Source organism: Staurois parvus, unplaced genomic scaffold, assembly GCF_062004578.1.
Source record: "Staurois parvus isolate SC_StPar_1 unplaced genomic scaffold, SC_StPar_1.0 ptg000177l, whole genome shotgun sequence".
Taxonomy (NCBI): domain Eukaryota; kingdom Metazoa; phylum Chordata; class Amphibia; order Anura; family Ranidae; genus Staurois; species Staurois parvus.
Window position 1 is genome coordinate 5,821,978 of NW_028317973.1, and position 144,179 is coordinate 5,966,156.

The following is a 144,179-nucleotide window of genomic DNA, read 5'->3' on the forward strand; positions in this document are numbered from 1 at the left end:
GACTGCAAGCTGCTTTAACCACAGAAAAAGAGGCTGCCTCTCTCATGCAAAGATTGACATGTTTCTTAAGCTATTAGCTCTAAACAGTGCTAGACAATAAAAGCATTCCTCTTGTACATTTGAGAAGCAACCCAGCTAATGTTCTTTAAAGAGTGTAGAAAGTGCTTAAAATAGTAGTTTCGCTTGTGTGAGAGGAGGGTGAAGGACAGGACACAGGTTAAAGAGGTACATCCATATTAGTGGAAGTTTAATATTACATAAAGGTTCAATATATGAAGCAGTATTGGAGAGTCTTGGTTACCAGAAGTTGAGTTTTAGAATACTGTAGATGGTAATATATATGACAAAAATCCAAAATGTAATTTAGTACTACAAAAAGTGTTCAGATACTCACACAAAAGCCTCTGCACTATAATATTTTTTCCTCAGATATCAACGGCATTTCCAGTGCTCAGTTTAGACATTTTTAATTTGTCCCATGCACTTTAAACCTAGAAATTTGTATGCAAATTTCCAAGGAACAAAAAAAGCAAAATTAACACTATAGCCAGAAAGGACTACCATTCATAGCCATAAAGAACTTGTCACTTTCACACATGCAAATCATGTAGTGTGTTCCAGTTTTTTGTCTAATCCCTCTATATTCCAATGGGCAATAAGTTTACAAGGCTAAGGCTTTGCTGCTCACATTTAACTTTAAAAAGACCACAAAAGTTACAAAGAATACAACAAAAGATGTACAAAAGAAAATCAAGATCACAAAAATACAAAACAAATGGCAGGTTGCAAAAATGTGCAAGCCAACCTCTCAAACACTTAAGTTATATTAATAGTAATAAGGTCTAGTCAGAGTAGGTGATTGGGGACAAAAAGGATGCACATCTATTGAATTAACTTCATGAGCTTTGTGTGTACAAAGGAAAATGGTGGAGGTCATGTCTATAATGGGAATAGTATTGCCACAGCCTCAAGTAAACCGCACTGGTTCAAAAAATGGCATGGTCTAGAACAGGGGTGTCAAACTACGGCCCTCCAGCTGTTGTGGAGCTGCAAATCCTATTAAGCATTGTGAGGTTGACCATTACAACTTGTAATTTACAAGTATGACTCCAAAAGGCAGAGGCATGATAGGACTTGTAGTTTGACACCTGTGGTCTAAAAACAGAAAAAAATGGTGAGTAAAGCACCTGGACCAGATAAATTACACCCAGTTCCGAGCTTTCTTGTTTCCTAGTCATGGTTTCTAGTTTTAAGGAACTCTTTAATGACTGGCTTGGTACCAAAGAACTTGTGCAAGGCTAATATGTTAGAAAAAAAAACATAAGCAATAGTCAGCATTGATTCATAAAAGAACTAGTTTTAATGTTGATAAATGTAAAGTTATGCACAGAGGTGCTAAAAACATGCATGCAGCATGCATATACAGAAACAACAGCTCTGATGAAGGGTCCCCCTTCAAAGCGTTCACTTTGAGAGTCTATCCTCGTGACGTGACTCACACTGGCTCTACACTCCCTAGTTCCTTTGAGGATCTGTAATGCTTGTTTTACTTTGTTTGTGAATATATATATATTGTATTTAATAAAATCACAGATTTACTGAGGTAATAAGCAAGGTTGGTGCTCTCTTTCTTTTTGCTTCACTTTGCAGCATGCATATGTTCTGATAGATCATAGACTTTATAATAGAAACTGAAGCTTCAGCTTGCATGCTAACAAGAAAAATGCATTCTTGAATTAAAAGAGATATACAGTAGACTCCAGAGAGAGAAAAGAGAAAATCTTGTACCTGTACAAATCATTAGTAATACCTCATCTGGAATATGCAGTTCAGTTTTGGGCAACTGTTCTTAAAAATAATGTAGAAATAAATAAATGATCTAGATGGTGAACTTTGTGCAAGTTTTCACTTTAAGGTCATTTCAAAGGAAAGGCTTCTTATTAAGGGATGTGAAAATGTGCAATATAATCCCAATAGTTCTAGCCTGCTCAGTTGATTGTAAAGGAAATATCTGGATACAGTCCTAAATGCACAAAGCATAACTGGCTAACATTTACAAGTAATAATACCAGAGTGTGTTGATTTAGGGGATATTCGACTGCTTTAGGGGCTCAGGAACAATTTTTTTCCCTGTTGGAGTGGATTGAACAATGCTGATCAACTGTGGGAACAGGGTTCTATACGTGGAGGTTTTCTATTTATTTAGTCATTATTTCTATTGGTTGAACTTTATTGACTTTTTTTCCACCCTAACTATATAACACTGTAACTAGAAACCTAACATACATCAGTAACCATGACTAAGGGTGCACCAACACTGGGTATGATTGAATTGAACAATGCCCAAGTTCAATTGTCCCTCCTCCCCAATTCCCTGCTGGTCTGCACTTTCACTGGACTGTAAACAAGTGAACCGGGCACTCTTAAATCATCACCTCTGCAAACCAAACCACATTGATCCCTTGCTTCTGTGCTCAGTGCTCTATGGAGATTTCTGTGCTCAGCCAAAATTTGTGCTTATACTGAAGCGCACCACAAGTGAAAGTGTTATTAAACCCACAACAGTAAAATCAGCCTGTATATTCAGTAAAGCATGCTTGTCATACTCACTTTGTAACCTGAGGGGTTAATCCTCTGCATTGTTTAAAAAGGCAGTTTGATCCTTTCTTCTCTGTTCCTCCCCTTTTTCCAAGCGACCACCTCTTAACTCCTGATAAGGCAGACTGAACTGTAGGCATTTGCACGTGCTCAGTTTGGTGTGCATTGCTAGGAAGGTTTTATTTTCTTGGGAGAGTGCATGTGATAAGCACAGGGCCAATCAGCACTGGTCAGAGAGAGGTCAGGGGTTTTGCATCCTCCTAGAGCATAAAGAAAACTCACCTTACAAGCTTTAGTTAGTACTGGGCTGGACACTGATAGAAGCCACAAGAGTAGTCTAACTTCTGATGAGAAAAGGTATTTAGCAATTTATATTTACTAAAATAATTGCATTTCCATGTTCTGTGTAATGTGGGAGACCAGATATAGTGAATGCAGGGTCCTGGGTTTAGTAACACTTTAACAGTGGTGCAAGTGGTCCCGGGCACAGTACACTTAACAGTTCAAAGCACTCATACTACACAAATGAATTGGACTAAAAGGGTGAATTGCATTGAATGTTGGTGGATGTAATTTGGGCTAGCAGAGATGCAATATCATAGCAAGCAAGAGAAACTACAGGATCCAGTGTGCTTGGTGGTAGGAGGAGCCAGATAAATAGAAAAGACTGGGAAAGCTCAGGGCAGTTGGCAATTAACTGGCTGTGTGTAAGAAATGAAAGGTCATGTAAGAGAGAGCTGCAGAGTCTTACTTAGTGTTGCATTTGTACTGGACCGTTGTGCCTCCCCTCCAACAAGCGTGTTAAAATCTTCATGGGTCCCATTATAGCCAGCAGCAGACAAACCTTAAAGACTGAACTTAGTATGATCATACTTCTCTGTCTCTGTTTCAAGGAGGCCTAGGCTTAGCTCTTTCACCCAAAGTGCCCATAGACAACAAAGTCCTGATCTGTATTAGTACCAGTCTGTTGCCCTATGCTGCTCATTTAGTGGAAAGAGCTACAGTTTATGCTGGTTTTGATTGAACGTAAGGTAGCACTTTATCCGGTCTATCAAGTGAAGCCTTATTATAGTGTATTCTGCAAAGAAATTCTCACTGTTGCACTCTGATTGTTTAACCACTTGCTAACTGCGCTATAGCCAAATGATGGCTACAGCCTGGTTATCCAGTTCTGGGAGGGTGTCATAAGACATCCTCCCAGAATGTGCCCTCCTGCGTGCTCCCAGCGGCGTGCACCCAGCGATCTCCGTGTCCTACGGACACAGTTGATCACATGGTAAGGTAAAAGGCCAATCACAGCGGCCTTTTACCACGTGATCAGCTGTGTCCAATGACACAGCAGATTACGGAGTAAATACAGTTGCCAGTTATCGCCAGCACTTTCTTCAAGCTGCCACAGCGTGAGGAAAGTACTGCTGATAGCCGGCAGCTGTCACAAAGCAGATCTACACTGATCATCAGTGCCCTGATGATCAGTGCCCTGCAGTGCCACCCAGCAGTGTCACCCAGCATTGCCCAGCAGTGCCTCCCATCAGTGCCACCCATCAGTACTGCCCAACAGTTGACCCAACAGTGCCGCCTGTGCAACAGCGATCTCCGTGATCCCTGTGTCCTACGGACACAGTTGATCATATGGTAAGGTAAAAGGCCAATCACAGAGGCCTTTTACCACGTGAACAGCAGTGTCCAATGACACAGCAGATTACAGAGTAAAGTACTGCCGATAGCCGGCAGCTGTCACAAAGAAGATCGGCACTCATCATCAGTGCCCTGATGATCAGTGCCCTGCAGTGCCACCCAGCAGTGTCACCCAGCATTGCCCAGCAGTGCCACCCATCGGTGCTGCCCAACAGTTGCGCCCATCAGTGCCGCCTATCAGTGACTATCAGTGCTGCATATCAGTGCGGCATCATCAGTGCCTCCTCATCAATGCTCACCAGTGCCGCCTCATCAGTGCCACCTCATCAGTGCTGCCTATCCGTGCCACCTCATCAGTGCCCATCAGTGCTGCCTATCAGTGCCAACGCATGTCAGTGAAAGAGAAAAGTTACCTGTTTGCAAAATGTTATAATAGAAACAAAGGAAAAACTTTGTTTTTCAAATGTTTTGCTTTTTTTTTGTTTATAGTGCAAAAAATAAAAAACCCAGTGGCGATTAAATACCACCAAAAGAAAGCTCTATGTATGTGAAAAAAGTGATAACTATTTCATATAAGTACAGTGTTGCATGATTGCGCAATTGTCATTCAAAGTGCGACAGCACTGAAAGCTGAAAATTGGGCTGGGCACGAAGAGGGTATAAGTGCCTGGTAGGCAAGAGGTTAAATAATATACCATGTATGCCTGAGGTGTCAGTAATGCAGAGGTCTTTGCCAAGGTCAAGATAAGAACCAAGGACACAATATAACCAGCGGCTCCTGCAGGGGTAGCATTACAAAATCTTACTTAAATTATACGTGGTCCAATTCCTACCTTGAATGTAGCTCACTGACCTGGTCATCCCTGCTGCTGCTGGATACCTGCACTCGTACCCCATAAGCTGGCCATAGAATGTTGAATCGTGGCCATTTTAGCAGGCACCGGTTGAGATTTGAACCATGTATGGGCAGGCTGATTGCACCCAAGTCGATTATTGTACAACTTGGGTACAACCAGCATGTCAAATTTTAAATGTGATTACTGCTAGCGACTATTATAGCCACTAGCAGTAATCAGTGTGTTCTCCCTGCCCCCCTCCCCATCTGGAGAATACAATAGCTCCATGGGGGGATTCCCCCATCAACACTGACTGTGTTGATGGGGAAATCTAGTATCATGTAAAACTGTATCATATATGACCTGCCTTATAGCAAGCTAGCAAACTCCATATTAATGCCTCACAGCCCTGTACTATACTAAATAAATAGTAAAAAATGTGTGCAGACCCCCATCTTGGCACACCTTGGAAATCCCATACACATGCAGTACACCCATGCATCAGTGAGGAAGGGGGACTGCACAAATGTGAGTGGAATTGATTTTTATTAAATAAAGGAGATTTTGGTTTACAAAATACTACACTATGGAGGATCTCTTTTGTTGCTCACTGTGTTGGTGAGATACATATTTCACAGAATATCCTTCCTGAGAGGAACTATTGGTGAACTATTACCAGCCAGGATTGAGAGTGATCCAGGGATGATCCTGAAGGCCTTTTGGCCCCTTGGGGGTTGCCTGAAGGAGGTGAGGAGGCATTGTAGCCACAGTGGAAGAAGTGTGCTGACACTTTCACAGATGTTTACACCATTTGCACATTGCATAATTTTCTGATTATATGAAGCACCCATCATTTTACTTATGGACTATTAGAGTTATTCTGTGTATTTTAATGTGAGTTGTAGTGTGATCACATTTGACACTTATCACTTTTTTTGTTTATATCCCCTTATACATAGGGGTCTTTGTTATTGATCTGTTGTGGTTATCACATTTATAGGTCACCCAGGTGACCGTAGCACATTATCTTGGGCACTATATTGTGTGTTTATTTATGTACATATATTCTTTTATATATATTTTTTTATATGTTTAATTTATTTGGGAAAGCGCTGCACTATTTTTTACTATTTGTATACACTGTTTGGGTATCAGTTTAGAGTGTTGGCAGCTTTACATTAGGGTACACTTTCTTTCAGCGCAGGAGGATTTTGTTTTATACTATACTAAATCCCTTATACTTAATAGCCGATCATGCCCACTTATGTATTGCTCTAAGGCATATATAGTAACTTACACACAGTACTTTTAGCCAAGGCTCTCTTTCCCTCATGCTGTTCAGTTTGAAGCTGAGGATCTATATCTATGCAGCTCAGAAAACTATGTTTTTCTACATTCTGAACCCATTTATAAATATATATTTTCTAAATCTCCAAGTCTGACATTTTGCCTAACTTTTGGAGTCTGGATGTAACTTACATTTAGATTTCATATACCTAAGCTCCCCAAAATGCTGTACATGTAATTTCATGTAGACATTTCTGCAGCATAATTTGTTTAGTTGCAGCTCTCTATAAATAACTGAGCAAAGAAGCACTGAGCTAAAATGATATAATCTTCTTTAACATCCAACATTCTGCTCCAGATATTATCCACTATTATTGTACATTTTCATTATTGTCAGGATACATTTATGTTCTGGGCTTAATAGCTGTCAGATGCATTTATAAAAATGTTCAGTGAAATCAGTAGGGACAGTCCCATAGATTGTTGTTTTCTTCCAAAGGGGACCAGTCTGCTTCCATATCAGTCAAAATACCAATACAAACTACAAACAATCGAGATCTCTACCAAGGAACACCCTGCAAGTAACATGAGGAACAAAACCTTTTTCTTTTTCATTGTCTTTAAGGTAGAAAATGACAATGTCACAGATTACCCAAGATGCATTCAGGGAAGACAGATGGTGAACTGTGGGCAACCTCACAAACAGTCAGACATATTAAATGCTGCCAGAACAGAGGTAATCTGAGGTACTGCTGGGCTTATTTAGAACAGAATGTACTGTTTACTGTAGTCAGGTCAGCATAATATGGAATCAGATGCTTGATATGGTTTACTGCATTTTGCACAGTCATTGTGCTTTTAAAGCTGAAGCCTGGGTGAATTAAAGTAAACAATTCTGGATTTTTTCCCTCCACTTTTGGTCATTCTGGCATTTTACATTTGTAAAACTAACTCTATAAACCCCATCTAATCTACAGTAGGAGTCTCATGACCATCAGTGGTGCATGTCTCTTCTCGACAACAGGAGGGTGTAGCTAGTGGTGCCCACATCATATCCTGGTGACCTAAGCAGCAGTCACTACACTACATTTTCCACGTTTCCTCACAACAGATTTTGATGGCACAAATGTTGATGACATTTTGGCTGGACTCACACTGGTGCTGTCATCCACCTCATCTAACAGTCCAAGTGTCCAAGAGTTGAAGGAACAATGGAATGGACAGGTGAAGATGGGTAGGAATCTTTTGCCATAAGGCTAACATCAAGTTCTGACTAGTCCTAGGGCCATTTAAATGAATAGAAAACTGGTACAGGGGAGCAGGCCATTGAGGAAAGTAGAATGTACTATTCAGCTCCAGTGCACGACCCTCCACCAACCTCTGCAGCTGGTCATTCTTTTTTCCTAGTATTAAATATTTAGTCACACATTAGTTCCCTATTTTTTTTTTTACATTTACCACTTCAAGTCCGGACACTTTCACCCCCTTCAAGTCCAGGCCAATTTTCAGCTTTCAGTGCTATCACACTTTGAATGACAATTGCGCGATCATGCAACACTGTACCCATATGAATTTGTTAGCATTTTTTTGAGACAGATAAAAATTTATTTTGGTGGTATTTATTCACCACTGGGATTTTTATTTTTTTGCTATATAAATGTAAAAGCCCCAATTTTTTTTTAAAAAAGTGTTTTTCTTATGAAATTTTGCAAATAAATAATCTTTCTTCATAAATCTTGTCCAAAATGTATTCATCTATCTTTTAAAAAAAAAATAACCCAAATTAGTTTATAACCAAAAATTATAATTTTTCAACATTTTTTTTACATTTTTATTTTTTTTTGTTATATTATTATTTATGTTTTTTTTTTTTAAACATACTGTCACCCTAGCGATACAGTGTCACCATAGTGACACTGTACTACTTGTGGGGGGCTGATGAAGATTTTTGTTTTGTTTTTTTACACTGATTGCTTTTACACCCATAAAGGCTGTAAAAGCAATCATTTCTCCTTCTCTCTGGCTGCATTCTTACTGTGTGAGCTGTGATTGGTCACAGCTTGTCACATGGTACAAGGCTGTTGTGAATAGCCTTGTACCATGTGACCTCTGTGATCATTCACAGATTTCACATGTAGTAAGCAATGATGTCAGGAAATAACATCTTGTTTACTACTATTCATGTGATCACTGATTGGCCAATCAGTGATCACATGAATCGGGACCTCACACAGAGGTCCCATACAGTGATTGGTGTTGAGTCGGGACCTCACACAGAGGTCCCATACAGTGATCTGTGTTCCGCTGTGTCCAATAGCAGTGCTGTACGCTTCCAGGGAGCGCGCACAGCCAATGGATGCAGGGAGACATTTAAAATTGTCCAACCGTTCCGGCAGCACTCGCGTCTGGCCGTTTATGTACATGGGCAGGATGGGAAGTGCTTAAAGTAGAACTATAAGCAAAACTTTTTTTTTTCATTTTGGATAGAGTAATGGAGGGTTATAACCCCACCCCTGTTATATTTTTTATGCCACCTGTGTCCCATTGTGGAGATTTCCCTTCACTTCCTATCCCATAGCCAAATAAAGTGAGAGAAAATCCCTACCAATTAAGGGAATTCATTGGGGACCCCCAGGTCACCAGAACTAGTGTCCCATTGGAAGATTTCACCTCTATTACTTTTCTGGGGACAACCCAAAATTTTGAATTTTCTTTTACGTTTACCTTCAATGCTTAATGGGGGTACAGATAGCAATAAAATTTGACAGGTGTTCTAATCCCTCTCCACTATCCAAAACTGAAAACAAAAAGTCTTGCCTTTTGTTATACTTTATTGTACTATCATTTATTACTAGCAGCCAGCACTGGGCTAGGGGCAGGAGTACACAACATTTTTATAAGGTCAATCACACTGCTAAATCTGCTAGCGATAAATTTCTAAAGAGTGATTGATCACTACACAGATGGACTAAATGCCTTGCTCCCTGTGGTGCTAGCCATAAAAGTTCCAAAAAATGAATTGCTACTACATGGGAATTGTGTAACTTCTACCATAGAAAAATACTTATTCTATCAGTGTGGTAAATAATGCTAGCATTTTAACTACTGAAAATCACCTGAAACATGGTTGGATAGATAAGATACCTTGAGCAAAGTCCACATTTGGAGAAAAAGAGAAAAAAAAAATCACATAATAAATATAATATAAATAATAACTGTCACACAGAACAATGGCTATAGTAGCAGGAAAAAAAAAATCGCACCAAGTATTCTTTCCGTCAAACAAAAAAATAAAAAAATTTCCATGATCAATGTATTAGGCAGGAGGTAAGCATAATGTTGCACAAAAAAACCCCAAAAAACTTCTTTAGACATTTACATCACAAATCTTATTTTTATGATGCAAATGGGATTTCTGCTCCTTTTTTCACACTTGCACTTAACAAAGCGGAACAGATGGCACAAACCTATTTTAAAGTGACGGGCCTACAAATGGCAAAGCAACATAGTTAAGGGTTGAGTAAGTATTATCAGCTTGTCTTGCCAGTAGAGAGCTTGTTAAATGCTATCTTTTTGAGATCAAAATAATGACAGTGTGTCTAAATGATGGGCTTTAATTGAATAGAGTCTATCAACAGTAAGTTCTCTAAAAATCATTTTCACCTTCGTCTTAAAGGAAATCTATATCCACATTGAAGCATAGTCATATATTAAAAGCCTTTGGAGCACAAAAAAAACTGTAAATATATGAAAGTGTAGCAAGCTGGAGATGCTGAATCATGTAAAGGAATATAGTAAGTCATGAGAGGGTAGTTACAGTGAAACATGCAGCTTTATATCACAAGCACCCCCTAGTGGTTTTATCATCACATTGCTTTCAAACGAAATGCTTTTCTATAATCATCAGTACCAGAGTGAAGCAATCATGGGCATAAAACTGTGACATCACCTATTTTTATAGCTGCCTAGTGGATAACCACAAGATAGCTTATTAAACTACTTGTATATAATATCATCTGTAACAAGCTAGAAGCAATGAAAATAGTGTCTGTTCAATATAGAGTACAACAAGAGCTGTCTTTAAAACCTAAAATTGTTATTTTATAAAATTATAAAATTATCATTATATTTCTGAGCTGCCATTCTTGCTTTTAGTGATTACTTGAGCATAAATACTAATTTTTAACTTTTATTTTGAAGTTGTCTGTTGGCACAGGTGTAATCCATACCTTCAAACCTTTTCATGACACAAATGCTTTTTGTACTGTATATACATAAGGCTGTCTTTAACAGCTTAGCTGGAATAATGAAAATCTACAGCTGGAGAGAAAAAGATACATACAGGTGAAACAGGTATGAATAAATGAACTTGCAGTAACTACACTTTAGCAGGTAGTTAAAGTGAGTTGAACACAGAAGGTTTTTTTACCTTAATGCAGAAAATGCATTAAAATAACACAAACATTTTACCTTCACAACCACTTTAACTTCTTAATGAACACATACATAAGGCCCATTCAGAGGCATACCTACGGGGGGTTGCAGTGGTCACAATTTTGACCCTGCACCCATGCTGCAGGGGCCCATGCAGCCCCCTGTATACCATAGTTGCCAACATTTCCAAACAATTTCTAGGGACACTTTTTTTTCTATATGTTCAGAAAGACGATGTGGGCAGAGTATCATTTTAATTGGGGATGGGGCATTCAATTGTGGGTGTGGCTCAATATCAACTGTAAAAAATGTGGCACAAAGCGGGGCCTTAGTAATGGCATCAGCAAGCACAGATTGTGAGAACTTGGGTTGAAAACTGCACTGTCCAATTCTCACAGTCAGAATAATGCTACATGAAAACAGAGATACCATCTTTGTCAGCAAACAGCACTTTTTTTCTAAAATTTTAGATAGAATTAAAAAAATGTCCATTTTCATGTAGCACTGTCCTGACTGTGAGAAATTGAATAGTACAGTTTTAAACCCAATTTCTCACAGTAACTGCTAATGGAGGGATATGCCCATTGCAGAATTTTTTCACTTCTATAATAGTACAGCAGTTTACAAATCCCTAGCACCAGCACAGAGCTTACCTCCATTGCTGACACTTCACTAGTAGAATGAATGGGGGCAGAGGCTGGTTACACCCCCTCCCAGCAACTCACACTGCAAAGCCTCTGTACCTTGGGGATGCCGAGGTCCTCAATGGAGCTGCTTCCTGTCATGCCATCCATTGTATACAATTATGCTGTTAGCTGTGACTGGTCAAAGCAGTCACATGATACAGACAGGGCCAATCACAGCCCATCTGTATCATGTGATCAGCTTTGCCCAATCACAGCTAATCACAACAAAAGACTGAATGAATCAGTTTCATTCAGTAACAATGATTGCAAATATTAATGAAATATCAATGAAATACATTGGGATTAGTAATCATAATGTGTTAAATAGAAAAAAAATTCTGATCACTTGCCCAGAGTAGTTCAATGTTACTATGGTAACATTGCATTGCTTCGGTCACAGTGTAATAAAAAAATAGTAAAAAAAAGAAAAAAATGTAATAAAAAATAAAAAAAAATAATAGAAACATTTGAAAAAAATTACTAATTTCAATTATTATTATTTTCACCAAAGAAATGTAGCAGAATACATTTTGACCTAAATTTATGAAGAAATGTTATTTATTTGCAAATATTTATAACAGAAACAAAGAAAAAGCGCTGTGACGGAAGTTTAGGCAGGACAGAACACGCAAAGAAGATGGGGAACACACAAAGCTTTATTGAACCATGAAAGATACACAATCAGGACAGTTCAAGGCACTCCGCGACATGCGGCTTGTAGGGACACCCACGGTAAGCAGGCTCACGGGGACTCAACGGGACTCGGTCTGTGGAGTCTGGCCTCAACATAGCTTGCTAGGGAAGACATCAGACTCATAGGGACTCAATGGAACTTTAGCTGTGGAGTCTGGCTTCAGCACAGCTTCCACCCAGCTTTCTAGGGACATCAGGCTCACGGGGACTCAGCAGGTAGCGATGGCTCAAGCATTTAGGGGCATCACGCCATGGGGCGGTTCAAGTAAGGGTAGTCTGTGCGCACAATAGGGACAGTTCAGGGCACGGGTGGTCTGTGCACACGACAGGGACAGTTCATACCACGGGTGGTCTGTGCGCACAACAGGGACAGCTCAGGGCACGGGTGGTCTGTGCGCACAATAGGGACAGTTCAGGGCACGGGTGGTCTGTGCGCACGACAGGGACAGTTCATACCACGGGTGGTCTGTGCGCACAATAGGGACAGCTCAGGGCATGGGTGGCCTGTGCGCACAACAGGGACAGTTCAGGACACGGTTGGTCTGTGCGCACAACAGGGACAGTTCATACCACGGGTGGTCTGTGCGCACAATAGGGACAGTTCTGGGCACGGGTGGTCTGTGCACACAATAGGACCAGTTCATGGCTTCTAGTGACACTCAAGATAGGTGTCTTGAAGATGCTCAGCAGCAGGCAGCTTCCAGGGACAAAGCGGTCAGCAGGCAGAACGGCCTCCCAGGGGCCCAGCAATCAGCAGACAGGGCGGCTTCCCAGGGCCCCCCAGCAATTGGCAGACAGGACGGCTTCCCAGGGGCCCAATGATCAGCAGACAGGACAGATTCCCAGAGCCCCCAGCGATCGGCAGACAAGATGGCTTCCCAGGGCCCCCAGCGATTGGCAGACAGGATGGCTTCCCAGGGCCCCCAGTGATTGGCAGACAGGACGGCTTCCCAGGGGCCCAGCGATCAGCCAATAGGGACACAGCGGGCTTCTGTTGGTAGGGACATGGCAGGCTTGCATGGGCTCAGCAGGGTCTTGGCAGTGCAGGGTCTGCGCCTGGGATGGTTCTGACCTTTGGAGAAGGCTCATGCAGCACGCTCAGCGGGGATGGCTGCGGAGGCCCGGTCCCCACCTGGATCTCCCATGACAGCGGTGGCCTCAGGGACAGCAGCGGGAGGAAAGGCTGTCAGGTCTGACCTTTGAGGAGGGGGGCTCATGCAGAGTGCTCAGTGGGGATGGCTGCGGAGGCCCAGTCCCCACCCGGACCTCCCACGACAGCAAGAGTGGTTGGACAGTGCAGGAGGTAGACCGACCGGCTCTCGTGCCGGCCTCTTAAAGCTCCCCGGCTGCTTCCAGGGTGCCCTGGCAATGGCTGGCCCATCGCTGCATTGCCGGGGGAAACGATGCACGCCCCCTTGACTCGGGCCGTGCTGAGGGAGCGCGGCCTTTGTCTCCAGTGGGCGCAGAGTGCGGGAATGCCTCGTGCCTGCGCCGTGCCCGACGGGGGTGCGCGGAGACACCTTGGTGGCCTGCTGCTGGGGTCTCCTGGCGGGGGGTCCCCCCATCCTGCACAGCCTGGCTTCCGAGGCTGTGTAGGATGAGGACGCGGCAAGGGGGGAGGAGGGGGGAGGGTGAAGGCACACCGTGACAAGTGCGTTTTTTTCCAAAAGTTTCAGGTGTTTTTTGTTTTATTTAAGAAAAGAATAAAATATTCAGTGGTGATTAAATACCACCAAAAGAAAGCTCTATTTGTGTGAAAAAAATGATAAAAATTTCATATGAGTACAGTGTTGCATGACAGCACAATTGTCATTCACAGTGTGACAGCGCTGAAAGCTGAAAATTGGCCTGGGCAGGAAGGGGGTATAAGTGCGCAGTATTGAAGTGGTTAATAAGAGACAACGGCATTGCAGATTACTCCGCTCCCGAAAATGGAAAAATAGCCCCCAGTGTGCTGCAGCCCCCCTTTCCCTCTGAGCAAATGGAACCAGGAAAGTTTTTAATTCTTTAAACTGCTGTACTAGGCTCTTGCAGAATTAGGAACCCCAATCTGCTGCTGCCCCCACCCTGATCTCAGTTTTCCGGGACATTGGCCGGGACACAGCAATGATAGGACTTCATGCAAATATTCGTGACTGTACCAGGCAGTCCGTGACAGTTGGCAACTATGGTATACCTGAATAGGAGGAGTGACAGGGGTGGCTGCATAGAGAGGAATCAATCTCTTCAAAACAGAAGAGAAAAGCAAGAGAGACACCATCTGAGTGCAGTATGTGGGTAAAATTTATTGAGCCACAGTTAACAAAAAAAAAAAAAATTACAAGAAGAAAATAAAATCACACATCAGTAGTAGGGAGAAGGACATCCAGGGCCATATCTTAGTCTTCCGCAACCTGAGGGGTTGGCCTGACATTGGGTCAAATCGCCATTGGTGGTGGGGGAGATCCTGGAACGCTGCAGAATGGACCGGAAGTCTCTGTAGCCAGCATGAAACACAAGAGGCAGAGGCCTCTGGAAGAAGCAGCTAGCTGCGAATGCGTAGCCTCACCTCTCCTCGATACACCGCTCTTCTCCTCCCTGTGACATCATGCCCGCCCAGGCTTGTACAGTAGTTCATGCTGGTTACAGAGACTTCCAGTCCAGACTGCAGAATTCCAAGATCTCCCCCACCACCAATGGCAATTTGACCCGATACCAGGTGGACCCCATCAGGATGCGGAGGACCCTGGATGTCCTTCCTGCCACTACTGATGTGCAATTTTATTTTTTTCTGCTTGTAAGTTTTTAACATTTTAAATTTTACCCACATACTGCACTCAGAAGGCGCCTCCCTCCCTCTTTTCTGTTTTGTATTTACCTTGTGTTTAGCATACTATGGGATGGCTGCCATCTGGGTTTGTTGATTTACCATGGACATTGGACTTTTATGGACTGGTTACATACCATATATTATGGTTTACTAAGGTCACCCATTTCTTGTGCGCTGAATTTGCATGTATAAGGAATCGGCCTCTTCTTTCCTCCTGCAGTCGCTGAATGTCAGCTTCTCCTCTTCTCCCTCCCACAGGCATTCAATGGCTGAAAGAGGAAAATGGAGAGATTGATTCCTCAATATGTAGCCACCCCTGCTGCTCCTCCTATCCTGCTTCTTTCTGCTGCCCCCTGTGCTCTCCACCCCCTGTGCTCTTAATCCCCCCATGCTCTGCACCCACAGTGCTTCTTGCCCCCTGTGCTCCTCCCCAGCCCCCTTGCCTCTCCCGCCAGCAGTTGCGGGGGATATGTCAGGGTGGAGAGCTGGAAAGGAGCTGGTAAATGTGACATTTACGGGCCCCTTTCTTTTCTGAATGGACAGAGTCAGTGATCCGCACTGATCACGGAGTCTGTCCATGCATAACTGAACCATAGTAAACTGTGTTTTTTATGCTTAATTTTATGATTGGACAGTAAGCTCTATACAGAGCTATGCATGTCCATTTATTCTGTGCAGCCGAGGATGCAGAGAAGGAGACTGACGGCTGTAAATTTTGCAAAGCACAGCCTGTGCACTACATTATGCTGAACATCCTTTGTGTGCACTGGGGTGCAGTTAACAAGGAATGGTAACACACTGCAAAACACATATACAGTGTGTTGCCATGTGATACTGTAACCCATGTTACTGTATAACTCAGGTTGTGTTGTGAATGAGCCCTTAAACAGATCAGTTAGTAATGTGAAACAGAGTTCCTTTTCAGAGAACCACTCTTTTCTGACAGATCATTTGTATTTAATGCACAATGATCAGTATGCACTGAGTAGTTGATAATTTGTACGCATAAATTGATGATGGATGCTTGTAATAAAGATGTTTTTTTACAGACAATGGGAAGAGGTGAAAGTCACACGGAGGTGACAGCAGCCTAATTCATCATTTCTGGTCTCAGACTGGCTTCTTTCCCACTATGTCTTCTAAATGTGTGCAACGCAACACATTGTATTTCCCCTGTGTCTTATTCTTCTGATGGGTCAAAATCAATTCTGTACTCCTCCACTATTCTGCGGTCATCTTACTGTAGAAATTCTGTTACAAGATTTTCTGACATTGTCCTATTCAGCTAGAGATTAAAAAAAAGACTGCTTTAAAATCTGGTCGGCTTATTAAAAGAAAATTAAAGTCTGTCATAACCTTTTCAAGCCTTACACTTTCATTTGTTAGAAAATATCCCGACCTTTAAATCATAAACTAATTTTTTTATTAAGCAGTAAAAAAATCTTAATATGATTGTGGTCACTTTGTTTGCATTTTTTTATATATTATAAGGAGGGGTTGTTACTACAGCCACCCAGATATTCGCTTTCCTTTTATACCCTGCAATACAAAAATTGTGCCTATGGACTTACTGGAGAATTGGATCCTACTAATAACTACGGTGACCCTCAGAATTCACTCTGCTAAATTCAAGCCAGTACACAGCGAATGCCGATTGTTATATATAGACTACTGCACTTAAAGGGTATGTAAAAGCAAACCGCACTTGTTTCGCTATTTTTGAAGATTTTGATAGAATGGGAATGGGTTAGGCCCTCCATAATGTTTCTCAATGGTTCTCTGTGTCCCCTCTACGGGTATCCATTCTTCTATTTGTACTAGTCAATGTCATCCAGATAGATAGTGAGTGGAAATTCAAATTCTAGGATTGTCACCAGAACAAGATGTGAAGGGAAATCTGTCCCAGTGACAACTGCCTAAAAGCCTTGCTTTGGGAACTTTCTTTGAACTTTTTGTCACATACCCAGGACAGAAATCAAAGTGAAATCTTATCAATAGTATACAGATGACAAAAATAGCCTGACAAGTGTTTTAACCCTTTCCTATTCTAGCCAAAAATAAAAACAAATTAGTGACTATACATACAGTTTAATAAAAACTCTTTAACTACTTGTTAATGTAAAGTAAATGTATAGTGGGCAGGTGGCAACAACAGCATAAATATAAAACAAATCAGCGCAATCAAGGTACAATTTCTTAACTTAACAAATTGCAAGCTGAACACTAAAAGGCAAATTTCACATTACCGAGGAGTTTAACAGACTGCAAAAAAAGTGCAGAGCAATGTAATATAAGTCGATAATACATGGAAAAGTATATATAGACTGCTGAGTCCATAAAGTCCTTACATAGAAATGGAACAGCGGGGATCCCCACTGATGAAGTCCCACCCAGGATGTAACGCATACAGGAGGAGGAGTCACATTTGCTGACCTCACCCACGGACATCTTGCTTCTTCTATGCTTGCCGTCTGTCTTTTAAGCACTGTTTCTTTGCACTTTGATATAAGTGCCAGACTTGTAAGTGTGATTTTATATTTAAGTAAGGGAACATATTTTCAGCAGAGAGCACTATTTGTCCCTCTTTTAATTTTATTTGGTACACTTTGATGCATCTGATGAATCATTTGTCCAGACCAGTGGTATTGCCTTTGGAAGTTTATACCCTTAAGTGTTGGGAAAGTGTTATATGACCCCTGTTAGCTCAGGGGTCATGTTTATAAGGTGGGCAGCAAGATTGTTTTTGGTGACGTGATTAAGCACCTTTTTCACCAGAATGAACATTTTGTCACATGCTTGACACTCTGTTACTGTCCACCTATGCTGGTGGTCCATTTCTATATAAGGACTGTATGGAATCAGCAGTCTATATTTAGTTTTCCATGTATTATTGACTTATATTACATTATATTACATTGCGCTGCACTTTTTTTGCCATCTATGTCAAACTCCTGGGTTGCAACAGCACGCTAAGCGACTTACTTTTATGTCACTCAGCACACACTCACTGACATGCCCCCTGGGGTGCAGTGGCATGATCTGATGGACCAGAGCGCTGATGCAATTCTGGGGCGACCTGTGAGAAAGACAAAGCCTGCAGGTTATCAGCCCTTCCCGGCTTCCCTACGCCTGCCTCACAGGGGTACCATCCAACCCTCCCCAGTCTTCTGGCTATAGAAAAATAACAAAAGCTACAATGAAGAGAGAAACACAATCAATACTGAGGGACAAGAGGAAGGGTGGGAACTTATATTAGCTGTCACCTAATTGTGTTTCTGGCAGGGAAGAGCCACTCATCTCAGGTGTGCTCTCCTGGAAGGTGATAGGAAAAATATTAATACACATTTTAGGAAACATGCTTGCAAATCTTGGGGTTGGTTTGTGGCTATCATTTGGCATTAACCCTTTGACTTCCAGAGCCATTTTTGCATTTTTTTCAACGTTTGAAAAATTATTTCAGGTCTGAAGATTACACAACCCCCCCCCCCCCCCCAAACATGATATACTTTCTGAATGCAAACACCCTAGAAAATAAAATAGTGGTAGTTTAAATATCACCGAATATTATCGCAAAGGTCTAGGAAACGCAAAATTTCAATTAACAAAGAACACTAAAGTGATTTTTAGGGTAAAGAAATGCAATAAATTACCCACATTTTTTGGTAAAATATAAAAGACGAGGTTGTGCCCAGTAAATAGATGCCAAACCTTAAATGTGTGTGCACCTATGAATTGGCGTCAAACTTCAGCACCCTATATTTTCTATAGGCAACACTTCAAAAGCCCCTATAGGTCATCAGTTTAGTGTTACAGAGGAAGTCTTTTGCTAGCATTATTACTCACGTAGACGTACGAGGAGACATGTAACATGTGAATCAATTGACGTTTTCATACATAGGCGCCGCAACGTGTGTATTTACATTTGTACATGCGTATAATTAAAATTAAAAACTATTTTTTTACATAATGTGATGATTTTTAGGTGACCGGTTCTTTTTATTGGGACATGCAGGGTCTAAATGACCCCGAATGTCTCCTCTGGTCTCCACTAGATGTATTGCAATGCATATCACATTGCAATACATGCATCCCCAGTGACAGCCGTGACCCAGAAGTGATGTCATACATGTCACCTTTCAGGTAACAGAAAGAAAGGGAGGAGAGAGAATGTTCGTCTGCTTTCCTCTCTCCTTTCCACTCACCGGTACCCACCATGGCACTCCCTGGGCCCAAAGACATGGCGGGAGAGCAAGCACCAGGGGGAAACCAGTACGGGGGGCTGCGGAAACGATCGGCCTGCAGCGCATCTGCCCGACTGCTTCCACCTGACAGGAGTCTGCAGCCACTTGGATTGTGTATAAAACCCCCTGCTGTCAGGTTCGTATGACGTACGGACATAGTGGTGAAAGGGTTAAAACAGATGTTGTTATGTATAGATAGATGTTTAAACTTTCCAAGTCAACTTTCAACAGATGATGGATCTTTCTAAACACGGTATGTGCAGCCAAACAACTAGATGTACCACAGTAGGTCTCAGTGAATGAGCTGGCTTACTTTATGTTTCTGTAAATCCAAGATTAGCTAATAGTGGCACATCTTAAGATGTCAAAAAGATTTTTTTATGGTCTCCGATTAGGAAAATCTAACAATTCTATAAAAGGTCTTTACTGCAATATTACTAATATGAAGTCTGTTCCTAATGTGTTCACCATGTACAAACTGAAGCATTATTTATCAATTAACTCTTTGATTAATTATTTTCATTCAAACGTATTTAACACTTACAGTAGGGAATATACTTTCAATATATTATGCAAATGTTTGGGAACTACCGCAATTGATTGATGTCTAGCACTCACCATTGGAATCATTCTTAAATTGTTTCTGTGCAGAGCTGCAACCAATTTTGCATACTCTGCTAGTAAATCTCCCTCACTATTTTACAAGAAAAAAACTTTAAGAAAAGCCATATTTTTGTCTGGGAAGTAAGCCCATATTTTAAAGCTATAAATGGTATAATTATCGGGTAGCAAATGAATTCAGCTTCCAGTGCAGTGGAAAGCCAAAAGCATGTTGCACTTTAAAAGACACAATACATTTAGTATGCCCTGAGTAACACCACACTTAAAATGAAGAAAAAAAATATTTGAAAAAAAATGCTATATTTATTTATAGGGCTTTATATAATAGTATTGCTGGTCACAGAGGTGTGTAAATTATGACTGCTTCCAATATTTTTTTTTTATTCTGATCTGATAGCCAAATGTTTTTAATCCAGTAGCATTTATTGGGCAGTTGGTAGTTTTTGGATGTGGCCTGGAGAGTTTGCACTTGCAACCCCACCTAAATTTCAAGGCATTTATTATGTGTATGAGGGCTGCACCTCAGTGAGTGACAGACACCATGTCCCTGTTTAGCACAAAGATCTGAGATTGTGTATGCCCATGGAACGGAACCAAACTATGGTACCTAAAATCTCCATAGGTGATGCTTTAAAAGCCTACCAGTTTAGAGTTACAGAGGAGGTCTTCTGCTAGAATTATTGCTCTCGCTCTGATGCTCATGGCTATACCTCACATGTGTGGTGCAATCTCCGTTTACATGTGTGTGGGACAGATGCATGTGTTCGCCTTTGTGTGCTAGCACAGTGGGATGGGGTGCCTAAAAAAATTTTTTTTTAATTTTATTATTTTGATTTGATTTCTTTTTTCACTGTAACGTTGATTTTTTTTTTACATCACATTTATTGCTATCAGAAGGAACATAAACATCCCTTGTGATAACAATAATGCATGGCAGATCTTCATTTTGGAGAGGTCTGGGGTCTAAACCCCATAGCTCTTCTCTTGCCTCCAAAGTATCAGATTAAACCAAGATCAGTGTGATCTGCTGTTTGTTCAAGACAGTAATGGCTTATTTACTTAAACCCCATAACCAGAAGTGATAAAATCTTCATTGCTCTTGGTTTCTCACAACACAAAGTAGAAGGAACATCTGTTCCTCCCATTATGTCTCAGGAACAGGATGCCAACGGAAGCATCCTTACGGGGCTCTCCCCCTCTGCCGCCTGTAAAAGTAATCCAATGGCTGTTCAGATTACTTTTACAAGACATAGAATTGCCAACATTAAAAAAATGATGACCTAAATATTGCTCGTCCCATCCAAGGACGTTTGGGTACATCCTATGGTTGGGAAGTGATTAATTGTCATCTGTGTTCCAGCTGGTGAGATTACCCTTCTCTAGGGTTAGACCTGATTTTTTTTTTCTACTGCAGGTCAGTAACACTTTCAGGTCTCCTCCCTACCCTTAGCCTATGACTGGACAGTAAAAGGAGAAGAAAACGGATTAACTCATCTGCCTGTCACTCTGTTCTCTCATTCTATTAGCATAATTTATGCACTGCAACAAAACTGCTTAGTTCTTTGTGCTGCTTCTCTCTCCCCCAAACATTGTTCTGCTGTAGGGGTTAATGCTAGAGGCTGAAATCAAGTAAAATTTGTACTTACATTTAAAAATGTATGCCTTTCAATGTGAGTTGATGGGGATTGGAGTGGGAATTTGCAGAGACGCTGTCACTTTGCCTTGCATGGACAAGGAGAGTGTCTCTATAAGGTTGGAAAAGTAAAGTAAGGATTTTATGTTTCACCATTTCTTAATTGGAAATATATAAAGAAATGAGGATAGCATAAGGAAGAAAGGCTGGCATAAAACTGTTCCTCGTCATTGTTAAGAGAAGCACTATTAACTATTAAGATAATTGTAGTTCTAAGTATTGTACAATAGGCATATATAGTAAAGGACATGTGTAAAAGATTTATTTTTGTAACACTTTGAAGCTGGTCTCCTTTCTGCATTCTTTGAATTAAGTGCTTTCTCTAATATAATAAGAGGGATGCCATTTTTAGGTAAAAGTACGACTTGGTAAGCTTCTTATCTCTTCAAAAACTGTCTGCAGAAATGGCATCCTGAACCAGCTATCGTTTTTAAATGTACTCTCGGCTTTATTGGTTAATGCAGTTTTCTACCTCAGCCTGTGGCTCAAATAAGTAGTTTGAGTTTGCTAGTGGAATTTCATAGCTTTGGAACATTGCAGATCAGCTTTTGTGAAGGAATGTTGCTCCAAGGTCAGGAGAACATTATTAGCTTCTAGGTACATCTTTATTGGGTCATTTTATTCTGAGGCCAGGAGAACATTTCATCATTACTTGTGCTCTTTCTAGACCATTTTAGGGTATGGTACACCAGTCAGTCATCTGGGGTGATGTAAGATGGGTATCATGTAAAAGGTTTTGTCTCTCTAAACTATAATGGCTTTGGATCACTTTTATCTAATTTTTATTTCATCTTTATTAAATTCAAATGAGCTATAATACAGGATGCACCCATGACAAAGTAATCATAGAGCATTATGGGTTTTGCAAATGGGAGAACTCAGTACTTGTTCTTTATTTTAGATACATGAAATTTTAAAATGGAATATCTTAATAGGAATTTAGAGGGAGGAGGATGGGTAATTGCTGTTCCCTATTTAATATATATGTTTTTAAAATGTTATTTTTAGTCCTTGCCTTAATGAACAAAAACACTATGGGGTTGATTTACTAAACTTGGAGTGTGCAAAATCTGCTGCAGCTTTGCACAGAAATCAATCAGCTTCCAGGTTTTTCTTTTTATCAAAGCTTAACTGAACAAGCTGAACCAAAAGCTGATTGGCTACCATGCAAAGCTGCACTGGATTTTGCATTTTCCAGTTTTAGTAAATCAACCCCCATACATTTCCAGTAATGGGTGGGAGAGGATAACAGCACAGTAACACAAATGGGATAAAGGCACCCTGTTGATATTATATAACAACATTCCTGAACAAGCACCTTCATGGCAGGATCACCAGGAATTAATAAATTAAATCTGCAAATGTAAAGGTATTGATAAGGTATTAAATTAAATGTGTTAAATTACATTAACATGTTAAAGCATATATGAAGTTTTAGTGATTGGGTAAGCATCTACTACAAATTAATAGGCTCATAGCTGAAATGTAAAAAGTACTCTGCAGCTTAACAGCTTAAAGCAACAGCTCAAAGTACAAATGGTCATCTGAAAATGTGATACTACATCCTATTTAGTTACTATTTGTATATAATGTCAAGTTAAGTTTCCAAACTTATTCACAAATTTCAATATAGCTGTGTAATTGATATTCATTTTGTTTCTATGTAGTATTGGTATTTTGTAGTTCAGCTTTTAAACAGAATCTGTAGTTGTACAGTATGCACTTTTGTCAAAGTGTGTTTGATTGAGGAAGCCCATTGGGTGACAGACAATAAAGGTAGGGATGTGAAGGGTACCCCCATTGTTCATCCATGATATTTCATTTTAAAGAATGATTACCTCTCTCTGCCTCTCACCTCTATCGCCTTTCCCATCTGACTCAACTGTATTCTAGGCACCACATCAATAACTGTTTTAATTTATTGAGCAATGAAAGTTCATTAATGCAGTAGTTACAAAGTCATTACAATCTAATTATTGTTTAATTAGATTATAACTTAAGGGATTACCTACAAAGTAAGTAATGCTTACATAATATACAGAATTGTGATATTTATAAAAATGATTGACTGTCATATCACTAAGCCATTTCCATTTTTCTTTTTAGATAAATTAAAAGGAGTCAAGGCCTTAAAGGATAACTTCAGAACACACACAATTCAGTAAGAAACACGCTGAAAGCTTAGCTGTTTACCGGTGTCTGAAATTTGAATGTGGATACACCTTTGGAAGGAAAGCCAAAGATCTATATCAGATTTTAGCCTACAAAAGTTAAAGGGCCGCTTGTGACTTCAAGGTCTTAGCAAATTTGGAGCCTGAAATTCCCTGAACACAGTGTGCCTGAAAATGCAGCAACCAAAAAAGTTTTAAACTTCATTTTGTGTAGCTCACATTTAAAACATTGAAATATAAAGTGCACATGGCTTGGTAGGTCTGTTTACTAATGATTTTTATCTTTGTTTCATTCATTTTAATTGAAGCTCAAGGCAGCAGTATATATTTTACATCAAAACATATACTGCTATATTCAGTAATAATTTAAATAGTGTAACAAGTGTCCCTTGCATTTTTATTTTATCTTTTTAATGTAAAGTATAAACGTTTTGGAAAGTGTCTCAATACACTGCTGAAATAAATCTATTTATGACTTTAAAACAATTTATTCTTAGCCCATTTAGGCAGCCCACTAGATACTGTACAAGCACTATATAAAGCTTATGATCATTTAAAAGGCATAGCTAGAGATGAGCGAATTATTCAAAAATTCGATTCGGCTGATTCGCCGAATTTGCGTAATAAATTCGATTCGATGCGAATTTATTCGCTGCGAATTTAACTTATTAAAAGGGTTTCTAGGCTTCAGAGAGCCTTTATATTAGTGCAGAACACTGTACCTTTAATTTAAATGCCCTTGGAGTCTGCTGGGGAAGAGAAATAATACTGTCAGTCAGTATGACATGCAGATGAGTGCTGTCGATCTTAGAATCACCGCACACTTCACTCATTTGGGCAGTCACGGGGCCAAAACCAGAGTGTGGAGCCACAGTGTGGCGGTGGAGGCAGCAGCAATGGGAGGCCATACAGCACCCTATGACAAAATGGAACCCACCAGCAGTGTGAGGAGACCTGAAAATGGCACATGGCAGAGTGTGGCGATGGAGACAGCAGCAATGGGAGGCCGTACAGGGACCCATGACACACTCTGGACCTGGCAGCAGCATGAGGAGGCGGTACAGGGGCCCATGGCAGAGTCGCGAAGCGTAAGCAGCTTAAATTGAAGGCCATACAGAGGCCTATGTTAAAAAGTCCCCCCAGCAGCAGTGTGGGGAGACGACTATCAAGAGTCCAATGGCAGAGTGGCGGAGCAGAAGCAGCTTCAATTGAAGAAGAAGAGGATGAGGATGAAGAAGAAGAAGAGGATGAGGATGAAGAAGAAGAAGATGAGAATGAAGAAGAAGAAGAGGATGAGGATGAAGAAGAAGAAGAAGATGAGGATGAAGAAGAAGAAGAAGATGAGGATGAAGAAGAAGAAGAAGACGAAGAAGAGGATGAGGATGAAGAAGAAGAGGATGAAGAAGAAGAAGAAGAAGAAGAGGATGAGGATGAGGATGAAGAAGAAGAAGAAGATGAGGATGAGGATGAAGAAGAAGAAGAAGAAGATGATGAGGATGAGGAAGAAGAAGAAGAAGAAGAGGATGAGGATGATGAAGAAGAAGAGGATGAGGATGAAGAAGATGAGGATGAAGAAGAAGAAGAGGATGAGGATGAAGAAGAAGAAGAAGAAGAAGAAGAGGATGAGGATGATGAAGAAGAAGAGGATGAGGATGAGGAAGAAGAAGAAGAAGAGGATGAGGATGAAGAAGAAGAAGGAGAAGAAGAAGAGGATGAGGATGAAGAAGAAGAAGAAGATGAGGATGAAGAAGAAGAAGAAGAAGAGGATGAAGAAGAAGAAGAAGAAGAAGAAGAAGAGGATGAGGAAGAAGAAGAAGAAGAGGATGAGGATGAAGAAGAAGAAGAAGAAGAAGAAGAGGATGAGGATGAAGAAGAAGATGAGGATGAAAAAGAAGAAGAAGAAGAATAAGAGGATGAGGATGAGGATGAAGAAGAAGAAGAAGAAGCAGAAGAAGAGGATGAGGATGAGGAAGAAGAAGAAGAAGAGGATGAGGATGAAGAAGAAGAGGAAGAAGAGGATGAGGATGAAGAAGAGGATGAGGATGAAGAAGAAGAAGAGGATGATGGTGAGGAAGAAGAAGAGGATGAGGATGAAGAAGAAGAGGAAGAAGAGGATGAGGATGAAGAAGAGGATGAGGATGAAGAAGAAGAAGAAGATGAGGATGAGGATGAAGAAGAAGAAGAAGAAGAAGATGATGAGGATGAGGAAGAAGAAGAAGAAGAAGAGGATGAGGATGATGAAGAAGAAGAGGATGAGGATGAAGAAGATGAGGATGAAGAAGAAGAAGAGGATGAGGATGAAGAAGAAGAAGAAGAGGATGAGGATGATGAAGAAGAAGAAGAGGACGAGGAAGAAGAAGAAGAAGAAGAAGAGGATGAGGATGAAGAAGAAGAAGGAGAAGAAGAAGAGGATGAGGATGAAGAAGCAGAAGAAGAAGATGAGGATGAAGAAGAAGAAGAAGAAGAAGAAGAGGATGATGAAGAAGAAGAGGATGAGGAAGAAGAAGAAGAAGAAGAGGATGAGGAAGAAGAAGAAGAAGAAGAAGAAGAAGAAGAAGAAGAAGAGGATGAGGATGAAGAAGAAGATGAGGATGAAAAAGAAGAAGAAGAAGAAGAGGATGAGGATGATGATGAAGAAGAAGAAGAAGCAGAAGAAGAGGATGAGGATGAGGAAGAAGAAGAAGAAGAAGAAGAAGAGGATGAGGATGAAGAAGAAAAGGAAGAAGAGGATGAGGATGAAGAAGAGGATGAGGATGAAGAAGAAGAAGAGGATGATGGTGAGGAAGAAGAAGAAGAAGAAGAAGAAGAAGAAGAAGAGGATGAGGATGATGAAGAAGAAGAAGAAGAAGAAGAAGAGGATGATGAAGAAGAAGAGGATGAGGATGAAGAAGAGGATGAGGATGAAGAAGAAGAGGATGAGGATGAAGAAGAAGAGAATGAGGATGAAGAAGAAGAAGAAGAAGAAGAGGATGAGGATGAAGAAGAAGAAGAAGAAGAGGATGAGGATGAAGAAGAAGAAGAGGATGAGGATGAAGAAGAAGAAGAAGTAGGATGAAAATAAGAAGAATTCCAGTACAGCAAAAAGTGTATCTGCAGAGAGCTCCGCTATTTCTGACAGTTCTCTGACAGTTCCTTCACATTTACAGCGGTTGAAACATTGTATCTATTTGTTTCCGAATAAAAACATCTGTATCCTAAATGGAAACAAATAGATACAATGTTTCAACCGCTGTAAATGTGAAGGAACTGTCAGAGAACTGTCAGAAATAGCAGAGCTCTCTGCAGGGACACTTTTTGCCGGCTGTAGAAGGGATGAAAATCGGCCGATCGGGGAAAATTCGATTCGTGCATCCGAAGTTTGCTAATTTTCGGATTCGGCGCGAATCGAATTTTTCCTAATATTCGAAACGAATTCCACTTCGCCAAGTTCAATTCGCTCATCTCTAGGCATAGCAATAAAATTTTATTAAGGTAGTAGGTGTATTTTGAAAACAAAATTAAATAATGGCACTAAGGAGACAATGTTGCTTATCTGATGATTTTTGTTGACATTACCCCTTGAAAATGTCCTGTATTTAAACTTTTTGTTTTGCAGCTTTTTAGTTTTCCTAATTAGGACTGATGCAAAAGTATGTTCCCCTCTTCTTACATCTGTGTTCCCTGTGTCCCTTCTGCCTAAACAAAAGAACTCCCTTGAATATCTTGCATACTCCTGCTTTCATTATGGCAAATAACAGAAACATCATCTAAAGAAACGAGGTTCAGGCAGTCTTGCCAGCTGTACCCAGCTGCCCTTTTATTTTAAATTGTAGAGCCTTTACATTGTTATCTTGTCCTATTCAGCTGAGACAAATGGACACTTTAAACATGAGAAGAAAGCAGTTGCGAAGGAACGCTACTTCGGGCTATGTATGACTTTGCTTTGAAAATCAAAAGGCATTTGTTGAAGAACATAAATAACAACAAGCATTTGGCTTTCACATGCTGCCCTGGAGTTCGGCAGACACAGGCTACAACTGTAAAATGTGAGGGTGACTGATCAAAACTAATAAACAAATGTGTGATTTTTATGCACACTGCAACTGAGGACATTTGTGGACAACATTTATACAAACATTGTGAACTGAGAACAAATTGATTGTACCCACAAGACAAAAATTGTAGTGCTCCCACTAATGCCTTTTTATATACAGTTGTGTCCAAAATTATTCAACCCCCACTGAAATTGAGTGTTTTGGCCAGTTTGACATTGCTTTTGATCATTCAGTCATCTTGCTTACATTTACATTAAAGAGGCACTTGTAGGTCAGACAAATATAACATAACAGTTATAATGAAATAACCACAAATGTCTTTTCTGTGCTCACAGCATTATCAGTTTTATTCAACCCCCAAGTGACATTCAATCTTAGTACTTAGTACAGCATCCTTTTACAGTTATAACAGCTTTTAAACGTGAAGCATAGCTTGACACAAGTGTCTTGCAGCGATCTACGGGTATCTTCGCCCATTCTTCATGGGCAAAGGCCTCCAGTTCAGTCACATTCTTAGGCTTGCGCACTGCAACTGCTTTCTTTAAGTCCCACCAGAGGTTCTCAATCGGATTTAAGTCTGGTGACTGCGATGGCCACTCCAAAATGTTCCAGCCTTTCCTCTGCAACCATGCTCTAGTGGACTTGGAGGTATGCTTGGGATCATTGTCCTGTTGAAAGGTCCAACGTCTCCCAAGCCTCAGGTGTGTGACGGACTGCATCACGTTTCCATCCAATATCTCCTGGTACTGAAGAGAATTCATGGTACCTTGCACACGCTGAAGCTTCCCTGTACCTGCAGAAGCAAAACAGCCCCAAAGCATGATTGACCCTCCACCATGCTTCACAGTAGGCAAGGTGTTCTTTTCATCATAGGCCTTGTTCTTCCTCCTCCAAACATAGCGTTGATCCATGGGCCCAAACAGTTCTAATTTTGTTTCATCAGTCCACAGAACACTATCCCACAACTTTTGTGGTTTGTCCACATGGCTTTTGGCATACTGCAGTCGACTCTTCTTATTCTTTGGAGACAGCAAGGGGGTACGCCTGGGAGTTCTGGCACGGAGGCCTTCATTACGCAGTGTGCGTCTTATTGTCTGGGCTGAAACTTCTGTACCCACATCTGACAAATCTTTTCTCAGTTCCTCAGCAGTCACACGGGGACTTCTCTCCACTCTACGCTTCAGGTAGCGCACAGCAGTCGAAGTCAGCATCTTCTTTCTGCCACGACCAGGTAGCGTTTCAACAGTGCCCTTTGCCTTGAATTTGCGAATGATGCTTCCTAAGGTGTCTCTTGGTATGTTTAACATCTTTGCAATCTTCTTATAGCCATTGCCCTTCCTGTGAAGAGAAATCACCTCTTCTCTTGTCTTCCTGGACCATTCTCTTGCCTTCACCATGTTTGTAACCACACCAGTAAATGTCTAGAAGGAGCTGAGTATCACAGTCATTTTAAAGCTGCCTAATTGGTGCTTATTATGCTTGATTGCTGCTCGGTGACATCCACAGGTGTTTTCAATACCTGATGGAAAGCACCTGTATGAACCTCTGTTCTTCAGAGTGGTAGTCTTTAAGGGGTTGAATAATTGTGGCAATGAAGAAACCACATAAGAACCATTTACTACTGTATTACATAAACAATTGATGTCATTTTAGTTGCATTTGGGTAGTTACAACGTCCTTGTAGGATTTGATTCTGAATACAATTCCAAATGTACACTATAGTCCCTAAACCCCTTTACAGCATTGGGGGTTGAATAATTTTGGACACAACTGTATTCTGTTACAATTTGATTAGAATTATTAGTGACCATATATGTTAACCACACAATTATTAGTCATGGATTGTACCTACTTCTATTAAATCATTTTTGTTTGCTAGTATTTTGGATTTGCAGGCATTTACAGAGCAGAATTCAGCAACTTGCACAGAGATTCACTTACTTGGTTGCGCGGATCATTTTTTATGAAATTATTTCATACAGTACACAATCAACGAGTGAGTAGTGTTTATAGCTAAATATGTGCTGTACTTGAAAATACCAAGTGACATACCAGATTTCTTGATTCTTTCATGCCACATGCTGGTTGGTTGTAGTCTCTGAAAAAGTGCCTCGGTACTTAGCTTATAAAGCAATGTGAGGTATCTCACTTTTATACAGTACACAGGCTATGGGTAATCTTATTTCTTTGCATTTTTTCTCTTCCAAAGTGATAGAGGATAAATATAATTGACAGTATTTCATTGTGCTATTTACTCATCATTATACCACCAGAGTTAAAGAACTTTACAGAAATCCAGGTATAAATGTATAAGCCTAATTCTAGGCACACTTTTTTGTTTCAAAAATATTGGGTTATTTTCAGAATTATTAATATTATAATTAATATTTTTCTTTATCTCAAATCAACACGCATTTGATAAATATTCTATTAATTCATTAAAAAATAGCTTATCTGACTTGAAAAGCACAATGTATATACAATAATTATAACAATGTTCAAATTACCTTCACTCAAGATTAACCGTATAGCTGAAACACTGGAAATTTATCTCTAGATTTAGTCCACCAACTTTCAAAAGCTTTTCCCAGACCTTGTTTCCTTTAATTGAATTATATAAAATATGTGCAAAGCTTTTAACCAATTGTACACATATGGTGAAACATAACACGCAAAGATTTTAAAGTGCAAAGAATCCCAACTATAGTAGAAACTGTGCAATCCTTGGAATTTTTTTTACTTCAGCTGACAATCTCCATGGTATGAATAAAGTGCAACTGTTTTGTACAATTACCTCTAGTTTAAAGTTATTTGAATTTTCCTAAGTGGGGTCCTTTATCACTGCATGTACATTATGTAATTTTTTTTTTATTCTAAACACATGTTAGCTGCTTTATTGGTTTTATTTGTATAGGATCATATTGGATTCAAGCCCTTGGATTAGTGTCAAGGGTTCTCTGCGGAGATATTTATAATTCCTTTATTATATTTAATATAACCAGCATTAGTAGATTGTCATTCATTTCCCTGTGGCTTGGCAAAAAAAATTATCACTGGAAATGTCAAGCGGATACATTTTTTCAACAAGCCACTTAGCCATCCCTTGATTTTGTTCCACATCTTCTTGACCTTTCTACAATAAAACAACATGTAATCTTTAACTTTTTGGTTAAGGGACATTTTGCATTGTATGTAACTCTAAAGAGAAGCTTTTTTTTTTTTCCAAACCCTTATTATCTGGGAGATTATCTAGAGTAAAACTTAACTTGGCCTGACTATTGAGACACTCTTTTATCATACCTATACAACACATTATCTGGTTAATTAAGAATAATAGAAGTAATTGGTAATTCCCTGATGTTCCCCGTACATATCTAATAGGTAATATCCCCTTTTCTTCAAGAAATCCCTTAGTGAACAAAATCCAATCTTACCCTTTTATCAAATATTTTATACATTTATCGTGGTATGAACATTGGGTTTCTCTAATTTACTTTCTTGACATTTCCACATGGTCCATGTCTTTAGCCCCTATGTCATTGTGTGATGGATTTGGTAAAATGCCTATTCTGTTTTCTGTTTAAAATATACATTTTATACATATTTACTTTTATACTTTTTTATATTTCTAAATATATGTGTTGTGAGTATATATATATATATATTTTGTCTGCTGGGCTTCGCAGTCCTCCTTAACTTGTTTTGCTCAGAGCGATGCTCTCAACCCCTCCCTTCGCACTGAGATGATTTCACTTAGACTTTGGGAATGTGAAGGGGAGTGAACAGAGATAACGGGATGAGAAGCAAGCATCAAGTTTCTACATTTCTCCTATATTTCAACCAAGCAAAATGTGCCTTTCAGAATGTGACTCTATATACGTAATAGTGACGTATACTCTATTGTTCTCTATGTATAAAAGGTTAAGCACCGCCCTGCAATAAACAGAGATGAGATGATGTGAAAGTGGTTGTACTGGACAGTTGTCCGTGTAATTATTTTCCGGCGTGCACGCAATCCATATCTCAAAATTAGGAACAGCAGCAGAAATCCTACCCTGAGCCCGATTGTGGTTCTCCCAACCTTTTTAGCTGGCGCCCACGCGGGGCCCCAGGTTGTGACCGATGGAAGTCCGCACGTGAGACTGAGCGGCTGGCTGGGACAGACCAAAAGGGATTTGCGCACCCCTGAGAGTACGGTAGGTACTTTTTATACTTACCACTGTACGATTTGTTTCTGTCCAGCCTTGGCGCCAGTTTTGTCGGCTTCCAGAGGTCATCAAGAGCGGCAGGTAATTTTTATTTCTCGCCTGGGGCTGTTTAACGAACCTGCCATTGGATCTCTGCTGACTGTGTATTTGTTCAATGTCTGTCGTCCTGTGCGACTGTGAGAACTCAGTAGACTGAAAGATAAGTTGCAATGAGTGTCCTGACCAGGTGAGCTGTTGGCCCCTGGAAGACGGAACCTTGCAATATGTTGCAATGAGATTTCTGACCAGGTGAGCTGTTGGCCCCTGGAAGACGGAACCTTGCAACAAGCGTCTACGGACGGTGACTCGGGGTTGACGGTGTGAGACCCCTGAGGGTTTAGCTCAGCTGCTGAGGCTTCACGGAGCGAGGGGCAGCAGGTGTAATGTCCTGTTCTGAGTGTATTTGTGAATCACTGTTTGTTCTGAGATAAGACAGAAAGCAGCGGAATAGGGATATTAATCTAATAGTTGCCCGCGCTGCCTCTGAAGCAGCGGAATAGGGATATTAATTTAATAGTTGCCCTCACTGCCTCTGAAACCGTTAGCTGAGACTAAGGTGAAAGAACAGAACAGAGTGAGAAGTTGGGTGACCCAGAGAGAGGGGGGAAGATGGGTCAGAAGACAGTCAAGCCACAGAAAGGATTATTAGTATGTGATAGTGTAAAGAGGAGAGAAGGAAGTGAAGCAGTTAAAAAGTTATCTAAAGTAGCGAAAGTTTGTAAGCTGAAGGTCAGAGGACTGGTATAAATCATTGTAGGAACAGAGAGGAATGTTATGTGATGAAGGTTTGCTGAACGTGACAGAAGTTTGGAACAGAACTGGAAAAGTGTTGCATAAAGAAGGATAGTTGGAAGAAATTCAAGAAAATGGCAATTGTATAATGTATTTGTATCACAAAATTGTAAATGGAAGTGTGTGCTAAAACCACCGCCCTATGTTGGAATGTGGGGTGGAAGAGGGGAGGGACAGCCCTGCCCTTCATCTAACGCCCACTTTATGCCCACCACCCCAGCCCTGCCCAGTGCACTTCCTGCTAGCAGCCATCTTGCTATACCTGTGTTGTCACTTCCTGCCCTGCCCAGTACACTTCCTGCTAGCAGCCATCTTGCTACATCTGTATGGTCATTTCCTGTCCAGCCCAGTGCACTTCTGCCTGGCAGCCATCTTGGTACACCCGGAAGGCCTAAATAAGGCATATACCCAGTTCTCCCTGTTCTAAACCAGGATGCTTCCTACCACACTCCCGTTTTCCCCAATATGGAAGCATCACCTTCACAAGCCGGATACATGAATGACAATGTATTCGAGCTGAATGATCAACAACCGCAAGCAATGACTCCCAAACCTATGTCAGATGTCCAATTGAATGACGATGCATCTGAATGGAGTGATCAACAGCTGCAAGCGACAAGGGCGCCAATAGATTTGATTCCCAAACCCACGCACAGTGGAGTACAACCTAAACAGGAACAGTACACAAGACAACACCGACATTCAAGATTACCGGAAGGAGCACCAGTAGTGTATGTCGCTTTTACCCCATCACAAGCAGCGGCCTTAGTGACGAGTCTGCCTGACCCAGAGAAACAGCCAATACCCTTTTATCGCAGGGTAGTGCAGATACAAGAAACTTACTCAGCTGCTTGGAAAGACCTGCTCAGTCTATGCCAAATTAAAGCAGGACATGTTTTCTGGCCAGTTATGCAGACGGCCTTCAATGATGCCTGCCTGACAAGTGTTATTTCCTATTCTTCAGGCGTGGAGTTTTGTGCCCAGCTCCATGACTGGGCAAAGGAGAAATTGGCGGATCAGACTACCACGATTCAAGACATCACCCAAGATAAAGGGGAGTCTGTGGAGAAATATTATGCCAGACTCATACAGGCCTTTGATGATCTGGGCTTCTCTCAATATGAAAAGGCACGCACACACATGCTCTCAACTGCTTTTGTCTCATGGCTCAAAGAGGATATTAGGAAAGGTCTGATGGTGGCCTGCCCTGAATACTGCTCTATGAAGATGTCTGACTTACTGTTGGCGGCCAGAGGCATAGAAAAAAAAAAACAAAAAACAGTGCCCCTCATGGTGGTCAATGATGAAGATCCCACCTACACTCGTCCACCACCATTGCCAAATATCAGGGAAAGGATCACCTGTTATAACTGTGGGAAATGGGGACACTTTAGAAGAGAATGCAGAGCCCCAAGATATCCCAGACAAGACAGGGACCCCCGAGAAGGGCAGCGTGAATATCAACCACCACGCCCCAACTCTCGTTAGGAAATGGGCAAACCCGTGTCACTCCTTATGGCAGTATTTTCAAACAAGACTGGGGGACCGTGTAGCTGTAATCCAGGATATTCCTCAACTTAAAGCAGCTAAACAACTGCATGCCTTTCTTGGACTCATATCCTACTGCAGGACATGAATCCCTGATGCTCTCAAGTCTGTGCCATTTACTTTGTCAAGCGAGGCCCTGGACAATTTTATTCTGCTGAAGCAAGCAATATCCACCGCTCCTGCCTTGGGACTTCCAGATTATGAGAACTCTTTCAAACTGTGTCAGAAAAGCAAGGCCACGCCACGGAGGTCCTAGCTCAAGAACATGGAGGGCAAACCAGACCCATTGGGTACTATTCTTGCCATTTGGACCCCGTAGCTAGGGGTGGTCCTTCATGTCTAAAGAGCCATCTTCGCTGCTCAAGCACTGTTGGACAAAACTTCAGATCTCGTTTTAGCACACCTCCTGCTTCTTCTAGCACCGTATGACATTGCTGCCATCTTGAATCAAGTACAACCCCGACACCAGTCCACGGCCAGACATCTACGGTTGCAAATCTTCCTCCTCATTCCTGACAATGTGACCCTCCAAAGGTGTCTCACCCTCAACCCAGCCACCCTTCTTCCATTTTTCTAGGGGGGAGAAGAAGGAGAAGAAGGAGACCCCTGCACTACTCTACATGACTTCCTTGAAATGATGCGCATGGAAACCACACATCTCCCTACAGTGAGTGAAATTCCTCTGGAAAACCCTGATTACACACTTTTTGTGGATGGCTCCATATATGCAGATGAAAGAGGAAAGTACCACACAGGTTATGCTGTGACCTCGGAATTTGAAATTCTACAAGCAGGAGCATTATCACCAACTTTCTCTGCCCAGGAAGCAGAGCTTCAAGCCCTCACTACAGCGTGTAAGATGGCAGAAGGTAAAAGAGCTAATATTTACACAGACTCAAGGTACGCCTTCGGAGTAGCTTATGACTTCGGTATCATCTGGAAAGCCAGAGACTGGAACACTGGTAAAACACGGCCCAGCCATCAAGGATTTAATGGATGCACTGCTCCTGCCTGACCAAGTGGCTGTCTTGAAGGTTAAAGCACATGGTAAACTGAATTCTCAAGAGGCCAGAGGGAACCACTTGGCGGATATAGCTGCCAAAGAAGCAGCGAAAAACCAACGAAAAACGTCTGAGGTGGCTGAAGAGGAGAGTGAGACCTCAGTACAGATACTTTTGGCAGTGCATGTGCCATCTGACAAGCAATACCTGATTTTTATGTAAATGGCCGCTTATACAGAAGAAAGGCTGGAATGGATTGATAAAGGAGCAGACTACGATGGAGAATTGTATTCGATGAAAGGAAAAAACTTGTTTACCAAAACATATGTATCCAGCAGTTGTCCAATGGGCGCATGGACATGCACATCTCTCTAAGAACTTAATGAACTCACTGATCAGCAAGTATTACTGGGCTCCACGGATAACCATTTTAACCAGAAATTACTGCGCCTCGTGTGTAGTATGTGCAAAATGCAACCCGGGGAGGACAGAAAAGACACCGCAGAAACATCTGGCAAAACGTCTCTATCCATTCCAGAGGATACAGATTGATCATATACAGATGCCATTGGAGTCCCAAGGGGGGTGCCTAATAAATTCAAAGCAAGAGACCAAGTAAAAGCAGGCTTCGAATTTTTGATCCCCATAATAACTGTTAATAAAAATGTAGATTGGATAGATTACATATACTACAACCAACAGAGGTTTGTGAATTACACCAGAGATGCCCTTCAAGGAATCATTGACCAGTTAGCCCCTACATCCTACATGACATTCCAGAATAGGATGGCTCTGGACATGATTTTAGCGGAAAAAGGAGGTGTTTGTAAAATGATAGAAGGAACTGGAACATGTTGTACATATATTCCTGACAATACTGGCCCGAATGGTAAGGTTACTCTGGCTATAAAAAAATTAGAAGATCTGTCAGTGGAGCTGAAGAAGAACTCAGGTATTTCAGACCTGTGGGATCGATATTTTAGCTGGATGAGTGGGTGGCAAAAAGTGCTCGCCCAAATAGGTGTAACGGTACTAATAATTCTAGTTCTTTTAGCTCTGATTGTATGTTGTATTCTATTATTTGTAAAGAAGTTAATAAGCAAGGTTGTAGACAACAGCACACCTACATTTCTCCATCAAGAAGAGGAGGACCCTTTTGTGATGGAAGAGGATAAACCTTTCACTCCTCTACAGTCCCTCCCCACCAACAGCAATCTCACAATTTTGTAGGGATAGCATCTGACTTCCTTATGTACAAAGTCTGTGGCAAGGGGGGTGATGAAATAGTCATCACCCGTCTAACGTACAGCATAAAAGAGTTCCAAGGTACATAAGGACAGATGAGCTAGGCTTTATAGGGACAGAGTAAAATAGTCATTTTAAGGGGGGACTGTGATGAATTTGGTAAAATGCCTATTCTGTTTTCTGTTTAAAATATACATTTTATACATATTTACTTTTATACTTTTTTATATTTCTAAATATATGTGTTGTGAGTATATATATATATATATTTTGTCTGCTGGGCTTCGCAGTCCTCCTTAACTTGTTTTGCTCAGAGCGATGCTCTCAACCCCTCCCTTCGCACTGAGATGATTTCACTTAGACTTTGGGAATGTGAAGGGGAGTGAACAGAGATAACGGGATGAGAAGCAAGCATCAAGTTTCTACATTTCTCCTATATTTCAACCAAGCAAAATGTGCCTTTCAGAATGTGACTCTATATACGTAATAGTGACGTATACTCTATTGTTCTCTATGTATAAAAGGTTAAGCACCGCCCTGCAATAAACAGAGATGAGATGATGTGAAAGTGGTTGTACTGGACAGTTGTCCGTGTAATTATTTTCCGGCGTGCACGCAATCCATATCTCAAAATTAGGAACAGCAGCAGAAATCCTACCCTGAGCCCGATTGTGGTTCTCCCAACCTTTTTAATTGGTAGCAGTGGCAGAGAGGAATTGGTTGCTATAGGAAGTGAGGGATAATCTCTACTAGAGGAGCATACAGTAGAAGGTAATAAAAACTGAATGTAGAAGAAATGACCAGAACTCCAAAAGTAATAGCTCTCAAATTTTTATGGAGATCTCAGTTGTAATCAAAACATAGCTTGTACAAAAAGTGTACAACCACTGATGTTTCAGAGACACAACAATAATCATCATAGATAACCCTGTTGTCCAGATTACATGCCTTCCTACAAAAGAGATTCTATTCACACAAGCCATCAAACAACCTAATTTTTATAAGTGACTGTTTACTTCCCTTTATGGACAATATTTTGAGCAAATGAACTGCAAACTGGAGAAACATGGGAATGCACTTTTTCAGTCCTGAGGAAGTGGATGCAATCATTTTCCTCTCTGACCACACCACAGCATTTGGCTAAGATACCTCAGAAGATCACTTGAGACACTATAGATGTCTATGGAAAAGATGGGTCAATTTGGAATTACACAGGTTTACACTTTCAGAATACTGCAAGGCCAAAAAAATCCACTGTGGCTTTAGAAATAAAAACCAACCTACTACTGGAAGACAAAAAAGAGAATTTTGCAAAAAATGGATTAATGTTTCAAAATTCACTTAACTTTATGTATTTGGCTGAAGAAGAAGTCAACGTCCAGCTTTGTTAGCTCAATCAAAAGATTACTACTCTTGAATTGTCTACTCTTGAATTGGGTACTCGGTGACCTTACAAACAATACTAGAGAAGATAAGGGTTCTCACACATACTAGCATTTCCAGTAGGTGATACTGCCAAATTTAGATGGTACTGATACTGCCAAAGATACTGCCAAATATCTGGACATGAGATTTCCCTTCTTTCCCATTTTATATGGATTGTCTCAGGTTGTTCATAAAGTCCTCAACCCACTAAAATACCACACATTTCAAGCCCCATTTCTGACCAACCAGACTCTGAATTAGCGATGAAAAATATGCTACTTTCCCTGCAGCAAACGCTGCACAGTGATATAACAAACGCAGTATCTCCCATCTCTAACGCTATCACCGACCATGCTAACCGGCTACATCACATTGAAGATCAGATGTCTGCCATGTTAACACCACGCAATATGGTAGTAGATGCTTACGTTGGCCAAGAATCAGAAATTAACATGCTTAACCTCCCTGGCAGTATTCCCGAGTGTAGCTCGGGGTAAAGTTTCAGTACCACAAGCGGTAACCCCGAGCTACACTCGGGCTTACCAAGCGGCGCTGCTCCGCGATTCCTCGATCACTTACCTTGCCCTGCGCTCCCACGATGTCCCTCCTGCAGTGTCCCCAGCAATGTAATCCAGTGAATGTCGGCATTTGTCATCTGGGTTCCGTCCCCTGCGAGCGGAATGGCGGGAATGGTGGGAAATTTGAAAATGACAAAAAGTGACATTCACTAAAATCACATAGTAAAACATTACTGTATCAAAGCATTTCACATACATTTTGTCCCTAGTGCTTTGTACTGTGCCCTGCCTGCATTTTTACTGTTCTTTCTGCCTGGAAACTGAGAAACGTCCATGGCGTCCAAAAAGCATCCCTTTAGGTCATAATCGATTTTAGACCAGCTAGAAAACAGCGATAGTAAATTAGAACTACTTGCAGAATTGAGTGATAATGATTCGTGGGGAAATTCGTCATCAGACACTGAAAACGATTTTGCGACTTTGCTCAGTGATGTGCAAACTTGGCGCTATATTTCAAATTTCAGAGTTTTTGTTTTGATTATATTATTGAATTACATTTATTATTATATTATTTTTTATTATTATTTATTAAATTATCATATATGATTTTGTGTTTCAAGTTTTATCATACCCGGGATGTTTACTAGACTCTTGTTCGGACAGGTTTCAGTGAGTTATTCCTAAAAATTACAGGCCTACAATAAAAAAAATACATATTTCCATGAAAAAAAAATGTACCGCTTTGAGCACAGAAATATGGACATAATCAGACCGCTAGGGAGGTTAAAAGTAAATTAGCGGCTCTAGAGGACCGCTCAAGACGTAATATAAAAATCTGCGGGAATCCAGAAACGGTCACTAATGACTCTATCCAATCATATATACAACAACTCATCAAACTTCCATCTATCACCCCCACAGAAGCTGCCATCGATAGAGCACATAGAATTCCAAAACCAATATTCCTACTAGCTTCAACACCATGGGCACTGTCACTTTAATTTTCTTTTAACCATTAGCCGCCCGGCCTATAGCCGTTTGGCGGCCTCAAAAATGCTCTAGCTTTCCGGGGTGTACGCCATTTGGCGTCCTCCGGCACATGCGCAGTTCGTGCGGTTGCAGAGCCGCGAAGCGGTGCGATCTGTCACCGGCCGTGTACCACGGACACGGCCGATGACAGATCTGAGTACAGGCCCCGTTGCCGGTACTATGTGACCTGCTGTGACCAATCACAGCAGGTCACATGACAGTTGTATACAATGGATAGCTTCATTCATGCCATCCATTGTATACTAGTGCCTAGCTGTGAATGGTCACAGCAGGTCACATGCACATGTCATGTGATTAGCTGTGGCCAAATCACAGCTAAGCACAAAAAAAAAAAAACCTGAATGAATCGATGTCATTCAGGTAAATGCTTGCTTATAGCAAGGTAATTCTTTGCTATAAGCAAATTGTGTAAAAAAAAAAAATACTGATCACTTCCCCAAAGTAGTACAATGTTACTATGGAAACACTGTACTACTTTGGTCATAGTAAAATATGAAAAAAAATCTTAAAAAAACTAAAAAAATGTAATAAAAAATTAAAAATAATAATTAAAAAAAAATATATATTTTTTTTTTCATACGGTCACCAGTCAGTGTCCTTGTTCACCGCCATGCCAGTTATATGATGACGCTGTACTGCACTGGTGACAGTATGTAAAAAAAAAAATAGTGAAAATAATTTTTTTCATTTTCCAAAAAATTATGACAAAAAAAAATACAACTTCAAAAAACTCGCCATTCCTCTTATGAAGTACGTCGGACTGTCTACTCTGCAAAAAGGGGTCATTTGGGGATATCTGTACTATTCTGACATTCTTGGACCTCAAGAAATTAGATTGGCTGTCAGTACTTCAGGATTGATCAATTTTCAGATCTATACCATAGTTTGTGAACTCTATAACTTTCCTACAAACTAAAAAATACATCCTAATTTGGGTTATTTTCACCAAAGACATGTAGCAAAATACATCTTGGCCTAAATTTATGAAGAACAATTATTTATTTGTAAACTTTTATAACAGAAACAAAGAAAAACGTGTTTTTTTTCAAAATTTTTGGTCTTTTTTTTGTTAATTTAGCAAAAAATAAAAACCCCAGCAGTGATTAAATACCAACAAATGAAAGCTCTAGTTGTGTGAAGAAAATAATAAATTTTTAGTTTGGGTACAATGTTGTATGACCGCGCAATTGTCATTCAAAGTGTGAGAGCGCTAAAACGTGAAAAATGGCCTGGGCAGGAAGGTGTAAAATTGCCCGGTATTGAAATGGTTAATCATGTTTATTGCTGTCCCAAGGAATGTAAACATCCCTTGTGGCAGCAATAGGCATGTGACAGATACTCATTATGGAGGGATCGGAGGTCAATGAGACCCCAAATTCCTCTTCTGCCCTTAAAAGCATTCAATCACACAAAGATTGGTGTGATTGAATGCTTTTATTTTTTATAAATGGCGCTGTGTATTTCCGAGTAAACCAGAAGTGATGTCAGATCATCACTTCTGGTTTACTATTCAACAAAACTGAACAAAGCTGGTTAATTGGGACTCTCGATGGGACAGAAGCTCCATTAAAGCCATGGAAAGCAGCGATGGGGGGCGTCCCCTACTAATGCTTGTAATAGAGTGGCTACAATTGCTATTACAAGAAAGGTGACCATTAGCCGATAAAATTGTTTTACAAAAATACCCACATTACAAAAAAAAGACAAGGCTAATCTACTGTTGAACGTTACTACTTATGCATAAGTGTTTTAAAAGAATAGACTTTTAATGGTGCTTAAGGTACAACTCAATTAAAACTTATAACAACATTTATTTTACAAAAAAAAATACATAAAAAGGGATCATAACAAATGGCATTTAAAAAGAATAAATTCTCCACAGGTGTATGTTGTAATTCCTTTACAGCGCTAGATCCATCTGATATTACACCTTACATATGTGCATGCATGTGTTATGGATAGTACGTACAGGATGCCGTGCTCATATGTATATATCCAATTCCTCCCAAACAGAATGTGTTAGATGTGCTTTACGTTTCAAAATATTATATACATAAAATAGGCAGCCACTACTTGTTGCCATAGTATAGTTGGGTGTACAATGCAGCAGTCAATCAAATATGTTCGGCATATCTGTAAAATATCTGCTGGGATGTAGCACAGTAACTGGAAAAGACCCTCTAGCACAGGTTGACAACCTCAAGGTGATATTTTCCTCCTCAACCACTTTCCTCAGGTTTCACTGAACCCCCATTTCTCACTATGAGGTGGATTTACCAAGATTGGTGAGTGCAAAATATGAGGTGGCTCTGCATAGAAACCAATCAGCTTCCAAGCTGATTGGCTACCATGTACTACTGCACCAGACTTTGCACTCTCCAGGGTAGGGGGTGGGAGTGCTGAAGCAAAGAATTTAACATGGCTTGCCACCTTGTTTATCTGAAATAAGGAGGGGGGTAATTACAAACTATGTGGCAGGGTACATTAACTTGGTGTCAGCAATTTACTTTATTTTCCTTGGTATGGTGATATGAAGGGGTGATGCATTATACAAACATTTTGCATAGGGTAGACGTGCAGTAGGGTAGAAGGGCAGTATAGAACATTGCCACACTGCAGATTAGAGAGAGTTAAAACTGACGGCAATACAGCATTTTATTTTTTAGTCAAGTGTTAGCACAGTTTTATGATAGGAAGGATTTTGAAAAGCCGTTCCATCCATTACTAGTCTCTCTATTTGTAAATAGAAAGCATCTCTCTTTGAATGATCTAAAATTGTTCTTCCAAGTAGACTGATAATTTTCTCGGGCTTTGTTCCACATCACTTCTATGCTTCTAATGTCTCCAGCTGAACCATTTTTCAAAAACATATTTTCACCATTCTGTTGTGGCAGCCATCTGCTCACATTCAGCAAAATTGGTCCAACAAAACACTAAATGTTCAATTACAATCTATGTCCAGGTAATTTTATTTTCCATTACTCACTTCATCATTTAAACCTGTCCAGAGCTGGTCTCCAGTTAACATAAATGTTTCAACAACAATGTTTTTTTTTTCTTTCAATATGTATCAGTAAGCAAGCAATATGCAGTGCAAAGAGCAAACATGACATACAAAGTGCAGTAAACCATGACAATAAATCTCAGATTGAGAAGTGTAAGTCTTTTCTCAGATAAGTAAACACAATTGAACTTGCACTAACTACTAATGAAAGGTGGCACTGACCACTAGTGATGAGCTGAATTGCCCTGGGTTCAGTTCGGTTCTTCAAAGAAGTTCATATGCCATACCCATCAACTTTAATCATGGGGGTGCACTATCCTGGGGAATAGGTACCAATGCCAAAAATTGTGGGCAGGACCAGTTATTTTTTTTTTTTTAACACAAACATTTACAAAGAAAAAAGTGTTTTAAATTGCTGGCAAATGACACCTCCTTCCTGCACACAGACCCCAAAGGTTCCCCCAAATAAATTGCAGACCCCTAAAGGTCTGCTGTCTATTGTAGGGGAACTTTGGAGGGTTCCATGTTCTGGAAGGGGTGGGGATAGCAGTAACATCATGGTCATATTTAGGCATTGATGTAACAAACTCTATTACCTGACCATTTGCTTACATGGCCGGGGATTCCTGGCCATGTAAGTAAATGGGCCCTGTGATATCAGTGGTTGGGAAGGAAGCAGTGGCTGCAAGTATCTGATGCTTCCTTATCAAACATTAATGAATGTCTGAACAGCCAGTGCTCAGTCCAAACATTAGTTTAGACCAAACACTAACCTCATACCTACTGACCACTGAACACCAATATAAGGGTGACTGACCACCAACTTTTAAGAGTGCATACACCACTAACCAACACCATTTAACAATCACTTTTAACTATCAGCATTTAAAAGGTTCACTCACAAATGCCCATCAACATTTAAGAGCATAGCAAGGTGTAACCCTTATAGTGAGGATTTCCTTTTTTAGTGATAGGCCCCTTTTATCTTTGGAAGGGAGGTGTCAGGTATTTTAATGGTAGGTGGGGCTAAAAAGAGAAACAGTGTGGCTAAGGAGCAAGCCATGCAACTTATAGTGGTGATGCTGTCAGGGATCTCAGGAAGGAAATGCCAATTCCCGTGCAGCAAGTGCTAATTTTCATGTGAATGTGCAGGGTCGTTAGCATATTATTATTTATTTTATACAGTATTTATAAAGCGCCAATAGTTCACTCAGCGCTGTACATTACAAAGGGGGACAGAACATGTGACAGAACAATACCAATACAATGCAAAACATGAGGGGATTGAGGGCCCTGCTCTTTCGAGCTTACAATCTAGGAGGGAGGGGATAGTGGTACAGGAGGAGATAGCTGTGGGGGATGGAGTGGTAGGAAGAGTGGAGGAGGTCGGCAGGTTAGCAGGGGGTGGGGTAGGCTTCCCTGAAGAGATGGGTTTTCAGGGTGCGCCTAAAGGAGAGGAGAGCAGGTGATAATCTGATGGGTTGGGGCAGGGAGTTCCAGAGGATGGGTGACACCCTGGAGAAGTCCTGGAGGCGGGCATGGGAGGAGGAGACCAGGGAACTAGAGAGAAGGAGGTCTTGTGAGGAGCGGAGTGTGCGTGCTGGGCGGTACTTGGATATTAGGTCAATGATGTAGTTCAGGGCAGTATGGTGGACAGCTTTGTACGTCAGTGTTAGGATTTTGAATTTGATCCGTTGCGCAATCGGAAGCCAATGGAGGGATTGGCAGAGGGGGGTGGCGGAAACGGAGCGGTTGGAAAGTTGAATGAGTCTGGCAGCCGTATTCAGGATCGACTGAAGCGGGGATAGCCAGCGGCGAGGCAGGCCAGTGAGGAGGGAGTTACAGTAGTCGAGTCGTGATATGATGAGGGAGTGGATGAGCTGTTTAGTGGTTTCTGGGGTTAGGAACGTGCGTATTTTGGCGATGTTGCGGAGGTGGAGTCTGCACGAGTTTGTTAAAGATTGGACTTGGGGCTGGAAGGATAGGTTGGAGTCCAGAATGACACCAAGTACTCTGACCTGCGGGGTGGGTTTGATCGTGGCGTTGTTGGACATGATGGAGAAGTCAATGGGTGGTGGTGTCCGGGCTGGGGGGAAGACAAGAAACTCGGTTTTGGAGAGGTTCAGTTTAAGGAAGTGGAGCGACATCCAGTCTGATATGTCGCTCAGTAGGTGTGTGATCCGGGCCGAGACCGAGGGGGTGAGGTGGGGGGTTGAGAGATAGATTTGTGTGTCGTCGGCATAGAGGTGGTAGTTGAAGCCGTGAGAGTGTATGAGTTGGCCAAGGGAGGAGGTGTAGATGGAGAAGAGAAGGGGCCCAAGGACAGAGCCTTGAGGGACCCCAACAGAGAGGGGAAATGAGGGGGAGGTGGTAGCATTATAGGTAATGCTGAAAGAGTGTTGTGACAGGTAGGATGAGAGCCAGGAGAGAGCAGAATCTCTGAGGCCGAGGGAGTGTAGTTTTTTGAGGAGGAGGGAGTGGTCGACTGGGTCGAAGGCCGCAGAGAGGTCAAGGAGTAGGAGCACTGAATAGTGGCCATTAGCTTTGGCGGTTAGCAGGTCGTTGGAGAGTTTGAGTAAGGTGGTTTTGGTGGAGTGTAGGGGACGGAAGCCAGACTGTAGGGGATCGAGGAGGTGGTTGTCGTTGAGGTGAGAGCATAGGCGGGTGTAGACGAGGCACTGGAGGAGTTTATATGTAAATGGGAGCAGGGAGATGGGTCTGAGGTTGTTCGGGTCATTGGGGTCCAGGGAGGGCTTTTTAAGTATGGGGGTGATGTGTGCATGTTTCAGAGGGGAGGGGAAAGTGCCTAAGGAGAGGGAGAGATTGAAGATGTGGGTGAGGGAGCGTAGGATGGAGGGGGAGGAAGGTCGTAGGAGTTGTGAGGGGATAGGGTCGAGGGGGCAGGTGGTGAGTCAGGCATCAGAGAGGATCTTGGAGACTTCCTCGATGGTAGTATGTTCAAAGGTGCGGAGTGTTGGGGGAGCTTCAGTATGAGGAATGTAGGGTGGGGTGGAAGTGGAGGTCAGAGCAGTGGTGGGGCCGTGGGAGAGGGATGATGAGGGGGTAGCTGAGTGAGGGGGAACGGGGTTGGAGGGAGTTTGAGCAGCCACGAAGTCCCTGCGGGTTATGTTGAGGGGGAGGGGGGATGAGGGGGTAGCTGTGTGAGAGGGGACGGGTTGAGAGGGCGTGTGAGTTGCGGCGATGTCCTTGCGAATTGTGTCAATCTTGTTTTTGAAGTGATTGGCAATCTCAAGGGCGGTGAGTGAGGTGCTGGGTGGAGGTGGGGGTGGAGAGAGTAGAGAGTTGAAGGTGGAGAAGAGTCGGCGAGGATTGGAGGAGAGGGTCTTGATGAGGGTCAGGAAGTAGGCTTGTTTGGCTGCGTGGAGGGAGGAGGTGTAGGTGTGGAAGGCAGATTTGTAGCGGGTGAAGGCTTGTTGGGATTTTGTTTTGCGCCATAGTCGCTCCAGGGCACGACTGTGTCATTTGAGGGTTTTGGTGTGATCAGTCTGCCAGGGCTGGATAGAAGTCTAACTACATATGCAAGGAGATGAATATGCACAAGCATGAGCATTGGCACCCCACAAGTCCTGGCACCCAGTGGCCTATTTAAACCGAAGTTTTGCTTAGCCCCAGTGCTGGATTGTCCTCAGCTCTGGTTCCTGTATTCAAAGTTCTTAAAAGTCTGCTTACCTTGTTACTGACCCGGCTACTTCTGACATCTCTCTTGGATCACCAATGCCCGTTATGTCTGTTGCTTGCTTGTGTTATTGAACTTCTGACCACTGCCCCAGCAGTCCCTGCCTCCACTGCCAGGGGTGCTGGGATGGGAATTGCACAAGAGGCCACCCTTGGGCTCCACAGTCAGGTAACTGACAGATGTGTAGAACACAAAGGTGGACTGACCATTTGGAAACTTGGGCACTGCCCGAGGGCCCGGGGTCAGTAGGGGGCCCCATGAGATGCCTCTAGTACCTTTTTCATAGGCTTTTTTGAGTTTGGGCAAGGACACAGGGGCCCCATGATCCCCTATTGCCCCATGAGTTGTCAGTCCGCCCCTGGTAGAACATGAGCTTTTTCCCTTCAGAGAAGAGAGAAGGACAGTTGACCTTTAGTGCAGGAGCAAATGGGAGAGAACAGTAGGCCAGATTCGTGAGCAGTGTAGCAACTTCCTGCATTGTATATTAAATAGTCTTTCAATTGCACTGCATATGCTGTGTTGTAAAATTATACAGCCTTGACTTTTGTCTCCCATACCCTATATTGTATGTTACATAGTCCTGACTGTTTTATAGAAGCTTTTATTTAAGGCCTCAATCACACAGTTGCTGAGGCCTATACACAGTGAATTGGCTATTTGTTTACGCAGGTATTGTGTGCAGGCAGCCCATGTAAATTTATTAATAGTTACACAGCCACTCATCCTAATGTGGCAGGCATGGGGGTGCAAGTGAGCAGCCCCGAATGCTGACATTGTGTATTCAGAGCTGCTCACCCATATACCTGTCACATTAGGATGAGTGGCTATATCCATACAGTCACTGCATCCCCAAAGACTTCATGGGCTGCCTGCACTCAGCACCTGGCAACTTCAGCCATAAAAATAGCCAATTCCTGGTGTACAGACCTCAGCAATCATGTGAATGAGGCCTAAAGGTCACTTGTACCCAGACATTAAACTATTTACATAACAGTAAAGCCACAAAAGAGATTTAAAACAAGCTACCTCTGATCCAGGCCTTGCTTTGAAATACTTTCACTGCTTTTTTAAAATATGTAAATACTTTAGTATTCATAGTCTGTGTGTAGATTTACTTCAAAATAGGCCCAAACAATGAGGCTTATTTACTAAAAAAGAAAAGGAGCTGTTTAAATTGCAGAGTGTACGTTTACATTGTAGAGTTAGCCTTGGTAAGTAAAGTTGAAGTTGTGTTCACTTTCAAAGGCCTTACATTCTGCCCAACCACCAAATTGGATCATTTACAAGTATTGTCAGATATGGAGGATTTCTTCAGGAGACTAAGGCTCAAAGAAAATTTCCACAATAATGAAAGGAATCCTAGGACAATGGAGTGCTACACAAAGAAAAAGAACAGCTGCTTCACACCTCCACAAGGACGCAACCCCAAACTGGACACCTATATTGATAGCTTTAGATTGCGAGCTACATCCCTGATATCCACCCAGCAAAAGAAAATTCTGTACAATCTTTCACCACTAGAGCGAAGGGCTATACACGATTTGCGCAACAATCAGGCCATCACCATCAAACCAGCGGATAAAGGGGGAGCAGTTGTTGTGATGGATACAAACAAATACATACAAGAAGGCCAGAGGCAGCTGGAAAATGCCATTTACTATAAAAAACTGGATTATGATCCAACCCAGGACTTTACAAAGCAATTAAAAGGTCTCATTAAAACACTTCCAGCCCACCTACATTCAGAACTTATAAATGCAATTCCGGATCATCCAGAAATCGGGGACTTCTACATGCTGCCCAAAGTCCACAAGCCAGGAAATCCAGGCAGACCCATCATAACAGGTATGAATACACTCACCGAACAAATCTCAGGCTTTGTAGAAAAAATTTTAAAACCGTTAGTCATGAATACTGCTAGTTTCCTGCAAAACACAACTGACTTTCTGAACAAGATCAACAACATCCAGCAATTACCATCTAATACACTTCTAGTGACTATGGATGTATTATCCCTGTATAGTAATATCCCTCACAAGGATGGATTAGCTGCATGTCACAGATCCTTATCATCCTCACCAAACAACAAATACACTGCTGAGGATGTTACACAGCTCATTGAATTCATACTTACACACAACTACTTTTCTTTCAATAAGGACATCCATCTTCAATGTATGGGCACTGCGATGGGAAGTAAAATGGCACCCCAATATGCAAATTTATTTATGGCTGACATGGAGGAACAATTCCTGAACAGCATGGAACAAAAACCATACAGATACTTTCGCTATATTGATGATATTTTCATCATATGGACAGAAGGTGAAGAAAATCTAAAACAATTTTACTCATTGATGAACACTTTTCATCCATCAATCAAACTAAAAATGGAATACTCAAACACACACGTCAACTTCCTAGACACCACAGTATACATCAGGGATGATACGCTTCACACCTCAATATACAGGAAACCCACTGACAGATGCAACTACCTCCACAGTTCTAGCTTCCACCCCCAACACACGAAACGTGCCATCATACACAGTCAGGCCATCAGATACCACCGAGTATGTTCTGACCCAAGAGACAGAGATAAACATCTCGGGACACTAGCAGACGCCTTCCATAAGAAAGGTTACAAGGACAAAACTATCAACACCGGCATAAACACAGCCTTGAGAACCCAAAGGGAAAATCTACTTCAGTACAAAGAGAAAAAAACAAAGAACCGTGTACCTCTAGTAACTACATACAACCCGGCACTAGAGGGAATAAGAAAAATAATCAAAGATTTACAACCCATCATAACAGAGGATGGAACTCTGAAAGAAATATTCCAGCAACCCCCAATACTGGCTTTCAGACAACCCCCCAACCTCAGAAATAAACTAATCAGTAGGAAACTTCCTTCTGATTATGATGCCACAAATAATGGAAGCAAACCCTGCAATAAGAAACGCTGCAAACTGTGCAACCAAATCAATCCATCAAAAAGTGTCAGACACTCAAAAGGGATCTTCAATATTTCCGGATCATTCAGCTGCACCTCCAGTAATGTTGTATACCTTATCCAGTGCAGAAAATGCAGCAAAGGATCTTATGTTGGTGAAACAGGACAGAAATTGCAAACACGGATGAATTTGCACAGACATACCATCAAGGAACATAAAGAAGATGACCTCTGCACACCTGTAGGACACCATTTCTCACAACCAGGCCACAATATGGAAGACCTCAATATTTTAGTTCTGAAAGGAAAATTTAAATCCATCCAGGAAAGAAAAACATTTGAACTAAGAATGATAATTCTATTTGACACAAAAGATAACGGTCTTAATTTGGACATGGGATTCCTCAACCATTATCCGACAGCTTTATGACTATCTATTAGCTAAAACTTGACCCCCTCTGTGTGAGCATTGTATCCCCCCCTCCCCCCCTCGCTTTTGATGTATCTTATCTGTAGCCCTTTTTTTTTTTTTTCCTCAATCCCTTCTAACATTCTGCTTAAACTTTGTGATTTGTATAGTACTGCTTGGACTTTGAAGAAGGGGACATACCCCGAAAGCTTGTCCTCAAAATTGTATGTTAGTGCAAATAAAAAAAGTATCACGGACAGTACTCAATTGTTTCAATACCCAGAGAAGTATTGTATGCAACATGCTGTGGTTGTATTATTGTATAATCTTGTGACATACCGTATTTTTCGCCGTATAAGACGCACTTTTTCTTCCCCAAAAGGGGGGGGGGAATGTCAGTGCGTCTTATGGGGCGAATATGGAGCGGCCGGTCCGGTATTTCCACCGCGGCCGTGTCAGAATACCGGGCCGGCCGCTCAGCTCTGCAGCGGGACCTTACCTGTTCCTCTATCCAGCGGCATGCTGTCTTCCCGGCTTCTGTAGTGTGGGCACCGGGCATGACAGCCGGGTGCCAAGTGCGCATGCGCAAGAAGCGGTGCTTTTTGTGAATGGTAAGGAGGTACCTGGGACACATGACAGATCCCAGAAGCCGCCGGACCAATCACAAAGCGCAAGTGCTTCTCGCTCATGCGCACTGGGCACCCGGCTGTCATGCCGAGCGCCATTACAGAAGCTGGGAAGACAGCGCGTGGCTGGATCGAGGAACAGGTAAGATCAAACAAAAACCCTGCCGAAGTAAGAGCGGGTACCTGTCAAATTCAGGTACCTGCTCCCCACCTCCCCAAAGGTCAGCAGTCATCTGTACTGTCCGCAGTCTCTGGTCATCCCTGTGCTGTCCGCAGTCTCTGGTCATCCCTGTGCTGTCCGCAGTCTCTGGTCATCCCTGTGCTGTCCGCAGTCTCTGGTCATCCCTGTGCTGTCCGCAGTCTCTGGTCATCTCCTGTACTGTGTCTGCAGTCCATTAGTTCAGAATTTTTTTTTCCTGTTTTCTGCCTCTAAAACCTAGGTGCGTCTTATGGTCAGGTGCGTCTTATACGGCGAAAAATATGGTACTCCTTCTGTTATGTATGTTTCTTGCTTTGGAATTCAAAAAAAATAAAGGATTTGCCTTTAGGAAAATTGCTGTACTCTAGGGTGTGAAAAAATTTTCCTGATACAAGTCAGAGGTTGCTATCTGCATGCTTATTCTGGATAAGGCTTCTTTTACACCATAGCATGCAGCTGTGATCAGCAATGATAGCCTCCCTGTTTATCTATGGAAATGTTTGCTTTAAAAGTTCATTTTAGGGTTTTGATTATAATCGAAGGGTTCATCATGGGTTACATAAAAATGGCAGCAATAATGCTTAAGCAATTGTAATTGCTTTTTTTTTCAAAAATAACAAAGTCATACTTACCTGCTCTGTACAATGCTTTTGCACAGGGTAGACCTAATCCTATTCTTCTCGGGTCCCCCACCAGCGTTACTGAGTTCCCCAATAGCAAAACGCTTCCTATGGGGGCACTTGTGAATGCTTGCTCCTAAGCCAACTCTGTGTGTCCATAAATCCACGCCCTGCTCCCTCCCCACTGCCTGTGATTGACTGAAAGGGAGCTCTCTCATTGAGGAGTGAGAGCCGAGAGAGCCGCTGCTCTCATGCACATAGCTGGATTGAGATTGGACTCTGGTAAGTAGGGGGTGAGCTGGGGGGAAGGGGAGGGGATCTGAACAAGGAAGGTTTTTTACATTAACGCATTATATGAAAAACCTTCTGCCTTCAGAACTACTTTAAGGGAGCTTTACAACAATGGTCAAAAGTGTTGTCAACAGTATTTTCCTGGCAGCCAGTAAAACTTTTAAATGCCAGTGACAGGAAAAGGTTGCCAGGTAAAAACATGGCTGTGGTACTCAGCGCAGAATTGTGCAGCACTGGCAGGGGGTAGGTCTGGTGGAGGTGGTGCCTGAGCGTTTTGTGTGATGTCATGGTGTGATGGAGCCCAGTGGCTGGAGTTTTGTGTGTGGGTCTGCGGAACAGGACCATGACAAGCCCAGAGCAGGACTGTCAGTGCTGTTTGGACTGGAGTGGTCTGAAGGGACCACCTAGTGTGGAGAGAGACTGTCACTGTGACTCAAAAGTGGATATATCATGTTGGTGAGGTGTCAATCATCATCTGTGCTACTGAACACTGCTCACCGTGCCACTGTGAGAGTCACTTTCATGTGTGTGTGCCTGCCCAATCTAAATTCTTCCCTCCTGAGTCCTGTCCCTGAGCTTTTTACTATATTGAGAATAAAAGTAATATTATTTTGCCCTAATAGCTACATTAACTCACATTGCTAATTGCATATCGTACTTGTTTATAGCTTAAATACTGAAATTTGCACTTAAAACTGTAATTTTTTTAACTTTTGTAAATGCCAGTAAAAACTTGGCTGTGCCAGTAAAATTTGGGTGTCATGTCAATGAACTTCAACCTGGTAGGCTGGCAACACTGCAAAGGATATGTATGATTATCAGACTTTCACAACTCCTCAAACTACCAACTATCCAGGATAAGTGTAGAAAAATACATAATGTATTTGTTACAGGCAAAGTATGAAATCATGCATTCTCTGGAATACCTAGGCAATGTATGAAATGGTGAATTTTACACATTGCCTGTAATATATATATATATACACACAGTTGTGTTCAAAATAATAGCAGTCAGACATCACTAACCTGATCAATCACTGTTTTTGGTAGAAATGATATTTCTACATGGCAAATAATTTACCAGGTGTAGTAGAGTGATAGAAATCCAACAGACCCAACAGTCATGACATGCATGCTGCTGATTCTGCGTAATTGAATCACTACTTGAAAGGGGCATGTTCAAAATAATAGCAGTGTGGAGTTCTATTAGTGAGGTCATTCATTCTTTGAAAAACAGGTGGCAATTATTGCCCTTATTTAAGGAAGGAAGGCAGCAAATGTTGTACATGCTGGTTACAGTGCATTTCTCTCTGAAACTCTGAGGAAAATGGGTCGTTCCAGACATTGTTCAGAAGAACAGCGTACCTTGATTAAAAAGTTGATTGGAGAGGGGAAAACATATAAATAAGTGGCGAAAATGATGGGCTGCTCAGCTAAAATGATCGCAAATGCTTTAAAATGGCAACCAAAACCTGAAAGACGTGGAAGAAAGTGAAAAACTACCATTCGAATGGATAGAAGAATAGCCAAAATGGCAAGGACTCAGCCAACAATCAGCTCCAGGAAGATCAAAGAAGGTCTAAAGTTACATGTGAGTACTGTTACAATTAGAATACACCTATGTGAAGCCAAGCTATCTGCAAAAAGCCCCCGCAAAGTCCCACTGTTGAAAAAAAGACGTGCTGAACAGGCTACAATTTGCCAAAGAGCACAATGACTGGCCTAAAGAGAAATGGCGCAACATTTTGTGGACTGATGAAAGTAAGATTGTTCTTTTTGGGTCTAGTGGCCAGAGACAGTTTGTCAGACGACCCCCAAACACTAAATTCAAGCCACAGTACACTGTGAAGACAGTGCAGCATGGTTGCTCAAGCATCATGATATGGGGATGTTTCTGATACTATGGTGTTGGGCCTATTTATTGCATCCCAGGGATCATGGATCAGTTTGAATACATCAGAATACTTGAAGAGGTCATGCTGCCTTATGCTGAAGAGGAAATTCCCTTGAAATGGGTGTTCCAACAAGACAACGACCCCAAACACACCAGTAAACATGCAACATCTTGGTTCTAGACCAATAAGATTGACGTTATGGAGTGGCCAGCCCAATCCCCGGATCTTAATCCAATAGAAAACTTGTGGGGTGACATCAAAAATACAGTTTCTGAGGCAAAGCCAAGAAATACAAGAAATAGAGAAGAACTGTGGAATGTAGTCCACTCATCCTGGGCCGGAATACCTGTGCATATTCACTTTTCTTCAATTTTTTTTAGAGGAGCAACACAAATTTGATATATTTTTCTTCATGTTTTGATTTGGAATAGAATGTGTAGTGTTCCCAATGCATTTGTGTATATGGAAATAAAAGCTAAGCTATTAGAAGGATTTTGAGCTTTATTCACTTTTTTCAACACACTGCTATTATTCTGAACACAACTGTATATATATATATATATATATATATATATATATATATATATATACATACACACATACACACCCACATCTACATACATTATAAGCAACTTCAAAACATTAGTAACATGTCTAGGTATTATCTACAATGTTTAGACTATGCACATGTGTGTGTATGTATACATACACACATATATACTGTATATATATATATATTACAGACAATGTGTGATATATGAATGGCTGATTTCACAGTTTTCCTGTAATGTTATACACACACACACACACACACACACACACACACACACACACACACACACACACACGTATATTTCAGGTTTTTAAACTTTTATATATGCACATCCATGGTTACCTATTATTTATCCTTAATGTACTATTATATTCCCTAACCCTACATAAACCTGAGTAAACAGAGTGAAATGGCTTAATATTTGGTCAGATAGAGATGGAATTGCGAAATGTTGATTTACTGACCAATTTCCTTTAAAAATATTCCGCTTTTGGTTATTTACATTAGGCATGGACACAAAGAGAAACATGCTCAGTATAATCTGTTGGAGGTCAAGTTAACTTTTAACAGTGGCACGACTCTTGACTTTGGAGCTTTAGTTTATTTGTCTTCTTCAGTTAGCCATATGTAAACTGGTATAGCTGGGTTACACATTAGGGACAGTAAAGCCAGAAGCTAATATAAATTAGACAATATATGGAAGCAGATTCTTTTTTGCACTCTACACATTCCACAGATAGTGTTAACAATATGAAATAAATTGGTCTGCATAAGAATAACTCTTTGAAAACAGAATATCTCTCTTGATTAATCATCCATTGCTGGTTAAGGGAGATATTAGATAGGCGACTTAAATTTAAATGCCTACTGTGAAGGTGAAGATTTGCTATATCAGAGGAAACATTTGAAAATCTTGTTTGTGCCTAAGCAGTAATCTGAAAGAATTACCGTACCTTTTGTCTTGAATTCCTTCACAATTTACAAGTGTCATTCTTGGTAAGTGTGTGCTTAGGCTTTCTTGTACCTTGAATGTACTTGTACATTATGAGACTCAAGATGAAGATTCAGGTACATTGGGTTATGCTGATAGTCCAGTATTATCGCTCCCACCCCCAGCATGTCTCACTTTGTTGTAATGTCCTAGCAGACCGAAAAAGAGAAGAAAACCCTTTTTTAGCTTTTATCAAGATTATACTTTATTTAGCAAGTTTCTCAAGTGGTGGCAAAGCCAGAAGGGCTTATTTTGAAGCTTTAAGGGTTAGCTGAATTGTGGCAATGCCACAGACGCCATACCTGGAGAAGAAGTAGATTGGTTGTCCTGTAATGGGTCCTTTGGAGCTGGCCTCTGCACAAGACATTTGACTAGATACCTATGATGCAATGTGTTGGAGTTTGCCACAGAGTGTCAAACAGACCCAAGGCTGTGGTGCACCTGTCTGGTGGAACCCTGTTCATGAAGACCATTTTCAGGGTATACAGTATATGCCGGAAGGACATAGACTGGTAGGAGTGGCATGCTCCATAGATCCTGCTTCTCTATAACCGGATATGCTTGAGGGGTGCTGCATGACCTTGCTGGACCTCACCTAAGGTGGGTGGGGAGTTTGCACATGTTTTACAAGAAGCCGATGTTGGTGTATACAGTCCAGTTCCCCCTTTTTATTGAATCATCTATTCAGCTCCAGCTACATTAAAATTGGTTGCATGATTGGTGGTGGGAATAAAAAATATATGTATCACTTTTTACAGGAATAGTTTGAGTCTAATATGTTATGTCGGAACTATTCTGGGCTCACAGAATTAAACTGGACGGCTTGAACTCTACATAATGTAGCATGGGCATGCTGGAAGCCATTTTGTTCTTTATATTCTATTTTCATGATTTATCAGTTTCTTACAGCATACTTACCCAGGTTGTAAATTTGGGGGGGGGGGGGTATGGTGGTACTAGACAGCCTAAAAGATAAGGACTGACAATGGTACCAATTTGCAAGATTAATTGAGGATTCCAAGTCTCGGATTTAACAGGACAAATAACTATTCAGAAGGATTCTTTTTTCCATGAACATCTGGAAAAGAGTTTATATTACAATATACATTGTATATGGTGTTATTATTTGACAGGATTATTTTAATCGAAAATGTAAATTGTATTATTATTGCACAAAGTGAATATTTGCCTAATTAAGTAATTTGGCTTTTCTATTACTATATTCAATTTCCATATTTATATATATTTTATCTATATTGTTTAGTTTTAACAATTAATACATATTGGTACAGTGGGGCAAAAAAGTATTTAGTCAGCCACCAATTGTGCAAGTTCTCCCACTTAAAAAGATGAGAGATGCCTGTAACTGGCATCATAGGTAGACCTCAACTATGAGAGACAAAATGAGAAAACAAATCCAGACAATCACATTGGCTGACTTGGAAAGAATTTATTTGCAAATTATGGTGGAAAATAAGTATTTGGTCAATATCAAAAGTTCATCTCAATACTTTGTTATATATCCTTTGTTGGCAATGACAGAGGTCAAACGTTTCCTGTAAGTCTTCACAAGGTTGGCACAAACTGTTGCTGGTATGTTGGCCCATTCCTCCATGCAGATCTCCTCTAGAGCAGTGATGTTTTGGGGCTGTCGCTGGGCAACACGGACTTTCAACACCCTCCAAAGGTTTTCAATGGGGTTGAGATCTGAAGACTGGCTAGGCCACTCCAGGACCTTGAAATGCTTCTTACGAAGCCACTCCTTTGTTGCCCGAGTGGTATGTTTGGGATTATTGTCATGTTGGAAGACCCAGCCACATTTCAACTTCAATGCCCTTGCTGATGGAAGGAGGTTTGCACTCAAAATCTCATGATACATGACCTCATTCATTCTGTCCTGTACATGGATCAGTCGTCCTGGTCCCTTTGCAGAGAAACAGCCCCAAAGCATGATGTTGCCACCCCCATGCTTCACAGTAGGTATGGTGTTCTTTGGATGCAACTCAGCATTCTCCCTCCTCCAAACACGACGAGTCGTGTTTCTACCAAACAGTTCTATTTTGGTTTCATCTGACCATATGACATTCTCCCAATCCTCTTCTGGATCATCCAAATGCTCTCTAGCAAACTTCAGATGGGCCCGGACATGTACTGCTTAAGCAGGGCGACACGTCTGGCACTGCAGGATCTGAGTCCCTGGCGGCGTAGTGTGTTACTGATAGTAGCCTTTGTTACGTTGGTCCCAGATCTCTGCAGGTCATTCACTAGGTCCCCCCGTGTGGTCCTGGGATTTTTGCTCACCGTTCTTGTGATCATTTTGACCCCACGGGGTGAGATCTTGAGTGGAGCCCCAGATCGAGGGAGATTATCAGTGGTCTTCTATGTCTTCCATTTTTTAATTATTGCTCCCACAGTTGATTTGTTCACACCAAGCTGCTTGCCTATTGCAGATTCAGTCTTCCCAGCCTGGTGCAGGTCTACAATTTTGTTTCTGGTGTCCTTCGACAGCTCTTTGGTCTTCATCATAGTGAAGTTTGGAGTGTGACTGTTTGAGGTTGTGGACAGGTATCTTTTATACTGATAATAAGTTCAAACAGGTGCCATTGATACAGGTAATGAGTGCGGGACAGAGGAACCGCTTAAAGAAGAAGGTACAGGTCTGTGAGAGACAGAAATCTTGCTTGTTTGTAGGTGACCAAATACTTATTTTCCACCATAATTTGCAAATAAATTCTTTCCAAATCAGTCAATGTGATTGTCTGGATTTTTTTTCTCATTTTGTCTCTCATAGTTGAGGTCTACCTATGATGCCAATTACAGGTCTCTCTCATCTTTTTAAGTGGGAGAACTTGCACAATTGGTGGCTGACTACATACTTTTTTGCCCCACTGTATATATTTTGAATATTATGTTTCAATATAATAAATTATTATTTTTAGTTTATTATATTACAACTTCTGTATGCTACAGTTAGGTAATTAAAAAAATCGCAGTACAAATGATCTCAGCAAATGTCTGTAAGATGTATACTGTAGATAGAATTTTTTTTTTCAGAATCATTTAAGTAATACATTATTTTAAGTGACACTGGTCCCAGTTTGTCTAACCAGTCCTGTCAAAAGACTACCTCTTAAATTTATAGTTTTTTTTTTAAAAGCTGAAGGTTAGAAGTCAGCTTTTGGCATGGCACAGGAGGTTTTAATAAAAATCCCAAATTATTCCTTATCCTATACTGCCCCCTTCAGGTAATTAAGATCATTGAGTGACATCATAGTTAGGTTAGATAAGCTGTGCTTTTTGGGGTGATAAAATTTAGAGGATGGAAGGAGACAAGGAAGACAGACACACACACACACACACACACACACACAGAAGTGAGCTGACATCACTAATACCATAGATTCTATATTGGTAATGTATAACTTTTATTTTTCTGCAGGTGATTTGTGCTCACCATATATCTCCAGCTAAACCGTTTAGTCTGATTTTGGTTATGGTTTGCACCGGAGTTGATTTGAAATAGTTTTAACTGCTGTATAAATTATCTTCATTTCAATTCTCTGGGGGGAGGATTCTCTTTGGAATATCCTGAAGCTAATTTTAGCTTCTAGTCAATGGTTCAGCTGGGTATATCTGACAAAGTAGACAACTTAGTGAACAATTGTTCTTGACCTCAAATAAGTTCTAAGCTTATTGGATTGTCCTGTGTATGGTAAATCAGTTCATGCCAAGGTACACTTTGAGCTTTGAATATCTGGTTGTAGAGGGATCATGTGGTCAATTTGCATAGCCTTTGTCATATGCTGCAGAGTTCTTGAGAGTTTCACACGCTGCATTTCTAAACAGTTGGTCCTCTTTCATTAATATTGGATAATATTTGCTGGTTGAAATTTGTAACTAATATATTTTGCTATTATGGTTTGATTATTATTGATCACCAAATATATATATATATATATATATTCCCCCCCATATTATCATTTTGTATTTAGTCTTCAAATTAGCACAAATAAAGAACTTGATTTATTGATTTATCAGTTGATTTATGAAAATTAGTAGGGAATCTCCTTAATTCCAGATCCCCGCCTGTTTTCATAAATTTCATACTGATTACTTTCTCAGAGATCTAACAGTTCTTACCCCGTGAAAAAAAAAATTAAATATATGGAATTTCCCTAAAAATCCATGCTGGACCCCTAATTCAAGACTGTGTGCCCCCCCCCCTTGAACCATACCAGATCTGCAACATGGCTGATCTCCCTGGCAAAGCACATTGTCCCCATATTAATGAGGCCAACAGCCTCTTGCCCACAACCCTGGCTGGTGCATGTGGGGGTCTGCTGATGAGTTGTGTCTAGGGGCGGACTGATCATTCGAGTACTCAGGCACTGCCCGAGGTCAGTAGGGGGCCCCATGAGATGCCCCTGGTACCTTTCATTGGCTTTTTCATAGGCTTTTTTTGGGTGTGGGCGATGACACAGGGGCCCCATGATCCCCCATTGCCCGGGGGCCCCATGAGTTGTCAGTCCGCCCCTGGTTATGTCATTGACAATATATGATCATATCCATATGTGGTCAATTACATCAGGCAGGAGTCACCCTTTGTAAAAAACAGCTGTCATCCACTGGACCTGTAATTCAGTGGGTGACAAGGAAACTCATGGGTCATGTCTCGGCGGTGGCATTTTTTTTTCTGTCGGTGAGTTAGCAGTCATCAGGCATCATGATTGAGGTGGATCTGCATTGCTGGATGACATGACCAATGAAAGATGTACAACAATGTTTGGGGGTCCGTACTTCTAGCTTACAACTTTTGTTTGTAAATGAGTAGGAGTTAATATATACCCATACTCCTTCACATGGGGGGGGCAGAATCTGGGTCCTCCTCATTGTTAAAGCGGGCTTACAGGTTTTGATAAGCAGACCCCAAAACTACACGCGAGGGCTGTGGGGAAGAAGCCTTTGTCCTCATCAACCTCATCCTCCCTGGCAAGGTAACACAAATGGTGGGGTCATGTGACTTGGTATGGTTCAGGAGAGGGCTTGTACTCATCCCTCACCTTTGCTAGCCTACAAGGCTGCATGCTTCAATTAAGGGTCTGGTATGGATTTTTAGCTAGGGGGACTCATGCTTTTTTTTTCCTTTTCTTTTTTTTGCTTGAGGTTCCCCTTAACAACTTGCCGCCCGGCCTATGGTCAAATGACGGCCGAACGAACACTTCATCCCTACGGGAGGGCGTCATATGACATCCTTCCCAGATCATGCTTTGCACGTGCCCGCAGGGCCCTGCTGTGGTAAGATCTGTCACCAGTCATGTACCTCGGACACGGCCGATGACAGATCTGTGTACCGACCCTGTTGCCAGTACCATGTGACCTGCCGTGACCAATCACAGCAGGTCACATGACAGTTTTATACAATGGATGGCTTCCTTTCATGCCATCCATTATATACAAGTGTATCTAGCTGTGAATGGTCAGAGCGATCACATGCACAGGCTGGGCCAAATCACAGCCCATCTGTGTCATGTGATTAGCCGTGGCCAATCACAGCTAACTACAGCAAAAAATTCTGAATGAATCGATTTAATTCAGTTAAATACTTGCTTATAGCAAATACATAATTTGCTATAAGCAATCAAAATGTGTAAAAAAAAAATACTGATCACTTCCGCAAAGTAGTAATTATTTTTTTTTTCATGCTGTACTGCACTGGTGACAGTATGTAAAAATAGATTGTGAAAATAATTTTTTAAATTTCCTCATTTTCTGAAAAATGACAAAAAAATTAGAACTTCAAAAAACTTGCCATGCCTCTTATGAAATACATCGGACTGTCTACTTTGCACAAAAGGGGTCGTTTGGGGGATATCTGTACTGTTCTGACATTCTTGGACCTCAAGAAATTAGATTGGCTGTCAGTACTTCAGGATTGATCAATTTTCAGATATATCCCACAGTTTGTGAACTCTATAACTTTTCTACAGAATAAATAATAAATACTGATTTGGGTTATTTTCACCAAAGAAATGTACCAGAATACATCTTGGCCTAAATTTATGAAGAACAATTATTTATTTGCAAACTGTTATAAACAGAAACAAAGAAAAATGTGGGTTCAAAATTTTCGTTTTTTTTATGTTAATTTAGCAAAAAATAAAAACCCCAGTGGTGATTAAATACCACCAAAAGAAATCTCTAGTTGTATGAACAAAATGATAAAAGTTTAGCTTGGGCACAGTGTTGCATGACCGCATAATTGTCATTCAAAGTGTGGGAGGGCTGAAACCTGACAATTGGCCTGGGCAGGAAGGGGGTAAAAGTGCCTGGTATTGGAGTGGTTAAAATCTGTAGACTCCTAGGATCTGGTTTGCTCTACGGGTTGGGAGGGTCTATGCATTATTTTTGGCATTTTCACTTACAGCGAATGTGACATTTACAAAGAAGAATAAATTATACCATTGATATTGCCAACAAATGAAATCTCAATGCTGGCTTCCAAAAAAAAAGAAAAAAAAAGGTCCACCACAATACATAGCAGATCTTCGGAGGGTTCTATTCTATGTGCCTTTTTTTAACAAATAAAGACGCTGTCAATGACTAATGTCATATGTCAGCAATTTTAAATATTTTCTTCTTTTGTAAAACTCAGTGCTGCTGCAGCACTTTCTGTATCTCAGAAATTCACCCTTTCATGGGCAGAATTATGGCACCCCCAGACATGCAAAGGTATTGGGCATTTTTAATGTTCCTTTCAAAGAATTTTAAAAATCATTGTTTCTGGCCAAATGGAATTTTGTTTGGTACATGTCCCCCCTATTATCCCAGAAATGGGGATTTTTGATTCGACAGATTCAGCTAACATTTATTTCAAAGGGATTTGGTTTGTTATCTGAACTTCTATGGAGTTCACCGAATCTTGCTTGTACAGCACCCAGAGCAGTTCAGCTCATCACTTAGCATAAGTATAAGGACAGCAGTCCTGGACAATTTACAATCTGCCAGCAGTGCCCTCTGTAAGACCTGACATCAATAGCCTGGATGACTGTGCCCTGCCTGAGTTGTAGCTCTCCTCTGAGTCCTCCCTTATCTCTTCAAGAGTTAACTCTTCTTTTGTATTGCATTGGGAAGGATTCTAAGCTGCTTTTTTTTGGTTTTGGGCAAAATTGCAGCCACAGCAATTTACTAAGATTGCAGAGGTTGTTTGTACACCCTCAGCTCAGAGTATGTCTTTTAATTCCCTCCAATACTTTTGCACAGTCCATTCAGAATGATGAGGATTGTACCTTAACTGCATTTGAGGATTTAGTATACGAGGAGTCACAGACACTACTAAAACAAATGATACCATTTTGGTCCTTCTTGAAGCAGTCCACACATGCCTAGATTTGGAGCTGCCTGCATCAGCTACACCTAGCCGAAGCTACTAGCCTTGGTTCTCTGAGGAGCCTTCAGCCAGCCTTTTTTCCAGTGTATTCCCTATTGCATCTGTGGGACGGAAGTCACTTTGGGTGGGGGGCCCATGGAACACAGCTCACTTTGGAGGGGTGGGGAGACCCCTGTCTCAGCTCCCTATATCCCTATTATGTGAAAGTCATCCTGTGCCTGTTAGGGGTACAGGGTGATCTGTCCTAATATTGGGTGGGGGGTTGTTTATTGTTTAATGCCATGTGGTTGCATCCCATTGTTCTATTGTGTGTCTTGCTTGGGAGCAAACTATTATGGGATGTATGTGTTTGTGTATTGGCTTGGTGGGGGTGTCTGCTGATGTGTCTCTTGTTGCTAGATGTGGTTTGCTCTGCCCTGTGTCATTATGCAGGGAGGGGGAATTGTTCCCTTGAATGTATATATCTTGTATGTGTGTTAAAATAAAGTAGTCTATTTCCTGGTTTCCTTCAAGACCGGTGTTGTCTCGTCTTGTATGGTCAGCGGTGGTGTCTGTGGTCAGTGTTTGTACAGGGAAGTGGTAGTCTAACGGAAATACCCAAGTGCAGATGGGGTCCGGTTCCGTTACAATCTGATCCTGTATAGTGATTGGCCTAACGCAGAAAATAATTTTTTACAGGAGTTTCTAAAGTCATGGAGGAGGAGTCAAGCTCTGCCCCTGTTGTGGACCTAGCCATTTCCTACCTTAAAAGGACTATGACATTTTAGGCATTCACAAAAAAAGAAAACCTTAAATAAAACACATCTTTTAACAAGTAATTTTTAAATAAATAAATTAAAATGTAGATGCTAGTCAATTATGGTAATTGTCACCAGCCAAAAGAAAAACATGAGGGTGGGCACTCGCTGAATGGCAGCTCACTGAGCTATCATCAGCAATATAAGGGAAGGGGATAGGGGTGACATCTTTGCCCAAATAAGGAGGTGTCTATGTATGAAGCCTTCGATTGTGCTATACATTGCATATCACACTGGAGAAAAAGCAATAATTCTAGGGGTTCAGTCCAGGCTTTTCTCCAGGCTGGTCTTAATCAGCTTTGGCCTTGAATGCCATTAAGGATCAAATCTTATCCTTAGCTGTTCCTTTTTTAACAGCTTTAACACAGGGGAATAAGGGCTGCATTGGTTGTATGTATGTGTGTGTGTGTGGGGGGGGGGGGGGGGAGGGGGTAGGGGGCATCAGGTGGGCTGCATTGTACATATGGGTGAAGAGAATTAGGGCTGCATTGAATGTGTGAAGGAGGAGGGGGCTGCAGTGTGTGTATGTATGTAGAGTAATATTCTGCAATTCAGTTAGCTTTTAATCTTGGCTCAGCTAAATCTTTGAACCTAACTGGCTTTGATGATTACTGTGTACTAAAGTGCATTTGATGCTATACAATTATCAAGTAACCTGGGAGGTATGATGGTAAGTATAGACTGTCCTGAAATTTCTAGTTTACTGTCTTCTTCAGTTAGGCAAGAGTACATGGACAATATTTAGTGGTACGTTCTCTGGTGATGAATACCTAATGGTGGGAACACATATGAAACATTACATTGCATATATTTAGGGAATTATAGGACTATTATTGTTTAATTGCTACTACATGCTACTTGTGTACTTCACGCCATAGGGCACCATTTATTTTATATGTGTAGCTGATACTAGTGATTCATCAGTCACTACTACTAGCGATTGTGGTAGTGCAACCACAATAATGAAAATTGCTCCTGCTCTCCTAGTACTCTAGTAAGACAGCATTTTTTGAGGCTTTGCTATTTGTTACAGTCAGGGGTGGACTGACAACTCATGGGGCCCCCGGGCAATAGGAGATCATGGGGCCCCTGTGTCTTTGCCCAAACTCAAAAAAGCCTATGAAAAAGGTACCAGGGGCATCTCATGGGGCCCCTACTGCCCCCGGGCCCTAGGGCAGTGCCCGAGTTTCCAAATGGTCAGTCCGCCCCTGGTTACAGTTCATGGTCCTGTATTTGGAACAGCATATAGTTTTGCTGCTGTTTTTCCAGTTCTCCTTTCCAACATGTTTTTTGCATTTCTGTTCTTTCATATAAGAAGTCACATATCAGTATGAACTTATTGTGTAGATAGGTGTATTACTCTGTGATGTAATTTCCCCTTGGAAAAGGTCAGAGATAGTTCATGTTACTTGTCAAACGTAATCACAGAAACACTTATACTTACAGTGCCTCATATATACATGGGTGAACAGGGCATTACTGCTCACAGCGCCATGATCTTTTTCCAAAATTGTACCATTCTCAACAGTCAGCATACATTTGTAGCATCACAGTGACCCAATGAACAAAAGCAAAATTACTGGAGAACATAATTTAGAAGCAAAGTACAAAGAAACCTATACATGGGTCTAAAGAAAAATAACAGACAATAACCATTCCAGGCAAAATGTGTGTCTTAAAGGCTGCCTGTACCGAGAAAAGTATTAAAGCTACTAGACATGACCTTCTAAAGAGTTCAAGGTACATGGCTCACTGAACATCTTTGGTTTCAGTACTTTTTGGATCTCTGGCCAAAGAAGCTGAAAAAGAAAGTCAGTACTCCTAGTTTACATAATTGTTTCAAATTAGTAACCCAAAAAGAAGTCATTGGATCAACCTGTTGGCAGGGCCCATACTTCCCCACTACAAGTTACCATTAGCATAGCGGCACTGCAGACAAAAATGCTGAAAAAATAATTAAAAGTGACAACAACCCTCCTATTATCCCATTCCAATTTAAATGCAACAAATGTATTTTTGAAAAAGAAAAACAGCAATGCACCACGAAGAACTGATTTGAACTAATTTGATTTTGCTTCATTTAATCAGCATCCTGCAGTTAATTTGCTGTAAGAGGAGGCATATGTCGTACTGAAGGAAACCACAAAAGTGTGAATAGAATCTTGCTGTTTAGTTTATACACAAGGGCTCATGCTCTCCATTATGTTGGATTTACTGGTGGGCATGTGAGTTTAGCTGGTACTGCTTGCAAGCTTAAATTAGCCCTAAAGTGATCCCAGTTCTGCAACATTTGCCCATTAAAAACACAGCTGGGAGCAGACAAGAGACTAGAAAAGCCTAATGCTGGGAAATAGAAGTCTCTCTTGTCCAATAAATATTGATGCAGTTGCTAAGCAAATTTTGCATAGGATTTCTGAAATTTGCAAAGTTTTTTCTCATACTTTTTTTTTTTAAACAAGAATGAATATTATGTGGCTTTACCTGGTAAACTTGTACTTGTCAAAAGAGGAATTGCTAATTTACTACAACGTACATGAAGTTCTTAATTAAACTCTCATGTGTTTAAGTGCCCCATGGTGAACAGCTAAAGTGAACACAGTATTGCCAATTAAGACAAAATATGTAAACACATTTTATGTATCAAATAATAAACCCGATGTAGTATTTTTCCCCATACAGTTTATTATTTGTTAAAATTGTAATCAACAAAGTAAATTAGTGACAAATCTGAGCAAATGAAGTTGAGCATAAAATCAAACGATTCATGGATAAACGTTAACTTCAGAGGTGACTCATGATCCATTGTGGTGCATTACACGTTAGTTTTGTGTTATTGCAGCCTATTTATTAGAATGGGCTGCCTATGTCCCGCAATGTTTAAAAAAGCAAACTACCCTTTTTAGCAATTAAAGCACACAATAATACACAGTATGTGTGTCGTGGTGTGCTGCGTATTGCACTCTACTGTACCATGTGTTGTAGTGCTATTCTCAATAAATGGCACTGAAATGCATGTACAGTACAGAAGGCGCATTGCAGTAACACTTGTTAATTCATGCATTTGGTATGTGTTGCTAAAGTGCAGAAGTGTAAATGGGCCCACAAATCAACATGATTAGAGCTAAAGTGGTATGCAGATTTTGAATGTTCCAATAAAAGCAGAGTCTGCCCTACCCGCAGTCTCCCTATTGGTCTGTTGTATCTGTAGTATCACTGATGAACAGGAAGATGTAGGATGTGGGGCCAAGGAAAAAAGCAAAAGATTTTCCATATAGTTTCAGCTGTCTATATTTCTGGATCCACAAATCATTTTCAGACAAGGTATTTACGAACAGTAACCTTTGCATACCCATTTGTCATTATATGCTCCATTTGAATTGCCTGGGTCCATGTTTTATAATAGCAGTTACTATATATGTAAGAACTTAACCTTCAAGGAGGTATACATTGGTTAATGTAGCAGAATTTTTAAAAAATCAGGGCTTGGGTATAAGAACCACACTGTACAAAAGACTAAACATGGTATGTGAGATATACGACTCTCTATCACCAAAATATTGCCTTGGTTTAGTAGGTATTTCAGATATCTGTAATCATCCTCATAAACACAGGTGACTAAGGACGTAATGACATTGAAGTTTTATGCTTGACAACCTGAATTATAAGTGTGAGCTGCTTGCTGCCTTTAATTTATTCAGCTAACATCATTCTGTTAAAAGTACATTAATGCAGTCCAAGTATGTATTAACCACTTGCCGCCCAGCCACTGTAGAAATACGGCGGCAGGGCGGCACGGTTGGACAAAAGCACGTTTTAAAATGCGCTTTTGCAAAACAGGTAGGGGGTGCGCATGAGGTGCGCTGCCGCCCTACCTGCACCACCGATCCTGGCTGCGGGTGTCAGTCGTCGGGTCATGGCCGGTCATTACCGGCTGTGTCCCGCCGATTAGCGGCAATCACTGACAGAGAGCAGGGCTGCAGTAGCTCTGCTTTCTGTCAGTTCCCTGACAGCTCCTGACACGCTGATCGGGAGAGAAGAGTTTATCTCTCCCAATCAGCGTGTCCCCATGCAGTACAACCCCCCGCCCCCTAGTAAAACACTCCCCTCACACAGTTAACCCTTTCAGTAAATAAAGTTAACCCCTTCCTCCCCAGTGCGATTAGTACAGTGTCAGTGTTTTTGTTTTTTTGCACTGATCACTGTATTGGTGTCACTGGTGATGTCAGTGACCCCAAGTCAGTTCCCCCCAGTGTCAGAATGTCCGCTGCAGTCCCGCAGTCTTGCCATAAGTCGCTGATCGCTGCCATAAGTCACTGATCGCCGCCATAACAAAAAAAAAAAATCCGAGTATCTTTCCTGCCATTTGTAAACGCTATCACTTTCACGTAAACCAATTAATTTACACGTATTGGGTTTTTTTTTTTTAACAAAGACATGTCGCAGAATGCATTTTGGCCAAAATTTATGACGAAATTTGATTTTTACATTTTTTTTACTGGACATGTTTTATAGCAAAAAGTCCAAAATATTGTTTTTTTTTCTCAAAATTGTCAGCCTTTTTTTTTTTATAGCGCAAAAAATAAACAACGCACAGGCGATCAAATACCACCGAAAGAAAGCTCTATTTGTGTGGAAAAAAGGACATAAATTTAATTTATGTACCATATTGCATGACCGCGCAATTGTCTGTTAAACTAGCGCAACTCTGTATAGCAAAAAAATGGCGTAAATTGCAGTATCTTTACCATAGTTTTTTAGACGCTATAACTTTCACACAAAGCAATCAATATACACTTATTGGGATTTTTTTACCAAAAGCATGTAGCAGAATACATTTTGGCCTAAATTTATAACCAACTTTGAGTTTACTATATATTTTTTATAGCTGAAAGTAAAAAATATTGTTTTTCTTCAAAATTTTTGGTCTTTTTTTGTTTATAGCGTGAAAAATAAACAACGCACAGGCGATCAAATACCACCGAAAGAAAGCTCTATTTGTGTGGAAAAAAGGACATAAATTTAATTTATGTACCATATTGCATGACCGCGCAATTGTCTGTTAAACTAGCACAACCCTGTATAGCAAAAAAATGACGTAAATTGCAGTATCTTTACCATAGTTTGTAGACGCTATAACTTTCACACAAAGCAATCAATATACACTTATTGGGATTTTTTTTACCAAAAGCATGTAGCAGAATACATTTTGGCCTAAATTTATAACCAACTTTGAGTTTACTATATATTTTTTATAGCTGAAAGTAAAAAATATTGTTTTTCTTCAAAATTTTTGGTCTATTTTTGTTTATAGCGTGAAAAATAAACAACGCACAGGCGATCAAATACCACCGAAAGAAAGCTCTATTTGTGTGGAAAAAAGGACATAAATTTAATTTATGTACCATATTGCATGACCGCGCAATTGTCTGTTAAACTAGCGCAACCCTGTATAGCAAAAAAATGGCGTAAATTGCAGTATCTTTACCATAGTTTGTAGACGCTATAACTTTCACACAAAGCAATCAATATACACTTATTGGGATTTTTTTTACCAAAAGCATGTAGCAGAATACATTTTGGCCTAAATTTATAACCAACTTTGAGTTTACTATATATTTTTTATAGCTGAAAGTAAAAAATATTGTTTTTCTTCAAAATTTTTGGTCTTTTTTTGTTTATAGCGTGAAAAATAAAAAGCGCACAGGTGATCAAATACCACCAAAAGAAAGCTCTATTTGTGTGAAAAAAAGGACGTAAATTTAGTTTGGGTGCAGCATTGCATGACCACGCAATTATCAGTTGAATTAGTGCAGCGCCGAGTAGCAAAAAGAGGCCTTGTCATTAAGGAGGGTAAATCCTCAGGAGCAGGGGCGGACAGACCATTTGGAAACTCGGGCACTGCCCGAGGGCCCCATGAGATGCCCCTGGTACCTTTTTCATAGGCTTTATTGAATTTGGGCAAGGACACAGGGGCCCCATGATCCCCTATTGCCCAGGGGCCCCATGAGTTGTCAGTCCGCCCCTGCTCAGGAGGGTCAAGTGGTTAAAGGCTGTGTTATTACTATATGATCAAGAAAGAACTAATATTAAATGAAGAGAATAGCATTAAAAATACAGGTTATAGAGGTTACTCGGGGGAGGGGAACGGTACAGTTTGTGCTTAGGCATTCATATCATGGTAAGAGTAGACATGCTCTTAAAACCTATTTAATCATATTATGTATTTGTCAAAAATATTAAATGCTCTTTTTAGTTAAACCAGCATAAGCATTTAAATCCGACTTTACGATAACTTCCTGTAATCTTCTTCCCTGCAGCAGACACACTGGAAAAGGGAGAGGCAGAATTATGAGCCATTACATAATTGCACAGGGGGCTAAAACAGAGTGATAACCTCTTCAGTTTGTGGTTACTTTATCACTATCCAATCAACATGTTGGAGGTGGGTCAGTGACCAAGTTATTCACTAAGAGTTAAAAACAGCATGAGTTTTTAACGTTAAAATAACTCATGCAGTATTTATCTCAGGAACCAAGAGGGAAGCCACTAAAAACACACGATAAAGACAATGTTTTTGGTATTTAACACTTTTTTTTTGGTATTTAACACTTTTTTTTACACTTCAATTTACCACATACGGGAAGTGAACCATATATCAGTAGTATTCCTACCACTGATAAATGTTATAGTTTACAGCTCAAAAGATGCTGGCTGTTAAGGACTCATCCCTGCCCTGATCATTCAGAGGTGAACGTAGGCAAAAAAATAAAAATAAAATTATATATATATATATATATATATATATATTTTGTGAGGGTTCCCAAATGACACCAGGCCCTTAGGGTCTGGTATGAAGTTTAAGAAAGACTAATACCAAAAAAATATATAAAATAAAATAAAATGGTGTGAGATACCCCCTAAATTCCATACTAAATACATAATATCCGAGTATGCAACCTGGCAAGCCAAAAAACGGGAAGGAGGTGAGCGTGTATCTCCCCTCCATCCATGGTGAGACCCGATATTCAAGTGTGTGCTCCCCCCTTCTTGAACCATACCAGACCACATGTCTGCAACATGGGTGATCTTCCTGACAAAGTAATTTGCCCTCATATTGATGAGGATAGGGGCCTCTTCCCCACAACCATGGGCTGGTGGTTGTGCGGGTCTGCAGTCAGGGGGCTTATTGGAATCTGGAAGACCTTTTTAACTATAAGGGGCTCCCAGATACTTGCCCCCTTCATGAATGAGTAAGGGTTACATAGTACTCATACTCATTCACAAAAAAAGAATGTACCCTAGAAATTACAATACCCAAACATATGGCAAGTCCTTTACTAAAATAAAATGTAAAAAAGTTGCACATCCATCATCAATCACATAAACCAGCAATGCAGGTCCACGTCAATCATGATGAAAGACTCCCCCCCCCCCCAAAAAAAAAAAACAAGGCTCACCAAGACATACCCAATCTTGACCCTTCCTTCGCACCGAATGACATCTCATTCAATGCTAAAATAAACAAAGGGGAGAGGTCACTTGGATGATGTCAAACATGGCCATGAGCTATGGCCAACTTTTAATATTTTGATTTCATTCCTAGCCATTAAAGGATTTATTGCTACCTGTCTACTGTTGTAGGACAGATATAGGGCATTTTCCAGGCCTTATAAGATTTTTTTTTTTTGGATTGGCTGTTAACCTGGCCTTACCTGCAATATAGAATTGCCTAGACCTTCTGTAGTTGGGAACCCCAGTCAAGACTAAAAAGGAAAACATCTAGATATGCCAAAGCATATGCTTTATGGGGCTTCCGAATGTGGTCCACCATTTTTAGGAATAAACCTGGGGCTACATGTAAACCAAAAGGGCATTTTCTTTGCCTTGGTTTGTAAGACAATCTCCAGATACCTTGTAGTAAGATCAAGGGTTGTACCTTCCTGGATTCAACCTATCAACTCACCTGCTCGGGGCATTGGGATTTAGTTTCATGGAGTCATTGAAGAACCTCAGACTGCAATCCTGCATAGGGATAAGCTCTATGAGACCTGACCACTCACTGTTAGATTCCTCTAAAACCCTAAGGGCCAACGTTTTTACCTCCTCTTCTAAACTGGCTTTTCTTTGAGCTTCAGATACGGTCTTAACTTAACTTCGATGTGAGGATCAGTTACAATGTCATGTATATTACATTAGTTTGGCCAGATAATTATGAAATCTCCTTTCAATTATTCTGCAAGAACTCTCTCGCCTCCTGAATATGAATAGCCATCAGGGTCCCTGACATGCGAACCTCTAGTATATCTTTTGCTAAAATTATCTTGTTGACATAGCCTCCTGATCCTTCCAGGGTTTGTATAGGTTAACAAAGCATATCTGGAGTGGCTTTTTCTTTCTGGGCTGGTATATGTGGTGGTTGGCATCACTAATTTTATATCTGATCTTCTATGGGCTCTGCCACTCTTTTAGAAATGTACTCTCTAAAGAAGACATTAAAACTAATCTCTATAATTCCACTATTACTACTATTAGGTGAGTGAAATAAACTGATTTTATTTTATAGATAACTATATATTTCAGTTGGTATTACATGTATTTGTATTACATTTCTATTGTCCCACACATTTTATATTGTTTTATATAACTATATTGGTTCTCTATTACTATACTGTTGTAGCCAGAACTATAGTTGCTGCAGACTTTTGCTTTCCCTCCTGTTGTTTCTGCATTACTCTTCTGTGGAATTGAGAGAGTTAAGTTGAACAGTTGACCAATGATTTTCCTGTGATTAAGTTACGGATCACGTGATAGGCGGATTCACTCATCCCTAATCTTGACTGGCCATTGGAAAGGAGATGCAAACATAGGGGTATACGAATGGTATGAATGGTATGTAACCTTAGGAAGCACATCAATAGTCCCAGTAATTGAAAACTGGACAAATTGGTCACATCAACAAAATCTAGACTGATGCCATATCTATCAATCACCATTATTAAAGATTTTAACATATTTTTCCTTTTTCATTTTATTATCAGATGGTAAAAAACAGACCTCTCAAATATAAATGTTCAGTTGTGAAAAAATAAAATAATGCTTCAATAGCTACTGATTCCCTTTTTATATTCTCCAGCAAAAATGAGGAAAATAAAAAAATAAGGCATATACATCTGCCTAATTTCTATTTTTAAATCCAGCTTTTCTGTTTAGCACAGGCTGTACTTCACATTTGGTCCAAACACCCTCGTATACACGTCTAATGCAATCAGATTTGACTTTATACATGTTAATTAGAGTGTTTCCTGCAGGCTGTCAGTACCTCCGTGTCCACCTCCTGCCACCACCCGAGCCCTCCAGGCCTGGTTTAGCTCCCTGCTTCGAGTGATAAAGAATTAAACTGTCAAACAAACATTGCATGTGTTTCATAGGTCAGGCTCAGAAATATCCTGTCCCTGACTGTGAATTGTTTTAGGAATAAAACATTATAAACTGGCTTAAATTTGTCTGTCTCTGAGATCTGTCTTGTTGAGATAAGTCACTTCCACCCAAACAAATGGAAAATCAAAGCATTTTAATCACTGCTATGATTGTTACGGTTAATACTGAATTAGGTCTTCTGAGTCTGTTACAAAGTACTGCAGTCAGCAACTTTTCATTTTTCATCCTTTAATATAATAAACTGTTCTAGGTGTTTGGTAAAAAGGCAGTGATAAGGCAGGAGAAGGTTTTTTTTTTTTTAATTGTAGTAAGAAATACATACCCATTTGATAGCGTGACAATACGAGGCTCTGTCACTGTGGAATTGGTCAAGAATAGGACACAGGGTTTGAACATTTGCTGAGTGCAGGACTAAGAAGCGTTTATTTTGAGTGGAGAAAACAGTTTTTTCAGCTTTTATTCCAGATTTTGTAATTCGTGGATGGGGCTCCATTGTTTGAAGATTCCATAGTTTCTTGGGCGAGACAGAATCTCCAACCCAGTGTCCGGCTTTTGTGAAGGACCAGCAGAGGGTGTGTTCAGGTGCACACGGGCTTTATAATGGAGGTTTGAGATTACCTCAGGGCTCCACCCAAGAGAGACAGAGGGGTCTCTCATTCAAGAGTCAGGACGACTCTAAGCCTTCTCCTGGAGTCCGAAAGGAGCTGTGTGCATTAGAGTGAGAAACAGATAAAGGCCTGAGGACTAAGGCCAGAGGAGCTGTGTGCTTTAGAGTGAAGCAGTCTGCATTTACGAACCTGTGGTCTGGGTGGCCAGTGAAAAAAGCAGAGGTACTGCGATTAAAGCTGAGTGAGAGCATAAGAGCCAGACGTGCTAGCATTTCTCATTTGTATCTTTTGCTGGAGAAGAACCCCTGTGTGGTAATGTACAAAAACCACCTGCGCCAACAAATAATAACCAAGAACAAAACTCAATTTGTAGCTGCCACCTCTTATCCCCAAGGATGTGAATAAATATGTACTAAATGGCAGCGCTTGATTTTAACCCTCTACAATAAAGCAGCACTAAACATCAAATAAATTCAAGAATACATAGTGATTTGTACTAATCATAGTAAAAGTCCACATATTATAAATGAGGCCAAAAAGTCGCAACTAAACATGTTCATCAGACTTTCCACATACAGCAGGTAAATGAAAGTTCATATATAGTGCAAATATAATGCAAAAAGTGCTGGTCTTCTCTGTTTTCACTGTTGAGTGATCTACCACCAATGATAAGACACACTCCTCACTCACCAAATGTTACACAAGAGAAGTCAAATAGCGCTCTAGTCAAATAGAGAAAGGAACTTCTCATAGCGTAAACCCATAAAGCTTAATCATATACAAAGGTTTATATAAAAAGGGTGTTTTTTGCCCGATATTGCACACAGTATTGGGCAATCCTATAAACAAAAATTCATCCCAGCAGCACAGGAGCATGCGTGCGTGCGTTCCACTCTGAATTGGAAGTTCCGCACTGGAAGTTCAGCTGACGCATTTCATCAACCATGGCATCTTCAGAAGCAGGAAATCACTGTGTGCATCTCCAACATATATGCTCTGTAACCCCAGGACTGTTCACATCCCAAACATTCACAACAATGCTCAAAATATAAGAAAAAACAACCAAGGAACAACATTCAATGGTTACTTATAAATTACCATATATACTCTAAATCATTGGAGAATTTTAGATATATAAATATATATACTATATTGCCAAAAGTACTGGGATGCCTGTCTTTACATGCACATGAACTTTAATGTCTCAGTCTGTAGAGTTCAATATTGAGTTGGCCCACCCTTTGCAGCTATAACTGCTTCAATTCTTCTGGGAAGGCTGTCCACAAGGTTTAGGAGAATGTATCTATAGGAATGTTTGACCATTATTCCAGAAGTGCATTTGTGAGGTCAGGCACTAATGTCAGACGAGAAGGCCTGGCTTGCAGTCTCTGCTCTAATTCACCCCAAAGGTGTTCTTTTGGGTTGAGGACAAGACTCTGTGCAGGCAAGTTTCTCCACCCCAAGACTCGCTCATTCATGTCTTTATGGAATTGCTTTGTGCAGTGGTGCCCAGTCATGTTGGAACAGGAAGGGGGCCATCCCCAAACTGTTCCCACAAAGTTGGGAGCATGAAATTGTCCAAAATGTCTTGGTATGCTGACACCTTAAGAGTTCCCTTCATTGGAACTAAGGGGCCAAGCTAAATCCCTGAAAAACAACCCCACACCATAATCCCCCCTCCTCCAAATTTTACACTTGACACAATGCAGTCAAGCAAGTACCGTTCTCCTGGCAACTGCCAATCCCAGACATGTCCATTGGATTGCCAGACAGAAAACAGTGATTCATCACTCCAGAGAACACGTCTCCACTGCTCTAGAGTGCAGTGGCAGCGTGCGTTACACCACTGCCTCCGATGCTTTGCAATGAACTTCGTGATGTAAGGCTTGGATGCAACTCCTCGGCCATGGAAACCCACTCCATGAAGCTCTCTACGCACTGTTGTTGTGCTAATCTGAAGGCACACAAAGTTTGGAGGTCTTTAGCTATTGATTCAGTTGGCGACTTCTGCGCAGAATGTGTTGACCCCGCTCTGTCATGTACGTGACCTACCACTTTATGACCGAGTTGCTGTTGTTACCAGTTGTTTCCTCTTGTTATAATACCACTAACAGTTGACCATGTCATATTTAATAGTAAATAAATTTCATGGATGGACTTATTGCACAGATAGAAACATATTACGGTACCATGCTTAAATTCACTGAACTCCTGAGAGTGACCCATTCTTTTACAAATGTTTATAGACACAGTCTACATGCCTAGGTGCTTGATTTTATACACCCGTGGCCATGGATGTGATTGGAACACCTGAATCCAATGATTTCAAGGGGTGTCCCAATACTTTTGGCAATATAGTTTATCTATAATCACCACCCCATAATGGCCTGTGGTATTGCCTTATGAGTGCCATCTTGTGGTGAAAATAATATTGAAACCCCTTATTGTGTATGCCATAATTAGAGATGAGCGAATTATTCAAAAATTTCGATTCGACTGATTCGGCGAATTCGTGAAAAAATTTCGATTCGAGTCGAATATATTCGCTGCGAATTTAACTTATAAAAGGGTGTTTCTAGGCTTCAGAGAGCCTTTATATTAGTGCAGAACACTGTACCTTTAATTTAAATGCCCTTGGAGTCTGCTGGGGAAGAGAAATAATACTGACAGTCAGTATGACATGCAGATGAGTGCCGTCGATCTTAGAATCACCGCACACTTCACTCATTTGGGCAGTCACGGGGCCAAAACCAGAGTGTGGAGCCACAGTGTGGCGGTGGAGGCAGCAGCAATGGGAGGCCATACAGCACCCTATGACAAAAATGGAAACCACCAGCAGTGTGAGGAGACCTGAAAGTGGCACATGGCAGAGTGTGGCGATGGAGACAGCAGCAATGGGAGGCCGTACAGGGACCCATGACACACTCTGGACCTGGCAGCAGCATGAGAAGGCGGTACAGGGGCGCATGACAGATTACGAGCCTGGCAGCAGCAACTTGGACAGGAGGACGTTCAGCTTCTGCACCGTCGGGTGCGTGCTCGCAAACTGTTGTCTCTTGGAAACGGATTCCAAGAAAGACTGCTGACGGAATCCGTGAAGAGGAGTAGCAGGAGAAGGAGCATCTGAACGAGCGGAATATGCCAACAAGCGACAACAGGGGCCCATGACAGATTACGGGCCTGGCAGCAGCATGAGGAGTCGGTACGGGGGCCCATGGCAGATTACGGGCCTGGCAGCAGCAATGGGAGGCCCGTAATCTGCCAGCACCCTATGACAAAAAATGGAACACACCAGCAGTGTGTGAGGAGACCTGAAAGTGGCACATGGCAGAGTGTGGCGATGGAGACAGCAGCAATGGGAGGCCGTACAGGGACCCATGAGAGACTCTGGACCTGGCAGCAGCATGAGGAGGCGGTACAGGGGCCCATGGCAGATTAGGGGCCTGGCAGCAGCTATGGGAGGCCCGTAATCTGCCAGCACCCTATGACAAAAAATGGAACACACCAGCAGTGTGAGGAGACCTGAAAGTGGCACATGGCAGAGTGTGGCGATGGAGACAGCAGCAATGGGAGGCCGTACTGGGACCCATGAGAGACTGTGGACATGGCAGCAGCATGAGGAGGCGGTACTGGGGCCCATGGCAGATTACGGGCCTGGCAGCAGCAATGGGAGGCCCGTAATCTGCCAGCACCCTATGACAAAAAATGTAACACACCAGCAGTGTGAGGAGACCTGAAAGTGGCACATGGCAGAGTGTGGTGATGGAGACAGCAGCAATGGGAGGCGGTTCAGGGACCCATGAGACACTGTGGACCTGGCAGCAGCATGAGGAGGCGGTACAGGGGCCCATGGCAGATTAAGGCCTGGCAGCAGCAATGGGAGGCCCGTAATCTGCCAGCACCCTATGACAAAAAATGGAACACACCAGCAGTGTGTGAGGAGACCTGAAAGTGGCACATGGCATGAGACACTGTGGACCTGGCAGCAGCATGAGGAGGCGGTACAGGGGCCCATGGCAGATTACGGGCCTGGCAGCAGCTATGGGAGGCCCGTAATCTGCCAGCACCCTATGACAAAAAATGGAACACACCAGCAGTGTGTGAGGAGACCTGAAAGTGGCACATGGCAGAGTGTGGCGATGGAGACAGCAGCAATGGGAGGCCGTACAGGGACCCATGACACACTCTGGACCTGGCAGCAGCATGAGGAGGCGGTACAGGGGCCCATGGCAGATTACGTGCCTGGCAGCAGCAATGGGAGGCCCGTAATCTGCCAGCACCCTATGACAAAAAATGGAACACACCAGCAGTGTGAGGAGGCCTGAAAGTGGCACAATGCAGAGTGTGGCGATGGAGACAGCAGCAATGGGAGGCCGTACAGGGACCCATGAGAGACTGTGGACCTGGCAGCAGCATGAGGAGGCGGTATAGGGGCCCATGGCAGATTAGGGGCCTGGCAGCAGCTATAGGAGGCCCGTAATCTGCCAGCACCCTATGACAAAAAATGTAACACACCAGCAGTGTGAGGAGACCTGAAAGTGGCACATGGCATGAGACACTGTGGACCTGGCAGCAGCATGAGGAGGCGGTACAGGGGCCCATGGCAGATTAGGGGCCTGGCAGCAGCTATGGGAGGCCCGTAATCTGCCAGCACCCTATGACAAAAAATGTAACACACCAGCAGTGTGAGGAGACCTGAAAGTGGCACATGGCAGAGTGTGGCGATGGAGACAGCAGCAATGGGAGGCCGTACAGGGACCCATGAGAGACTCTGGACTTGGCAGCAGCATGAGGAGGCGGTATAGGGGCCCATGGCAGATTAGGGGCCTGGCAGCAGCTATAGGAGGCCCGTAATCTGCCAGCACCCTATGACAAAAAATGTAACACACCAGCAGTGTGAGGAGACCTGAAAGTGGCACATGGCAGAGTGTGGCGATGGAGACAGCAGCAATGGGAGGCCGTACAGGGACCCATGAGACACTGTGGACCTGGCAGCAGCATGAGGAGGCGGTATAGGGGCCCATGGCAGATTAGGGGCCTGGCAGCAGCTATGGGAGGCCAGTAATCTGCCAGCACCCTATGACAAAAAATGGAACACACCAGCAGTGTGAGGAGACCTGAAAGTGGCACATGGCATGAGACACTGTGGACCTGGCAGCAGCATGAGGAGGCGGTACAGGGGCCCATGGCAGATTAGGGGCCTGGCAGCAGCTATGGGAGGCCCGTAATCTGCCAGCACCCTATGACAAAAAATGTAACACACCAGCAGTGTGAGGAGACCTGAAAGTGGCACATGGCAGAGTGTGGCGATGGAGACAGCAGCAATGGGAGGCCGTACAGGGACCCATGAGAGACTCTGGACTTGGCAGCAGCATGAGGAGGCGGTATAGTGGCCCATGGCAGATTAGGGGCCTGGCAGCAGCTATAGGAGGCCCGTAATCTGCCAGCACCCTATGACAAAAAATGTAACACACCAGCAGTATGAGGAGACCTGAAAGTGGCACATGGCAGAGTGTGGCGATGGAGACAGCAGCAATGGGAGGCCGTACAGGGACCCATGAGAGACTCTGGACCTGGCAGCAGCATGAGAAGGCGGTATAGGGGCCCATGGCAGATTAGGGGCCTGGCAGCAGCTATGGGAGGCCCGTAATCTGCCAGCACCCTATGACAAAAAATGGAACACACCAGCAGTGTGAGGAGACCTGAAAGTGGCACATGGCATGAGACACTGTGGACCTGGCAGCAGCATGAGGAGGCGGTACAGGGGCCCATGGCAGATTAGGGGCCTGGCAGCAGCTATGGGAGGCCCGTAATCTGCCAGCACCCTATGACAAAAAATGGAACACACCAGCAGTGTGAGGAGACCTGAAAGTGTCATTTGACAGAGTGTGGCGATGGAGACAGCAGCAATGGGAGGCCGTACAGGGACCCATGAGAGACTCTGGACCTGGCAGCAGCATGAGGAGGCGGTATAGGGGCCCATGGCAGATTAGGGGCCTGGCAGCAGCTATAGGAGGCCCGTAATCTGCCAGCACCCTATGACAAAAAATGGAACACACCAGCAGTGTGAGGAGACCTGAAAGTGGCACATGGCATGAGACACTGTGGACCTGGCAGCAGCATGAGGAGGCGGTACAGGGGCCCATGGCAGATTAGGGGCCTGGCAGCAGCTATGGGAGGCCCGTAATCTGCCAGCACCCTATGACAAAAAATGTAACACACCAGCAGTGTGAGGAGACCTGAAAGTGGCACATGGCAGAGTGTGGCGATGGAGACAGCAGCAATGGGAGGCCGTACAGGGACCCATGAGAGACTCTGGACCTGGCAGCAGCATGAGGAGGCGGTATAGGGGCCCATGGCAGATTAGGGGCCTGGCAGCAGCTATGGGAGGCCCGTAATCTGCCAGCACCCTATGACAAAAAATGGAACACACCAGCACTGTGAGGAGACCTGAAAGTGGCACATGGCATGAGACACTGTGGACCTGGCAGCAGCATGAGGAGGCGGTACAGAGGCCCATGGCAGATTAGGGGCCTGGCAGCAGCTATGGGAGGCCCGTAATCTGCCAGCACCCTATGACAAAAAATGGAACACACCAGCAGTGTGAGGAGACCTGAAAGTGGCACATGGCAGAGTGTGGCGATGGAGACAGCAGCAATGGGAGGCCGTACAGGGACCCATGAGAGACTCTGGATTTGGCAGCAGCATGAGGAGGCGGTACAGGGGCCCATGGCAGATTAGGGGCCTGGCAGCAGCTATGGGAGGCCCGTAATCTGCCAGCACCCTATGACAAAAAATGTAACACACCAGCAGTGTGAGGAGACCTGAAAGTGGCACATGGCAGAGTGTGGCGATGGAGACAGCAGCAATGGGAGGCCGTACAGGGACCCATGAGAGACTCTGGACCTGGCAGCAGCATGAGGAGGCGGTATAGGGGCCCATGGCAGATTAGGGGCCTGGCAGCAGCTATGGGAGGCCCGTAATCTGCCAGCACCCTTTGACAAAAAATGGAACACACCAGCAGTGTGAGGAGACCTGAAAGTGGCACATGGCATGAGACACTGTGGACCTGGCAGCAGCATGAGGAGGCGGTACAGGGGCCCATGGCAGATTAGGGGCCTGGCAGCAGCTAAGGGAGGCCCGTAATCTGCCAGCACCCTATGACAAAAAATGGAACACACCAGCAGTGTGAGGAGACCTGAAAGTGGCACATGTTTGGGGCATGATTCATCGCGGATTTAGTCAGTTGTGTCAGGAACTGGTGGTTTGAAATCCAGACTAATCCACGCCTGATTCATTTTCACAAACGTGAGTCTCTCCACACTTTGGGTGGACAGTCGTGTCCTCCGCGGAGTTACAATACCTCCTGCCGCACTAAACACGCGCTCCGATGCCACGCTACTGGCCGGGCATGACAGCCTTTCAAGGGCAAATTCAGCTAGTTGGGGCCAAAGGTCAAGTTTCGTTGCCCAGTAGTCAAGGGGATTGTCTACCTCGGTTGGCAGGGTGCTGTCCAAGTAGGCCCAAGCCTGTTGTTTGAGGTCCTGCTCCAGGTCCACCTGATGCTGCTGCTGCTGCTGCGGCTGGTTAGTAGTTTCCTCACTGCGCTGGTGAAGAAAGCTACTCATCATCAACTGCAGACTGAGGCAGCCGCTGCTGGTGGAGCTGCCACTGCTCCTACCACCCCACCCCTCCCCTGCTGCCATGGCAGCGGAACGCGAGCGCACAGGGCCCACAGTGTCTGAGGATGGACGTTGGCGCACAAAGGCAGAGACCAACTGACTACATAGGTGGTTTTTATAGTACGTTATTTTGGCCTCCCTCTCAGCAGGTGTGAAAAAGGCCACCATTTTTGAACGGTAGCGAGGGTCCAACAAGGTGGACAGCCAAAAGTCATCCCTCTGTCTGATGGTTACTATTCGGCTGTCGCTACGCAAGCAACCGAGCATGCTATGGGCCATTTGTGCCAAGGAATGCGAGGGACTCCCTGCCTCCATCTCCACAGCATACTGCCATGGTGCGTCTGGGTCCTCTGTCTCCTCCTCCTCCTCCTCTACCAGATGCTCCTGCTCCTCCACTCCTGTCCACTGAGTGGAAAAACCACCCATTTCACTCAATAATTCCTGAGCACCAATGTCCTCCTCTACCTCCTCCTCTTCTTCCTGTCCTGCCCCCACAGGGGTCATGTGGCGTTGAGATCTGTGCGCCACGTCTACCGCACCCTGACCAGCCATTGTTAACAGCATTTGTTCCAGGACGTGCAACAGAGGAATGACGTCGTTCATCCCATAGTCCTGCCGACTCACGAATAGCGTGGCCTCCTCAAAGGGCCTGAGCAAGCGGCAGGTGTCACGCATGAGCTGCCAATGGCTGACACCGAAGTTACACAGGGGAGTACCTTTATCCGCTTGTAACATCAGGAAATCGGTGATGGCCTTTCGCTGTTCGTAAAGGCGGTCTAACATGTGTAGGGTTGAATTCCACCTTGTTGCAACGTCGCAGATCAGGCGATGCTGTGGAATTCTGTTCTGCCGCTGCAGCTCAAGGAGGGTGTGCTTTGCGGTGTAGGAATGGCTGAAATGCATGCAAAGTTTACGTGACATTTTAAGGATGTCTTGCAGTGGGATGGTGGATTTTAGGAACCGCTTGACAACCAGATTGAACATGTGAGCCATGCATGGCGCATGGCACAACCTTCCTTGACGCAGAGCAGACACCATGTTCTTTCTGTTGTCGGTCAACATGGTTCCGATTTTCAGTTTGCGCGGAGACAGCCATCTGTTGATTTCTCTGTTCATTACACTGAGAAGTTCCTCCCCTGTGTGACTACGTTCGCCAAGGCATACCAGGTGCAGCACAGCGTGACACCGTTGCGCCCTGCACATGTGATATGCCGGTCGGGTAATGGGACTTGGCACGGGGGTGGCGGCTGAGGACACGGCGGAAGAAGAGGTGGTAGAGGCGGACATCTTTGCCGGACCAAGGACGTGCAAACGTGGAGGCAAAAGCGGCGTGACCTGTCCAAGTTGCTGGTGCGGCTGTGACGGCACCACGTTCACCCAGTGGGCCGTAAATGACATGTACTGTCCCTGACCGTAGTTACAGCTCCACACATCGGCGCTGCCGTGCACTTTGGCAGAGACCGACATGCTCAAAGACTGGCCCACCATCTCTTCTACATGTGAATGCAGGACTGGCACTGCCTTTTTGGCGAAGAAATGACGGCTTGGCACTCTCCACCGCGGCGTGGCACAAGCCATCATTTCTCGGAAAGGTGCTGAGTCCACCACTTGGAAAGGGAGGGACTGCAGAACCAGCAACTTGGACAGGAGGACGTTCAGCTTTTGCACCGTCGGGTGCGTGCTCGCAAACTGTTGTCTCTTGGAAACGGATTCCAAGAAAGACTGCTGACGGAATCCGTGAAGAGGAGTAGCAGGAGAAGGAGCATCTGAACGAGCGGAAGATGCCAACGAGCGACAACTCCCCTCAGCAGAGGTGTTGGAGCCTTGACTGGCTGATAGAGGGCGATTGACGTCGGGTGACGGAGCAAGTAACGGAGCGGGTGATGGAGCGGGGGCTGGGGCGGGCAGAACCGCCGTATCTTTATCACGGTTTTCACGGGCCACCAAATGGCGACGCTGCATATGCTGCCGCAACGCTGTAGTCCCAACATGGGCCCCCTGGCCACGCTTGACTTTCTGGCCACATAGTCGACATACGGCTACGTTTACTTCCTCGGGCGGCTTGACAAAAAATTGCTACACCGCCGAGTAGGAAACTTTGCCCCCGATACTCCTCACTGGCTGACTGCTGCTTCTTCCGTGCACACCGGCACCACTACTGGCCGTGGTGGTAGGCTGCAGTGGAGCTGGTGCTGTACTCCGTGGCCGTTTGCCTCCACTGACACTGCTGCGACCCTGCTGCCTCCTGGGCAACCCACCGACTGTTTTGCTCGCTGCCAAGCTGCCACCCTCTTCTCCTGATGATGCGGAAGCAATAGCCTGATGACGACGAGGCTGCCAAGTGCGATCAGCCTCATCATCATCAATTAGGGTCTCCGCCTCACTACTAGCCCCCTCGGCTGCGTGTGGGTCAGGAGACAGACCTGTCTCTAGACCGGCTACCGAGCCACTCTCCTCGCCACTACTTCTTTGCCTGGCTGCTGAAGAGGCGGATGTCTCCCCCCGTTCCTGACCGCCCTCTGTTAGCTCTTCCTCACTGTACAGTGGGGCTGAGCCCACAGCATGCGATACTTCGCTTGGTGAGGGAACACCAAAGGACAGGGGCAGGTAGAGGACACGTGATTTCAGTGGGCTTGCTCCCGGGCCATGCCAACTAACGGTTGTGTCTGACGTACCCACCGACCGTTGGCTGTAGGTGTCAGAGGTGACCTGGGAAGAGGAAGACGACCGAGCCAACCAATCGATGACGGCAGGGTTGTCGGTGGAGACACGACCGCTGGATGACACCGGGAGCACTGGCCTCTGGCTGCGACTAGTGCTGCCTCGACCCCTTCCTCTGCTGCCACGTCTGCTCGATCCTAAAACATTGCCTCCTCTGCCACTCCTATGCATGTTGTCTGACATACTCTTTAATTAAACGATTCTGTGTCCCTGAGTAACAATTCTGTGTCTGTCCCTGAGTAACAATTCTGTGTCCCTCAGTAACAATTCTGTGTCCCTCAGTAACAATTCTGTGTCCCTCAGTAACAATTCTGTGTCTGTCCCTGAGTAACAATTCTGTGTCTGTCGCTGAGTAACAATTCTGTGTCCCTCAGTAACAATCCTGTGTCCCTCAGTAACAATTCTGTGTCTGTCCCTGAGTAACAATTCTGTGTCTGTCCCTGAGTAACAATCCTGTGTCTGTCCCTGAGTAACAATTCTGTGTCCCTCAGTAACAATTCTGTGTCCCTGAGTAACAATTCTGTGTCCCTCAGTAACAATTCTGTGTCCCTCAGTAACAATTCTGTGTCTGTCCCTGAGTAACAATTCTGTGTCTGTCGCTGAGTAATAATTCTGTGTCCCTCAGTAACAATTCTGTGTCCCTCAGTAACAATTCTGTGTCTGTCCCTGAGTAACAATTCTGTGTCTGTCCCTGAGTAACAATTCTGTGTCCCTCAGTAACAATTCTGTGTCCCTCAGTAACAATTCTGTGTCCCTGAGTAACAATTCTGTGTCCCTCAGTAACAATTCTGTGTCCCTCAGTAACAATTCTGTGTTCCTCAGTAACAATTCTGTCTGTCCCTGAGTAACAATTCTGTGTCCCTAAGTAACGTTTCTGTGGCCCTAAGTAACAGTTCTGTGGCCCTCAGTAACAAATCTGTGTCCCTCAGTAACAATTCTGTGTCTGTCCCTAAGTAACAATTCTGTGGCACTAAGTAACGTTTCTGTGGCCCTAAGTAAAGTTTCTGTGGCCCTAAGTAACGATACTGTGGCCCTAAGTAACGTTTCTGTGGCCCTAAGTAACGTTTCTGTGGCCCTAAGTAACGTTTCTGTGGCCCTAAGTAACGGTTCTGTGTCCCTCAGTAACAATTCTGTATTCCTCAGTAACAATTCTGTGTCTGTCCCTCAGTAACAATTCTGTGTCCCTCAGTAACAATTCTGTGTCTGTCCCTGAGTAACAATTCTGTGTCCCTAAATAACATTTCTGTGGCCCTAAGTAACGGTTCTGTGGCCCTCAGTAACAAATCTGTGTCCCTCAGTAACAATTCTGTGTCTGTCCCTAAGTAACAATTCTGTGGCCCTAAGTAACGTTTCTGTGGCCCTAAGTAACGTTTCTGTGGCCCTAAGTAACGATTCTGTGTCCCTCAGTAACAATTCTGTGTCTGTCCCTAAGTAACAATTCTGTGTCTGTCTCTGAGTAACAATTCTGTGTCCCTAAGTAACGTTTCTGTGGCCCTAAGTAACAGTTCTGTGGCCCTCAGTAACAATTCTGTGTCCCTCAGTAACAATTCTGTGTCTGTCCCTAAGTAACAATTCTGTGGCCCTAAGTAACGTTTCTGTGGCCCTAAGTAACAGTTCTGTGGCCCTCAGTAACAATTCTGTGTCCCTCAGTAACAATTCTGTGTCTGTCCCTGAGTAACAATTCTGTGTCCCTAAGTAACATTTCTGTGGCCCTAAGTAACGGTTCTGTGGCCCTCAGTAACAAATCTGTGTCCCTCAGTAACAATTCTGTGTCTGTCCCTAAGTAACAATTCTGTGGCCCTAAGTAACGTTTCTGTGGCCCTAAGTAACGTTTCTGTGGCCCTAAGTAACGATTCTGTGTCCCTCAGTAACAATTCTGTGTCTGTCCCTAAGTAACAATTCTGTGTCTGTCTCTGAGTAACAATTCTGTGTCCCTAAGTAACGTTTCTGTGGCCCTAAGTAACAGTTCTGTGGCCCTCAGTAACAATTCTGTGTCCCTCAGTAACAATTCTGTGTCTGTCCCTAAGTAACAATTCTGTGGCCCTAAGTAACGTTTCTGTGGCCCTAAGTAACAGTTCTGTGGCCCTCAGTAACAATTCTGTGTCCCTCAGTAACAATTCTGTGTCTGTCCCTAAGTAACAATTCTGTGGCCCTAAGTAACGTTTCTGTGGCCCTAAGTAACAGTTCTGTGGCCCTCAGTAACAATTCTGTGTCCCTCAGTAACAATTCTGTGTCTGTCCCTAAGTAACAATTCTGTGTCTGTCCCTGAGTAACAATTCTGTGTCCCTAAGTAACGTTTCTGTGGCCCTAAGTAACAGTTCTGTGGCCCTCAGTAACAATTCTGTGTCCCTCAGTAACAATTCTGTGTCTGTCCCTAAGTAACAATTCTGTGGCCCTAAGTAACGTTTCTGTGGCCCTAAGTAACAATTCTGTGTCCCTCAGTTACAATTCTGTGTCTGTCCCTAAGTAACAATTCTGTGTCTGTCCCTGAGTAACAATTCTGTGTCCCTAAGTAACGTTTCTGTGGCCCTAAGTAAGAGTTCTGTGGCCCTCAGTAACAATTCTGTGTCCCTCAGTAACAATTCTGTGTCTGTCCCTAAGTAACGTTTCTGTGGCCCTAAGTAACGTTTCTGTGGCCCTAAGTAACGATTCTGTGTCCCTCAGTAACAATTCTGTGTCTGTCCCTAAGTAACAATTCTGTGTCTGTCCCTGAGTAACAATTCTGTGTCCCTAAGTAACGTTTCTGTAGCCCTAAGTAACAGTTCTGTGGCCCTCAGTAACAATTCTGTGTCCCTCAGTAACAATTCTGTGTCTGTCCCTAAGTAACAATTCTGTGTCTGTCCCTGAGTAACAATTCTGTGTCCCTAAGTAACGTTTCTGTGGCCCTAAGTAACAGTTCTGTGGCCCTCAGTAACAATTCTGTGTCCCTCAGTAACAATTCTGTGTCTGTCCCTAAGTAACAATTCTGTGGCCCTAAGTAACGTTTCTGTGGCCCTAAGTAACAATTCTGTGTCCCTCAGTTACAATTCTGTGTCTGTCCCTAAGTAACAATTCTGTGTCTGTCCCTGAGTAACAATTCTGTGTCCCTAAGTAACGTTTCTGTGGCCCTAAGTAAGAGTTCTGTGGCCCTCAGTAACAATTCTGTGTCCCTCAGTAACAATTCTGTGTCTGTCCCTAAGTAACAATTCTGTGTCCCTAAGTAACGTTTCTGTGGCCCTAAGTAACAGTTCTGTGGCCCTCAGTGACAATTCTGTGTCCCTCAGTAACAATTCTGTGTCTGTCCCTAAGTAACGTTTCTGTGGCCCTAAGTAACGTTTCTGTGGCCCTAAGTAACGATTCTGTGTCCCTCAGTAACAATTCTGTGTCTGTCCCTAAGTAACAATTCTGTGTCTGTCCCTGAGTAACAATTCTGTGTCCCTAAGTAACGTTTCTGTAGCCCTAAGTAACAGTTCTGTGGCCCTCAGTAACAATTCTGTGTCCCTCAGTAACAATTCTGTGTCTGTCCCTAAGTAACAATTCTGTGGCCCTAAGTAACGTTTCTGTGGCCCTAAGTAACAGTTCTGTGGCCCTCAGTAACAATTCTGTGTCCCTCAGTAACAATTCTGTGTCTGTCCCTAAGTAACAATTCTGTGGCCCTAAGTAACGTTTCTGTGTTGAATGACTGGAGGCAAATGGAGAATTCTAAAATGGCCGCCATTTATAGCTCGACCATTACACAGTGCTGGCTGGCTGGCTGCTGATTGGCTAATGCGATCACATGTCATGAATGAATGCATTATGGGTCAGCGCGCCTTGTCTGCGCGCCTTCCCAGACATCCCCGCTCCGTCGCCGCACATGTCGCCGCCATTTTAGGAAAAATTTTGATTCGCGCATCCGAAGTCTGCTTATTTTCGGATTCGGCGCGAATCGAAATTTTTCTAATATTCGAAGCGAATTCCACTTCGCCTACTTCGATTCGCTCATCTCTAGCCATAATCATCCCCTCTTAGAAAAAAATATTTGGCAAATACCCCTTATTTAAAAATAAATTGTTTTTTCTTTTACATTCCTTACTATGAAATTTTATAGAAAGCAGTACATATGTATATCCATATTTATTAGTCATAAATTTGAAATAAAACAATATCCATATCGATGTTCAAGCCTTCTGGAGCCAAAATGCACAGCTCATATATCCAGTGCATCTCATTCTTTGACACCACCTTACACATCTGTGCCTCTCCATTGGCGCTCCACCTTATCAATACCACATAATGTTAAACTTGAATCCCAATTGTGGCATTGCCTAAAGTGGTTAGATAGGCTGTGGTTTGTATACCCTTTCCTAATGTTATTCAAATGTTCCCCCAGTCTTGTACTAAGCTTTTGTGTAGTATGGCCCATATATTGTGTGCTGCACGGACACGACAGTAAATATGTGACATGAGTGCTTTGGCAGGTACTAAGTTTCTTTGGTTGGTAGGCATTTTGGGTGACATTGGATGTAAACAATGTAATTTTCCTACTCCTACTTTGTACTGTTCTACCTGGCTTACATCTACCACAAGAGTCAAGATTATTTTTGTCCAAGAATGTACCCAGCTTCCTTGCAGGGCCTGGGACATTTTGGACCAATCTATCCCTCAAATTGGGAACTTTACGATAAATGGTATTCTTTTAGGCAAAATGCTAGCTAATATTTTATCTCTAAGCAAAATAGACCAGTATGTACTCACCACTCACACAAAATATCTAATAATATAATATACTGTCTATTAAAATCAGTTATGAGCACAGTACCAAAATCATTATTCTCCTTGGATTTATCCTCCAATAATTAGTTTCTATCTAGCATAGATATTTTATGTCTGATATCTGATAATTGGGTCTGTCTGTACCCCTTGGCTCTAAATCTCTCTATCAACAATTCCATATGATCATTTAGCACATGCCACCCAGCCACTGTAGAAATACGTTGGCAGGGCGGCACGGCTGGGCAGAACCACGTTTTGAAACGTGTGTTTTCAAAACAGGTAGGGGGCGCACGCGAGGCGTGCCACAGCCCTACCTGTCCCGCCGATCACGGACGCGGATGTCAGTCACCAGGTCACAGCCGGTCATTACCGGCTGTGTCCCGCTGATTAGCGGCAATCACTGACAGAGAGCAGGGCTGCAGTAGCTCTGCTCTATGTCAGTTCCCTGATAGCTCCTGACAGGCTGATCGGGAGAGAAGAGTTTATCTCTCCCGATCAGCATTTCCCTGTGCAGTACACACCCCACCCTCTAGTAAAACACTCCCCTCACACAGTTAACCCTGTCACTGAATAATAAAGTTAACCCCTTCCTCCCCAGTGCCATTAGTACAGTGTCAGTGTTTTTTTTTTTGCACTGATCACTGTATTGGTATCACTGGGGATGTCAGTGACCCCAAGTCAGTTCCCCCCCAGTGTCAGAATGTCTACCGCAGTCCCGCCATAAGTCGCTGATCGCCGCCATAAGTCGCTGATCGCTGCCATTATTAGTATAAAAAATTTTTTTAAATCCCAGTATCTTTCCTGCCATTTGTAAACGCTATAACTTTCACGTAAACCAATTAATTTACACGTATTTGGGTTTTTGTTTAGCAAAGACATGTCACAGAATGCATTTTGGCAGAAATTTATCACTAAATTTGATTTTTAAATTTTTTTTTACTGGACATGTTTTATAGCAAAAAGTCCAAAATGTTTTTTTCCTCAAAATTGCCAGCATTTTTTTTTATAGCACAAAAAATAAAAACGCACAGGCGATCAAATACCACCAAAAGAAAGCTCAATTTGTGGGAAAAAAAGGATGTAAATTTCATTTATGTACCGTATTGCATGACCGCACAATTGTCCGTTAAACTAGCGCAGCGCTGTATAGCAAAAAAATGGTGTAAATTGCAGTATCTATACCATAGTTTGTAGACGTTATAACTTTCACACAATCAATATACACTTATTGGGATTGTTTTTACCAAAAACATGGAGCAGAATACATTTTGGCCTAAATTTATAACTAAGTTTGAGTTTACTATATATTTTTTTAGAGCTGAAAGTAAAAAATATTGTTTTCTTCAAAATTTTTGGTCTTTTTTTGTTTATAGCGTGAAAAATAAAAAGCGCACAGGTGATCAAATACCACCAAAAGAAAGCTCTATTTGTGTGAAAAAAAGGACGTAAAATTTCGTTTGGGTGCAGCATTGCACGACTGCGCAATTATCAGTTGAATTAGTGCAGCGCCGAGTAGCAAAAAGAGGCCTGGTCATTAGGGGGGTAAATCCCCAGGAGGGCAAGTGGTTAAAAACTTTAAATGTCCTTACAATTGCGATGGATCTGCATTGTCCCTTGAGTTTATGTGAAATCTCCATTAAACACTGTAAACAATACTGTAATTATGAATATATTTCAGTTAGAGCTGTATCAGTCTGGGTGTGCAATATGTCCCGGAAATTCCTGCTCTATAGATACCATAGTTGCCAAAGGGAATATTCTATTAATTACACCTTCTTTACTGTATAACAGAAGTATTTGCTGAGAATCCTCTTTCAGACAGTTCTGTGCCAGAGTTTGTTTATCTAACAATGGAACAGACCTATAATGGTGTGAACCTCCTGTGCTCAACAATGCCCAACTACATAAACTCAAGAGAAGCTGCTAACATTAAATCATATACCAATGATTAACATGAACATATAAATGGAAAAAATGTAGCACTACTCAAATTCACAAGTGTGCATATATCCATATACATATAGACATATACATGAATATATACAAGTGTCAAATAGTGTATCATAAGTGAAAATTAAATAAACTAATAACACAGTGATATCATGCAAAAATCTTTAAGACATTATTGAATGTGAACTCAATCATAAACACTCCAACTGTGATGGTGATAAATATTAATTTACTAATACTTATTAAAATACAACCCTCAAAACAGGATACATAAAAATACAGACCAAACCATGTAAAAATACACACATATATATCTCTCTACAGATACCCCTTTCAGTGAAAAAATATATAAAATCAAATGTGCATATAGTGAACATAATACAGTGCAACCACAAAAATAATCAGTGCTCTTAAAGTCCAATATATGCTGATGATAACCCTTAGATAAAAAGCACTCATGCTGGTATTTGTGTGCACGTGGATATGGTAGTTGACAGAAGACAATCTGACCACCGGCTGGATAAGCCTCTCACCTTATAACTTTGACCCTTGCGGGTCAAACCGCTTTATGGGATCCTCCTCACAGATCCTCCAAGTTTTCTGCCACTCCAAACAACCACTTTCGCGGCACACAAATCCCTCAATGGGTCAGCACTCCACTAATGGCTCCTCTACAGGTGAGATCAAGTATAGCGCCAGTATCTCATTTGGAACATAAAACACATGCTCCCATAGTGTAGTATATTTATTACTGATATAGGGACAGTAACAGCAAAAAAGCGCACTCACATTTGAATAGTAGCAGTCATAGCTCCAACCCCATGCTTTCGGATGAGGTGATAAATATGCACTTCCCAAAATATGCACTTCAAAGGATAACTCATTTAGATATGCAATGAAGGTGGCCAGTCCTTCATGAATAGGTCAGGAACTGGCATTCTTAAATTCCATAACAGGTGTGCCAAGATTTGCCTTAAAAGGGGGTTGGTGTATGCTAAATACAGGAGATTTGAAGTTAGCCAATTATGCAAGAGAATAGATTTGCCAACCAATCAGAGATACTCCATGAAAATTAATGGAGGCTAAGCCTATAACGATGGACACTAGAGAGAGAGAGAGGTTCTCTTTGGAACACCAGGGGAAGGGAATGGAACTTATACGTCCAGTTCCATGGCAATTATGGAATATATCTCTTGCACTTATATCTAAATGTTTGTCTTATGTCTTTTCTGTCTCATTGTTTGTATTTTGTAATATGTTTGAGCTTTCTTAACCACTAGGGGACCGCCCGAGTACACATACTGCTACAAGGCGGCCCCTGTGCACAGGATCACGTATATAAACGTGATCCTGCATTTCGGATCGTGGCCGTGGGTGTCAATCACCGGGTCCCGGACGGTGATTACCCGCCGAAGCCCGGTGATTGCCGGCAAACACTGACAGGGAGGAAGGCTGCATTGTTTATAATGGAGCTCTCCTCCCTGTCAGGTTTTCAGCAAACTGTTCCGGGATCGCTGAGCTCAGCCTTCCGGAACAGTGTGTAACAGAGAAGTACACACCCCCGCCCCCTAGTGAAACACTCCCCTCACACAGTTAACCCTTTCATTGCCTCCAAATGTTAACCCCTTCCTCCCCAGCGCCATTAGTACAGTGTCAGTGGGTTTTTTTTTGCACTCATCACTATTGGTGTCACTGGGGATGGCAGTGACCCCAAGTCAGTTCCCCCCCAGTGTCAGAATGTCTGCCGCAGTCCCGCTATAAGTCACTGATCGCCACCATAAGTCACTGATTGTCGCCATAAGTCGCTGATCGCCACTATTATTAGTAAACAATAAAAGAAATCCAGTATTTATACAACCATTTGTAAATGCTATAACTTTCACGTAAACCAGTTAATTTACATGTATTGGGATTTTTTTTTTTGCAAAGACATGTCACAGAATACATTTTGGCCGAAATTTATGACAAAATTTGATTTTTACATTTTTTTTACTGGACTTGTTTTATAGCAAAAAGTCCAAAAAAGTTTTTTTTCTCAAAATTGTCTGTCTTTTTTTTATAGCTCAAAAAATAAAAAAAAACACAGGCGATCAAATACCACCGAGAAAAAGCCCAATTCGTGGGGAAAAAAAGGATGTAAATTTCATTTTGGTGCAGCTTTGCATGACAGTGCATTTGTCAGTTAAAGTGACGCAGCGCCATAACACAAACCGCTTATGTAACCGCTTCCTGACCGCCCTATAGCAGAAATACTGCTACAGGGTAGCACAAGTGCGCAAAACAATATATATACGTGATTTACGCTCCAATGGTTTTCACGCCCCTTCCAGATAGTGTCAGATTGCCCATCAGTACACCAGTAATCACATTTAACCCCTTGATTGCCAGGAACACGCTCGTACACCATAAACCTCCATTGCTAGCATAGTATAGTCTGAACGGATCAATATCTTTGATCAGATCAGCACTATACCAGCGTTCACATTAGTATAGCGTCCCCAAAAACACAGTGTTAGCTGGATCAGCCCCAGCACCTACAAGCACCTTTGCTTAGCCCTACGTATACCTCCTCCCTTTCTCCCCCAGCAAGTGCACTGTCAGTAGGTCACTGTCACTTGATACATTGCACACAGAATGGCAGAATCAGACCGGATCTCTGTTAGCACTTGCCGGTAAATTTTGATGACTCCACTAGTACCGGCACTCTATGCAGCAGAGTGCCAGTACTAGTGCCACTCTACCTTTTGGTGAACTGGCAAGCACCAGCGGTCTAGTACATCCTGGTCTTTTACATACCGTAGATTGTAAGATCCAAGGAGCAGGGCCCTCCTAACCCTCTTGTATTGAACTGTATTGTCTCCTGTTATATTGTAAAGCGCTGAGCAAACTGCTATATAAATCCTGTATAATAATAATAATACCAGCACTGCAGTATCACTTGGGGATGTGGCGAGTCCCATAAGTGTAGTACAAGCTGGTGTGTTGGCGAGCACAAGTATTGTCCCGCAACCACCAAGAATTCGCACACAGGCCTGTGGAGCCCCTAGTATCCTTCCGGGTGTGCTTGCAAATCCCGATTGGCAGCCCACAAATTCTGCAGCACCCATACTCCCCCCATTTACTGCCCAACCCGGAATTCAGGTGGAAATAGCAAAATTTAACTACTCCTCTTGATTTTTGTGGAGCTATTTTTCATAGAAGATATGTATGCATTGATTGTGGATCAAAGCAATGTATATGCACAACAATTTATTGCCACCAACCCAAATTCAAACCCTGCCAGACCATTCACATGGAAACTCATTACAGTTTCCGAATTTAGATTTTTTTTGGACTTAATTCTCAACATGGGCATTACTAAAAAAAATGAATTGCGGTTGTATTGGTCCACAGACCCAATTCATTATATGACCATGCTCTCTGCTGCCATGGCCCGGCATAGATATAAGAGTATAATGTGTTTTATGCATTTCAACAACAATACACTCTGTCGTCCTCAGGGTGACCCTGAATTTGACCAGCTCCACAAAATTCAGCCCCTCGTAAATATACTCCCCAGCAAAAAATCTGCGTTGATGAGTCCCTCATTATTTTTCTGGCCACCTTGCATTCAAACAATATCTCCCCAGCAAGCGTGCCAGATATGGGGTCAAGATGTAGGCGACCTGTGAGAGGGCAACAGGCTATACTTATAAGTTTCGGATTTACGAGGGAAAAGATAGTTACGTGGAGCCCCCGGATGCCCAGACTACATGGGGAGTAGTGGCAAGATAGTTTGGGACTTGGTGTCATCCTTTTTCCATTTGGGGTACCACTAATACGTGGACAATTTTTATTCAAGCGTGCCACTATTTAGACATTTGTACAATCTTGGAACTGGTGCATGTGGCACTGTGTGACCTAAAATGTGCCCACCATTAGAAGTGGGTGGATGCCGGGGGCGGTATATTCTAATGGTGGGCATACCACACACTCTTTCTTCTCTTTTTTTCATTCAGTCCACAGGCTGCATACAAAAAAAATAAAGAACATAGCATACAGTGAGGAACAGAAGTATTTGAACACCCTGTGATTTTGCAAGTTCTCCCACTTAGAAATCATGGAGGGGGTCTGAATTTCACATTGTAGATGTATTCCCACTCTGAGAGACAAAATAAAAAAAAAAATTCAGGAAATCACATTGTATGATTTTTAAAGAATTTATTTGTCTTGCACTGCTGAACATAAGTATTTGAACACCTAAGAAACAGCAAGAATTCTGGCTCTCAAAGACCTGTTACTGTGCCTTTAAAATGTCCACCTCTACTCCACTCATTAATCTAACTTAGTAGCACCTGTCTGAGCTTTTTAAAGACACCTGTCCACCCCATAGTCAGTCAGACACCAACTACTACCATGGGCAAGACCAAAGAGCTGTCAAAAGACACCAGAGACAAAATTGTGGACCTCCACAAGGCTGGAAAGGGCTACGGGGCAATTGCCAAGCAGCTTGGTGAAAATAGATCAACTGTTGGAGCAATTGTTAGAAAATGGAAGAGGCTAAAGACGACTGTCAGTCTCCCTCGGACTGGGGCTCCATGCAAGATCTCACCTCATGGGGTATCACTGATGATAAGAAAGGTGAGAACAGCCCAGAACTACAAGGGAGGAGCTGGTCAATGACTTGAAGAGAGCTGGGACCACAGTTTCAAAGGTCACTGTCAGTAGACCACTACGCCGTCATGGTTTCAAATCATGCATTGCACAGAAGGTTCCCCTGCTCAAGTCATCACATGTCCAGGCCCGTCTGAAGTTTGCCAATGACCATCTGGATGATCCAGAGGAGGCATGGGAGAACGCCATGTGGTCAGATGAGACCAAAGTAGAACTTTTTGGTCTAAACCTCACTCGTTGTGTTTGGAGGAAAAAGAAGGATGAGTTGCATCCCAAGAACACTATCCCTACTGTGAAACATGGGGGTGGTAACATCATGCTTTGGGGGTGCTTTTCTGTGAAGGGGACAAGACGACTGCACTGTATTAAGGAGAGGATGAATGGGGCCATTTATTCTGAGATTTTGAGCAACAACCTCCTTGCCTCAGTCAGAGCATTGAAGATGGGTTGTGGCTGGGTCTTCCAACATGACAACGACCCGAAGCACACAGCCAGGATAACCAAGGAGTAGCTCCGTAAGAAGCATATCAATGTTCTGAAGTGGCCTAGCCAGTCTCCAGACCCAAATCCAATAGAACATCTTTGGAGAGAACTGAAACTCCGTGTTTCTCAGTGACAGCCCCGAAGCCTGACAGATCTAGAGGAGATCTGTGTGGAGGAGTGGGCCAAAATCCCTGTTGCAGTGTGTGCAAACCTGGTCAAAAACTACAGGAAATGTTTGACCTCTGTAATTGCAAACAAAGGATTCTGTACCAAATATTAACACTGATTTTCCCAGGTGTTCAAATACTTATGTTCAGCAGTGCAAGACAAATAAATTCTTTAAAAATCATACAATGTGATTTTCTTAATTTTTTCTTAATTCTGTCTCTCAGAGTGGGAATGCACCTACAATGTGAAATTCAGACCCCTCCATGATTTCTAAGTGGGAGAACTTGCAAAATCGCAGGGTGTTCAAATACTTCTGTTCCCCACTGTATATACCCAACAAGGACCAGCAACGTACTGGTACATCACTGGACTTTAAATAGTTATACCAGGATAATGCCTACAGCTGCAAGCATCATCCTGGTATAATTTTTTTCGGCTGGTGATCGACTCATGTAAAAGCAATCCTAGTGGCTAATTAGCTGCAGGTTTGCTTTTACAAGCAGCAGGAGACGATTCCCTTCTCCCCCACTGCCTTCCACGGCCTTCTTGGGCAGTCCTGTGCTATCAAGGGAACCTGAGAATGCAGACGGTGTTTCTGCCAGCTGACCATAGAGCTGATTTGAGACCAGAATAGTGCCAATAAAGTGCTATAATCTAAGAAATCCGAAGCTATGAGCATTTCATCACTTCAGTTTCACAGGCTATAAACAGCGCCATTTGTAAATTGGGAAAGCATCTGATCACACTGATCTTGGTTTGATTAGATAATGTAAGAATGGCACTGGGCGGCTGTGAACCGAGGCCTAAATAGCGCCCCAAATGAGGCACATCTGTGTGATGACGTGGGACCTCACCACGTCCGGCCATCAGTGGTGATGCTGGTGTGCCGCTACCACGCATGCACCAGCCAGCACAGCGGGCTCGGCTTGCTCAGGCGCACAGGAAGTGATGGATAGTCCCAACCAAGCCGCAGGAGTCCGGCCCCTATATGAGGGGCCACATGGGACACCAGTGCCACCTGGCCACACACCGGGCCCAAACTGAAAGGCCCACCACCCTACCAGAGCAACAGGGGAGCAATAACAGGTCCGGCCCCTAATGGCCAGGAGGGAAAACAGCAGCAAGGTGCACACAAACAAAATACATACAAAACAATTGGTAATCTCGCAGCATACGCTACAACAGTATAACATACTATTATGCAAAATAGATACAATAACAAAATATAAAGCGGACATAGACTATGGCAAGGCTGAGGACTATAAAAATAGGGGAAGGATCACAAGAATTGCAATAGTTCCCACAAAATAGTCACTGTATTAAAACAGTGGCTTAGAGAAAATTACAGAAATATAAAAGAATTCATGGAAACGCAGTATATCACAATGTGTTCCTAGGAGGGTTACCCACATAGCTGAAGCCCGTGTATCTTTCAAGATGGCAATGGGGGTCGCTAGGAAGAAAACCCCTAATAGTTACTATGGAGGTCATGTATATTCAGTTCAATCGAAAAAAGGGTCCAAATCCAAACATAACAACCATATATCACCATTATCAGTTTCTTTCAGGGTTAAGCCCTGCAGGTTTCCAGAGACATGTGCCTCATGGCACAGAGTCTACTCCATTTCTTCTTGTGGTCATGGTCGTCTCCTCATTGGACAATTGTGCCTACTCCATCAGCTAAGCACCAATATAAATATTCTTCATCCTTGGTAAGATATTCTTCTGAAATATCAGGATGAGTTTATAGCTATAATTAGCGTATGAGATATTAAACCGTCTTCCTCTATATTTATAATTCCAGACCTGCCTTCCATTAGAAGGTTGGACCTACTTTCAAGTAACCTTTAAGTTTTTGATGGGCTGGCCCAGGTGTACTATCTTATCACACCATTGTGAAGGGGAGTCATCTTTTTGCAGTTTGGTATGTTATTACAACTTATGTTATTATACAATGGGCTACTTTGGGGAGGCATGTCTTCTTCTCTCTCCCCCTTCCTTTTTGGATAGGTGTCATATGCCAATGATATACATTATTTTATAGGGGGTGCTTCTACCCATCCAACAGTGATATTTTTCTGTTTTTCCAGCTTTTAAATATTTGAGGGCATCCCCCCTTTTCCTTTCTACATCTTCTGCTTAGGATGAGGATAGGACCATTTTCCTGCAAGAAAATGTGACCTTTGACATAACAAATTCTGTTAAAAGGTAATACTCAGTTAATTAGTATTACTATGATTGGGATGGCCTAATTTAAGACAATATTCAGTATTTACACACACACACATATATATATATATATATATATATATATATATATATATATATTGCTGTACTCCTTGGTTTGAGTCCTAGTACATACTTCTTTTTTTCATACTGGTTGGTCTAGACCAGTGGTGGGCAACCTTTTTTTTCAACTGAGCCAAATCTCGCCAAAATCACGATTGAAATTTATTTTGAGAGCCACATTTTTAAAACTGAAAATACATCCCCCATATAGTAATTCATCCCCCATAGTAATTCATCCCCCATATAGTAATTCATCCCCCATATAGTAATTCATCCCCCATAGTAATTCATCCCCCATATAGTAATTCATCCCCCATATAGTAATTCACCCCCCATAGTAATTCATCCCCCATATAGTAATTCATCCCCCATAGTAATTCATCCCCCATATAGTAATTCATCCCCCATAGTAATTCATCCCCCATATAGTAATTCATCCCCCATAGTAATTCATCCCCCATATAGTAATTCATCCCCCATAGTAATTAATCCCCCATATAGTAATTCATCCCCCATAGTAATTCATCCCCCATATAGTAATTCATCCCCCATATAGTAATTCATCCCCCATAGTAATTCATCCCCCATATAGTAATTCATCCCCCATAGTAATTCATCCCCCATATAGTAATTCATCCCCCATAGTAATTCATCCCCCATATAGTAATTCATCCCCCATATAGTAATTCATCCTCCATAGTAATTCATCCCCCATATAGTAATTCATCCCCCATATAGTAATTCATCCCCCATAGTAATTCATCCCCCATATAGTAATTCATCCCCCATATAGTAATTCACCCCCCATAGTAATTCATCCCCCATATAGTAATTCATCCCCCATAGTAATTCATCCCCCATATAGTAATTCATCCCCCATAGTAATTCATCCCCCATATAGTAATTCATCCCCCATAGTAATTCATCCCCCATATAGTAATTCATCCCCCATAGTAATTAATCCCCCATATAGTAATTCATCCCCCATAGTAATTCATCCCCCATATAGTAATTCATCCCCCATATAGTAATTCATCCCCCATAGTAATTCATCCCCCATATAGTAATTCATCCCCCATAGTAATTCATCCCCCATATAGTAATTCATCCCCCATAGTAATTCATCCCCCATATAGTAATTCATCCCCCATATAGTAATTCATCCTCCATAGTAATTCATCCCCCATATAGTAATTCATCCCCCATATAGTAATTCATCCCCCATAGTAATTCATCCCCCATATAGTAATTCATCCCCCATAGTAATTCATCCCCCATATAGTAATTCATCCCCCATAGTAATTCATCCCCCATATAGTAATTCATCCCCCATAGTAATTCATCCCCCATATAGTAATTCATCCCCCATAGTAATTAATCCCCCATATAGTAATTCATCCCCCATAGTAATTCATCCCCCATATAGTAATTCATCCCCCCTATAGTAATTCATTCCCCATATTGTGTCAATTCACTTACCTTTGCTCCGCGCGTTCCTCTCGCCGTGTTCCCGCGCTGTTCCGGTCTTCAGGGCGGACTGTGAGAGGAGAGGAGTTCATCACGCTGCCCCGCCTACATCCTGACAGCCAATGTTTGCCACGCTCCGCGGGCCGGATTAAAAGGTCCTCCGGGCCATATGCGGGCCGTAGTTTGCCCATTGCTGGGCTAGCTGCAGAGTCCTGACTTTTGGGGCGGCCGCCCGAGAGGAGGGAGGGGAGCGGGCGCCCGGCACACAGAAGAGCCGCATTAATGTGTGCAAAGAGCCGCATGTGGCTCGCGAGCCGCGGCTTGCCGACCACTGGTCTAGACCATTGGACTGTCGGCCATTGTTGTGCCCCCATATCTGGCCTTCTGATTGACCCCTTGCCTTGTGGAGACACAGAGGGTTCTGCTGCTGCATGGTGCATATTGATATTATATGTAAGTCATATTATATTATTGTATGACCTCTCCCTTTTCATGTATTTACATGTTGTAATTTTTCCTGCGGCTTAATGTCTCTCACTCCCCCATAGAATCCTTCTGGTGGTTCTTGTGTTCCTCATCACTAGTGTGTTCCTTGTAATATGTTGGGTTGTGAGACATTGTCTGCGGGGACAGTATATAATGATCTCTTTTAAACTGCAAGATGTTTTTTCATGACTCATTGTCATAATAAAGTACAAATGATTTTACTAATACGTGTTTGAAATTTCTGTGCCTTTAAAGTTCATTTGCAATTTCTTCCCCATTTTCCTTTCCTTCATTTTTGACAAGAAAGTAAATATAATTTTTGTATTCATCATGAAATCCACTTCTTGGAGTCCATCAAGCAGTACAGGTCCCTCTCACTGAATTTATTTTCATACACATGGTACTTACTTTATGAAAAAACTGTGATGTAATGGCTGAGAGTAGTGTTGGCCTGTACTGACCAATGCTTTTTTTTTTGCCAATGTCCATTTCTCTTGTAGGCAGAAGTGTCCAAGAAAAGGTGAATGCCATTTTAATTATGAATTAAAGGAGTAGTAAACACCACTTGGACACTTATAATAAAGCTTACCTGTAGGAACTTTTTAGGAGATATTCGCTGCTAAAATAGAAAAATGGAGACATTTGAAAACTTTGATCCAGTATTTTTGGCAGTGGACAAAAATGTTTCTCATCTGGCACTGCACAGTATATGTTTTCATGTTAGCATGCCATTTAAGTGTGTGTGTGTATATAAAATTTGTAGGGGATCAGGCTCAAGGCAGGGACCAACTCAGAGTTTCTTTAACAGAAGTGTCAGGTTTAATCCAAACAGAAGGTAGTAGCCTCTGGCCATAACTCATAAGAAAATGAGCCTTACTGTGTCATGGCCCGACAAAGTCCTTGGTTAAAGGTAAGTGTCCTTTAAACAATTGCAGCCAAACTCCTAGTCGCTTCCTCACACGAATACACGAACACTCAGAGTGTGTCTGAAAGCTGTTTGAGAGCTAGGACAAGCTGCCTTAACCAAGACCTAAGCAGAAAACATCCAAATGTTGTCAAGGGAATTGGGAGTATGTTCCTCTCAAAGCTCAGATTCCCAGTAAACCAGCCCCGGAGTGAGTTTTGCTATCTTTCTTTACCATGAAATCTTTACTGGCCTTACCTTAGATTGCAAATCCAAGAATCTGTGGAGGAACTTTTATCCCATCGATCACTTTTCCTGGCACTCGAACCGGTTTAACAGGCACCTCTCTACAATATATATATATATATATATATATATATATATATATATATATCATTTTTTTTCTTTTTAAATGTATGTAGCGCTTACACCTGAAAAAGCCACCGTATTAATGTCCAGGTTTTTCCTAACTTCACTCTGCAGCCAGGCACAAGGTGGTTTCATAGCCAGGTGCACACACACTTTCACTCGTTGTCTCCAATAATCAGTCTAGGGTTTGTTGTTTTTGTTGCTTTATTGGAGAACTTGGATAGGGGCGGGGAATTTAGTGGGATACTCCAGTAATACAACTTACAGTTGAGGACAGAACTTCTATAATCAGCAGCCTTGAGCAAAGTCAAATGTTAGGATGGAGTTAAGTGGACAGTGCTCTTCAGGACACCAGCCGGCGTCCCCTTGTTTCAGACCTACACTGACTACAAAGCACCAGGGGGGTAGTAAAGTCCCCAAGATCCACAGTGTCTGTACTCACAAGACCCAAGGACAGAATTTATAGTCTTCTTCCAATCTTCCAAGTGATGTCCTCCAGTGATACCAGACAGATCTTTGGCAGACAGCTCCCCTTGGTCAGTCAGCTTTCTGAAGAATCAGAATCACTCTCTCTTACTTTAGGCCCTCAGATTGCCCACCTGAGGCTGCATTGCAACAGTGTGCCTTCCCCCTGGGCTGGTTCAATCCTCTCCAGGAAAGGACCAGTACTCAGTTTCCTCAAAGACTGAATATCCACTCCCAGCATTCCTCAGGGCTGCACTCCCTAGGATTGGCTGGGGTCACATTAATATTCATACTGTGTTCTGCATGAGTTCCACCTATATATATTCAGAGCCTTCCTGGGCTGCTTGTATACAGAGGAAGTCAGAGGCAGCACTTGAACACATTGAACAAGTACTACTAACAAATTCACAAGTGTAATAAAAGCGCCACACCCTTAATACTTTAAAGCAGCAATTCCACCTCAAAGAAACCAAATAAATTTCTTAGTGCTATAACTTAAATCAAGGAATGCGCTAAAACCACAAACTATTCCTAATTTAGTGTAGAAACATTAGTGCAAAAGATATATATATCTATTATCAATTAATATCAAAAAATATCAAAATTATGTGCAAAACATAAATAATTTAAATAATTAAGTTTGTGAATATAAAAAAACAAAAATGTCCAATTCTGAATTTCTTCAAATGTCCAAATAAATCCTTTCCAAATTCAGGTGCTCTCAAAGAAATTGTGCCAAAATCCACCACCAAAAGTAAAGTTGGGTAACTCACCAGAGCTCCATGCTGATCAATCTCTAGATCAGCAAAAAACGCTTTTTGCTCTGGGAGCAGATGCAATGAATCAACTTCTCAGGTGTGATGATCAATAGCTACACATTCATCCATAAGGTAGGTATCCACCACTCAATATAATGGTTCCAGGAGCATTATATCACTCTCTCTTTTTATATCTCTCCACCGAGGTCATGTTTGGGAATGAAAGAGAAAAATCATGGTGCAGCCAGTTTTTTTATAAAAGTATCCAACAATTTAATAAAGATTTACACTCACAAAAAGGGTGTCTTCACCGACACCAGTATAACAGCATAAAACAGCAAATGGTATAACAGTCTCCTGTTCCCCGTACACTCACTACAGCGCTCGTGACTTAATTTTCTCCACAAACGTCAGCATCCAGTAAGCCCTACTAGTTTCGTCATGAATGACGTCTTCAAGGGGCGGCCCCCCTTGAAGACGTCATTCATGACGAAACTAGTAGGGCTTACTGGATGCTGACGTTTGTGGAGAAAATTAAGTCACGAGCGCTGTAGTGAGTGTACGGGGAACAGGAGACTGTTATACCATTTGCTGTTTTATGCTGTTATACTGGTGTCGGTGAAGACACCCTTTTTGTGAGTGTAAATCTTTATTAAATTGTTGGATACTTTTATAAAAAAACTGGCTGCACCATGATTTTTCTCTTTCATTCCCAAACATGACCTCGGTGGAGAGATATAAAAAGAGAGAGTGATATAATGCTCCTGGAACCATTATATTGAGTGGTGGATACCTACCTTATGGATGAATGTGTAGCTATTGATCATCACACCTGAGAAGTTGATTCATTGCATCTGCTCCCAGAGCAAAAAGCGTTTTTTGCTGATCTAGAGATTGATCAGCATGGAGCTCTGGTGAGTTACCCAACTTTACTTTTGGTGGTGGATTTTGGCACAATTTCTTTGAGAGCACCTGAATTTGGAAAGGATTTATTTGGACATTTGAAGAAATTCAGAATTGGACATTTTTGTTTTTTTATATTCAAAAACTTAATTATTTAAATTATTTATGTTTTGCACATAATTTTGATATTTTTTGATATTAATTGATAATAGATATATATATCTTTTGCACTAATGTTTCTACACTAAATTAGGAATAGTTTGTGGTTTTAGCGCATTCCTTGATTTAAGTTATACTACTAACAAATTGCAGCTCTCTGTTAAACAGAAAGCCTAATATTATTTAAAGATTTACCTAACAGTTCCCCTGTGGTACTGAGGTGTGCTGGTGGGTCTATTAATGCTGGTTGCTGGGGGATCTACTGTCTCTGCAGGGGTTCTATTTTTGCAAGGTAGGCTATTGCTGCTGGAGAGGTCTATTGAATTGTTGCTGGAAGGGATCTACTGTTGAGGGAGTGGCCTATTATTGCTTGCTGATGGGAGATCTGTCAATGTGTTGTTGCTGCTGGAGGTCTATTGTTCCTGGGGTGGTGTTTTGTTGCAGGGGTTCAGTTTTGCTATGGGAATCTATTGTTGCTGGTGGGGGGGGGGGGGTGGGGAGTATTTTTGCTGGCTGCAGGGGATCCATTTTACTGCTTTTCTTGTTATCATTAATAAATTCCATACAAAATTATATTTGTCTCTGTATTCTCTAAAAGGAGCACTACTGGGAATAAACTGTTGAATCCCAGATTTAAATTTTTGCTGATTTAATATAAAACATATACTGTACATAGCACAGACATAACAATTTTGGAAAAGTAGGGACTTTTTTTTACAAATAACAAAAATCAAGAGGTTTCGGTTGGCGGCAGAGGAATTACTATTAACTATTGCTTTCAATGTCCAATATCTTCAATGTTAGCAAAATATACATAAACTATACAGCATGCATGGATTACAATTTATACTTCAGATTTGATTTAATATTTTACTCATTGACTTTATGCTGAAACATGCATTTCCCAACTCAGTAAAAGATTCCTTGATAGAATCTCTTTATGTATGAATATGTTTATTCTGAACATTTTCTGAGCTGGATCACAAAAGATGAGTCAGAAAAATATCCTATTAAAATCATGATAATAATTAATCACAATAATAATTAAAATTATGCAGAAAAAGTTGGCAAAGGAAGCTATAAGGAAAGCAAAAAATATATTTCAACAATATGAAAAGAAAACATATAGGTACAGGGGTAGGGGTTGTATGGCTACAATCCGAAGTTTGAGAAATTAAAATGTATGCAAACCCAATCAACTAAAGGTTTCAACATGGCAATGTAAAAAATACAAACAATATTGCTGAAATTTCATTTTCAATATTTTTAATTTGCTGCGTTCGTTAAAAAAAATTATATCTAATGATCCAGCCATGAAGGGTCTTGTTCAGACACATTTTTAAAGGATGACAATGCACTGTCCTGATCTCCAGATTGTGATCTGCCATTTGATAGAGAAAAAAATGGCAGTTGTTTATCATAAATAATGCTTTAGCAAACTAAATGTCATTCAGTTAGGGTTTACATCACCCATGAACACAAATAGACAATACACACTACGGAGTTCACTCCTGCAAAAAAAAACAGTACTGTACAATTAAGGTCTGAGTCAAGAGTGTATCATGAAATCAGTGGTCCCGTTTACAAGATCAAAAGTGGGCACTAGGCTTCAAGAAAAAAAAAAAAGTGGCGCGAAAGCATGCCAAGGCAAAAAGTGGGCATGGTTTAAATTGTGCTAAATATTGGGCATAGCTTAAAGGGGGTGTGGTTAACTAAAGTCTGAGATGGCTTACATAGAATGTGCAGAATGTGGTAATGTTAAACACGGAATGTACAGTGCAGAACGAGAGGGCAGAGATGACAATCCTGTGTGTATATATATATATATATATATATATATATATATATATACACACACATATATATATATACACACACACATATATATATATACACATACACACATATATATATATATATATATATATATATATATATATATATACGCACGCAAGCACACTCTCACACACACACAATCACCATCCTGTGCATCCATGTACCTCTCTTATATACCCTCCTATTCGTCCATATACCTTCTCTTATATACCATTCTGTACATCCATATACCCTTCTTGTGTACCATCCTGTACATCCATATACCTCTCCTGTATGCCATCCTATTCATCCATATACCTCTCATATTCCATCCTGTACATTTATGACCTCTCTTATATTCATCCATGTACCTCTGTAATTAATGCAGGGAAAGGTGTGTATTGGGGCGTATTTGCCGCGAGGCAAACAAGGCGCTTGCCTAGGGCGGCACTTATTTATATAGCGCCAACAGTTTTCTCAGCGCTGTACATTATAATGGGAGACAGTACACGAGACAGCACAGTAACAATACAATACAATACATGAGGGGTTTGAGGGCCCTGCTCCTTGGAGCTTACAACCTAGGAGGGAGGGGAGAGTGGTACAGGAGGAAATAGCTGTGGGGGATGGAGTGGTGGAAAGAGTGGAGGAGACCGGCAATTAGGTGAGGGCGGGGTAGGCTCCTCTGAAGAGATGGGTTTTCAGGGTGCGCCTATATGACCCCATATCCCCCCTTAATCTCCTCTTCTCAAGAGAGAATAAATTCAGTTCCTCTAATCTTTCCTCATAGCTGAGCTCCTCCATGCCTCTTATCAGTTTGGCTGCCCTTTTCTGTAGTTTCTCCAGTTCCCCAATGTTCTTTTTGTGAATTGGTGCCCAAAATTGAACTGCATATTCCAGATGAGGTGTTTCTAATGATTTGTACAGGGGTAATATGATATCTCTCTCTCTGCTCTCTCTCTCTTTGGAGTCTATACCTCTTTAAATACAAGAGAGGATTTTGCTCGCTTTAGAAACCGCAGCTTGGCATTGCATGCCATTATTAAGCTTATGATCTACCAGAACTCCCAGATCCTTCTCCACCATTGATTCCCCCAGTTGTACTCCCCCTAGTATGTATGATGCATGTGTATACTTGGCCCCCAAGTGCATAACCTTACATTTATCAACATTAAACCTCATTTGCCATGTAGTTGTCCAATTAAACAGTGCATTGAGGTTAGCTTGAAAGTTGGAGACATCCTGTAATTCCACTGCACAGCTTGGTGTCATCTGCAAAGACTGAAATTGGATTTTTAACCCCAGACCCTATATCCTTGATAAATATATTAAAAAGTAAGGGTCCCAACACTGAACCTTGGGGTACACCACTGAAAACCCTAGACCATTCAGAGTATGAATCATTAACTACTGCTCTCTGAATATGATCTCTAGCCACATTTCTATCCATTTACATACAGATTTTCCCAAGCCTGTAGACTATACCTTACACATTAGCCGTGTGCGGGGAACTGTGTCAAACGCTTCTGCAAAATCCAGGTATTCCACGGCCACCGCCGCCCCTCTGTCCAAGGTTTTGCTCACCTCCTCATAAAAAGAAATAATATTTGTTTGACAACTTCTGTCTTTCATGAATCCATGCTATCTGTTGCTTAAAATATATGATGTGAATAAGCCCTGAGTCATTGCTCCAGAAGTACAGGGGCCATTGGGCAGTGGAATGCATGGAGCAATGGACACTAGCTACAGGCACACAGCAGCAATACTGGCCTCACACCCTCCTACAGACCCCACCCTCCCTGCCATTTCAATTCCCCTCCCCAATTCCCTCCTGACATCTTACAAAGCCCCTCCCAATTACCTCCCCCGACACATCTGCCTGTCACTAAGTACATACAGTGCTGTTGATTTGATAAACCGTTGGCCTGGATTATCCACCCTTAACCTCTCTCAGAAGGAACTCCTGCAGTCGGCATTGGGGGTATCTTCTAACCCGGGCAATGAGCTCCCATCCCACTAGCACTTGTCAGCAGCAGCTGGAAGCTCCACCTCCTTAACCCTGTAGGCATCTTTTTGCAGGTAGCACTGGAGCATAGTGCAGGAGAGTGCTGGGAGAGGTGGAGGGCTGAGAATTTAGGTCGGCAGTGTATAAACTTAGTGGTGCTGTATGTGCTTAGTGACAGGTGCAGCTGTAGCACCTGGAACATGAATCATTCAAGGGTGCAGTGTCAGAGCACAGTTTTGGGACCCATATGCAGTGCACATGGTTGCACACATGGATGATTTGCCACTGGTCTAAGTGAACCACCTATATGCATCTACAGGAGCCTGAATGTGCTTGTGTGGGCTTTTAATTTAACTAGATTTTATTGAGAAAGTGACTTCCAGTATGTAGAATACTGTTTGCAGCTTGAATGAGCCAAGTGGAAACCCAACACCAGGGACTAGAAAATTTACTCATATTGGGCATCTGATATTAGTATAATTCATATGTGAGGGATGGATATTGAAACTCTAAAAGATACCATATAACAAGTGTCACAATATAGGTGCTCTGCCAGTCCAAGTTAATAATTCCTTTATTAATCCCTTGTGCCCAGAGGAAGTACATCCTCAGTTAGTGTTCTACTCCTGTGTGCCAAATGCTCCTAGCTGTAATTAATGCACCCCCTCCACCTGAATCCTGCCAAAAGGTCCACAAATTCAATTAATGTATTCTCCGCACTGTCATTCTGTTGTACAGCTACAAATTCAATTACTGTATTTCCTTTTCTGTCCATCCTGTCTTGTACCCAAATGTAGTACCTAATTAATGCCTTACTTTTTGTGCCAGAGGAAGTGCTTCCCATCTCCAATGCAATTAGTGCCTTTCCTGCCAAATGTTCCCTAATTCAATCAAGGCATCCCCTCCATTGTCATCCAAATGTCCCCAAACTCAATCAATGCATCCCCTCTATTGTCATCCAAATGTCCACAAACTCATTCAAGGCATCCCCTCCATTGTCATCTAAATGTCCCCAAACTCAATCAAGACATTACCTCCATTGTCATCCTGCTAATGACCCCCCTCCACCTCTCGTCCTGCCCCGGTTTAAGAGGTCGGTGCTGGGCTCTTCCCGGGCATCCTCTCTGCTGTGCAGTCACGGAGGGAGCCCCAGCTGCAGCGGGACCCTCTTGACCAGACTCTGCCACAAGACCCCCCCCCCATTGGATACAGGGGGACATCAGCTCTGCCTGAGACTACCACATCAGCCATGCCTGAGACTACCCCATCAACTCTGCCTGAGACTACCACATCAGCTCTGCCTGAGACTACCACATCAGCTCTGCGTGAGTGTATGCTCCCCCCTGTTTTATCTGAACTGTTTGTGAACTACCCCTACCTCCCGGTTGGATTACAAACTGCTGTAGAGACTTTAACTTTGCCCACCGGGGCTGGATTACAAGTATTTTGGACTCTCTCTCTGTACTACTCCCCTACTAATCTGGCCGCCCGCCCTGCAATTTCCCCATTGAGTGACTGTTGTCTGTTTCAATAAAGCTTTAAGTGTTTGCCATTTGCCCTGTGTGTTCTGTCCTGCCTACCCTCCGTCACAACAAGATTAAATTAATTTAATTAATTTTAATTTAATCTTGTGATATGGGATCTTTCACAGTTCGCTCTAAACTGTGTGGTCTTGACTAATCAGACCTCTCCCCACGGGCCGGCAGGCAGGATCGCCAAGCACACATTGCCATATATGTGAATATAAGGTGATAATTATAACTACTATTTTGGATAAGTTACTAATTGATTCATATTATATATTATTAATATATTTTTTCCCTCTCTTTTTCCTTTACTCTCTCATAATCCAGAGGGGTATTTTTCAACTAGAGATTGGTATTGCCATATCAATAATCATTTCTATGTCGTGTAAAATGTATTTATGATTTCATAAATAAAGATGAAGATGTTACTTTTTTGTTAATTATAATTTACGTATGCATCTTGTCTCAGAAACTGTATAGTGACATTCAAGGTCCTGATGAAGCGGGTTTCCCACAAAACATGTAGACCATCTATGAATAGGATCTCATGAATATGTGTATGGCTATACTGGAAGGCAAAGATGTTCATGTGGTTTTAAATTTTTTTATGGATTTCTGTAATATATGGCAAATAAAACAATGGTTTTATACTGATATATTTAGTCTGTTGCTTACCTTCTGCAGTATATTCAAAATCCCAACATTACACTTCCTTTAATCTGTTCATATTGGGCATCTGAAAGCAGAATTAAATATATTTGAAATTATTTTTAGGGTGAACATCATCCACTTTATGAAACAAAAACAGGCTATTAAGTCAATGCAAAGGAAACATTCCCATAATATGTTCAACCCCCCAGTACTGTAAGGGTAAATGATCATTTAATCTAAGGGTAGTGGAATGAGCAGCAACTCATGCCTTATTCCTCGCTTCTCTTTACACTTATTTCACTAACACTGACTACCAATGTAATGGGGGATTCTACATTGACCATCAATGTAATGGGGGATTTCACACTGAACATCATTGTGTAAAGGGGATTTACACTGGCAACTACAGTAAAAGAAAGGTAATTGACATTAAAATCTGTGTTTAAGTGCCACATCCCTAATATTGTGAATATATACCAGAAAAAAGGAGACCTGAAAATGGGGACCTTTGAGGCACAACATAATAATAAAAACATGATTTATTTTGTATCAAAATTCAATATGTAAAATAACATTCTATTTCACAACAGTACTAAAACGTGTAGAAAATAAAACGTTTACAATATCAAGGAGCAGCAAATCTCTTTCCATTGGATCCAAATTATTTGTAGGGTTCATTCTTATCTGCTTGAGCTCCACGCATTTCATGGACTTAATCCATTTCTGCAGGATCCATCACCATATAGACATTAGACTACTGATATAAGAACAAATACAAATCACTGATGAGTCACAGGTGGACAATCAAGACCGCTGTATGAAGTCTGCTAGATCCCCCCCTCAAAAAAATGTCCACCGGCCCAACAGGCGCCCTTGGTGTCGGTCTCCATTTTTCTGGTATGGTCTGCGCCTTCTGGGCATGTGTAGCACGCATGCGCTGTCCGCGCCTGTTGGGCCGACGGCCTTTTTTTGGGGGGAGAGGGACCTGGCAGACTGCATACAGTAGTCTTAATTGTCCACCTGTGACCCATCAGGAGGTCTTCATAAGGGAGCTGGAGGCTGGTATTTGGCTTTACTGCTGCTTACTTGTTGTGTGGAAGACACCTGGTGCATTTTCTCTGCCACATTGTGTGGTTCTGCTTGCATTTTGGCTGTGAGGCCAGCAACCTGGGCTTACTAAGGTAATTTAATTACTTGTCTTATGCTGGGCATGTGATGTGCGTTTAGATTGGGACTTTAATCTTGTATTGTTGTTGTTGTTATTACTACTATATAGGAGACTCTCAGTTTCCCCTGTGAGTCCACAATCTGAAAACCCACTACATTGTTCAGCAGTGCTTGTAAAGTGCCTGTGGAGTTTCTCCGATATTGAGACTAGTGTTTCTGGCAGATGAAGGTCATTTCCATGGTGTAGCCTGCTTTAGGCAAAAATGGTTTTCATGATAAAGCAGAGTTCCACTCACTCTCTCAAAAAATAAAAGTCAGCAGCTACAAAAACTGTAGCTGCTGACTTTTAAAAAAGAGCTACTTACCTGTCCCTCGGTCCCATGGTGTGTCCCCCGCAGCCCATTTCACCAGCCGTCCTGTATTCCGGGAGGCTGGCATCTTCAGTGTGGGCACCCGGCTGTGATAGCTTGAGGCTTCACAGCCGGGTACCCACTGCACATGCATGAGTAGCGCTGCGCTTCATGAATGGTCCTGTAGTCTTCTGGGACCTGTCACGTGTCCCAAAAGACTACAGGGAGGGAGGACACCTTCCTCTTCTGATCGCCTAGGCCCGAATTTGACAGGTACCCGCTCCCCCCCCATCCCCCAAAGGTGCCAATCCTTAATGGGGAGCAGTCCTTACAGCTGAATGTCCCCTTTTGGGTGGAGCTCCGCTTTAAGAATGGAGCTAATACTAAAGTGTTTTATCATCTGTTGTTATTACCACACAGGAAACTTTCAGTTTATAAGCCAGCCATGGACATGTGACCTATTCTGAGAAGCTCACTTTAGGCTTTTTGCCTGTGGATACAGGTGTAGAGGTGGGTGTTGGATACATTTTATTTTGCCCAGCCTCCCATACTCCATTAATACAATGGTTGGTTTTACATGATATATTTACCATTTAGGAGGAAATTGTTTTGCGGTATGAGGAGTATATGAATAGAGGCCGGTATAAGTCTACAAGTAGAGTGTCTCTGTACTATTCACTTAGCATTTTTTTTGAAGCAACCTATTTTTGGAGGTAACTTTTAATTTATAGGTCTAGATGTATGTATATATTTATGGGTACATTATGTGGCTTGCATCCTCTCCTACCCCCTTTGGGTTTCCAGGGGGTACTGCTCCTCTCATTTTTGTTTTCTCTCTCCTTTTTCGGTGCACTTACAATATGTTGCTTTATTATGCCAGAATGGAAAAATATATTTTTGTGATTTTTTTATTGTATTTGTTGTTATATCAGTAGTCAAATGTCTATATGGCGATGGCTCCTGAAAAAGTGGATTAAGTCCATGAAACGCATGGAGCCCAAGCCAATAATAATGAAAGGATCACATGGAAAGAGATTTGCTGCTCCTTGATATTGTAAACTTTTTATTTTCTACATGTTTTAGTACTGTTGTTGTGAAATAGAATGTTATTTTACATATTGAATATTGATACAAAATAAATCATGTATTTATGATTATGTTGTGCCTCAAAGGTCCCCATTTACAGGTCTCCTTTTTTTACAGTAAAAGAAATTTCACACTAAACAAAAATATAGGGGGATTCTGCACTGACCAACAATGCAAAGGGAATTCTACACTGACCAAAATGTAAATGGGATTTTACTCTGGCCATCCCAACAAAGAAATCTACCCTTACTATGTTTTTTTTATTTATTTTTGCAACCTAATCTGTTTTTTTCGCAATAGACCTATAATGCTTCTTTTTTGAAACCGAAAAAGGAACTAATGACAGTCCCTTTATCTGCAGCCTGGGCTGCACTGTAGATCAATGGATATGAGTCTGTATAGACTCCTATTCTGTACAGAATCCAATTCATTCATAAATTGAAACATAGTACACACTGTTTTCTATGTTTCATTCACTAACTGACACATAAAAACATAGTTTGCTATGTGTCAGTGATGAAAGAAGACAGAAGCGATCTGTACTAATTGCTGACTGTATTCATTCAGCAAAGGAAGGGGACTGGTAAACACATGTTTACTGCCCCCTCCCCCTTTCTCCATCCTGACAATGGCTGCAGCTGGCAGGAGGGGGAGGAAAGAGAGATGGCTAGCAGTTGGGGAGGGGCAGAGCTTGCCATCAGGAAGGTGGGGGGGGCACTGAAGGGGGGTTGGAGGAACGTGGAGGGGATCTATTTGGCCAAGCAGATCTATCTGTGGCTGCCCTGCAGCACCCAAAGTCACCGAAGGGGCGGGGGGGGGGGAGTCGACAGCTGCAGGGTAGCCACAAGGGGATCGGGTTTGCAAGCTGAGGGGATTGGAGCAGCGGGGTGAAGTGGCAGGGAAAGGAAGAATTAGAGCAGGAGTGGGTGGCATTTTAGGTGTCAGCAAAGGCATGTGGAGTGGCTGATGACACTGTGCAGTGAAGCGTTGGGTGGGGGCTCACATTTCAGGTAAAATGCTCTCATCACTGGCTTGTCAGCCACTGCTCAGAGCTAATAGTTTGCTCAGCAGTGTCTTCTGAACAATTCTACTATAAGTTCATGGTCTCTGAAGTAACCATGAGCTTACAGCAGAGGAGGAATGCATGCTAGTACAGCACATGGACCTGGCCAGCTAGAAGCAGTGCTGTAGGTCCCTACCGCATATGGACCTGGCAGCGAAAGGGTTAATGCAGATTAAATGGCAACATTGAAAGTTGAAAACTGCATACATTTGACAGAAAACACTGTATAGTGAGTTTTTAACCCTGTAGTGTCCCAGGAGGACACATTTTAATGTGCGTTGAACGAGATTGTTTTAATAAAGGCTGCTTTTAGTGGAAATACTACACTATATTGAGCATTTTTTTTCACATGGATGTGGAGCGATTTGGATCTGCTTAAAAGTGCTAGCTAATGGTGGTGAAGATCTGTGTGCTATCATACCCTTCCGGGTTAAAAGGGAAAAGCACAGTTGGACCTCTCATTACGGGTCAAACTTGGTAGGTGACAGCAATAGAGTGTTGGAGGCTGAAGAGCACTAAGAGGTGACACAGGAGCACCATACATGTATATACAGTAGCGTGTTACACTGGTCCACTTGAAGTACAGCAGATTTAAAGGGACTGTTCACTACTTTTGAGACTAGTGTATATCCAGATGATACTTGTTGGTGTATTTGGATCACGATATATAGGAGGTGTACCACACAGGTCCACGTCATGGTATTTAGGATTTAAAGGGACAGATCACTATTAAGGATTATTTATTTTGTATTTGTGTGCACTAATTTATAGCACTTGTTATGTACAGTTTCTGTGGGTGCTTATATGTATGCATTGGAAGACCTCTTGAATAGCAATTTGTTTGTCACTATTTATACACGCACTTATTAGCTTGTTAGCACCATATTTATTTATATATTGTTTCGCTGTATTTCTTAATTTCATTTACTTTTTTTTACATGTGGGAACACATTATATGCTAGCTGCACAATCTTTTTAGGAGGTTTATTGTACTGAAGGTTTTCTATACACGTAAGTTCCCTTACTGTAAAAAAGTAAAAAAAAAAAATGGACATCCTTTTCCAGAAACGTCAATGCAATATCAGGTTCCTGCACACACTGCCTAAAGCTCTTTGCCCCTGGGCTTCAGGCAATGTAAATAAATTAAAAGCATGCTGCTCAGTGTGCGCACAATTTATTGATACTAAAAGTCTGTCTGCTGCAGTGGCAGATGGGATTTGTAGTGAATTCATTCCCAGATTCCTGTGAATAAATGATGCAGCTGTTTTGGCAGAGCCCTACACAGCCGAGCCAACTTCAAAATATGACAGTGGGTGCGGGGAGAAGGACCCCTGCTGTCACTGGCAGTGATGGGGAGGATGCTGCATAGTAACATGTTACATCCTAAACCCAAGTGTAACATGTTATTAAAGGTGAACCTATCCTTAAAATAATATGCTTGGGGAAGCCTTAAGCCTGCATGTGAAGTGGTGCACTTGTATGATGTACTCATTTAGGGAAAAAATATTGGAGTTAAATTACATTTTCTACTTGGTCTTATTCTGTTCGTCAAAAACTAGCATGGTGTTCCCCTCGAAATCCATACCAGACCCTTACCAATGGCTCCCAATGCTGTGTTTCAGCCAATGAAGAGAGAGAGAGACCCGGGAAAACCGATGCTCCTGTGTACATTGCTGGACTGTGATGGGGCTAAGGTAAGTATTAGAGGGGGCTGTGGGGGGAGAACACACATAAGGTTTTTTACCTTCATGTATAGAATACATGAAGGTAGAAAACCTTAAGCCTATACGACCACTTTAACCACTTAAACAGAGCTGGAAATGGAGGTCTGACTATACAGGTTTCTTCTGCTGGATTCTGACAGAGGACATGATCTAACACAAAGTAGTGGAACCAGTTACAACAAAGAACTGTGAACTCTGTGTTATTACGTGTGGATCAGCACTGGCAAAGATCTGAAATGAGTACAAGGTAGTGTTATGAGGTTTGTTTTTTACTTTGAGGCATAGCATAGCCCACCCCTAACACCGTGCTTTAAGCAGAAGTATAGACAAGATATGGCCATACTGCTACTTTTCAAATGTCCCCCTAACTGAGCATTATTTGTGCCTTAATGGACCGCCATATTGAACTCTACCATACTCACAGAAGTGCATACACACATAAACACAAAGACTAATTCTTACTTGATATGGACTCTAAAAGGAAATCTGAAGCAGCAAGCACAGAGATAAAATATAAACTCAATGCAGGGTCCATTATAAGAAATTAGCCTGAGCTGAAGATTAAGTAGACACAGTTCTACTTTGTTAAAGTAATCTTCGCTGTCATCATCATTATCTTTTTCTTTGCTCATTTTAAATTCTTTGACAGCGATACCACTCCCTAAAAAAGTTTGTCAAATGTTCTTCAATGCTTTTCAAAGAAACGTTTTAAACTCTGGAGAATGTACAGTGTTCTATATACGGAGTGACTGTACTGTTTTTCTGTTCTTTTTCATCAGAGAAGAGGCTCTATTCACCTTCTGTGACATCCCCAGGAGATAGAGGGGGGGAAATCAAAGGGAATTAGAGAAACTCACTCTTGTCTGTTTGGCTTGGTAATGTCTAGACTTAGCTCCAGCTTTCAAAAGAGACAAAAAATACATACACTAAGAAAAACTGACAGAATCCAGAAAAGATGTCAGTTCCTTCAGTGTGTGTTTCTTGCATCCTATATTTATTTGAATTCATGTATTGTCTGTGGTCAGCCTTCGTACAATAGCAAGCAGTTTCTGTACATATATATGGCTTCTGATATCATTACAGTCAAAAGGGGCTGTTTGAACTTGTTATTCAAAAGTTTTTGTGACTTTCTAAGTAACCTTTGTCTTTGTCCTGTGCTCTAATGGAACACTTGATATTGATATAACTCTTTGTATTTGCATTTTTATTCAACCAAGTCTAAAAAAAAAAAAAGAGAACTATTTATTCAAACTAAAATAAAGTTTTTGTACATTGACTTTCCTAACAGTATTTTATTGTAAGATGTATTATCCAGAGTGCTTGGCATTCACGGCCTCCCAAAAAGGTTTCTTTGAAAATAATCAGATGCCCTATGTTAAAAGTATATCAAACATCAACCTTTTTTTTTTTTTTTGGATAGTGTAAGGGATGGTTTTAACCTCTTCTTAGACAGTAGTCAGCAGAACGTTGAAAGATCCTCTTTATTTCCTGTGCTGGTAAGCTGAGATGGGCCAAGACAGAAAGGTCACCTGCCTCTAGTACGGTGTTGTGGAGTGTGCAGCTGCTGTGAGAGACCCTCTTGCCTGCACCATGACAGATTCATTCAGTCCTAATAGAAACCTGACAGAGCTTCTAACACCTTAACACTATCTAAAAACTTAACCATGTTTTTGATTTAGATACACTTTATAATAAATCTGCCATAAAAGAAATAATGGGGGCTGGTGCTGTCTTCCTTCTAAGAAAGCTAGTTGCTTGGCTTCTAGGTTTATCAACTGGCTTCAATACTTTCTAATAGACTGAACTGCAAGTATGCAAAAAGTCACAAGAAAAACGTTCTGCATTCTTGCTCCAGTTCAGTGACTCAAGGGTCAGCAGTACATCTTGGAAACTAGTATTTTCGGAAGAAGAGGTCATGATTCTCTCATGGCTGGTTTGCTTTATTGTTTGATACTCTAAGTCCACTCATCTGCCTTGACATGGGTCACAATTTCTTTGTTGGAGGATTTCAGCCTATTTTACATTATTTAAAATGCAAGGTAATTGAGACTTTTTGAAGCAGGGAAAAAAAATGTATGATAGTTTAGCAGGACAGTAAGATCTAGGAGGACATCCCATAGATGGAGTTGCCGAGGTATAAAAGAAACCAGTGGGACATTCAGTCAACATTCATAGATATAATATATGATGTGAATAGACTGAGAAATTAAATAAAAAATGTAACATTACAATTTCGGAGATTTTGTTATCCACACAATTGTTTACTTATACAGTTTCCTTAATGTTCCTGTCATTCAATGTAGAAACAAAATACTTTAAACAATAGTTTTTTGTTACATTCAGATTACATTAAATAAACATAGGTAACAGCGTATTAACAATGAAGTGATGATCAAGTGTTTCTTTGGCTACATACAGGATATACATTATCACTGTAGCATAGACAGGAATGTTAGTGTATAGACTAGAGTTCCATTAACTAGCTGTATTGTTTACATATTAACAAACAAGGGAAGAATGTACAGGGGTAGATTAACATTAGCACAATCACTTTTTTTGGCCTGCTGTTTCCTTTTTTTTTTTACCCATTAAGCAAGACTATCATCAATGCAGAGATTTATAGATTATCTGTAAAAATGCAGTCTAAAATCTTAGTATATTTGAAAACATTACATATTAAATATCTCTCTATTACTGGGGGAAAGATATTAAAGTATATATGACCACAATAAAAGGATATTGAACAGGCTTCAGCAGAGCAATGCAGCCAACCAATATTGTCTACACATACTGTACTTCAAGATGCTTTCTTCGGCATTTTATGAACCTTAGACCTAAAGCCATCAGATTTTGTAAGGTTCAGCTGTGCAGAATTGATTGTTGACTTTGCGCTTTCCAGATTTGGCATGTTCTTTTAGGTCTGCAAATAGTGATGGACTAATAATAACATGGGAGGGGGCTAATCCAGTGATTGATATTACCAGAAAGAACCTTGTAGATTACATTTGCCAAAGATTCAAGGCACCCTGGCTGAAGAACACAGCGTTTAAAGGCATTGCAATGCTGGTTCTGGTTCTATATCTCTATCAATAAAATTAAAGAAGAGATAGGGCCAAAGGCTCTTTTGGCCCTACGTCTCCTGTGTGTCACAGAAGTGCACTTCACTTCACTCCTGTGACCCATTTTCAGCTGCAGCAAGGTAAAGTCCACTTTTGACGTCACTCAGCCATTCAGGCTCTGGATTGATCCGGACATTAATATTGGAATCCACCCAGATGCCTGGACCGGGAGCTGACTCAGCCTCTTAGGAAAACCACTGGGAGATTGAGCCAGCTACTCCCACCTTCTTCACAGCCCAGGGCTCTAGTGAGTGCTGTAGGTGCAGAGCAGAGAGCCAGTGACTGACAGTTACCTCTCCCTCCTCAGTGATGACCAAGAACTGAGCAATCAGCTGTGTTTGAATGCACAGTCCTCAGTCTTAGAAGCAGCGGGGGACAGATGCAGCATCGGACTGATACTGCATCCACCTAGGTGAGTACAATTGTTTTTTTTTTCCATTCCTAAACTTCTCTTTTAAAAAACAAAAAAGTACCCATTAGTAACAGAGAATTCTTCCTCAGTGACAACTGATTTTTTTTTTTTAAAACAGAGTAGAAGAGTTGCAACTTTTTCAGGTTTATATTGCAGTCTGTGTTGCTGTTAGAGAGATTTCCGCTCACTCATTTCATGTCCACCTGTCCAACTATACTTAGCACGGGAAGTAAAAAAAATCCTTTATAACTATTAAGACCGCAATAAAAGCCCAGTAAATGATCTTACTCTTCCCTTCACTTCTCAGAACTGAACAAAGTTGGCTGGAGAACTATGTAATAGCTAACATAACTACATTTTTCATTGTAAGGGAATAGTGATGACATCATTGCCCAAATATGGCCAAGTTCACCTTGTAAAGGCTATGTCTACCTTTTAAATAAAATGGAACATGCAGACATGGACCCCTAGGAGTTTGAAACACACTGCGGTTTGCTAAAATATAGTTGAATACAAATGCCATACCTGTAGGTCTTTTCTGTCACCCATGAAGCTTTTAAAATTCTGTGTCCAGACTTATTTCCAGGACATGGGCCACAAAAAATTGCCACCGAGCCACTTTCTTTGTTGACAACTAAAGTGGTAATCTCTTACCAGTGGTCATTTTATTGTAGCCCAGAGTATGAGATGGAAAGGGGCTAGGGCAGTGTGAGAATCCTGGTGAGGATGTGTAACTGGAGAGTCTTTGCTGTGATGGGAGATAGCACATTATGTATGTACAGCTTTTGAATCTGGAAGCTTTCCTGCTCCTGCTATGCAAGGGGTGAGCCCCCAATGGCTGCTGTGTCCTGGAAGTAAATCAGTGTAGCACTGTGAACAGCCAGGCTTCATGGATGACAGAAAAGGTCTACATATATTCCATTTGCATTAAACAATATTAAACACTTGCCTACTGGGCACTTATACCCCCTTCTTGTCCAGGCCAATTTTCAGCTTTCAGCGCTGTTACACTTTGAATGACAATTGCGTGGTCATGCAACATTGTACCCATATGAAATTTTTATAATTTTTTTTCACACAAATAAAGCTTTATTTTGGTGGTATTTACTTGCCACTGGGTGTTTTATTTACAAAAAAAGAGCAAAAAAAAATTTGAAAAAAAAGTTTCTTTGTTTCTATTATAACATTTTGCAAATAGGTAATTTTTCTCCATCACTGATGTGCGTTGATGAGGCTGCACTGATGGGCACTGATAGGCAGCACTGATGGGCACTGATGAGGTGGCATGGCTAGGCAGCACTGATGGGCACTGATAGGAGGCACTGATGATGCTGCACTGATAGGCGGCACTGATGGGCAGCACTGATGATGCTGCACTAATGGGGGCACTGCTGGGCACCGATAGGTGGCACTGATGAGCACAAGTGGGTGGCACTGATGGGCACAGGTGGGTGGCACTGATGGGCACAGGTGGGAGGCACTGCAGGGCACAGGTGGGTGGCACTGATGGGCACAGGTGGGTGGCACTGCAGGGCACAGGTGGGTGGCACTGATGGGCACAGGTGGGTGGCACTGCAGGGCACAGGTGGTTGGCACTGATCATCAGTGCCCTGATGATCAGTGCCGATCCCTTTGGGGACAATTGCCAGCTCACGGCAGTACTTTCCTCATGCTGTGAGGAAAGTGCAGCCAATAACCGGCAACTGTATTTACCCGGTGATCTGCTGTGTCATTGGACACAGCTGATCACGTGGTAAAAGGCCACCGTGATTGGCCATTCACCGTATCATGTGATCAGCTGTGTTCGTAGGACACAGTGATCACTGGTGGCGCCAGGTGCGTGCCGCTGGGGGTGCGCACAGGGGGACGTGTTCTGGAATGACATCCATGGACGTCGTCCCAGGATTACACAACCATTCTGTAGCAGCCATCCTTCAGCTATAGCGTGGTTGGGAACCAGTTAAAAAAAAAAAGTATAGTGTGTATGCATGGGCCAGTTTATGCAAAATGTGAACTTGGCCCTTAAGCCTGGGTTCACACTGATGCGGTCTGGAATTCACAGCGTTTTCTGTGCAAATTCCGCACCGCATCAGAATCGCACCCCATTCATGCGAACTGCTGCAGGTGTGTATGTTAAATCAACGATACCCTGAAATCAGTCCGCAAAATGCAGTGCAACGTGCAGAATCGGATCGCATAGGAGTGAATACCCATGCAATTGATTCTAGTGCAGACCCAAAAAAGGGTATGTATGGCTCAAATCGCACTGCACACAATTCGCATGTGATTTGCACAGGAATGCGGTACAGTTCCTGTGCGAATCCCATGCGATGTACCGCACCGCATGAGTGTGAACCTAGCCTTAAAAGGTGAAGTTAGCCATATCTGGGCAATGATGTCATTCCCAATGACAGCTCAAGATGCAGTCATTTGGTGAGTGGTCATCATCGTGTTTGAGTCGTTGCAGTATTTTTATGCTGGTTGCCTCATAATTGGTGAGTTTGTATATCACTGGATGACATGATTGATGGTGGGTTTACATCATGGGACTTGGCAAAAACTGTGTTTATAAAATTTTCACTTTTATTTGTGAATGAGTAGGGGTACTATGTAACCATTACTCATTTCACAAGGGGTGGTATCTGGGATGCCCCCTTATTGTTAAAAGGGGTTGCCAGATTTCAATACGCCACTGCCTGCAGATCCCAACAACCACTGGACCAGGACGAGGATCTATGTTGAGAGACAGTTGCCTGGTATGCGGGGGAGAGGGGCGTATGCTCCATTCCCTCTTTTCCTGGTCTGCTATGCTGTATTCATGGGTTTTTTGGGGAAAGCTTTGTTTTCTTGCTTTTTGCAAGGGGTTCCCCTTAAAATCAATACTAGACCCAAAAGGGAACTGAGGGGCCTGGTAAACATAATATGGAAATCCCTTCTTCACTTTGTTTATGTGGGGTCTCCAATTAACATCTAAACCAGACTGTCATCTAGGATAGGGGTCTGGTATAGAGAAATAGATTCCCTGGCCATCCTGTTTACAAACAGAACAAAGTGACTGGGATCTATTATTATTATTATTTTTATTATAAGACAGGATTTAGATAGCGCCAAAAGGTTTGCTCAGCGCTGTACATTATAGTGGGGGATAGTACATGAGACAATACAGTAACAAAACAATATCAATTTTCCAGCAATTTAAACACACTTTTTATTTTAAATGATAGTGTCCCTGTAGTAGGTTGTATATATCACACAGCTACACCACTTGGTATACAAGATCAGGGCATGTTGTCTAATAGGTTTTGCATTTTAATGCTATATTTTAAACAATAATAAAACTGCTGCTCCCTGCCAAATGGAATTTAAAAAATTGCTTTTGGTTAGGTACATTTATCGAGGCAATGCCCAGCCCCAGTATGTCATTTGTGTAGCAGTCCCTTGTCTACCAGCCTAGAAAATGATCATAAATATTTTTTAACATTCAGTTTACATTAACTTCTGAAGGGGTTGGATTTGATACCCAAACTTTAGTAATGTTCACCAAACCCTCTTGGAACTGAACCCAGATACAGTCTGCTCATCACTAAAGGCAAAACAGGCAACTGCTTTAAAATTAGGGAAAAAAGGGATAAGATTCACAAGGCAATACAAAGAGCAATAGAAAAGTTACCAAGAACACCTCGGCACTCAAGCCATTGTTGCTCTTGCTGGATTGGGAGCAGATACACACACAGTCTTTAGCTGGCTTTTAGAAAGGGCAACCTCCTCCTAACCTCTTCTAAAAGTACAATATGTTACAATACATTAAAGGGAACCCATCATTAGAGTAACTTGGAAGCTGCCACAGTGAATGTTTTTTGTAAAGAGCTAATTGCAGGTAGGACACAGTGTTCCAATGCTTTGAGTCACCCATCTAGAACAACTATTTCTCCTCTTGTACCTAATAAGTACTCTTTTTGTCATGTAGCATTAACCCCTAGACACTGGAGTGGTTTATATACAAGTTGGCTTTACCACAATGTTAGCAGATCAGATATTGTCCCTAATTTTACTCCCCCTCTTGGAACTTTCCAGGTACTACAACCATTGCCCAAAAGTTAGTGGCGCCTGTGCGGATTCTATTCGAGGCTTCGTTACATCCTCTTTACATTGTTCAGGACATCAAATACTACTCAATTGGCCTATTTGGCTTTGAAATTGATGACAATAATAATTTTGTAATCTCAATGAATGGAAGGTTAGTACAATATTCTTTACCACTATAATTCATATCTATATCTGGGAAGGTTTTCATCAGGTTTTATTGATTGCACACCTTGTATACATTAGGAGACCCCTGTTTAGGACCACTTAGCACGTGTCATATCCTTATGGGACCCCCTGTTGACTTGCCTGAGACACGAATGCTCCACACGCACCAAAAAAAGCCTATACAGTCCCTGTACTGTAGCCGATACTTCAAGGTATATACAGGATCTATATAATGAGGAATAATTGATTTTACAATATGTTATAATATGTCATACTTATATTCAACTTTCTTTTATGTAGTAACTCCTGAAGAAGCAATATTCTCGCGAAACATGTTGAGTAACTACAATCACTGACATCTGATTTATGTTCCTTCATACCCTTACCAGGACACGGTATATTTGTATCAATTTTAATCACTATATGAGTTTTGTGACTGCATAGAATGCATCACCCCTCTTCCATTGGGGTTTTGCATTCTTAGTGGATAAACTTTTTATGCATTGTAACAGCTTTTATTCTAATAATAAAAAAGTAATTTTAAATTAATGAATTATTGTTGTAGTGCCTTTAAAGTCTGCAGTTGGCCTTCCCCTCCCTTTTTCTTTTGGTTGATTTACTAAAAGTAATGTAGAGTTAGGGACCAAACATTGCAGAGGTGACTTGACACAGCAGAGTGGCTACACATGTATTTTGCAAATATATGCAACAAAAAAATGTTTTTTAAACCTCAGTAGTTGAAATGGTTTAGTTAACTGGAACCTAGCCAGTTTAGTTAACTTGCCTAAGGCACTCCATACAATAGTTTTTTTTTTTCGCTCAACCAGTAGGTTGAGCAAAAAAAAAAAGATCCAATTCTCCCCTACACATATTTGAGGTGGATGGGGGAATCTTTCCTGCGGAGCTTTTGTATTTTGACAGCAGATAGACTCCCCCACTGCCAGGTAATACAGATCGGCGCTGTCAGCTAAAGTTTATAGAGCTGATCGAGTGGGGAAACCCAGCAGGCCAGATGTACAGCAGTCAATATGTAAATTGACTTCTGTACAACCTCCCTGTCTATATATGGATCAAAACTCAACCAGTCCCTGCTGAACCAGCTTAATTTTCATCCATGCATGGCCAGCTTAGCTGAAAGTGTGCTGGGCATTTGAATTTTTATATTGCTTTGTGGGGTTTCAATCATCACAGACAACAATGTAAACCACTCACTGCCCTGTTATTATTCCCGTCCGTTCATTGTGTACACAATGCTATGTGGTTATTTGTATATCTGCTATGAGATATACAATAAAACTAAAATGAACATAAAAATGCTGGCTGTAGAGATCACGAAAAAATGTAAATATCTGGAAAAATCTTTGAATTATTTTCCCTGTATTTAAATTTAGGCCAAGTGTTCTTATCACATGTTATTCTTATCCAAGCGTGAGTATTGATTGTTGAGTATGTATTGTCCCAGACTGCTATTTCTCTGCATGTTTTGAAGCAATCTACAGTTTGATACCAATCTGCCCAAGCATTAATTTTGTCATACTGAATGATTACACCATAGCACATTATAAAATTGAACTTATAGTGTACTCATGTACTAAAAGAGACTGTAATTTTTTGGTAGTCTTCTATCATAGCTATGTTCCCATGAAATTTTGAGCTGTCTTTTTTCTTAACAGCCATCTATTAAAAAATTGAATTGGTAACCTTAACTAGTCAAACTGGCACACAGGTAGATATCTTTAGGAATCACAAGTGGTAAAGTGGTAAATACTTTTTGTCTGCAATATCAATAACTGAGCAAAAGTGGCTTTTTTAAAAATTAATGTAGTGGTTGTTGATGTTTGTGATGGGTATTTTCCTCTTAACCAATAGAATTTACTCAGTCTCTGGCTTTCCTTTATTTCATGCTGGTTTAAGGTTCAAAAAGTTTAATTTAAAGAACATTGTGAATTCTTATTAAAGAATTCAAAACATGCAAACTTAGATTTCTTCAATAATATTTTAAGGTATGATGCATGCGGCTCAGTTTCTTAGTCATAAACAACAGGTGGTCTGCGTTTTAGCTAAAATAAATAAATCTGATTTAATCCATGAATATGTATTTGCAATAATTACACGAAAGAACAATACATTAAAGGGAACCCATCATTGGAGTAACTTGGAAGCTGCCACTGTGAATGTCTTTTGTAAAGAGCTAATTGCAGGCAGGACACAGTGTTCCAATGCTTTGAGTCACCCATCTAGAACAACTATACGGCCAGTGCAGACAAATTACTGTCAAAACTCCTGATAGGCACAAATGTTCAGGTCAATAATGAATCCAAGGAAGAGGGCAAACTAACAAAGACTGGAAACTAGCAGTGACAGCCCTCATATTCAGGAATGACATTCCTTCTAAGTCAGAAATTGCATGTTGCAATTTTCATTTTAAAAACTGCTCATGAACATCTGCCCTCATTGATAACTGCTGGGGAGATTTACCTTGGCTTGCTGACAAAATAAAAACATATCTAAACCCAAAAGCAACATTTGATATATTTCAACTTACCAACTCTTATATGTGGTGACTGGACATTTCATAACTGACCAACAAGTCTATCTCCAGCTAATACCTTTTAGGCAGTTACAGAAGTATTTTGTTTTTTTCTTTTATGATAAAGGTTTTAACTAAATGAAAAAAGCTGACCATTGTAATCACCCCTTGTCAGTGTTAAATGGTTGACTCAACCTTCTACCTTCCACTTTTGCTGCACAGCTTGGTGTGGTAAAGGAAGTGGAAAAATAAGAGCAGGACGAACAGGTAAAAAACTAAGCTACAGCAGACTCAGAAATGGCTTTCTTAAAGCCAGTGACAGACTGAATCATGTCATTTTTGATCTGGTCTCTAGTGTCACTTTAAGGAAGTAAGAGGAAATCTCTGTTAAGTGAAGGGAATTGCCCTTAGAATGATGTTAAACAGTTGTCCCTATTTGAATACTGCCCTCCATTCTTGTTTACGTAGCTACAGTAAAAAATTGTGGATTTCATATCAATTTTCTTCTCAACAATGTCCTATATAACGAGGACACTGAAAGAAAAAAAAAAAATGTTCAATTCTCAAATCTATCAAAAGCTTTAATAAAAGTTGTTGTTTTAAAAATATTTTAATCGGCTACAAACATTACATGCATAACACATTGATAATTGCTTCGTTTCCAAGAAAATAATTTCAGCTGAGGCAACTGTGAAAAAGGATTCCAGCACTTAAACTCAAAATTTACAATCACAAGTTACAATCCATTGTGCACATAGGTATACAGCTAGTCGAAAGAAACCCCCAGTTTCATGAAAAAAATCCTCCTCCATACCACCATTCCTACAGTATTCAATATTGGAGATGATTTACCAATATCCACATCGCCTTACTCCTGGCTCACCCAGTATTCTGCACAGAGTCCAGGGTGAAATTAGAATCAGTATGTTGCAAAAAATACATCACCCCCAGAAAGATCCTCAGGTTTGCTACCCTGTTCTTTCATCCTTGGTAAGGTGTTTGCACATTTGTGTTTATTATTACAACACTGAGATGATATTTGGCTGGAATATGAAGACTTACTATGTGACCATAAGTTTGTGGGGACCTGACATCACACATATAGGAGCTTATTGGACATGCCATTCCAAGAACAACGGTAAATTATACAGAGTTAGCATCTTTTTTTCTCTAGTCTTCTTGGAGGGCTTTCTAGACAATGTTGGAGCATTGTGTGCTTATTCAGCTGAAAGAGAATTTCTGTAGCTAGGTACTGGTGTTGGATCACAAGACCTGGCTCGCACTTGGTATTTCAATTCAAACACAATGCAGGAGCCTGGTGCACACAGAATCTGTGTCAGCTCTGCAGTGTAACCATTCAGCTTCTAGCTTAAGCTTGTTCAATTAAGCTTTGACAATAAATCCTGGAAGCTGATTGGTTACTCTGCACAGCTGCACCAGAATCTGCCTGCACCAGTTTTAGTAAATCTCCCCCAATGTGTTCAGTAGGGTTGAGGTCAGGGCTTTGTGCAGGCCACACAAGTTTCTGCAATACCAATCTCATCAAACCATGTCTTCTTTGAAATAACAATCACATATTTGCCCCCAGGCTAATTAGGAGATTTCTATTCTACTTGTATTTCATCAGACCTACTCAGCATAATGAGCAGTTGAGGAAAATGGACTAGCCTAGGAATTTAAAAAATCTTATATAAGTTTTGCTTTACTTATTTAAATAGTGACCTTTTTTCCTTAGGCAATTTCTTAGTTGCTATGTACAGAGCGTAACCTGCCAGTGAACAGGTTATATTATAAGGCTTGAAGATTGTTTTACACAAATTTGTCTACTTTTTCTTATCTAGAAACTTAGAAATGAGTTTGTAGTTTAATATATGCTGACAAACAGTTTGGGAAGAAGGTATTTTTTGGGGTTTTTTTTTTAACGCATGATTTTTTCTTTGTGGTCCTTTAGCTCATTATAAAGTGCATTAAAGCTAAACTGCAAGTAAACAGCAAAAAAGTGAAAATGTATTAAAAACTTACTGCATTAAAAGCTTAGCTCACTAAATGTACTCAGCTTCTCACTTCTCACATCAAGATATAAAGTAACGTGTGATTGAAACCTATTACAATGTACCACTTGCTTGTAAAAATGTGGCTTCCAGGCTTTGTAGAAACAGGTCAAGTGACAAATGCCTTGGTCATGTATTCTCTTTCAGAGGCTTTTGTAGAACTGACATTGAAGTACAGCATGCTCAGCAGTGGCTCAGCCGGAATAGTCTACGGATATCAGATTCATACAGCTATTCCTGATTGAAAAACTATAAAAACCAACTGACTAACCCATGAAGCAAAGCATTGGGTAACAGCCACAGTACCTGCATATTCAAAAGCAAATTGGCAATAGTAGCTCCACCATTACTATACAGACTGGTTTCCCTTAAATAATATTAGAAGCAGATTGACATAAAATTTGTAATTTCAACTGTTTTTATGTGCTTCATTTCAAATCATTAAAACTTTTTCCTTCTGGCAAATGAGAGAATGGTGAAGCAGACATAAAAAAAACATTAAATATATAACATAAATGTGGAAGGTTTGGAGTTCAGCAGATACCTTTATTGGTAAATTAAAGGGTATTTTACCTCAACATTGCATATTTCTGATGTGTCTGTTGTATCATTTACTTTTATTAAAAAGTGTCCTCCTCTTTTCTTTTCTTTTCTTTGCATTGCTTTCTTTCTGTGAGAAACCTAGTGATTCTGCCAGTCCCCTTGCAGGTCTATTTCCAACTGAACATGCAGGAATGGAAATGCATCTATCTCAGCATCTTTAGTTTTTTTATTATTATTATTATACAGGATTTATATAGCACCAACAGTTTGCTCAGCACTTACAATATAACGGGAGACAATACAGTAACAATACAGTTCAATACAAGAGGGATTTGAGGGCCCTGCTTCTTGGAGCTTACAATCTTTGGGAGCACAGCCTCCCTGTAAACCACTGGTCAGACTTGTGCTGTCAAACCCGACTACCCATTGAGCAGAGAAGACTCTGGCCATTTCTGCTCTGGGTAAACTTAGGGGACACAGATGTGTTATCCACATGCTCTGCTCCAATCAGAAGGGGAACAGCAGACAGGTCCCCTGCTGATCATAACAGAATCTGCCACATCTGAAAGGGGCCTAACATGGCAAAAAACACTCTACCAACCTAAATACAATTAAAGTACATAAAGGTTCATTATGCAAGCAGTACATGTATAAAATATTTTCATACAAAAAAGAAAAATGACAAAAATAAAACAGACAAGGAGCGATTGAGATGCAGTCATATGATCCACTTGTCATGAAGGGAAGTAAAAAATAAAGTCTAAAAAACTTGATGTGAGAGATCCAAAATACCAGAGAACAAGTAGGTAAGCCGTGTAACATTTTTGAATAACTCAGCAAAACATGAACTCATAAAATTCAAACTGAACACACAGAACGCTGAAGCACATTATACATGTATTGAATGCAAAGCCTACCAGTGAAATAGAAATGTGCACAAAGTTATGCTGTAGTGTCAGAGCCATTGCTATCTTTGTAGGATGTATCATTATTTGGATGCTTGATTATATTGTAAGGAGAAAATACAATTTATTAAGATTCCTCCAAGGCACAGTTTTGATTATGTAGAGGATAGATCTCTTTACAAAAGAAATAAGCTTGTCTTTTCTCAGGATTCATGAAATTAAATATAAATTACCTCCATTTGTACTTAGTTTATGTGTCTCTGGAGAATTTACAGTACAATCATGTAGAAAATTGGAGAAGAATTATCTTCAATTACAAATTCTCTGAAATAGAAAGTTTCTTTTTAAATGAAAATTGGCATCAACATGCAGCAATGCTCTTAATTACATGCCCTCTGCATTATATTGTTATACCCTCTTAGCAATACTCCCTGAGCCACCAGTTATAAAGTATTAAAAAAATAACTCAAACTTTGTTATTTAAAATAAGCAAGGGAAGAATGAAACTGGTTATATGCCCCTTCTGTGTTCTCCTGGTCTTCTGTTAACATTCTCACAGCAGGCTGCAGACATATTCTTTTTTTCCCCAAGACCTACATCCTTCAAGCACCTGTAATTATGGTAATTATATTGGAGCAGACCCTAGATATCCATCCTATGAGCACCAGTAATTACGGTAATGATAATGTTGTCAGAGGGTTCTAGTGCTGATGACTCAGTAACATTTAGATGAAAGAAAATATGAAAAACGTTACAAGAAAACATCTTGATGCAGTTTACAGTTGCTTTAACCAAGCTTAGCCTGTTGGGAGGTGTATGGTTTTAGTTAAATTCAAGTATAAAAAGAAATAGCTCAGACATAAGTGATGTAGGAATATCATCTAATTTTTGAATACTAGAACCAGGGGCGGACTGACCATTTGGAAACTCGGGCACTGCCCGAGGGCCTGGGGTCAGTAGGGGGCCCCATGAGATGCCCCTGGTACCTTTTTCATAGGCTTTTTGGAGTTTGGGCAAGGACACAGGGGCCCCATGATCCCCTATTGCCCGGGGGCCCCATGAGTTGTCAGTCCACCCCTGACTAGAACAAATAGGCAGATGTCATGGCTAATAGCAAAGAACAGGTTGAGGATCTCTTAAACACAGCAAATACTTTACTCCTGCACTGGGGTTGGACTCAGCAGAGACTAGACTGACAATATCAATGTTCTGGAATATGCACTGCTTGCTGCCCTTAATGGACCGGGATAGTCCAAGTCACTAAATGCAAATGAAAAAACAAAAAGAGGGCACTCCGGCCTAGTGCATTATTGTTTAAAAATATTTATTGAAAGAATAAAAAAGTAGGTATCATACTCACAATGGACATATAAAACATAAGCATATCACAATGAACAAAGGTGTTCAATCCATATAGCATCTGAGTCCACAATGATGGAACCCTGGACGACCAACTGGCTGATGCATTTTGAGGACTCAGCCTCTTCCTCAGAGCCCTGGGCTCTGAGGAAAAGGCTGAGCCCTCAAAACGCGTCAGCCAGTTGGTCGTCCAGGGTTCCATCGTTGTGAACTTAGATGCCATATGGATTGAACACCTTTGTTCATTGTGCTATACCTATGTTTTATATATCTATTGTGAGTATTATACCTACTTTTTTATTCTTTCAATAAATATTTTTAAAAAATAATGCACTAGGCCGGTCCGCCCTCTTTTAGTTTTTTTGTTTTTTCATTTGCATTGAGGATATCGTAAAGCAGTATTAAACCCAAAAGCAAATACTATATTGCACCTTGCCAATTCATTCTGTGATGGCTGCATTAGCTTTCTTTTTTAGGCCACCACACTTAATAATTGGTAAGCTGCAATATATTACATTATGGGTTTTTAGTTTAACATCGCTTTACAGAAGACGTCCAGGATGAAAAGGTCCCTGGATTGAGGAGGGATTAGTATAACCAGGTACATTACACTTACCAAGTGAAACATCTATGGTTTAAAATTCTTTAGCTGGCATGCTTTTGCACCCAGAACACCACTCTGCAGTAATTAAATACAGTCAGACACTACAGACATTCTTGGTATTTGAAGGGAGACTGCTAACTCTTTCTATTGGTACTCAAATACAAGGAAGGCATTCAGTGCATAGACAGAAACTCTTGCCAAATATGAACATGTATATTTATGCAATAAAAAGATGGTCAGTTAATGGATAGGTAAACACTCATGCAATTGCCATCTGATGCTTATGGCAAGCTAATGTCATGTGAACCAGCAGCAATGTCTGGAAGGCAGGTAAACCTAATGTACCCATGTATGCCTGTAAAGGTTTGTATACTAATATGAAATCCTTAAGCATTAATATTGTATTTACAGTACATTTCTATGCAGCCGAGTACAATGTAATGCTTGCATAAAAGGCACATATTGTGCTATTATAAACAGATACAGCATAACAAAGTATATTTTATGAAAGATAATGTGAAAAGTGTTTGGTAAGCTAGGTGCCACCATCACAACATGTTCAGTGTCTATGTCCTTTTCCCTATTCTATTGCATGTCCCTTTTTATTAGCCAACCGACAAACAGTGCAGTCTTGGCCAGGAAAGTTTCTCCATACTCTTTTTTTTTTATTTTTTATGTAAATCACATTCATTACCATTATGACACTCTTCCATCCAATTAGTTAAAGATTCTGGGTCCTAACTGACATGGCATTTGATACCTCCATTTATCAACTTTGGAAAATTTCATATAAGCAGCTTTAAGCATGTTGTATAAGTATTCATGTTTATGCTGTAGAGAGGAAAGGAAAGTGTTTTCAGACCCATTTGTTGTGATCCAGGGGTTCAGATCTGGATCCTTAGTGTGTGTATCGTGTAACTCTTCCTACTGTGCCACTTGAAATGTTTGACAGCTCCCGGTCTGATTCATTGGGAAGCATTCCTTTATATCTTGTTTCTGGTAAACCTTGAACTCATTGCTCCTCCCATGATCTTCCTAATTAAGCCATGTACTTCCTGTTTGCCAGATTATTGTGCTCTACTTGCACTTCTGCTGCTGTCCTCATCTTCACTACCACTCGTTACCAACCTTTGGCTTGTTCTTCGACTATGCTTCTGCTTGATCCTAACCTGCTACATATGTTACAAGACTGTGGCCTGCTCATCTCCTGGTAGATCCAGGCAATCCTGAGGACCAGAACCTGGCACTAGCACTTTGTGAAACCCCTCTTCATCATCAGGAGTTCTGGTGAAGATCGGTTAGTTCTTATACTCCATGCCTTGGGTGAGCCTATATCGCCTGACAGGGAAATCTGCTTGTGTACTTCTGCTGGTTACTGTGTCAAACCTTCTACTGCTATTACTACTGACATCCAAGCCTGACCCCTGACCATGAGAAAGATTTTGCAACCTGTATTAATTTCCACAAATATGCACTGGACAATGATAATCTCATGTGTATGGCAACCTTTGTGTCAGGGCTCCCAGGTATGACCAGAGGTGTGTGACTGAAGCAGGGAAACGCAGACTTCAGATATGTGATTAACAATGTAATTTATTAACACTAACAATACAAACATAAACGCAGTGCAATACTAAAACATAATACAGTGCAACCAAACCAAACCAAACCACCCACAGATAGCAGTACATACAAGCAAGCGTCGTCAGGCAGGCCGGGTCAATATCAATAGGGCAGGTAGGTACAGGGGGAGCAAGCGGAGATGGGTCAGGGTCACAGGCCAGGTTCAGCAGGTAGCATGCAGCGTAGTACAGAGGGTAAGGCGGAGGGATGGTCAGGGTCACAAGCCAGGGATCAGAACAGGTAGCAAGCAGCGTAGTACAGAGGGTCAGGCAGAGGGATGGTCAGACAAGCCAGGGATCAGAGCAGGGTCAGCAGAGAATCAGACAGGAACAGAGAGCAGGAACAGGATACAGGGCCCAAGAGAACACAACACCAAGGCAGAGTCTGCAAGTCTGGCCATCCCTTAAATACCCCAGCATAATCAGTTCCAGGTGTTAGCTGGCTGAAAGGTTGAGTCTCTGATTGCTGGGAGCACCCGCTGGCCAGCCCTGGTACTGCAGATCAAAAGGCAGGTGAGTCCCACCATTGCTGGCCAGTCCATTCCTGACAGTACCCCCCCCTCAAGGAGCGGCCTCAGGACGCTCCAAACAGTCCTAGCTGGGAAAAATGTTCCACCGCCCGGGTCTGGTAACTGGCGGGATATCAAAGACTGGCACACCGGGCAGGACTCCGGGCAGCGGTACACCGGGCAGAGGCACATCGGGCTGGACTCCGGGCAGAGGCACATCGGGCTGGACTCCGGGCAGAGGCACATCGGGCTGGACTCCGGGCAGAGGCACATCGGGCTGGACTCCGGGCAGAGGCACATCGGGCTGGACTCCGGGCAGAGGCACATCGGGCTGGACTCCGGGCAGAGGCACATCGGGCTGGACTCCGGGCAGAGGCACACCGGGCAGAGGCACATCGGGCTGGACTCCGGGCAGAGGCACATCGGGCAGGACTCCGGGCAGAGGCACATCGGGCAGGACTCCGGGCAGAGGCACACCGGGCAGAGGCACATCGGGCTGGACTCCGGGCAGAGGCACATCGGGCTGGACTCCGGGCAGAGGCACACCGGGCAGAGGCACATCGGGCAGGACCCCGGGCAGAGGCACATCGGGCAGGACCCCGGGCAGAGGCACATCGGGCAGGACCCCGGGCAGAGGCACATCGGGCAGGACCCCGGGCAGAGGCACATCGGGCTACCGGGCGGAGCGGCAGGCACCGGGCCCCCGGGCGGAGCGGCAGGCACCGGGCCCCCGGGCGGGGCGGCAGGCCTCGGGCCCCCGGGCGGGGCGACAGGCCTCGGGCCCCCGGGCGGGGCGACAGGCCTCGGGCCCCCGGGCGGGGCGACAGGCCTCGGGCCCCCGGGCGGGGCGACAGGCATCGGGCCCCTGGGCGGGGTGACAGGCATCGGGCCCCCGGGCGGAACTACAGGTCTCGGGCCCTCAGGTGGAGCGGCGGGTGCCGGACCCCCAGAGGGAGCGACAGGCCTCGGGCCCCCAGGCGGGGCGACAGGCCTCGGGCCCCCAGGCGGGGCGACAGGCATCGGGCCCCCAGGCGGGGCGACAGGCATCGGGCCCCCAGGCGGGGCGACAGGCATCGGGCCCCCAGGCGGGGCGACAGGCATCGGGCCCCCAGGCGGAGCGGCGGGCGCCGGACCCCCAGGCGGAACTACAGGTCTCGGGCCCTCAGGCGGAGTGGCGGGCGCCGGACCCCCGAGTGGAGCGACAGGTCTCGGGCCCTCAGGCGGAGCGGCGGGCGCCGGACCCCCAGGTGGAGCGACAGGTCTCGGGCCCCCAGGCGGAGCGACAGGTCTCGGGCCCTCAGGCGGAGCGGCGGGCGCCGGACCCCCAGGCGGAGCGACAGGTCTCGGGCCCTCAGGCGGAGCGGCGGGCGCCGGACCCCCAGGTGGAGCGACAGGTCTCGGGCCCTCAGGCGGAGCGGCGGGCGCCGGACCCCCAGGTGGAGCGACAGGTCTCGGGCCCTCAGGCGGAGCGGCGGGCGCCGGACCCCCAGGCGGTGCGACAGGTCTCGGGCCCTCAGGCGGAGCGATAGGTCTCGGGCCCCCAGGCGGGGCGGCGGGCGCCGGACCCCCAGGAGGAGCGGCGGGCGCTGGACCCCCAGGAGGAGCGACAGGTCTCGGGCCCCCAGGCGGAGCAGCGGGCACCGAGTCACCAGGCACGACAGTGGGCTCCGAGTCAACTGGCATGACCGCTGGCACTAGGTCAGACATTGGATCGTCTGGCTGGACAGCGGGCATCGGGTCACCAGGCATCAGGTCATTTGGCTCGACAGCGGGCACCGTGTCATCTGGCAAGGCAGTGGGTTCCGAGTCAACTGGCATGACCGCGGGCACTGGGGCAGACATTGAATCGTCTGGCTGGACAGCGGGCATCGGGTCACCAGGCATCAGGTCATTTGGCTCGACAGCGGGCACCGCGTCATCTGGCAAGGCAGTGGGCACCGGGTTACCAGGCATTGGATCGTCTGGCTCGACAGCGGGCATCGGGTCACCAGGTATGACAGCGGGCACTGGGTCACCAGGCATCAGGTCATTTGGCTCACCAGCGGGCACCGCGTCATCTGGCAAGGCAGTGGGCACCGAGTCACCAGGTATGACAGCGGGCTCTGAGTCAATTGGCACGACAGCGGGCACCGGATCATCAGGTACCGGATTGTCTGGCTCGACAGCAGGCATCGGGTCACCAGGTATGACAGTGGGCACTGGGTCACCAGGCATCAGGTCATTTGGCTTGCCAGCGGGCACCGCGTCATCTGGCAAGGCAGTGGGCACCGGGTTACCAGGCATTGGATCGTCTGGCTCGACAGCGGGCATCGGGTCACCAGGTATGACAGCGGGCACTGGGTCACCAGGCATCAGGTCATTTGGCTCACCAGCGGGCACCGCGTCATCTGGCAAGGCAGTGGGCACCGAGTCACCAGGTATGACAGCGGGCTCTGAGTCAATTGGCACGACAGCGGGCACCGGATCAGGTACCGGATCATCTGGATCAACAGCGGGCATAGAGTCAACTGGCCTAATAGGATCGTCAGGCTGGATCAGTTCATCATGCTGGGTAGAGGCATCAGGCTGAATGCCGGCGTCCGGCTGAGTAGAGGCTTCAGGCCGATTAGAGGCTTCAGGCCGAGTAGAGGCTTCAGGCCGAGTAGAGGCTTCAGGCCGAGTAGAGGCTTCAGGCCGAGTAGAGGCATCAGGCCGAGTAGAGGCTTCAGGCCGAGTAGAGGCTTCAGGCCGAGTAGAGGCATCAGGCCGAGTAGAGGCTTCAGGCCGAGTAGAGGCTTCAGGCCGAGTAGAGGCATCAGGCTGAAGAGAGGCATCAGGCTGCATACAGGCATCAGGCTGAAGAGAGGCATCAGGCTGAAGAGAGGCATCAGGCCGAGTACAGGCATCAGGCCGAGTACAGGCATCAGGCCGAGTACAGGCATCAGGCCGAGTACAGGCTTCAGGCCGAGTAGAGGCTTCAGGCCGAGTAGAGGCTTCAGGCCGAGTAGAGGCTTCAGGCCGAGTAGAGGCTTCAGGCTGAGTAGAGGCTTCAGGCTGAACCACGGAAGGCAGGCTCACCGGTTTGGATACTGGCAGGATGGTATTGGTTGGAAAGAATTTTCGCTTTTTTCTGGTTTTAACTACTGGAGCACTGCAAGTAAACGCAGGTCTGCAAACGAATGGAGCAGCTGGAGACAGAGAAGAACTGGAGGATGGAACAGGAGAGGGAGCAGTTGCTACAGAGGGCTTTTTTACAGGGTTAAAGGCAGGATAGGTGCAGCGAGTGGGAACAGGGTACTGACATGCGGTAGATAGCCAAGTATACTGGGCTGTAACTGGAGGAGCTGGTGGGAATACAGGAGTAGAGTTAGAAGCAGGACTGGGTTTTTGTAAGCTGACTGAGGCTGGGTGCAACAAGTCTGTCCATGTCTGCAGTATGGGTTGAACAAAGCTGAGCTTACACAAAGCCTGTCTGGTCAATGACTGCACTGCGTTTATACAATCTCTTAGTGTCTGTGGTGAACATGTGGAATAACGCTCCAGAAAGTAACCCACATCATCCTCTAATAACCACACCAGGGACTCTACCTGGTCTGTACTAAATGGTGGCAAAAATTCATCCCTGCATTCGGGGGTACCAGATGAAACCAACTCTGCACAAACCTCAATCAAAGGCTGCACCTCAGAGAACTCTGTGCCCTGATCTACTAGAACATGAGCAAGCCGTATACATTCTAGCAGTTCATCCCGGGTATACTCCTTCAGAGTTTGATAAGCATACTCCCTGTCATCAAACACTAGCAGATATAAATACGCAACTTCATCCAGATCCATCCTTCCCATCAACAAGCCAAGATGGCTTCCCTGTGCAGCCACTTCTGGTCAGGATTGGCCTTGGTGTAATGTCAGGGCTCCCAGGTATGACCAGAGGTGTGTGACTGAAGCAGGGAAACGCAGACTTCAGATATGTGATTAACAATGTAATTTATTAACACTAACAATACAAACATAAACGCAGTGCAATACTAAAACATAATACAGTGCAACCAAACCAAACCAAACCACCCACAGATAACAGTACATACAAGCAAGCGTCGTCAGGCAGGCCGGGTCAATATCAATAGGGCAGGTAGGTACAGGGGGAGCAAGCGGAGATGGGTCAGGGTCACAGGCCAGGTTCAGCAGGTAGCAAGCAGCGTAGTACAGAGGGTAAGGCGGAGGGATGGTCAGGGTCACAAGCCAGGGATCAGAACAGGTAGCAAGCAGCGTAGTACAGAGGGTCAGGCAGAGGGATGGTCAGACAAGCCAGGGATCAGAGCAGGGTCAGCAGAGAATCAGACAGGAACAGAGAGCAGGAACAGGAACAGGATACAGGGCCCAAGAGAACACAACACCAAGGCAGAGTCTGCAAGTCTGGCCATCCCTTAAATACCCCAGCATAATCAGTTCCAGGTGTTAGCTGGCTGAAAGGTTGAGTCTCTGATTGCTGGGAGCACCCGCTGGCCAGCCCTGGTACTGCAGATCAAAAGGCAGGTGAGTCCCACCATTGCTGGCCAGTCCATTCCTGACACTTTGCAATAAAGCTAACACATTCTCTCATGTGGCTGACCTGTCAAAATTAAGACCTCAATGGACCTGTTGCACACAATCGTTTCTAAATGATAGTCCTCACCATGCTGTCATTAGCTACTGTATATAAAATATGGGGCAGGGATAGTAGTGACATCATTGATTCAATATGGCCATGACCATATTTGATCAATGTCATTGTGTCAAGTGACCATATTAGCAGTTACTAGGGAAGGGATTCCGGAAAATTGATATGAGGAGAAACTGTCCCCACTGACAAAGTAAGATACACAGAGCTCTTTTGGCTGTACTTCTCCTGGGGATCACAGGAGTTCAGTTTGTTCTGTACTTCTGTGACCCATTTTCAGCCAGCAGCGGGCTGAAGCCCACTGTCAGCTAATGTCACAGACCTGGTCCAGGCTCTGGAAAGATCCTGACCATATGGCTGGAATCCACCCAGAAGCCTGGAGCAGCACCTGGCTTAGCATCTCAGCAATTTGCTGAGAGCCTGAACCAGCTGCTCCTGCCCCCTCCTCAGTCCAGTGCTCCAATAAGCACTGACTGGAGAGGCTGAGAAAAGAACTGGTGACTGACAGTACCTGGCTTTCCATTCACGGAACACTGAGAACTGAGCGATCAGCGGTCTTTGATCGCTCAGTTCTCAGTCTTAGCATTCAGATTCATGCTGCATCCACCTAGGTGAGTATAATGGGTGTTTTTAGTTCACCTATACTTCTCTTTTAACATGCACAGGCAAAGTCAGGCTTTTATATATTTAACCATTTGTTAGGACAGACAGTACTACAATCTACCTTTCAACTGATAATGAGATTTCCCAGCACAGTACAATCAGGGTTAATTATGGTAAACATGAGCTCCCAGCTCCCCATAAATATTAGATAGAAAGGGAAGCTAAGCAGTTTTTTTTCAGACTTGAGGGGTTTTCAGAAAATATCATTTGAAAAGGAAGGCAGTAAGTTTTAAATATATTTTTTATCGCTGTATGAATGATAATATGTGTATAAAGTAGATGTTATCCCAATTTGGCTTCAAAAGTCAACATTTAAAGTGCTATGAGGGTGTCAGATTGAAACTTAGTGATATAGAATGAAGGTTCTCCAGTTTTGCTGCTGTTCCACTATAATAAAGTGTAGGACTCTGCTACCTAATTACTTTGTATGTACTGAAAACACACTTAATCCATTTCTGATGATGACATTTATCAAAGTAACTAAGTCTTGCTGTCATAGAGTCACCCTGACCTGCAAGCACTCAGCTATTACAACGCTGTCTTTAGTTTCACTGAAAGACTGGATCAGCTTATTCTCTTGATTGTCTGCTGCCTCTCTCTAAGATACGATAACACTATTTACACCACTCTAAATATTTAATGCTATGGATTAATGGCAGTGTTAAGTTAAACTGTAGGAAAGGAATTTCAAGGCTAAAGGTAGACATAAATAAAGTGGTTTGTCACCTTACAGTGTAATTCACACGTTGATACAGATGTGATATCACTGTGAAATACAGGTTTATTTTAAATGTCCTTTCTAGTGAAGCTAAACTAATAAAGCTAGTGTGAAATTTTAAAGAAAACCTATACCTGTACCTATGCACAGCTTGCCCAATCTAATGTCAAGTATTATATATATTATGTTATATTGTATTAGTATGCAGGGCTGAACTGGGAAAAAAAAACGCCCAGGCATTTTAGACTTAACAGCTTTAAAAAAAAACAAAAAATATTGTAAATGACAACCACCAGTGTGTCTCTCTCTCTCTCTATATATTATATATATATATGCTATGTAAAGATCCTTCTGCTCTATAAATGCATGCTCTGCACCCTGAACATTCTCCTTTACCTTTATCCCTGCCATGCCCCTCTGTCAAGGTCCTACCTTTCCTCAGGGCTTGTGCTGCTCCATGTGCTGGCATCCATCTTAGGTGTCTGCAAAGCATTGTGGAATCCTTTATGCTTTCAGCCCTCTGCGGTTCCTCCCCCAGGAGGTGGCGACTTATCACATATAAGTCTGCTGTTTGTAGCTGTCCATTGCATTCGCGTCCTGTCTGCTGCACAGCAGCAACCTCCTGTTTAGTTTCTCATTGCTCTCCTGGATACCGACTCGGCTTTGGCAAGACTCCTTCCTGGCTTCTGACCCCGGCTCTGGCGATCATCCTTCCTGGCTTCTGACCCCAGCTCTGGTGACCATCCTTCCTGGCTTCTGACCTCGGCTCTGGCGATCATCCTTCCTGGCTACTGTCCTACCAAGTCATCCGCTGTTGCTGTTGGACTTGCATAGACTCTGTCTTGGTTTTGTATAATAAACCTACCTTTAATTGCACCTCCTTGTGTGTCTGGCTCCTCGCTCCCTGACACCCTCTCTAAACCATTCTCCTTCCCTTCTATATCTACGGCCATTTCCCTCTCTGGTCACTATCATTCTTTTCTATCAATGAATAATCTACCTATCTATGATCACTTTCCTCCACATCCCTCCATGCCTTCTCTCCTTTACTCTTCTGTCATTGATCAAAGTCCACTACCATTTACTCCATACACAGCTCTCAGACTGAGAGAGCAAGGGGGGTGAAAGAGAGAAGGGTGTGAGAGGGGGGTGTGAGAGAGAAGGGGTGTGAGAGAGAGGGGGAGAGAGAGAGGAAGGGGGGAGGGGGGGGAGTGGGAGGGGGAGAGAGAGTGGGAGGGGGAGAGAGGGAGAGGGAAGGAGGGGGAGAGAGAGAGATCAAAGGCTTGAACCACATCCAATCCGCATGACGTGAAAAAACATTGATTCCTACGGTGCCTGTTCACATACACTATATTGCCAAAAATACTGAGATGCCTGCCTTTACACACACATGAACTTTAATGGCCTCTTAGTCTGCAGGGTTCAATATTGAGTTGACCCACCCTTTGCAGCTATAACAACTTAAACTCTTCTGGGAAGGCTGTCCACAGGGTTTAGGAGTGTGTCTATGGGAATGTTTGACCATTTTTCCAGAAGAGCATTTGTGAGGTCAGGCATTGATGTCGGATGAGAAAGCCTGGCTCACAATCACTGCTCTAATTCATCCCAAAGGTGTTCTATGGGGTTGTGGTCAGGACTCTGTGCAGGCCAGTCAAGTTCCTCCACCCCAAACTCGCTAATCCATGTATTTATGGACCGTGCTTTGTGCACTGGTGCGCAGTCATATTGGAACAGGAAGGGGCCATCCCCAAACTGTTCCCACAAAGTTGGGAGCATGAAATTGTTCGAAATGTCTTGGTATGGTGGCGCCTTAAGGGTTCCCTTCACTGGAACTAAGGGGCCAAACCCAATCCCTGAAAAACAACCCCACACCATGATCCCCCTCCACCAAACTTTATACTTGGCACAATGCACTCAGACTAGTACTGTTTTCCTGGCAACAACCAAACCCAGACACATCCATCGGATTGCCAGAGAAGAGTGACTCATCACTCCAGAGAACATGTCTTTACTGCTCTACAACACTGTTGTTGTGCTAATCTGAAGGCCACATGAAGTTTGGAGATTTTTAGCTATTGACTCAGCAGACAGTTGGCGACTTCTGCGCACTGTGTGCTTCAGCATACTCTGACCCCACTCTGTCATTTTACATGACCTAGCACTTCATGGCTGTTGTTCCCAGTTGCTTGCACTTTGTTATAATACTGCTAACAGTTGATTGTGGAATATTTAGTAGCAAGGAAATTTCATGGGTAGACTTGGATATCGAGCTTGAGAACCCTAACTCCTAGATGGATGGGCCACCGTGGCAACCTGCTCAGTTAGGCTGGCCAGGATAGCTCAGTTACCAGCTTTATTAAGTTTTGTGCACATGTGTGAATCAGCTCTAACAAAAAGAATAGTGAGAGTGAATCTTCAATGAACAGTTGATATGGTGAAGCTGTATTTACTTTATATTTCCATCATGTGCAATAGAAACTGAAGAATTTTTCCTTGCATATGATAGTGCAATTAGGGTGAGCACAGCTTCATCTTGTTTACTAATCCTCTATACTCTTAGTAAATCAAAACCAATGACTGAGCTTTTTAAACCAACTTAATCTACTGTATATTGAGTACAGCTTGAAGCTCTGTCATCAATAGCAAAATTCAGCATATGTATGGACAAACGTGATTTGAAGGACATCTTCAATGTCATTAGTATTTGTTTCAGTTAAATATTAAATGTTTTACTTTAGCAGATTGTATTGATTCCTTGCTCCCCTTCAATATCCTGTGCTGACTTCTGGTATTATAAGTTGTCTGGGCTGATTCCTCTATCATGACAAAAAAAGAATCTCTGACGCATTCATCTTCCACTTGTTTTACTATAGATGCGATGCCCAGGGCAACATTCAGTATTCTAATGATTTAAAACTGTGTACCCAACTGACTATGATTGCTTTAGACATGAGAGCTTCCTTCCTAAGTTTTTAAGTTGGTATAAAGTGCATTTTCTAGGAACAATTTACATAAAGACGACCCTTATTATCATTGAGGCAATTTAATTTGTATCAGAAATCATTTGGTGAAAATGTGTAGCCTAATATCTAGGGAGTTGAGATGTTTCTGATAAGACATACAACATGTGCATGGAGAGGGCATTTAATTTGACATTTGAATTTTAAGTATTCTGTATGTCACTCAAAATGAATCAAAAATTTTTTTTTTAATTTCTGTTGAATGCAGCTAAAACCAGGAATTCATATCTGTTGCAGTATTGGCATGTGGTCAAAGCATTTAAAATTTTACACATTGCAGCTTACCATTCCTGAGATGTGGTGGCTATAATAGCCTTCTTTGTTCAGATTTTTTCCCTTTTTTTCACCTGGTGATTCTGCCGATAACACGCTTCATTTTTTGGGATGATAACACTCACTTACTGTAGTGTAGATATGGAGAAACTGCATTGCCAGCCTAGAACATAGGCTGTTCATACCTTCATACCTCTTCATACCATAGGGGGGATGCATTCTGCAGTTCACAGAGGTGAAATGAAAGGGCTGCTAATACTGCTTGAGATAACACTGCAACATTGTTTTTCAGAGAGGATTCATTTTTATTTTAGTTGCTTTAACCCCTTAACGCCAACATCTCCTAGCCCTTTAAGTGGTTTCTGATACCAGGAGGGTTTATGATCATGTGAGTGCCGTGATTGGCTGTCACAGCAGTCACATGATCGGAAACCTCCCGATCGCAAGTACCAATCGGGAGCTTTCCATTAGGCGCCGGTAACTGTGCCAGGAGTATACAGAGCACACGCTCTCTGCACAGGTTTGTTTACATTTTAGTACTCATATATGAGGCCTCTCGGAATCAAGGTCCTACTATCGATATATGCATACTGTTGGCATGAAAGATTTAAACAGATATAACCAAGGGCGGACTGACCATTTGGAAACTCGGGCACTGCCCGAGGGCCCGGGGTGAGTAGGGGGCCCCATGATATGTCCCTAGTACCTTTTTCATAGGCTTTTTTGAGTTTGGGCAAGGATACAGGGGCCCCATGATCCCCTATTGCCTGGGAGCCCCATGAGTTGTCAGTCCGCCCCTGGATATAACAAAACAATAGTATGATAAAGACTAGAGATGAGCGAATCGAAGTAGGCGAAGTGGAATTCGAGTCGAATATTGGAAAATTGAATCGAAAATTGAAGCGAATCGAAATTTTTCCTAAAATGGCGGCGGACATGTGCGGCGACGGAGCGGGGATGTCTGGGAAGGCGCGCAGACAAGGCGTGCTGACCCATAATGCATTCCTTAATGACATGTGATCGCATTAGCTAATCAGCAGCCAGCCAGCCAGCACTGTGTAATGGTCGAGCTATAAATAGCGGCCATTTTAGAATTCTTCATTTGCCTCCAGTCATTCAAGAGAGGCAGACCGCTCTGTATTAGGGACAGAGTTAGGGCCACAGAAACGTTACTTGGGGACAGAGAAACGTTACTTAGGGACAGAGAAGCATTACTCAGGGACACAGAATTGTTAATGAGGGCCACAGAATCGTTACTTAGGGCCAAAGAAACGCTAGTTAGGGCCACAGAATTGTTACTCAGGGACAGACAGAATTGTTACTGAGTGCCAGAGAATTGTTACTTAGGGCCACAGAAACGTTAGTTAGGGCCACAGAATTGTTACTCAGGGACAGACACAGAATTGTTACTGAGGGCCACAGAACTGTTACTTAGGGCCACAGAAACGTTATTAGGGCCACAGAATTGTTACTCAGGGACAGACAGAATTGTTACTGAGTGCCAGAGAATTGTTATTTAGGGCCACAGAAACGTTAGTTAGGGCCACAGAATTGTTACTCAGGGACAGACACAGAATTGTTACTGAGGGCCACAGAACTGTTACTTAGGGCCACAGAAACGTTAGTTAGGGCCACAGAATTGTTACTCAGGGACAGACAGAATTGTTACTGAGTGCCAGAGAATTGTTACTTAGGGCCACAGAAACGTTAGTTAGGGCCACAGAATTGTTACTCAGGGACAGACACAGAATTGTTACTGAGGGCCACAGAACTGTTACTTAGGGCCACAGAAACGTTAGTTAGGGCCACAGAATTGTTACTCAGGGACAGACACAGAATTGTTACTGAGGGCCACAGAACTGTTACTTAGGGCCACAGAAACGTTAGTTAGGGCCACAGAATTGTTACTCAGGGACAGACACAGAATTGTTACTGAGGGCCACAGAATTGTTACTTAGGGCCACAGAAACGTTACTCAGGGACACAGAATTGTTACTGAGGGCCACAGAACTGTTACTTAGGGCCACAGAAACGTTAGTTAGGGCCACAGAATTGTTACTCAGGGACAGACAGAATTGTTACTGAGTGCCAGAGAATTGTTACTTAGGGCCACATAAACGTTAGTTAGGGCCACAGAATTGTTACTCAGGGACAGACACAGAATTGTTACTGAGGGCCACAGAACTGTTACTTAGGGCCACAGAAACGTTAGTTAGGGCCACAGAATTGTTACTCAGGGACAGACACAGAATTGATACTTAGGGCCACAGAAACGTTACTCAGGGACACAGAATTGTTACTGAGGGCCACAGAACTGTTACTTAGGGCCACAGAATTGTTACTCGGAC